The sequence below is a fragment of the Platalea leucorodia genome (genome assembly GCF_965183815.1).
Source record: "Platalea leucorodia genome assembly, chromosome: 2".
NCBI classification, from domain to species: domain Eukaryota; kingdom Metazoa; phylum Chordata; class Aves; order Pelecaniformes; family Threskiornithidae; genus Platalea; species Platalea leucorodia.
Window position 1 is genome coordinate 21,325,920 of NC_138824.1, and position 144,179 is coordinate 21,470,098.

The following is a 144,179-nucleotide window of genomic DNA, read 5'->3' on the forward strand; positions in this document are numbered from 1 at the left end:
CGACGTTGCACAGCCTGCGGGGCAAGTCTGGCTTGCAGCACGCCTTCGCCTGCTCCGTCCTGCCTGTCTGCTGGGACTTGGAAATGTCCGTGCATATAAACAGCCCGTCCGCAGGTGTAGCCTCTCGTCTCGCCCCGCACAGGTAGATAACGGCGTAGCTCAGTCACCAGAATGCTGCCAAGTTTCCCTTTCTGTAGCTTCGGGTGGGCTTTGGCTGCAGTAAGAAATGTGCAAAAAACATTAAGTGCCAACAAAGAGTTAGGATACATTTCAGGAATTAAAAAAAGGAAAAAAAAAAAGAGGGAAAAAAAAAAGGAAAAAAAGAATCAGCTGATCTATCATTTTTACAAAAATAGTTATTAAATTTTTTTAAGAAAACCTCATATTTTACAGAAGTACAAATACTGATATTACAGTACCTTTCGCATTACCCAGATGGAAATAATTCCCGTGAATTTCACCCATCCTCACAGTTTTTGACTGCAAATCTGCACACACACAAAGATAATGCAATCATACATCCACTGAAGTGAAATTTTAACGCATAGTCCCACATGCTTTCACAAAAATGGGACTGTATCTTGCTCCATCAAGCACTGACCTTAATACGCATCAAATAGTTGTCGTATAACAGCATCCACAGTATCCTCACAATCAAATGTCAGTACTAGATCCTCACTATTAAAATCCAAACATTTTCAAGTGCAAAGCTGGGGCTCCCTGAAGTCAGAACACCGGTTAAAATTTATTTGATATTCCGTGCATTGCTTGTTTAATTTTTTTAATAGCATTTACAGCATTAGGGCAGTACTAACGAAGAGAGAGATTACAGCTAGATGCACATCAGCCCTGCTGGACACTTGCCTACCTTTCTGTTAGTATTTGTACAAATAGCAATGCATAGGAGGGCGGAGGATTTATGGTGTAGGTAGAAAAAAGCAAATAAAAGGTGGGAGAATGAGTTGTCCGCAGACAGAATTTGTCTTTCACAGCGTTAGCCTTGCCAGTGGGGTGGTGGGGCTGGAGAGCAGCACCCTGAACCCCGATGGGATTAGGTAAGGGTAAAGGTAGGGTACGGGGTATAGGGTAAGTCAGCGTGAATGGGGTTAATTCATCTGGGGGGTTTCCTGCACTGGGGGTATTCCTGGGTGGAGAGAACTCAGATCCTCTGAATGGATTCTAAAAGAAAACAAAGGAAACATATTCAAATCTCACCTAAAAGATCCATAAAATACATGTTTCAGGTCAGTGGAGGGTGGTGAGAAGCAGCAGCAGTATAAAAGGGAGGGCCCAAAGCTGGCTCGGATGATTTGGCATGAGGACTTTTCTCCAAGATGCAGAAAACCAAAACTTCTCACGCACCCCATCATTTGCCCCAAAGTTTAGGGGGAGATAAAATAAAATTCTGGGGTGTCAGCCAAACCACCAGCTCCAACTTCATATGTCTCCCATTTCCACGTACATACTGCAACTGTTGTTTCGGGTCTTGATAAATAAATAAGCTATCCAGGCGGCTCTCACTTTTAACAAAGCTTGGCAAGAAATGACAGAAGCACCATGCTAACTTTGGCACTTAAAACACTTTTTCAGAGGACCAGAGATGATAAAACATACACACGTATGTCCCTTGGTTGACTGAGAGCACTGATGGATCTTCTACCCAGACCTGGAGCCCCAAAGGGGCTTCTGGCCGAGGATGACGTGAGCTCAGACTGTCACCTTCCCTGGTCCTGATGTCGGTACAAGGCACACAGCCTCACTTCTCCAGCCCAAAAAACGAGGTGAATAATGAAAAAGAGAAAAGCTCAAGGGTCCAGTTTATTTAAACAAGTCCTGCACTTCCAAACGGGTTACACCAAAGTGACCTGTTACGTAGGGTGGGGTGACTGGGATTTGAAGTGTTTTCAGTTGGCACAAAGGGTCCCAACACTCAGAGAACGAGTTATAAAGAGTGCTTAGCTTTTACTGACCATTTTAGTTTGTGAAATGTCTTTTTTGCCGAATGAAACAGATAGAGCTGGAGGTGCAAGATGGGATGAGAAACAAACATGAAGCGGGGAAGAACAAAAAAAATCAGAGTAAAGCCAGCGAGGCACAGGCTTCAGACCAGCTAAACAGATACTTCTGACAGACCAAGGGAAAGGCGTGGAAAACGAAATAGCTCACAAAGTAAGAAAAGGAATGTCAAATTAGCTATTTCACTGTACTCAGCCAGCCTACATCAGTATTTCACGCACATATGAGACAGTCAGAAGCCAAAAAAATAAAAGCAGATTTTCTTGGAAAACAGAGATTACAAACTGAACAAACTACTAAAACCAGCTTATCTTGGGAATTTGGCTTAAATACCAGATTGAATCAAAGATAACTAATTTGATTAAGTAGAACAAGTTATCTAAATCCCTATTTAGGAGAAACACCGCCAGCAATTTAGCACTGTTTTGCAAAAGGCCTTCAATGTTAAATAGTTTCAGCAAGACCAATACCTACAGACACTGGGCACTTCTCAATGCATGGACACGTTTGTTGGGCAGGCATCAGGGCAAGACAACAAATTCAACTTACAGGAAAATAAGAAGAAAATTTGCCAGGATGGTGAGGAATCAGATCTGATCAGAACTTACCTGGTCTCTGACAGCTGAGCTGGGTCACAGATCCTAATGGCACTGCCTCTTTCTTGCAGCTTGCGATTACATCTCCAGTTCTTAGGGAATTCCTTTTTCAACCCCATCACGACAGTGAGCGCGAACAGTGAACTGTAATTTCAACTCTCATTTGTAATGAATGGGACTTCCTATGGCTAGCATGAATCATTTTGATAACACATATAATTAGTTTTACAGAAGTTTTAGTATGTTATAAAAGTTGCTATATCACTTGTATTCCCCCAGGGCTTTCTTATAAAATGATTTTGTTACAACTGTATTCTTCTGGGAACTAAAGTGTAGACAACTGAACACAGCGGTACGTCAAGAGGAGCATTGCAAGCCAAGACATTCAAGGCAATTTTGCTGCCTTTTTCATTTCTAAAATCCATGTGAAGAAATGCGATTGCTTCTGGACTCCAGCATTATCAGCTGTTCAAAGCTGAAGATACTCGTTTCCTCCCAGCCCGTCAAGAAGCTGCCTCTGTGCAGCCCACGGCTGCCGAGAGCAGATGCTGCGGCTCAGCTGCCAGGAGCTGGGATGCCTGTCAAACGACCTTGGGGGAAAATGCTCAACAGGTATAAATAACGTAGGTCTTCAATAACTTCATCTGAGCTACGGAAATTTATCCTGGATGAGGATTTGGCTCCGTACAGAGGGCTGCAAAGTGAGTTAACTTGATTCCACCTTCATGAGGAAGAAAAGCGGGGTTGGTAGGAGTGTGCGCTACGTGACACCAGCAACCCCTTCTGACTTCATAAGCATTTTTTCTTTCATATGTATTTTGAACACTGAAAGCAGGCTATGATTGAGCCTTTGTGACTACTTCTGAAGGGTACTGTTAGTAAACAGACTTGGTTTTTAACAACTGCCCCGCTAACCTGTTGTGAGTATGCTAGAGGAGCTCAAGGAGCTGGCCCAACTCTTACATTCAGGGCTGCTGCAAACATCAGCCAAACACAGGGTTCTGACCATGCTTAAGGGACAAGCCAATATTCAAACACCTACTTCATAAATTACTATTATTCATGAGGTCCAGCTGCCTGCAGTGTATGGGGACCTGCTGTCCCGTGGCGTGCAAACTAAAGGGGCTCATCCATCCCGACTTGCTCCAGCTTGGCAATGCTTCGCCTTCTCAGCGGGTCATGTTTGGGGCATCTCCCCAAGGCCCAGCTCTCCCAACACTCATCTCCCACGGCACAGGGAGGGCGGGTGAGAAATGCTGTTCAAGCATGAGATGCACTTCGGGCTATATGGGCACGTGCCAGTAGCAGCGAGGGGCAGGGTGGGAAGAACCTACCGTGCTGCCATTTTGATTTTCCTCTGACATGATCACGACCACCAGGCCCGAGTCACGGTCCAAATCACCCCTTGCCTCCTCCCACCCCCCTGGGTCATGCCCCACCGCAGCTGTAAGAGCAGAGGGAGAAGGGAGCCGTTTGGAGGTGCCCAAGGAGTAAAGTGAGGGGGCTGTAAGGAGTTCGAGGGACAATTGCCAAAAGCTACTTCGTAAAACCCAAGATGTCCTGAAGATTAATTAAAAGCATCTTCTGCAACTATTTGAATATTGTGCTACATGATACCGTCATTAATGTATAAACTCAGTCATACATGATAGGCAGGAAAAGCAAATGCTGGTAGCATTTGACGACTGAAAAATGGTAACATTAAAAAAAAAAAAACGAGTAAGTTTGATGCTTTGAGGTGTTCTGAATTTAAAACAGGATTCCTGACACTTACATTCTAGCCATCTGCGCTCTCTCTCTAGTTAGTGGAGCAACAAAAAGGCATGTGCAAGAGCTGGTTCATCCCATCCTAAGACAGGTAGGATACGTCCCATTTTGAAGGTGCCTGTTTCTTTTAATCAAGCACGAAGGCAGCTGGAATGGCAAGCTTTAGCCATCTACAAGTTGCCTTAGAGGCTACAGGCTCATAGGAAACTGCTCGGCAAGAGGCATCCCGCTCCCTTTCCTCTGTGTTTTTAAATCTACACGCCAGCAGAGCACCGACGAGCCATCCTGTCAGATCTTTATCAGCACTTTGCTTCTGGTTTAAGTATTTTGTCTTTAACAGATTTTTTGGATACTTCCTCTGAACAACAAGCCGTAACGATTTCCTACAACTGCGCAGCTCCGGCGTGCCGCGGTGCTCCGCTTAAGGAGCCATCTATCCAAGAGCAGCTGCAGCGGACTTAAAAGGTAAACAAATCTCAGCCTGGGGAAGATCAGAAGAGCCGCCAGGCAGTCCTGCTGGTGCTGATTTATACTTGATTTATACTTCCTTATCTTTTATCTCCTCCCCTCTCCTCCCCGAGCACACTAGCTGTTCTCCCACGGTCCTTCTCCCAGGGAAATCCGTGTGCTTGCTTTCTGCCATCGTGCATTTTCAGTTCTCAAGTTCTTTAAGTCTTCTAATTTTAATATAATATTCCCCTTTTGGTATACTGCAAATCTGCCAGGGTAAAGCGCTCACTTGAACTCATTCCCAACACCATGTAAATAAACCCCTGGCTCTGGGAACAGAAAATCTCCAGTACTTTGCCCAGAAGCAATCTGAAATAGCAGGGCACAGTGCCTCTCACTTAACAGCAAGCAGAGGAGGTGCTCTGGCTCACACCGCTTTTCCAGCTCTCCACTCAGGAATTCCCCCTAGCCGTGAAGCCGCCCGCAGGACGGTTACCCAGCGAGCGTGGCCTCGCTACCCTCGCGGCAAAACCTCCTTCCACAGACACTTTCTTCATTCATAGCTCCTAAGACCAGAAAAGACGGCTATCCCCTAGTGTAACTAAGGCTATGGAACTTAATTAATTTATTAATCTGAATTAATCTGAAGTAGGGCATATTTTTGACAAAATAGTCCAGTTTTGATATACCTTTCTAGTGCTGATCAGTCAAGCCCGGCACATGTACCAGCGCTCAGTTGCCCCTGCTGTCAAAAAAATAAACTAAAAATTAGGGGCAAATTTGTCTACTTTCAACTTTCAGCTACTGGCTCTTGTTAAACATTTGTTTTCAGATCAGTGTTCAACCTTTCAAATTTCTGCTTCTGTACCACAATTAAGGTATTTTAATCTTCTGATAAACTGGAAAGCGCATTTTCTGAGCCATCAATATTGCTGTTACAATCATCTACTCTGTCCACTTCCATCTTAGTATCATCTATGATACTAAGCTCCATTACTTTGATATATATTAATTTTTAATTTTTGCGTACTGATTTAGGTCTGACCCACTGTACAAGCTGGTATTTAACATCTGTAAAAAGGAAAGTATTTTATCAACATATGATATGAATTCTTCCATCTGGCTTTCCACTGAAGACAAAGCAGAAATATTTTTCAACACTTCTGCCTTTTCTGTTACTGACAGTGCTGTAATTTCCATTTTAGACTTACTGCTTTGGAAAGAAAACCCTCTTTTACTCTCCCCAAGTTTTTAACTCAGAGGTAATTTTGCTTCTGTATCAACCCTTTTTCATGCCTGATTTCTAATCTATATTCAATTCTTCCTTGCCCTATTTCCCTCCCTCCTTCACTTAACTGCTGCCCTCTGCTCCTCTCACCTTTGTTGGTAAGGCGTTCAGAGAACGCCATGCAGCACCAGCTGCATTTATGTCACCAGAAAGCAATTATTAAGCAATATTTCAGTTTTCCTTAAGTCAATCAGAAAAATAATCACATCAAACATGAAAAAAAGCAGAGCTGACACCTCAGACTATCAAACGTAATCCGCATGTGTTTTTTCTGATATGTCTTAATCATGTGTTATTATTTCAGGATTGTGTAAGGGTGTAATTTCTTCTGAAGATGGTCACTACTTATTTTCTATAGCAGCTAAAATGGAAAACGTAGTACAATTTCAGATTAAAAGCATGACCCTGAGTTACAGTATTATAAAAGCAACTTTTGGATAACTGGTTCAGCAGCCCCAGTGGGAAAATATGGAATGCTGGAAAAGGATTACAGTGGTTTTTACATTTAAGAAGAGTAACACTGCTGGTCACAAGAGAGGTCTCACATTACTGAAAGTACACATATTTGCTGGAAAATAAAAGTCTCTCAAAGAGAAAAAAAGAAGGGAAAAAGCATCAGACATTTGAACAGCTGGAAGCATTTTTAGAAACTACCAAAAAAGAGAAAAAAATCATTTGGAATAATATTTCCCTTTCTGTAGTAAGCATCGTAGTGGTGATATAATGCATTCTCAAGAGGCTTAATAATGTCTACTGTTCAATCCTCAAAGGTTGTTTCATAAAACAAAAATTAGTGGAGTCAACCACAAAAAACCTGAAGCTGTCATTCTGAGTTAATTTATTTTTCTACCAGCTCCCATCTTTTTCAAATGCCCCAAGAGCTATGAATCTGTGACAATAAGCTAAAGTCTACTGTGCTCTGGCAAAATACAAGATTTTCTTCCTTTCTTTGTCTATAGCTGATTTTAGTATTAAGAAGATGTTATTTGATGCCACTCTGATAAAAACTGGAAAAAACCATCGCTTACAGAAGAATCAAATGAGACAGTGAATTAAGGAAGTAATAGCAGCCACGGGCATAAGCCAGTGACTACTACATATATTTTGATAAAGTATCTACGTTCTAGAACCAACATCACTTGAATTTCTTTCAAATTAAAGAGGCAATCTCTTAATTTTAAATGCTCTGCTTATTCCGCCAATTATGATGCTTTATTTTCTTTACCATAGCGCTTCCAGGGCAGTGTCAGCACTAGGATTTCCTTTTGCTAAGTTCTTTTTGTCACAATGAATCTTTCAACATGTGCCAACTCCAGATAAACGTAATTGGTAGGTTGCTCCAGTACAAAAACCAGGCAACAAACACAAGGCTCCCTTAGCAACACCCTTGAGTTCCCTTTAAAACATACTTCAATTAAACACTCTACGAGGGCTTGTTAAATTTATGCTCGTGAGCTATTGTATCCTTTCCAGAACTTCCCATCTTCACAATGTGTTTTTACTCACACCTAAATTTAAAATTGTTTCATTTTTGTGGTGCTTTTTTTTTAATCACTTAACTTAAAGCAAAATACTCACCTAGTTTGTTAAGCGAAACTGTTCATTCTTTCGTCGTAGGGACCAACTGCAGATACAGAATGTAGCCACTCAGACGTACAACACAGAAGCCTGGCTGTGGTACGTGTCTGAAAATATGCCTGCTATTGTTTAATCAAAACATTTTGTATCTAAAAATGTCTAAACCCAGTTCTAATAGCATGGTAGTGCCATTCATACAAGACAAATTCCCACCACGCAAAAACAAAGTGAAAAAATAGGGTAAAATATCAAACGATACCTGATAGCACAAATTCTGCTAAAAAAATGGGGCCCAATCATTCAATCAGCTCCTTACTCTTCTTTCTCCCTTCCCAAACATCCACTTTTTCAGGTTGAGTTTTTTAATCTTTATTCTTCACGTGCTTCTCTCCCAGCTATTTGTCCTCATCTCTCAGCCTTGGTTCTCTTCCTCTCTTGCTTCTTTCACTGCGCAGGACACTTATGATACCTTTTGCAACAACCTACAGAGGACCTCTAAAAGACAAAGCCATTACTCTAGAGAAAAATGAATCACTTTTTTTCTTTTTTAAATAGACACGCAAATACCATTTCATAATTTACTTCAAGAGAAAAATAAAACCCCACTGATAATGTTTCCTTTATTTATCACCCGCTATATAATATGCAACCTTAAACTGCTCCAGCCTATCCTGGAAAAACGTCTCTGTTTTGAATGATTTTTGCCCCCCCAAACCTGCCCTCCTGTACTTTCAACAGCTCCCCAACACTCGTCCACTCATCATTAAAAGGAAACTATGTGAACAAACATGCAGGGAACAGATTCAGGCTGTCCCTAAGCAGCAAAGTGTGTTCTCTGTGATGGAATCATCAAAATGCCTGCAAATCCATATTCACTGAAACACGCCATCCAGTAAAACCCTTAAAGTAAGTGGGCAAAACTAAACCACCACTACACAATAAACCAAACACACCCGGATAACAGATAGAAGGACAAAAGGGCCCAGTTAATGGGAGAATACTCCTCAGAAAACAACGGCTCTATTCCTGACCCGTGAGTACTGAAGCTCAGTGACAGACCTCCAAAATATCACAGAATCATAGAATTGCTTAGGTTGGAAAGACCTTTAAGATCATCAAGTCCAACTGTTAACCTCACGCTGCCAAGTCCACCACTAAACCATGTCCCTAAAGCACCACGTCCACACGTCTTTTAAATACCTCCAGGGATGGGGACTCAACCACTTCCCTGGGCAGCCTGGTCCAGTGCTCGACAACCCTTTCACTGAAGAATTTTCTTCCTAATTTCTTAGGCAATATAAGCCTAGGAACTAAAATTCTGACACTGTTGAATAAAAGCTATTAATTCAGCAGCAATACCAGTTTTATGGCACCTTGTAAGTTCCATTCCTCCTCCCAATCGTTTTACGCACCTGATACAATGAACAGTCCATCTTCTATATTTAGCTTTAAAGTTTGCTACTTTTGTTCCAAACCTGAAGAAGACCTGCTCAATGGCTTTGTATAACAAAAGATACTACTTTTACTTACAAACATGACCACACGTATACCCACTGGATCATCGCAGCTACAAGAGCATGACAACTTTCCATATTATCCTCTGCTAGGAAACATTTGTGGGGTAAGTATTTTAATCCTTTGCCTCTTTTTGTGTGAAAGATATCCCTTTCCTCCACACCTTAACATTTTCCATCACCTACTTTTATGACCACAGTTTTTCTTCTTCCATCTGTCTTTTTGTTCCCTATCTCAAATACAGTTCCCAGTTTTCCACTTCATCTTTCTTTCCAGTTTCCCCTCTCAGTTGCAAACACAATTTGCTTTTCACCAGTGCAGAACTCCTGCAAAGAACAGGGTTAAACAAGTTAAAAGAATATCCATGAGCATGTGAGAAGGACAGGTGCTAACAGTTCTGGGTCATGACACTTGACAGGTATGTCCTAATACTGAATCCAATGTGCATACCAAAAGACCATTCATACCACTCCACCCACCCTGAGGATGAGTTCAATTCCCATTTAACCAGCTGTTCCTGCAAGATCGAATTTTCTAACAGTACATGCTAGAGGATTTGTTCTCTCAAATTCCATGCTCCTATGCCACAGAAAGCCATCATCTTCATAAATGAAACCAGGTGATCCAATGAAATTATTTATTACTCTTCCACCAACATGAATATTCAAACTTTCAGAAGTGTTCACCAAGAAACAAAATGAGTCACGATATTTTATCCACAATTATTAAGATGCATTCAATCTTCCATAAAAGAATTCAGTTCTGTTGAACATTTTTATGAGTCCATGATAAACGTTTCGAAGTCCTGGTCCAAGTCTGAAACAAGGGCATCCACAAAGTCTTCAACTGAAGGGGATTTCTGAAGCATACCTATAAAACCAAGACAACAGACTCTTAGCTAGAATATTATGACCTAGAAAGCTTTGTGAATAATAATGCTTATTGCTAACTAACTTTTAATGTCACAATGTGACAGAAACAGCTATCGTCTTTCTTTGTCAAGAAATAAATGCAGTTATAGTGCATAGGGATTATTTAACTTCTTCAAGCTACCTGTTACACATTATCACAGAATTGACAAGTTTCAAGACTGTGAACTGATTTTTATCATTACTATCTTGCTTAAGCAGGGAAATATATTCATTTTAAAGCAATGTAACCACAAACTCAGTCATTTCCAAGTGACTGGAATAAATCAGCAATTGAGCGGGTATCTAAATCCTTACCTGCCAAGTCTCAGGCATAACAGAGCCAGAAAAAACAACATATTTTCTCAGTGTTACACACCTTAAAAGCATTTAATTTAGTAGTTAAAGTACAAATACCTCTAAAATGTATCACAAGGCATGAAACATACCCAAACAAATGCATTTTCAGTGCACTGCAGTTTTAGTTGTGCTGTTTTACAGTACCAGGACTTACCTTTTATTAAGAATCTTAATTAGTGCATATGTTAGCTGTAGCATATGGCTACAAAATAAGACAGGGAAATTAGCATAATGAAGAATCATGCTCAAGTACTTTGTCAGGTAAATTCTATAAGCAGACCAGCTAAAAATCTCACACCTTCCTCCCCAGGATCCCAGTTTTTAGAAAGCATGAGAATATATCCTGTAAATTATTTTCAGATGTTTCTTTGTACTAAACATTACATTAATGTTGGTCTTTTCACTGTTATTAACATTTTCAAGATTATATATGGAAATTTACTGCCTTACTTGTACCAGAAAAAAAAACAGTATAGCTGCCAAATAATGTAAAATTTAATCTTTGCACTTCTTTGAAGTGATCTGTTCTTTCTGACAACTGCCAATGTAAATATAACCTTGTTCTACCCTTTCTGATCAGCATACCTACTGAACATAACTTTATATTCTTTCACATCCTCAACAATATTTGCTTTCAGTGGAAATTATAATTGCATGCTGCTAAAAGACCGGAATCTTTTACTATAACACGATGATTCAAAACCCACCAGGAAACAGACCAGCTTGAGGTAATTTTGTGTGAGCAACCAAAAAGAATTTTCTTGCTAAGACTTCACAGAATCCCATTTCAATCTGATTTAAACACATTGCAAGTGTCAACACAAACCACCATGACCCAGTAGATTAATACTGAGCACTAAAAGGAAAACAAATCTCGTACTATATATAGGTTGACTGAAATGCTGTGAAATGAAGTTTGCATCAAGCTATTTTCGAAATGAAAGAGAACAGAATTAATATTTCCAAATATTTGGTAAACTTGTCATCTACTGTAATGTTAGTAAAATTGCTGTGGAATTACTTCTAGTTCACAATGAAAAATGGCTTGCTATATGCTGGGCTGAGAAACAGATGTGTCCAGATACCAGCTACTAATCTAAGCTCCCCAGAGAGCCATGGCCTCTTGAAGACTCCCTCTCTCAGGTTCCTGAGTGGGCTGGCTGGGGGGCATGTGTATTTGCTCCCTAACAACTGGAAAAATTCCAGTTTAAACTCATATTATTTTCCTGCAGTTTTCTCAGAAGCGGAGAGAATGCCTTAAGAAGGTGACATGGATGGCAGCCCACTGGAACACGTACTGTCATGCATGACTACATCTTAAACTCAGTTGAAGCAGTCCAGTCCCAATGGCGCAATTAATTTTGCCTTTTTTTGGCCTCATTTTGCCTCAGACCTTTACATCTGAACTAACTGGCTCTATTTCTAGAGACTGAACAGTAGGAAGACCTTCACGGGTGCCACTCATCTGACCTTTTTCAGAGGTCTGCTTTATGACAAGATGAGTTGTGCCTATGAAGAACTTACTTTCCCTGTGTCCCAGAAAGGAAACCTGGATGACTAGCTCAGGTACAAAAATCTCAAGTTGGTGAAATCATTCTTTCCTCCCAATTTTTAAGATGTAACTCTATAAAGGAACCATTTTTCTATAGCCAATATACCCTTTTCCATCAGATATCAATATGGAGGGATGGCTGTAATGCTGCATAGACAGTACAGAAAGATGGCCATAATAGACATAACCACCACTCCCCGAGCCCCAAAACACAAAAATCCCTTTCCAATACTGACTTTATAAAAAACAGCCAGGCCAGATGATGTTTAGCCAATTCTCAATCCAACCCTGGATATTACAAAATGAATAAAAGAAACATAATTAACTACAGTACACTTGGATGTATTTTAGTGCAGCTGAATGCAGTCTAACCAAATCTGACTCAAAACTTGTTACAAATTGCATTCATTTAGACTCCACATGGTTTGTTTTAAATATGTAGGAGAATTCAAAATCGTTCTGGCAGTAGTGATGTCAAATTACCTCCTACCCAGTAGTTCCAACTTTTGATAATACAAACAGATTTCAGATTTCTTGCATTAGTGGACTACTGCATTGCTATTTTCCCATCACTGACATCAAAAGCAGACACTAGCAGAATTCACTTTTGCAAGGAAAGGATAAAGAGTAACTGAGGTCATTGCTGAAGAACTCCTACTGTAGTAAAATGATCATGCCCTTATGAAATAAATAACTACAGATTTTAGTGTAGACAACTCCAAAAGAAACAGACACTGATGGTATTTCCGTGTTTTAACCTCTTGGTCTACACAGATGTGTTAAGAATGGTCATGTCTCCCTTTAAACTCCATTAAAATATATCAAAGCAAGATCAGCTTTGATATATTGTAAGTACTCAGCACTTCAGTCTAAATGATTCAGTAAGATGTCCACAAGGTCTGATAGTTGCAGTTTTAAAATCTAGGGGTGTATTTTATACGTTCAGCCCAACTCCTATTTCAGCTCAGTCTCTCCCAAGCCTAAGGCAACTGCATAGCTTATCTTCTCTGCTTTGAAGTTTTCTTTCACATTACAGCACTGTGGTTAACCACACCCTTTTGAGAGATGGCTAGCTATAACCTACAATCACTGAAAACTGGGAGAAGAATAAAGCCTGTGGCAAAATTTGGCCTCTGCCCCTTTGGAACACTAATTATTTTGGGTCCGTGTAGTTTGAGTTAACATATAGTTGCCATTCACATCACCTTTTAGGATTTATAAGTATTTCTTATACTTTCAAAGAGACAGACAATCATTATCTGAAGATTTTTACAGCCTCTTCAAATCTTATTCCACAAAGTACAATTTGAGGCACGGAAAAACAAATTTTCAAACCGTACTGGAGCAAATGCATGTTTATTTACAAATTCGGTTGGTTTGATTACCATGTATGCATACAGCTGAGTATGTCTGTCTGCAATATAATATCGCATTAACTTCTTCAGAGGACTTCTTCAGAGACCCAAAGGGCAACGTGACTGCATCAAAACTGCAGGAGAAGTGCACTCCAGGATATGTTCCATGCTCTCCGTTCCCAGATCATCCAACCCAGTACTTTTCACGCTGCAATTCACTTTCTGCCTATGCACCTGGGTTTCTTTCCAGTCAGGGAGTGCCAAGGGAGAGAGGGAGGGACGGTGCACACCTGAATCTTGTTCAGACCTGCAACCAGCACATAACTGGACCTGGAAGGGACACCTGGGTTGCATATCTTTAAAGGAATTTGGAATCCCAAACGCCATGTAGTCCTGGGAAGGAGAGGGTCTGAAAGAGCCATGTGGCCAACCCAAAATGACAGAGGAATCAAGGTCTCAAACTGGATTTCCTCTCTAGCGAAAAAAAACCAAACAAGCCTCTTGGACAAAGCATTGTTCACTCATTTTTTAATTGCTGTGACTATTTGTGACTATTTCTGTATTTTGGAGATTATCAAAGGGGTAAAAGAGGTCACTTCAGAAAATGTTAAAAAAGGTTTCATAAAGCCTTTGTGGTTTTGGTTTTTTTTTTTTTAAATGGAAACAAATGCCAAGAGAATAAAATCCAAACAACAACAAAAAAGTATATTGTGTTTTCTAATTAAAGACTAGTCCAAACAGGAATCTTGTCAGTAACTCCACTGGATGGCAGGTCAGATCCTTTATCTTCCCTAATCGGTACATCTATGGAATCATGTGGGAGAAAGATGAAAAGCTAGGGTCATATCCAAACACAAAAGAAAGACAATAGATAGCTTCTGAGAAGAAAATCGTAACAAAGAAACTGTATAAATTAAATGCACTTGTGAAGTTATCTGTTATCAAACAGTCAATGAATATGGCTAACTTCACAATGAGATACGGAAGCACTTCAAGGGTGAGGCTACATACATGCATCCAGAAGTCAGACTTGTACAAGCGCATTTCTTTATAGAAAAAAAAATGCCTAAAATAACAGCCTACGGAACTTAAGGTTTTTGAAATATGGCACTGGTGAGCACAGAATCTGGACTGTTTCCCTGAAGAAGAGTAAAATCAACAAGCTTTTAAGTTCGGTGGAATCTGTCTTTAATCAGGAATCTGTTTGGTCATCTGCTACGGGAGCACAGTTTTCCAACTGATGAAAACCAACAAAAGATGGAAATCAAGTATTCTGGAACATGCATAATGAAAAGGAAAAAATGCAGCAAAAGGAGTCAGAAGCTGATTGAATCTAAACAAATCAAAGAACAAGTAACTGTTCTTACTTTTCTCCTTGAATTCTCCATTAAGTATAAACATATAATAAGCTTTTCCATCATGTGTGTTCTATGATTTAACCTCAAATAATCCCAAACAAGCAATCAAATTATTAACTTGTCAAAAGACCTGAGTCACCTCAATTTCATTTTTCAGGGAGTCATTCAAGCATGGTTGTTTACATTTTGCACTGTCTACAGATGAACACAATACGCACAGGCAAGGAATCTGCTGATAAATTCTAGTTATTTTTATTATCTTGAATATCTTCTAAAATTTCTGTTTCAAGTAATATTAAAGAAATTCATGGTATAAAAGTGAAATTTAGAACAGAAAAGTGGCCAGTGCGATAATCTGAAGCAAGGAAGGTGTATCCTTGGTGAAAGAGGATCAGATCGGGGAATACTTAAGCAATCTGGACATACATAAGCCCACAGGCCCTGATGGGATGCTGAGTGCTGAGGTGGCTGGCAGCTGGCATTGCAAGGTGACTCTCAGTAATCTTTGATCAATCATGGCCACTGGGAGAAGTGCCAGAAGACTGGAGAAAAAGCAAATGTCACTCCTGTCTTCAAGAAGGGCAAGAAGGAGAACCCAGGGAACTACAGGCTGGTTAGTCTCTCCTCAATCCCCAGGGAAGTGGTGGAGCAGCTAATCCTGGAAACCATTTCCAGGTTCATGAACAACAAAAAAATCATCAGGAATAGTCCGCACGGATTCACCAAGGTCAAGTCATGCTTGACCAATTTGATAACCTTATATGATGAAACAACTGGCCTGACAGATGAGGGGAGAGCCGTGGATATTGTCTACCTGGACTTCAGCGAGGTTTTTGACACTGTCTCCCATTAAGATCCTCATAAAGAATCTGTTTGTGTACAGGCGAAGTGATGAGACAGTAAGGTGCATTAAAAACTGGCTGAATGGCCAGGCCCAGAAGGAGGTGATCAGTGCCACAAAGTCTAATTGGAGGCCAGTAACTAGCAGTGTACCTCAGGGGTCAGTACTGGGTCCAGTCCTGTTTATCATCTTTATTAATGACCTGGATGATGAGGCAGAGTTCAGCAAAGAGAAGTACAAAGTCCTGCACCTGGGGAGGAACAACCCCAGGCACCAGTATATGCTGGGGGCTACCCAGCAAGAAAGCAGCTTGGATGAAAAGGGCCTGGGGGTCCTGGTGGACACCAAGTTGAACATGAGCCAGCAGCAGGCCCTTGCCGCAAAGAAGGCGACCAGCATCCTGGGCTGCGTTAGGCAAAGTATTGTCAGCAAGCCGAGGGAGGTGATCCTTCCCCTCTACTCAGCACTGGCCGAGGCCACACCTGAAGTGCTGTGTCCAGTGCTGGGCTGCTCAGTACAAAGAGAGACATGGACATACTGGAGAAAATCCAACAAAGGCCCACTAAGATGACTGAGGGACTGGAGCATCACTCCTATGATGAAATGCTGAGAGAGCAGGGACTGTTCAGCCTAGAGGAGCGAAGGCTCAGGGAGATCTTATTAATGAGTATCAATACCTGAAGGGAAGGTGCAAACAAGATGGAGCCAGGCTCTTGTCAGTGGTGCCCACTGACAGGACCAGAGGCAATGGGCACAAACTGAAACACGGAAGGTTCTCTTCTGAGCATCAGGGAACACTTTTTCCCTGTGAGGGTGACCGAGCACTGGCACAGGTTGCCCAGAGAGGCTGTGGAGTCTCCAACCTTGGAGATACTCAAAAGCCACCTGGCCACAGTCCTGGGCAACTGGCTCTAGGTGGCCCTGCTTCAGCAGGCAGGTTGGACCAGATGACCTCCAGAGATCCCTTCCCACCTCCGCTATTCTGTGATTCTGTAATTCTGTGAAAACATCTTGAAAACTTCTGCCAGTTTTTGTAAATCATAGCCTGTGCCCTTATCAGCAGTATCACTCATGCTAATGCTGACACAGAGGACTTGCTGCTGTCTGGTGCTCATATTACACGTGAACAAACACACCAGTGGATGCACTACAGTTACTGACCTTAAGGTGACACACAGTTCTGTTTAGTGGTTTATGGATTTACTGATTCAAAGAAAAAAAATAAAAATCAAACTGCATTATCTTTTATACATAGATTTTTTGGTCACATCACAAAGGATCCCATTATTCTACCATTAACGTCAAGTTCACTGCCCTGCAGTATGCACAACTATTCCTTAAACATAGCTTGCTCTCTTCTTCAAACCCCAGGCTGCACAGCTATCGCCTCTTCATCATTCACCATTGGTCCTGACAACTTAACAACGAATTATCTGCATTGAGGACTACGAGCATGAGGACTATAAATATTGAAATGCCTAAAACATCTAATTACTGCATTACAAGAATTAAATTATTTTGTGTGCTTTCAATGTACCTTGCCAGACTTCATCGTATCTGGATTTCCTTTAAACTTAATTTTCAGTTTAAACTTAAAACTTGGAATTTCCTGGACTATGATGCTACTTTTTCAGATTAATTTCAGTAGCAAGTTTTGTCCAAAATAACTGATGCATACTCTCAACCCCAACCTGATTGTACCATGTTCCACTGTGTTCTCTCACATGCAAGGGGGAAAGCCCATTGTACTTCCATAGATTTTATGTAAGTCCATCCACAGAAGAATTTTGCAGACTTCATTCAAATAATATTTGATTGAAGGGAGCACACTGCCAGCAACTTCAACATAGCCTCTAGGACATTCCAGGAAGATTCCATGCTCAGTAAAATTAAAAATGCATCCCAGAAACAGAAGAGATGATAAGCATAACCAGTGTTTAAAAACATTCTTTCTTTCTCTACCTTATGACTTACAATATAATAATTGGATTTGCTTCTAAAGATGTACATCCCTGCCTCGCAACTACTTAATCCACAATTTTGGCTACAGTTTTTTGAGGTTACAAACACAGGCTCTTCACGAACAGTAAAGAAAGGCAAGTTTGCAAAGTCATGCTGAATGAAAAGTAACCCTGTAGATCAGAAATACACAATAGACTAATCTAGAGAATACATAGACTCATCATATATTAAGCAACTAAGGAGAGCAGAGGTTATGGCCTCAAATATAAACAGATGGGTCAAAGAACTGAAATGTTCTAGTTATGAAACTGTGCCAATCTCATGATGAAATACAGACACATTACCACTGTCTTCCTTATCTGTAGAAAAAAACTCCCACAACTTCCAGTCTACCAAACTGGAGTGAACAGAGGCCAATGAATTCATCCTTAATATGAAGAATTTCAGAACGAATTGAAAGATGCCCCATTAGATGAAGTACTTACCAAGTGCTCATATCAGGAACAGCGACACTAATGCAAAACTGTTTGGTTTGAATACTGCAACATTACAGAGGAAAGTCTTTATCCTGATCTCATTGACAGATTTGAGATAAACTCAGCAGTTTCTCAAACTTGTTTCATTCTCCTGACATTATTTTTTTTAATATATGAAGTACAGTATTTTTGCTATCGCTGTAAATGATTTTTAAAAGTTGTTTTCCAGATTCAAAAGGCAAATATGGTATTGAGAGGAATAATGAACAATGTTTCTTTATTGCAGTTTTCAGTCTTCCGTTTCATGAGAACATATGCTCAAAGTACTGATACAACCGAAGCTATTTTGATGATGCTAAAATGATGTGGCTAAAACAAGTTCAAATTCTTGTATACAAAATAACCAGATCTATTATGAGTTCCATGTATTTAAAAGTTACTCATTTTTTGTATCCAAAAATGGTGTCATCTATCTTCCTTCAAGTATGTGATACTCATATTCTGAATTCTTTAGACAGCCTTGTAATACAATCCCTTCCAACACTTCACCCCAACTATCTGTGTATTTCTTATTTTGTGTATCACAAGCAGTTCTACTGACCATGACACAAAGTTGACAACCAGTCTACTTAACTAAATAAATGAACAAGTTTTCTTTCATAAATCCAATGAAAATCACAATTAAACTAAAAGGACTAAACTGGAAAATGCAGTTAAATTATTTCTTCCTTGAGCAAGGGAATAAAACAGTTCTAATTTTTTTCTACCTTGAACCATAAGTATGGGCTCTTTTCCACCGCCGTGTGCCAGCATCTCTCTACGATAACGCTCACCCATTGCCCTGGAGAAACACAGATGTTAGAGCCATCTGCAAACACAACCTGTTGAGCTTTCAGTCAGATTTGCTTCTAGGATCTCTACAGAACTCTGAGACAGAGATCAAATGAAATCTTCCACCCTGAAACAATTACTGCCTGGATTCCGTATTGACTCCTCAAATTCAAATTACATTTAAAATTATACTACGAGTAACTGAACTAGACAAATTTTAAACATATGAATATGTGTTGGTGTTTATAGAAGCTAATTTGTGAACAACATTTCAGCCTTCATTGCTCCAAGGGGAAAAGTTGCTCTGTTACAATGCTCCGAACATTCACCTAAGGTGTAAGAACACTTACAATTTGTGACCTCACAATTTACTTTCTAATTTCACAAAGCAAAACGAGTAGCATAGTTATACTTAGCTTTGAAGTTGGTGACATGAAGCTTGTTTAATACCCGCAGTTTCTTTGATTTCAATAGAAAATTACAAGTAATTAGGCATCTATGAAAATCAAGCTCTCTAATTACATCTAAATATGGATTTCAGTGCCTCCCAACTGGCACACCTGTATTTTAAAACATCAACACGAATTTTTTTGCACCAATGAACACGTCCTAAAGTACACTTTATACCTGTGGTTATTTCCTGTTTTGTAATCCTCTTAAAATCAAGAAAAAGGCTAAACACTAATTGTCATTAAAAAAGCCCATCAATCTACGGGGCCCCACTTGTTTCATGTTTTCCAGAAGCAAGTAGCATGACACTTCATTCTACTGAATATTTTCTCTGTTTTTACCTATCAAATGGGTCCTGAGCAAAACACTGTTTCCACACCATGGAGGCAACAGCCCTAGACATGAGGTAGGAGTAATATTTGGCACCATAGCCCACAAGATGACTGAATCGCAGCTGCCAGGCCTGTAAGGAGAAAACAAACAAAAACCAGAACAGAAGTCATCTTTTAAATCCTTTAAATTGTTTGGCATTTTCTGAAGTATGATGGAAGAAATCTGATACTACTAATGACAAACAGTCAAAAAAAAAAAAGAAAAAAGAAAACAACCACCACCAGAAATCCCAGAATGAACATATCCTTTATTATAAGAAGCATTTTTCAACCTAAATACTACACTGATCATCACAACTGAAATTATACATAAATGGTCAGAAGGAGAGAAAACCAAGCAGTAAAAAAATGTATTCATATCTGGTAATAGCTGTGTTGTTCTACTGGCCTTGAAAGAAAACCACAATTACCTTATTACAAGTAACACCACATTTTATCATTTTCCATGTGGATAAGTGCAGTGTCACACTTGGAAAAGTTCAATCTGTAAACTTTTGACACAAACAAAATGATAATAGGGACTTGCATTTAATACCATAAAAAATACAGCTTCCTATACGCCAAAAACCTCAGAGGTAGACAAATTACATCCACATGCAATGTCATTGTTCACAGATTTGTTTGCACAATTTTAAATGCATATATATAGCAGATTATCATCCATAATTATACTGTTACTCATTTATGCATTGTTACTTGGCTTTATGACTCATTCCAGTGATGGTAAACTCCTTTTTTAATGCTGTTTTGTGTCGACTGTTTAATTCTGTTTTCTTAGCAGAGAAAATGAGAAGTATCAGCCTTACTTTCACAGAAATAAAAATACTATTTTTTTTTAATTTCCCTGACTGTAATAGAGTAATTCAAATTGGGAGAGACCTCCAAAGGTCATCTGGTCCAACCCTTGCTCAAAGCAGAGCGAATTTTGATGAGGTTTCTCAGGTCTCTGTCTAAAGTCTCAGTATCTCCAAGGACAAAGATTTCATCACCTCTCCGGTGCAATGTGGAAAGGCAAGCAGGTCCAAACTGAAAAGACATTGTTTCCCAACAGATTTGGGCATATTTTTTAAACTGAAGATGGATGAATGTATAGATGAAGAGTGAGAAACTTACTCTGCCCTTTCGGCTCTCTGAGGAAACCAAAGAGGAGACAAGTCCCATATCTTATTTGTCCTCTTATCCAAAGTTGAAGCTCTTAACATGCTTGTGATATGACTGTTGTCAAGATTTTTGTAGGTACTACAGAGAACAGGGTTTTAAAGGGGAACTAGGAGATAAACAATAAAGTAGCATAACAGATGTTTTAAATTTAAATCCATGAGCTGCCAGATGCTTGTTCTTATCCTAGAGTCAAGGGCTGAAATTCTGAGGCAGCCAAACAGAAAAGTGAAGGGGCATTAGCAATGTTCCAGAACCATTTATCTTTGACCGTGATTCTTTATCACATTGTACGTAACGATCTCCTGATTTTTGACAGCTGAAATAAACTATGTTTCTTTATTCAAGAAAGTGCTGATCATCGTCTTATTCTCCATTAGCATGTGTATGTTAAAAAAAATGACCAATGGAGAAGTGGAAAAAGAAAGTATTTGGCTTTTAATCAGTGTTTTTACCTTAAAAAAAGGTAGCAAACAGTGGCCTATAATCTAGATCACTGTGAACAGCTGATGAGAAACAAAGCTGTTAGCTCCCTTTTCTGAGCAACACCTACAAAAAAAGTTCTCCAAGTTAGTTGTAATTCGGCCACTCAAAAGCTACTTTTAACAAGATGGTTATCTCCACCCTCAGACAGGTGTCCAAAACAGATGGAATTTGCCATGGGTGAGCAATCTAGCCTCTACTGGTAGCCTACACAACTAGTTTAAAGTAGGAGCAGCAAATTTAGAAGAGATGAAAAAATGTCTCCAGTCTTCAATTTTCTTGTGGGTCTTGATGCATGATGAAAATTCTTAAGAATGATTACTTTTTTTTTTCTTTTCTTTAAAGTAAACACCAACTGTAGCATATCTCATTGTAATGGAAGTATGTAAAAACATTCAGCTTGGAAACAGATTCTCCAGTTTGCTCTGAAAAGTATTGCGGTTGCCATGTTTATACTTTATAGCTACAGTTTTTCTAACTAGTCCCTTAATTATAACCATAATCAATAAACTAAAAGCACATTTTGAAACAGATCAGAGAGCCTACATTTTTGGAAGACTGAGCAGGAAAACATGTCAGTTCATATTTTATTGTACAGTAAGTTTTCAAAGTTAGGATTAAAAGTTTCAACTTGAAAGTACAACTCCCTCAGGAACACGGAAAGCTTTATTGATGAATTGGTTTCACATACTCGGAAATTTAAATAATTACCAAATAGATCATTTAAGTGAAAAATCCAAGTTGCTTTTTCTGCTACAAACAAAAATAATTTCTATGAGCTTGACATAGGGAAGAATATTTCTACCTCAGAAAGGTATTATTTTAATGCATCATACAAGCTGTAACTAGGACAGTATGTCTTCCTCAACATCTCAGATTACATTGTTCACATCAAATGCTCTTGAATTTAATGGTCTGCACCTAAAACAGCTCGTCTGCACTTCCAGGATGATCAACTATTCCATTCATCAGGTTTGCTGAAACTTTCTATCACAAATAAGCAAACAGAAAAGAACATCTTCTCAGCAACCTGTCCAAGACTAAAAGCTTGTTTCAGAGTCTGCACCTAAAACAAGGCCTCAGTACCCTCTGTTCAAATATAAGACATTTTGTTTGACCTCGTCTTTGCTAATATACTTAAGTAAGAAACTTCACATTGCTTTCTTTCAAAAGAGAAAAGGAAAGGATATAGAAAGACCAAGGAAAGATACTGCTCGTCTCTCTCGCTGCATCTGGGGAGGCTTTCACATATGATGAAGTTGAGAATTCGAAAATTCACTGGCAACAGCACAGTCTCCAAAAAAGGAAACAAAAACAGGGGATGAGTCAATCCATCTTAAGATAGATGCCTAAGACAGATAAGGTATAGATGACTCTCTTTTCCTTCATTGGAATACATAAGGAACATACTTTTAGATAGTTCAAGTTATATAAGATGACTACCATCCTCAAAGGCATATTGCAACTAGGATGGTTTTCATATTGCAAACAGCAGTCAAGGAAATCTGATTATAAACACTGCTATTCCCTAGTGACGTTTGAAGCTTATATTCAATTTTAATTTTTTTTTTTAACCAGTACAGATTTTCCCCCCTCTGGAGTATGAATAAGTCTAGCATGTCACCATTCCCTGTCACTACTTTTCTCTCAGTCCTCATCCAAAGTTTCTGATCAGGAATTCCCAGTCTTCAATATTTCACCATTACCCAGTACTTATTACATTACTCAAGCACATTTTCTGATTCTATGCTGTTCTAGCAATTAACTTTCCAAAACTGGACTTTGCTACCTGTAAACAAATATTTAAACATTAAGACACATCCTCTACCCTAATTCACAAGGAGCTACCTGCCTGCATTAAAAAACTCTTCCTACTTTATACAGATGAGATTACGATCTAGGCAATAAAACGTTCAAAAAGCCCAAGAATATATAGGCTGATACTCCTTTAAAAAGTTCTGTGATCAATAAAAAATAAACACATCACTGTAAATGTATTTAAAATAAATGGTTCACCTTATAACATAAAATCCGTTCTAATAACATTAGCTATAGATGCAAAATGACTTGATTTCTTGTGTTATTTCCAATGCTGAATGATTTCTCCATATTAAAAAAAAAAACAAACACAAAACAAAACAAAAAAAACCAACAAAACCAAGACATATCAACATCCCTTTTTGGAAAGGTAAAGGCTAGACATGTAGAACTAGGGCACTCTCCTTATTAAATATTATATTTTTGGTAAGCAGCTAGAAAGTTAATGAAGAGTCTGAGTAATCACCTACTTCAAAAAGTTCCATGAACCCATTCCAGGAGTTTATAAAACAGTGCATTTTACAGCATAGCTCATGGGTTATGATAATATGCCATCCACAGGTCATGTTTATGCCTGCCTTTTATCCAGCACAACGGACTGAAATAAACGTGTGTGACTGATCCACTGCAGTTATTAAAGGGGCCTTTTTTCCACCATTATCCATCTCTCTTATAACTGTGTCTGAAATATTTCCAAAATCCCATGTGCAATGGCTTTCCATCCCGTCCTGTCTCAAACAAAAATACCTCACTGATACTTTTGTATTCTTATACCTTATCAGGATTTTTTTAAAAAGTCCTTGTAGGATACATTCTTACAGTACGATTCGGTTCATTTTACTTTAGCTATCTTAAACTAGGCATCTTGCCCAAACTAGTCACATAGGCTTCCTTTGTAGTCAGAGGACAGAAGTATTTATCCTGTTATCTTTGTAGAGGATAGGACTACTGCTCTAGGAGAAATTCGAATAATTCACTACAACTTCTATCTTCTATTCAAAAGTTAAGCCATTTCATTCATTTTAGCAATATGGTAGGATCAGTTAAACTAAACTGTTTTGAAGACTACATAAACTAATTTAGGATTCAATTATTTGAATTCTAAATTTAGAACTGTTAAGATTATCACAAAAATAATCTGATATAAAAATTTAAATGTGATTCTAAAAGGACAAAACCAAAAGAAAAAAACTACAGACAGCTTAATATATACTAACCTAGCTTTTGTCTGAGTGTGGGTAATCATTGTTCCATGGAGCTCCACTAATGACATGGAATCAGTGCTACAAAATCCTACTACGTCTTTTGGAAAGAAAAGAAAAAACCTACAGGAATTCTTGACTAGTGCTTGGACATCTCAAAATGCTCTTCCAACACTTTCTGCCATGACTTCAGTTACTTCAAAGTATATTTAAGTCGATTTTGCTTTGCATCTTAAGACAAAAAACACAAGTGAGAACCTGAAAAGACCCAGCACTAAATTAAGAGAAGTATTTTCGTCATTTAAGTCTTCTAATTACAAAATGTGTGCCTCAGTAATTACATCAATGAGCAAGTTGTTGAATAGTTTCCACAAGGAACAATATTTGATGGAGATGATATTTGGTGCCCTCCCCCTTCTTAATTAAATTCTTATTCTGGCAGGAAACCCAATAGAGGAGCCGCCAACTTATCTCCTTCAGGGGCTACTGGGTGGAGAACCCCTGGCTCTGGCACTAACTTCATATTATTGCTCCTAATGCCCTTGAATTTAGCTATCAGCACGGGTGGAAAACTCCTGAGAGTCAGGAAGAAGCTCCAGGCTCCGATAACTTGGAGGCAGAAGCAGAACAGCGATTAGCATAGAAATCAGTACAGGCTATTTCCCTCTGCTGAGACCAAGGTTTATCAGAGCTAGTGGAACTCCAGGACAACACCGCTCTGGCATGCAAACAAGCACCCTGAACATTAGCACAGGCAATGTTTTCCTGGCACTGCATCAGCCACTCCTACAGCAGGAGCTGGAGCTGGGATGTAAAGAGCTGCAAGTTACAAGTCAAGAACTATGAGGCCACTTTTCAGCAGAGAAAAATGGTAAATTTACTGTGGGGTCCAGATCGGAGGGACGTTCCACAGTTAGCTTAGCAAGCTTTCCTGTTCTGATGTACTAGCTGTGCAGCCATCATTTTAAAATATCAGAGAGTAAAAGTGCTTTTAGCAAAAGAAAAAACGGTATTATCTGATGGCCAGGAGATCTGGTCTCACTTTTTTCTTTGACTCCACTTCGCATTTTCATGTTCTTCACACCCATATTCTGTCCCAGATGGAAGTTCAGGATCACTTTTCTCAAAATTCAAGGAAGATCCTCAAGAGATTGCACAGCACAGAACTGCAACAACATCCAGTCATCACATACAGAAAATTTCAGTCTCATTCATTCATTGCAGTGACTCCCAGAATTAATGTGCTGATCTGCTTGAATTAAATGCCGTTCTCCGAATCTCTTCTATGCTCCCTTTCCCAAAACGACTGAACCTGCAGTCAGACCAGCTGAGAAGCTGCCTGGTAAGGCTCCTCTTTTTCCCTTGCCCCTGCACAGTCATGGGAGCGAGCAGCCCAGCACTGCTAGCAGAAGCCTGGGCTGTGGCTGCCAGGCTCCACCGCTCAGGCTCTGTCACTAGGTGCACTTATTGTAGGGAGGCCAAATTGTCACATAGCAGAATTTATTCTCCCACTTTTCTGTTTAAACTACTCATTTACTTCACGAAATCAGAAAAGGATTTTCACATATGCTTTGCAGCTTAAAGAACTCTTTTGTTCTGAAACAAATCACAGAATTTTTTTCCTTACTGTATTAGTTTGTTACATAAGTTTACAGTGTGCTTTGAAGGCGTCCTCAATTCATTCTCACTTGAAGAAACAGTTTAATGAGTTTTGGAGTGCAGAGTTTGCAAAGTGTTTGTGCCAGTAGCCACCTCTAGGGAAAAGCTAGAGCACTCACTGGCTGGCAGAAACAGCTCTCTCCATAGGTATGCAGCGGTTTGCTCGGTCAACTTACTTTCTGTATTTTTGGCCTGAGCCCCTCTAAGTTTTATAGAATTACATCATCATCATTCTGGAGTTTCACAATAATAGTAAAAAAATCCAATAAAGAGCTTTAAAGCCACTTCCTTTGCTACAGTTTCTAATCTTGTTTAGAATAATAGACAGCTAATTTCAAGAAACCACATCTTGTGCTGCGCCCCTAACTTGCTTAACATCAATACTCTTCAGTTTTTCAGTGTTGTGCATTGCTGTGTTAGGAGTGGGAGAGTACACTAAGTAAACCAACCCAGAGACATTGCTGACATTTTGGAAAGTGAGTCAAGCAAGAGATTAAGATTTCAATTTATAACACTTCTGTGTTTTTATTATAAAATTGATAAATAAATCTAGCAAGGCAGGGAATGTAAATATTTTTGCAGTTGTTTACACTAGGGAAGAGGAAAGGAATTTAACATGCAATTAACCACTTAGGTGATTCTAGATATGTACCATATGGTCTTTGCATTACCTAAATTAAAGAAAAAGATTTCATTTTTATTTATAAACTATTAATGCATTTGAGCTGCTTATAGCAAAATCATTTAAAACTATTTACTCTTCACCCTCTTCTCTCTTCCTCACAAAGGGAGTGGGAGAAGGGGGACATGGGAGATAACAAAGAATACCGACATCAAAAAGCTGTATGTATGAACTGCATTGCTCCACAATCCTTAAAACTTGGATTAAAAGACACAGTGATATGCAAATTGATTCTATATTGTGTCCTTTGACTGACCTTATTTGACAAGTTGAGAGAGAATGTTACTTGTAAACATTATAACTAGTCTTTAAAGTAAAATATAAGAAATATGCAGACAATTTCCAAACAAGTCCTTCATGTTGTCACATGCAACTCTACACAGATATACACATATGTGCAACACACACACCCCGTTCTATTACCAATTAATAATTTCTATTACTGTCTAATTTTAAAGATTCATAAGCCTGAGATAACTAGAATCAGATCATCATGGATTCCTTTGTGTACAGACTCATACTGAAGCCCAAGGTTTTTATTCTACTTTACCAGTTAAACCTAATTTTAAGTATCGACCTATTCTTTTAAAACAAACATAATGAATGCTGCTTAAGGTAAGCTCTTCCAAAAAACGAGAAATATCTTAAGCAATGTTGTAACTGCAAAATATATTTGCCAGTACAACTTAGTAATGTAAATTATCTGTACCTACACTGGAAGATGAAATAGCTATTATTTTACAGTAATCCTCATTTACTATCTTTTGCCAGAGCCATCCGGACAGGGATTTAGGGGATCAGGATTCTAATCCTGAATCTGTCACAAACTGCAGTATGAACTTGACGAAACTACTTTTTTTCCCCCTCAGTCTAACTGCCACCTCCTGTTAAGTGAGGGTGATAATAATTCTTCTCTCTTGTCCTTTTCTGTTTTGACTGCAAGCTTTTCATAGAAAGGACAATCTCCCACTACATTTGAAGAGCATTTCATTTCAGGCCCTCTAGCTTGGCAACAATATATTCAGTTATAGCTATCACTATCAAATATAACTCCAGTACTGCAGTCCTGGGGAAAAAAGGACACGTGAGCTGTGAGAACAGAATTATATAAAACTAAACAAAGCAATCTGTGTTTATATATATATATATATAAGATATATGTAAAGCACATATAGCTATTTCAAAATGTTACCAGGAGATGCATGCAACTACTTCCTGCACTGTTCCTTAAAACGCTCTACTACATGGTAAATACTATCACTAAAGTATGTTTGAGTTTCACGGGGCTAACATTTGCAAAAAGAATTTCCTTAAAAGTGCTTCATATCTTATGACATCTGTAAACACTCCGCTGCTGTAGATAGTTGCCCAGTGAATAGTGTCATATTACCACCGGAAAACAAATCTTCACAGTATTTGCTATCAGCATTTTCTTTATCATAAAATGAACTCAACTCCAGAAAGACAGAAACCTAAACAAACCTTGAAGGGTGACTTTAAGAGCTTTTGAAAGTCCCAGCATCTACTTTAATACTGACCTCAGCAGGGCACCAATCTTTTTGAAATGGCTTTTAGCTATTAATTATTTATAGAACTATCACTTCCCCAGAGTTCACTGTGCACTCCTTTATTAATCTTTTCCTGAGACCCAGACTCTTCAACTTGATTTTATAGTATACTTTTAAGAAGGCTCATATGAAAACTAATCCAGGGATTTGCTCTTTGTGTAAACAACTTTGGTTTCCAGCATGGCAAGGTAAAAAATTACTTTGAAGGGGTTATGCAAACTTCAAGAGGTTGAATAATGACATATGACTTCATCTCTCTTCAAAACACTCCAAAAAGTGGAATATGAGCAACATCAGTGCCTCTTCAAGTAACTGAAGAGAGAGAAAAAGTGGAAAAGCAATCCTCTATGAAGGCTCTCTGCCTTTACTATGAAATTTATGTCTCTGTGATCTTCAACAGTGGTTTCTTTAAAACTCCATTTAAGGGAGATCCTAGACCTACTGGGTGTCTGCTTCCCTCTTCAACAAGATTAGGTACTAACCATGATCACATTTGCTGTAAATTAAACCATTTTTTTCCTCCTACTATCTGCTCACTCTTAAGAAACAAATGATCAGAGTCTCAATTCCAATTATATTTATTTTCATAAAGGTTCTCAATACCAGAACATACTATGTGCCCATATAATTTTCTCCTTGCTAGACAAATAAACTCCATTTCCGCAACCATCCTCATAGGTCACGTTTCCAAACCTAGTAACTTTCCAAAACCACTTCTCTGTACTTCTTCCAGTTTTTCTACATATTTTTAAGAGGTAGACACCTACTACAGGACACAACACTACCCCCCAGACTCCCAAGACCTTTGGGAGGTGACAGAGAGGGGTCCTGCCATAACATCTGCTAGCTCCTTCAGACCTCTGGGATGAATCCCATCAGCTGGTCCCTTACAATTTCAGTGTCCCCAAATGGAAAGTTGCTGTTCTCATACTTGTGGTCCTCTGACTCAGGTGACCAGACAGCCCAAGATCTATCAGTATTATTAAAGACTGAGGCAAAAAACAGATTGAATGCCTCCGCTTTTTCTTCATCCCTATTAGTCAGATGACTATCTTCAACAAGTATCTGTCCAATGCTTTCTTTAGACATCCCCTTGCTAATAACATACTTCAAAAAGTCCTTCTTGTTACCTGAAACAACACTGAACAGTTTCAACTCTAACTGAGCTTTGGCTTTTAGTGTCTTCTCCCTGCGTAAATGAACCACAGCTCTGTACTCTTCCTGCGAAGCCTGACCTTGCTTCCAGAGATCATACAGTGTCTTCTTCCTCCTGAGCTCCACAAGCAGTTCCCTGTTCAGGCAAGCTGGTCTTCTGCCCCGCTTGTTTGACTTACGACACTGATCCAACTATGGATCCAAATTGTCTGGATCATTTAAATTCTACTTTTCATGATTTCTGTCAACTGAAGGAGCTTCTACAAATATTGTAAATAAATTCTCATCCAAATCATTAACAAAAACACTGAACTACAGTAATTCCTGGACAGACCCCTGGTGACTTCCACTTATAATGTCCCAGTCTGAAGCTAAGCTTTCACCTGCTCTGTCAGCGTGTTTTCCACCTGTTGCCTCAGCCATAACTCCACAGTTTGCTTGTAGAATTACAATCTACAAGTCTCAGAAAGCTTGCTAAGTCTAGAGTTATGCTATCAACCACTTCCTTCCTATTCCCAAGGTCAATCGATTTCTTAAGAAAAAAAGTGGATTTTTCCATCTCAGATGGTTCTTAACAAAACCGTGGTTATTTTGCTCACTTGATTGTTCTCAAGGTACTTAGGAGCTGCTTAATAATTGGTTCTACTACTTCTTGAGTGACAAAGTCTGAACAATTAGTCTACAGTTCCCAAGTTCTCCTCCTTTCTTAAGAGTAGTTATCATAGTAGCACTACCACTTTTTCATGAGTTTGTGAGCAATAATTCCTGCAGGTCAGTAACTACTTTGACAAACTTCAATATTCTGACAACCTGACTACATCTAATCTAATTATTGTCTCTCTCTCATTCCTTAATCTCCGTTGTGTTTCTATCCGTCTCAAAAATCACATGCATTACTTACCTAATCAAAATTCACTTATTTTTTAAAAAACACTGAGGCAGAGGCATGGAATATTTCTGCTTTCTCTAACATTTGTTGTTGTTCTCTTCCCCCACTCTCCTCTTATTTCTTCAGTAGTTATGGAACTTTATTACCTTCGCTACTTGCATTTTGCAACTCAGCACTTCTAGCCTTTTTTGTTCTGAATTCTTGTATTCTTTTACTAATTATCTCTAGTTATATCATGATTTCTATTTTTTATTATCTTAATAAGGTCTTTAAAGGGCTTGGTCCCTTATTGCCAAATCTTTTTTTGCATCAGGATAGTTTGTGTCTTTGGTTCAGTGTCTTTGGTTCAGTCTCTCTGGTAACTACGTAATGTCTTTTGAATCATCATACTTAGCTATTTTCCAGTTCCAGCAAATATGTGGCAGACTTCCTCTTTCTGAGGCATTGTTTTTAACCATTATTAACATTTTTGGTTTTCAAGCTGCTCGCAACTTCCACAATTTTACTTTTGGCTCACTAGCGCTTATCCCGTCTTCTGTTTTTCACACTTTTATGCGGCTTCTACTTTTCTAATAACTTCCTTTTCTCAGATATTCAAATGTACAGGCTTTTTCTCCCACTCAGTTCTTTTCAGCATCTTATTGATTAGCACTGTAAATTTTATTCCCTCATCGTCAACCCAGTATTGGTCATTTAAAAGATCTTTGCCAACAGCACCAATTTTACCTTTAGCTGGTCTTTTTCATTTCCTTTAACCTAGCTTTCAGTTTTGCTTAGGTTCTAAGGTTACATTAGTTTAACTTAAGAAATATACAAATTTGGGAAGATTTCTGAGAAAATAAATATGAAATGAAATCACAGTTTGAAATTTAATAGGCAGCCACTACTTAGCCTTCCTTACCAATAATTTCAAGATTTATGTTCACCACTTGAGTAAAGTTTTCAGAATTCAAAACCACTTTTACCTTCAGAGGTTAAGGGTTATCGCTTATTTATTTTAAGACAGCTGCCTCATTGCTTGCCCAGTCTGACTATTTATTCTTTTTATATGGTGTTACTGATCTTCACATAAAATGTTATACAGGACCGGAGTTACAACTACACATTAGTAGTCACTCCAGAGACCTAACAAGAAATCCTAAGACAACAGATGCCACAACGACACAGATAGCAGATTCAATAACAAGATACTTCACTCAAACTGCCAGCCAGCCCTCAGCAGGCTGAGGCATAGGCCTGTTAAAAACGATACTCTCCTCTTCACTGCAGTGCCAATACTGACAGAGATCATCCTCAGTACAACACTGTGATATGGAACTTCAGAAACCACACTGTCTCAGTGTTTTGCCTCTGGCTACCTAACATAACTAAGCATGAGGTCAGGTGACCTTCAAACTCTTAAGAAAAGGCTCCTAAGAAGGAAAAAGAGGCATAGAGCTGCTCTTTTGCTCTCAGGTGTTCTTCAACAAAATAAAAAGGGAGCTTGGGCACACGGTGATAATGGGTGATGCAGAAATTATTTTCTCTCTGCAGAGAAGCTAGTCCTCTCTGTCTAGTGACATCAACTCCTCTTCAGCTGACCAACCTCCCAGATGCCTTTATATGTGCCCTGTTCATGAAATCCTTGTGTTCTCAGCACCCATGGTAAGCCACGTCTTCCCGTAGTGCCTGACAGCCTCCCTGAGCAAGCACTCCAAATGTTCGGTTGCATCTCATCCATTGATATCCTTTGTCAGGAACATGAGACGTAATCCCAGCAAGTTAAGACAAGGACCTAGGTGGAGCCTTCCAAGGTCAGGATCCCTGTCTGGGCAGAGTCCTCCCAGCTGCAGGAAGAAGAGACTAACAACCACACTGGTGATACACCATTTTTCAAACACTTCTTCCCTCTAGGGTATCTATAACAATACCTGCCTTGTTTTCTGTTGGCAAACTTGGCTGACTAACATATTTGGTCTCACAGGTGTTTTGGTCTCTCCAATCGCTAGCAACCATAGGCCATTACAAAGTTCTCACACTGCCAAAGAAACCTGCACTCTGGACAAAAGTATATAAGCATAATTAAACCTGGAACCTGATGTAAATTTTAGGCCACCAGTAGAGGTGGTCCTTCTGAACTAATATGTACGTAACATGCTAGAACAACAAGGTATATAGCAAACCATTTAGTGTTCCAAAAAATATCAAAAGGCTCCCTACATACCGACATGTTCCCTCCTATCAAATGTAATTATAATGATGTGTGTGGGTTAATTCTAACATTGCACTTTGTATTCAGGTACCACAGAAGAAATCCTTCTGTTTCTGGAAGAAAAGCTTACCGGAAGGCCATGTAATTTTAAAAAATGCAAAGGGACTGTTTGGCAGCGATCTAAAAAAAGAACCCAGATTCATTGTGCCTCAGTCTTCAAAACCATTTTTCCCTCACAGTCACAAGTCAAACCAGCATCTCCCACCAAATTTCCAGATTAGAATGAAGAAAGGTTACTATGATGGACAAATAATTAATATGTAAGTCCACAATAATTTTTTGAAAATAAGAATCAATAATTCAAACTAACTCAATATTTCACGAAGAAAATTCAGGTATGATGATTTGGGCAGCTGGTGTTTACTGTAAAAGCACTTCATTATTGGGAGCTCTTTCCTGTAACTGCAGGAGGCTGCAATCTCCACTATCACTGCAGAGCCTGTTTACCCTGTGTCTCATTTTTTGTTACAATATTGAACCGAAACCCATAGCAGGAGATAGGAATTATTATGCTTGGCGCAGGACTAACAATGGCATATCATTACGTTTTAATGACTGTTTCAAAGGAAAGTAGTTTTCAAGTCTGAACTTGGGGGACAGGCAGGGGACTAAGCGACTGATTATGGGGAGAAACTTTGATCATGTCTCAGGTTGATCAAAGGGTCACCCGATACTTTTTTGAAAGTCTCTCTGGGCATCCTGGAGACAAAGGTAGAAGAGACCAGGGGAGATACTCTAAAAGCAGACAGTGTTATCAATTGCAAGGCAGGCCGTAGTAAATGGAAACTCGCTTCACAAGAGATGAGAAATAAGCTATAATTTGAAGAAAAGTTTGGCGCAAAAGTAGAATACTGACCTCCCCATAGTACACAGATTTTGACACCAAGTACATTCAGGAAGAAATGGCAGGAAAATGTGTGCTCACTATTATTTGCTTTATCTTGCTTTCTTAGAAGAGTCAAAAGGAAGACTGATTGCTTTTTAAAGGCATCACAAGGACTCGGGAATCCAGCCTGTGCAAGATTTCTATTCATTTTCCAAACTCAGAAACACAAATCTCCTCTGGCAACAAAACTGCCAGACACTACAAAAACAGGCAGATACATTTCCTTGCCCCCTGCCTGGCAGTCATTAGCTTCTGGATTCAGTAATAGAGCAAAGAAATCCCAGTGGAATTTCATCTTCCAGGAGGCAGCAGCAAACCCTGCGTACTTTTGAACAGATAAGCAATGGCTAGCCAGAAATCAAGATTTGCATTCTTCAGGAAAAGAAAGTCTCGTGGAGTGCTGTTTCTCTGTGCTTCCATCTGTCTACAGGCTGCTCCATTCTTCCTTTCTGCCTTGCACGTGGCGCTAGCTTCTGCGATCGTCTGCGTCAACGCAGCCAATGGAAATACTACTGCATGCAGTGCCAACTGCCCCAATGCCTGTAAAACCTATCCGAATGGCAAATACAGACTTCAACAGGATTTTCTTCCCACTATCCCTTCTACTGTTGGCACATAAGACACAATATTTGCTGAGGATGATGCTTTGGTTTACCTTAAAATAGGTATCACCACATAGGTACAGCAGCATTTACTCATTAGGTGTAGTTTATGTGCCTCATTTTGAAAGTACTATAATAAAAAGATGAATACAAATTGTCCTATTATCTGAGCTGTGCCTCAGAAAGACAGAAATTCATCTGCTGAAGATATATGCTGTGGCTCTACTTTAGAAAATGTGTCTGCACAATGAGACTGAAGCACAAGTACATTCAGAGGATATCTACTAAGTTCACTTGCCTGTCAAGAGCAGTAAGAGGGAATTAAGGTTTATCAGGAGGAGATAATAATGGATGCTTGTGCAGCCCTGACAGACAATGCTACTACAGAAAATCACATTAATGCAGTTAAGATCTTCACTAAGGAAGAATTACTTTTACCCAACACCACCAACTTAAGATATACAAGCCTGACTTAGCAATTCATAATTGAATCTAAACCTATAGAGAGCAGATAAAATTCAAATAATCAAAATACTTTGTTTTCTCTGCCAGCCATATATGTACCTAGCCAAATGACAGATGAAAATAAAAGCTGGTCTCTCTTACTATATTTTGATATCTAGCTCTGAAATTAAATGAAAGGAAGGAATATACTCTCTTCATTTAAAAAAAAAATAAACTTTTGCTTTCAAGACATTTGCTTGTTTTATCTGGACTACTAACTAAACTGAAAACGTATCTTAAGTTCAGAAGAGTGAGCAGCAAAGGACAGCAAGCCAAATTACAGACATTAATTACTCTACAGAGCGCTAATGTTCTTCTAATGTAATTTTTCACTAAGTTTTACTGAAATTTAAATTCTATTACAGTTCTTGACTAGACACATTAATTCTACATTCAATAAATGTAAAGAACATAGACTTTCTGACAATTCAAAAGTTCACAGTACATTTTGCTGGCATAAAGTTCCAGACCAAAACTTGCTCTCCCTCTTCGTATTGAGGCTATGCTCATTACAAGATGTTACACTCTTTTGAAGGTAACAGCTAAGTAAAAAATATTTTAAATGGAACAAAAAACACAGGCTAACTTTCAAAGCAGGGAACTGTTCCCTTCACTGGATCACTAACACCTGTGGAGGAACAGTGTAAAACAACACTTATAAAAATGCTAAGAAGTCAGACATCATACTCTGAAGACATCTTGCTTCTACTTCTCTGGCTTTGCCAGGCCAGCAGAGGCAGTACAGTTTCAATGAGGAAAGGGCTGAAGCATGGATCTGCTAATACCCTTCTCAGAGAACGAAAGTCACATTTTTGCTAAGGAGAAAAGTACATTTCCTGAGAAGCAGAAAGCAGAGAAGGGATCTGGGTATTCTGACCAAAGTGTCAAACAGTGATATGGGCCATGCTCTGGCTGGGAATTCAGCTCCAGACAGCCCAGGAAATCCCACGACTATCATCTATGCAAACTGCACTTTTGGATGTCACATGAAGTACAGAACAAATGCATGATTAGTCATGATGAAGATCAAAATTACGTAGCTCACTAGAACTCAAGTCTTTAACACTTTCAGACACCATATGAAAAGATAAATAAGCAATGTGCCAAAGGTCACAGCAGTACAGTGAGAAAAACTCACTTCCAAGTCCTACTTCACACTGACTTGCTCTCACATGCTGACACTGACTATACAAACACCAACATGCAGCACAGTGTTTTGTTGCCTTTTACAAACAGTCCTGTGCAAAGCTGGAATAAACCCTCTTTCCAATGCATTGTTTCCAGTGCCTTCCTTAATAAGAAAATAAAAGAAAAAGTAATCAAGTTCAGCATGACAAGACTACACCTGTACAAAAACGGGTACATTAAATAAATTTTGATTTTTAACTGAAAATTTCAAACACCCTACTCTCTGGATACAGTGGCTGAAAGAAAGCTCTTGCAACATAACAATACAATAAGCACGTGAGTGTGCGGGGCAAGGGGCAGGGAGAGGTAGGGGTATTAATATGCTATAAAGAAAAGGTATAGCTTATACAGTCATTATGTTTCTACTCACTGTATTAGGTACATATGGCAATCCATAAAATTTCTCCTGTGTTTCCTTTAAGATTTCTGTAGTTGACTTTTTTAGAGGATGTTTCCCGTGGTAGATTTGGTCCAAGGCAGCATAAAATACCTGAAAAGATAAAATACATGTTTGTCATTGGCATCTGACAACCAAAAAAGACAAATAGAAAAGAACGGGAGAGAGAAAATAGGGAGAGGGAAGAGTTTAAATATATATGGTTTTGTAAATCTTCTATTTTTAGTATAACATGCAAGGAAAGAAACGGGTTTTTAGAGTACACCAGCCACCACTGTCATGACCTATCATAAATCCGTGTTTAGGTCACTGAGAACTCGGGCAGTACTAAATCGCCTGCATTTTTAAATAAAATTAAGACCTGTCCCTAAAGCCCTCCAGCAATTCCCCTTTTCAAAAAGAATATTTTTAAATAGATTTAATAAAAAGACTTAAAGTTATTTGAGTGGACACAGCAAAATAAGCTATTCCAAGACGTGTGCATGCAGGTGTGAGAACACATCACACCTGCAGGGGCAAGTTACGCCCAGGCAGCGAACATAAGCAGCTGCACACGGAGCTGCTGGTGCCCCCAAGTTTCTGCCAAAGCTCTCCAACAGTGTAGTACTAAGGCAGATGCTTCCTTTATTTTAGGCCTCACAATCAGAGCAATAAGTTGCTACAGTGTAAGCTTAGACTGAGATCACACTGCACCAGGAGGGTACTTTGCCAGAGGTAAGAGCTGGTTCACAGGCAATTTTTGTGCAGAAGCATGTGAACTATGGCAGAACACCGGTGCATGACTAAATTACTGAGGTATTTGGAGATCAGGAAAGCAGCACAAATAAAAAGGCTTTTCAAGCAAAGATAGCAAAGCAAAGTATCTGGCACTTTAACAGCAAACATGAAATAGGCATGGATAGAAGACAGTGCCAAGGCTCAGTGTGTGCCATCACTCGAAGAAAACTGCAGCTTAATATGAAGATTTCCTATTCTGTGGAAGTGCAGGAAAGAAAGAAGAAGAGCACACCCACTGCAGTGCAACACAACTTTTTTGAGAACAACAAGAACTTTTTGAGAAGTTTGGTGGATCCAAATATTTAAGCCAAAGAGTTCAGGTCAGGCCATCCTGTGGTAAGCACATTTCATAGGAAAATTGATGGTAGGGAGCCTCAAAAAGCTTTTGTGCAAGGGATGAAGCAAATAATTTGGCTACAGATTCAGGCCCAGGGACACTGCAATACCATTCCCAAAGAGATAAACACACTGTTTTAGGACTTATAACCACAAAATGCAGAAATTTTATGGAGAAAAGGCTGTTCGGAGGCATTCTCCATCTATGGAGAATGGATGTTTTATGCGATCTGAGTAACACAGCCCCTGCAACCTGTGAAAAGATTCTTTATTACAAAATTTGGGTACAAAACCATTCTGAACTCTTTAATAATTTATCAGAATTCAGCATTTATTTTATTTGGGCTGGATACAACACATACTTTCATCAAAATTGTGACTGTTTCTAAAGGACCATATTCATTCTGTTTGAATAAGCTATCTTCTAACATACAGAATCTTGCCAAATCCTTTGACAGTGTTTGTTGACAAATGCTAAATGTGAAAATTGATTTTTTTCAAGAAAAACTGAGGGTTATAAGGAGAGGGGTGAAGAAGCCATGACTTGCAGGAGCTACTCCTGAATTTCCTGCTTGCTCCCTACATGGCTATTGAGGAGAAAAGAGGTCAAGTAAGACCTAAACTTGCACAATCAGCCATTAATGACACCGCAAGTTTTGTGTCCCAGATAGCAACACTGAACAAGAGATGCAAGCACTTAACATCGCCCATCTACAAACCCAGAGCAGGCAGCAAATATCTGTTCAGAGGATAACTCCATGAAAACGCTGCACCAAATGGCAAACAATAATGAGTATTTTTTTTTTAAACCTAACTTTGCAGGGCATTTTAAATTTTCCATCATTATACTGGTAACATGAAAAACTAAAAATCTAAAGAGAAACCTATGCTAGATTGTAAAAACTACAATATTTTTCCTCTTATCTTAGAAGAGAAAGAAGCTTTGCAATGCCTTTGCTTGTACTTTTCATCCTCAGAGCTGGTCTCTAGAAGCCCGCTACATTTTTTAACAAAGTTTAACAAAAGCTACAGCATTTAGGGTAACAAGGGTGCCTGAGAATATGACCAACAGTAAGAACCATGAATAGATCTGAAAATTACCTGATGTAACAGTCCTAGAAAACACTTCTAGGCCTCTGTGACTCTGCAGGAGTCATTTCACACAGACTTCCCCCTCCTCTCCATAAAACCCAGACCAAACATGAGGAACTTCAGCATCTGACAACAGACTTTAGCATCCTGCTTCGGCCCAGCCTTGATTCTCTTTTTTTCTATCTCCCAGCTTTGTTAGGACCTGTTTGCAGTTGCTCTTCAGTGTTCCTCACAAGATGGAGTGGACTGTGCTGCAGTGGACCTCCTCTAAAGTGAAATTTGGAGTCAAGTAGTTTGTGGTCAGGGAGCTGGAGCACAAGCTCAACTCCCAGCTAGGCAGTGAGGAAATGTCAGCTGAAGGCCAGTGAAATGGACTGCCTAAAGAACAACGTAGTGATAGGGAAATGAGTCACTGAAGCCAGCTATAAGCTTTCCCCCAATCCTGGCACATGTAAAGTGTGGGAAGAAAGCTATGAGCCAGGCCACCTGGACAGCATAGTCAGAAAAAAATCCATCCCTGAAAATAAACTTGGATGAACTTTATAGCCATAAACATTCCCATCTACAAACCACAGTTCTGTGTGTTTACACAGGCCTTTGAAATGGGAAAGGTAGACATATCCCAGGACCACAGGATTTTAGGTGATACTGCTGAGGAGCATGCTAACACTTAATATTAAGCAGTAGCTAGAAGATGATTTCTAATTTCAGTAGAACACATTTCCCAAAAGACCTAAAAATATAAAAAGGTCATCAAATAGGTATCTTATCTTGATACGGGCTCTCTGTTCTGCACTGACATTGGTATTTATTAGCTTCACTTGATTCCAGTTCTTTCTAGCTCCTTGTCTGCTTAATAGCATTAATATGTAAACGGTTACACATTTTCCAGTGAAGTTACTACTGACTGAAACACTCTGGGACTCAATCTGCATGGCAAAAGCCTTATGAGAAGATGCATGGATTCTCCTATCTTTCGTCTTGAGTAAGCGATTACGTGAGCTGGAAGAAAATGCAGAGGTATTATAGTTATGATGAAAAACCAGCATAATGTCTTATTTTCATATGCCAATAGACTTATTTTCTGAGCAGACCGCGAAAGAACCTTTAGGCATTTTCCCCACCGCTCGAAAATTTATAAGCATTTTTCTTTCTTTTAAAGGTCAAATATGGCTTATGTAGCATCTAGTCGTCAATCTAGAATATACTCTTTGCAAAGTTTGAAGGAAAGGTATTAGAGTCATCATTCACAGTTTTTTCAGGTATATACATTAGTAGTACATATATACTTTGGCATCTGCAGATTGAAATAGATGTTTTTCTTCAATGAATTATTATACTTTTAAATCTGCGTGAGTTACAAGACACACTTCTACAAAGGAATGTATGAACTTTATATTTGCCATGCAGTCAACTTCTCTGGGACATTTTTTCTGAATTAATAAACAGAATGGCTCTGCCAGCCTGCCACTTTGAAATGAGTGCATGCTTCTGTGGGTATTACATTTCGAATCTCTGAAAACATGGTGCTGAAGGTAGGAAATTAATAATATTATTCACTGTGGCATTGTGGTCATTTGGCACGGGTTGAGACTGGTTGAACACACAAGAGTAATTTGAGGGCAAGCAGTCTGCTTCATCGCTGCATCACTGCCAGCACCAGTCAATCGTGAGGCACCCACAGGAATCTGAGCCCACCAGAAGTGGGTGTTCTCTCCCCAGTTCTAAAGCTATGGGGTCCGGAGTCACTCCGGGACAGACGCTACAGAGACCACAGGAGCAGCTGAGGGCCAACAGTGGCAGGGGGATTGCACAGCCCACCCCATGGGACTGATGCAATGACCCCCTCCTTGACTTACTTCTGGAAGATGCCATCTCCCCCACCACAGGACAGGGAGGCCATGTCACTTGTTAATGTATCTGTGACTTAAAGTGTTCTTGGCATCCAAGCCCATTTAGCCTCCACGCTGTCAATTTGATCTCAAACCTTGGCAAGATTATAGCAAATACATATTAAAAGTAGAAAGAAAATCTGTCACATCTATATATAGCTGTTATAGACACGCTAGAAAAGAATGGGTGCATGTGAAAGCACTTGATCATCACTTTGGTGGTTACTAGTCTGTACATTGGCAAATTATTCTGGAGGACTTCATGAATAGAGGTCCACCACTAAGCATTCTCAGTATAAATTTTATTTCTATCCAAATTGTTTTTATCCCCAAAAAACTCCTATATGAATTAACTATATTCTTGCCCACATTCTTTCTGGGTTCCCAGCTATCTCTATATGAGAACCTTTCAGAGCCGGAGTGTTCATTTCAAAATCAGACCGGCAGAGAGGGTGCCGTTATTTTCATGTCACAGAGGTATAGCCACAGGTAGCACCCTCCTTGTTCACATCTGCACAGCCCACACTGGCCGCTGACAGCCAGCACTGCACTGAAAGCATAATTCAAAAATCCGTTAAGTTTAACTGATGAAAAATATATGTATACACTGAAAACAGTGTTAAGTCTGGGTTTGATTAGTGTAACTGACACATATACATTTACAGGTCCAGACGCCAGTATTCTGATTAGTTTTAAATCACTATAAATAACTGCACAGAGCAAACTGCAAATATTTAGCTAAGTTTTTCTTTTAAATCAACTTCAGTCAACCAGCGCAACTCATGTTTGTAGACAGGGTTCCAATCATTTGGGCACTTTTCAAAGTGAAGAATTACAAAGATCCGATCATTAAATTTGTTTCTTTCCACATCTCAAAAATAATGACTACCCTTTATTAAGGTACTAGCAGAGTTATCTCACCTATACACTAGATTGACTGTAAAAATAAAAATTATGTGGTTCTGGCTTAAGGCAAAACAGAGAAGAAAACAAAATCACAAAAATCACTCAGCAGAAGCTTGTAGCACACTAAATGCAGCCAAACTCTCACTGTAAAAAAACCTAGCTGGATGCTAATGCTACTGTTCGCATGTGAGAACTGCTGTTGCAAGACAGAAAAAATCTAAATGCCCTTTTTAGATAGAACCCTAATTTCCTTTACTTCCTTTGAGGAAAAGCAACACTGATAGTTTGTTAATGGGAATGACTGATCAACCACATCTATCCATGGAAAATAAAGGTTTATGAATTTACTTACTGCTCCTAACACTGTGAGAGAGAAGTCTTACAGCCTTATAGCTCAGCCACCAATTTTGATGACAGTAACAAGCTGCCACTTTCATACTGGAGCTGCAGAAGACAAGGAGCTCAAATCACATTCTAGTAAATAAACGAGCTGGTTTGCTTTTACTAAGGTGGCCTGTATCTCTCAGTCCTGCTACACTTTAATGATCAAAAGGTACACAATACTTCCTCTACTGCAAGTTCTCCTTAAATGATTCCGTTCAATCTTAAACCACATTTGGGAATCCTGATAATCCAACCATTTTCAAAAGCTGTGATTTTCACGATATTTTCCTATAGATTTAGACATTTATCTCTAAGCAGACAGCACAGAATACGTTCACAAAACCAAACATGAATATTAATATAAAAATGAATTAATTTTCACTAATTTGCATACAGTTAGATAATGTGTCTACATTAAAATAGAAATTTGGTAAAATTATAAGAATTAAAACGTGTTCTGTAATGTCTGGATAGAGAGAAGAGACTAGAATGCAAAGAACATACCTGGAGTTGCATATCAGCTGCAGCACACAGCTTTTTGGACTCACACAGTCTTGACACCATGTTTTTTGGTAGTGGCTTGAATAAAAAAAAAAAAAAAAGTCAGAACATATTTAGAATTGTTGTGTATTTGTAAATAGTATGCTTACTACTAGAAAAGGCTAGAGACGCAAAAAAAAAAAGACTCTTGGTGGTAATAAAAACATATTTGAAGTGCTTTGCATTGAGGAAGGAAATCTCATTTGCTAAACAACACATTAAAAGGCAATTAAGATATCGGCAGTAATTTACATAGCGATCAAGAAATCACTGTGCGTCAGTGTTTGTTTTTCTATAAATTGATCCTATGTTCTCTTACATGCCTGTTAAAAATATTATGACTATCTTTAGAGATAAAGAACAGATGGGGCAGTTAAAGTCCTCCCAGGTCATCCTGACTAACCTTCAAAAGCAGATATTATAATAGATTCTCCTGTTGGTCTTTGAGCATAGTTCACTTAGATTTACACAAAGGCCCACATAACTCCCATTGAGCTGGAGGGATTTTTGTACGTTCACCTGGATAGCATCAGGTCTTCTACCCTAACCCATATAAAAATGTTTGGTCATACTGAACAGTAAGTATCTACCCTTTGAAATTTTTAACAAAGTTGAATTTCTTCCACGTCTATGGCAATAAAATTATCTATGCCACCACAGGCTGAAAGTCAGAGACATTTTTCAAGTCATTAAGCAAACTCTTTTTGACTTTCTATCCAGACGTCTACAAGTACACTCAAAGACTTTTTAATGCCAGATTTTTAAGAAAATCTGTATACGAATGCTTGACCTTACACTTCTTCCACTGCTTCCTGAAGCTTTTCAATACAGGTTTTTCCTAGTAAGCATATTCTTGGTTTTGCTAGCAGTTTTATTAACCGAACATATTAAATATGGTTAAAATAACTGTGTTCTTGCGAAAATATTAGGAAAGTTACTACAAGTTGTACAATGTAATACAGATGTTTGGTATTACACTGAACTCTAAAAGCATACCTACACTTTTACAGTGTGTTGAAGTGTTTAAGAAATAATACATGAAAGTCTACAGATCCTGATGGCAGAGCCATATGTTTAGATTCTGTGCAAATTATATGACTTCAAGACAAACAATGTTCATGTCCACAGAACAAAAACCCAACTCCAGAGAAGTTACACATAAGTGAGGAAAATGTTATCAATTAACTCTGTGGAATCTGGAAGTTAAAGTAGATAAGAAAAACTCTCAAGTTGCACAGTGGTTTTATGCAGAAGCTTGCCAAGGCTTGTAACCTTTTCTCCCAGACAAACGTAGGCTGGGTCAAGAATGGGATAGAACAACACCCACTATTTTGCCTGTCATAAATGTGCACAGCTGTTAAATTTCAACAGAGAAAAATGAACCAATGAACATGAAGTCTGTCTTACAGTATATCGGTGTTAGGCCAGTATGTACCCTTCCCAAATACAAAAACTCTGTTTCAAATTACATGATGATTTTGGACTACTAGAGTAAGAGTAAATGGGCAGTTATCCATTGTAATAAAGGCGTTAGCAGCTGCCTACTTTGACGTTCCATACTGGATTTAGTATTGTTCAAAATACTAGTTAATTATGTAGAAAAGTTATTAAGGCAAGAAGCAAAGTAGAAAAAAATTACAAATGGTAAAAACTATTTTGGTTGGACAAGTTTTCTCCTGGCTCTATGACCATCTGTTGTCTCATCCTCTTACACAGAGTGAGGCATGCACTTCAATGACTTTTCATCCTGGAACTAAAGCACATGTGGGTTTGCAATAACACAGTTTCAGTTGTCATTCAAGAAACCCTTGTGTAAGGAAACCTACAGAATTTTGAACAGATATTGTTATTAAGCACCAAACCTATCAGCAAGTTTTGGCAGCTTTTCGGAGGCTTTCATTTCCTAGTGAAGAAGTGCAGTATGGACTTAAACAGAACTGATTTCTTCTATGGTCACCTGTATTTTGGATACAGTAAAGTATGAGAAAACTGGATGGGAATTCTTAAATTCATAGAATCATAGAATGCTTTGGGATGGAAGAGACCTTTAAAGGTCTTCTAGTCCTGACACTGTAATTTGTAAATTAAATTGACAAATTGTAATTTGTAATTGTAAATTAAATTGACAAATTGTAATTTGTCAGTGTTAAAAAAGCTGAACATCCAAAAGCTTGGCAACAGCAAATATGTATATTTCACACAGTTATAATTTAAGCGTGTTAAAGCCAAGAGCACTCCTACCAGTAAGGTCAAACCAGCTCTTTCAACATAATGGATTTTCAATTTTATATTTCAGCTATATTAAATGATGGTAAGAGGAATTTAAGTGCACAGGCTTTCAACGGGTACACAAAATAAATAGAACAAAAGACTTTTCTAATTGGCATTTTGGTAAACCACAGTCCCACAGATCCTCAACAGAATTGGGAAATGCAAGTTTGCAGTTCACTGGGGCACAGAGCAGCAAGGTTTGGCGATGCGGACAGACTCTGTACGCTCCCTGGGAGAGCTGGTCACATCCAGCCCTGCTCAAGAAACAACTGAAGCAGGTCTAATCCTCAGTTCAGAGCTAAGCATTTCTTACAGACTTTCCACCCAAGAGAGTCTTGCGTTCTTTTGACTGAAATAGCTGACCTCAAGCCAGAGGACTGCTAAAAAGGCAGCCTCTGCATTCACCTGTTTCTTCCTTAATTCTGCTATAAGCATCTATCTTATTCCAAATTGAACTCCTGAGGGGGGACATAGAATGATCATTAATAACATATTAAAATCTCTTTGCAGAGGAGATGGCTTAGCACCACCTTCTAGAGACCAAGTAAAATGTGGGTAATACCAACAGCCTCCAAGAAAATCTTTTTATCTTTTTTGTAGCCATATGAATATCAAACAATGTAGATCTACTCTGCTCTAAAGATCAAACTCTCATGTTTGAGCAGATTAAAATCAATAGGAAATTACAAATCACTCTTATGACAATACCTATTGACAAAAAGGCACAGGAGAAAGACATAAATGTTCTTTTGTTTAAATCTATCAGTGCTACTGATCCACCTCAAAGATTGTGTTGTGATCATAATTCACAAGCCAAGCGAATTTGGCACCAAAAAACATTGCCAAAATTCGATTAAATAGAAAGAATGATAAAAAGGAGATCCCTTATTTTTCCCAAAGCACCTTTGGGATTTTAAAATTTAAGATTTCAGGGAACTAAAATCAGACTCCAGAGGGTTTTTCAAAGACCACCACTCCTCTCCAAAGTTTGTTTCTGTGAATGACAGACATACAGATATGCTGAGGTCTTGAATGTACTGATGAAGATGTACTGTTTCAGGCAATAGAAATTATTTCTCCTTGCTCCATTACGATCTCGCACCGCCCCTTAATAAGCAGCTGAGTGAAGAAAAAAAATGCATCAGCAGGATTATTTTACTTATCCCAAAAGATGAGCTCCCTGATAAAACCAGAATCAAACTGTCATCCTCATTCTAAAAGAAAGACTTCACAGAGCTTTGGCTAAAACTATTTTAATTGAATAACCATTCAGTTTTTTAAATTTAAACACTACATGCTTTACTTCGGGTTCCACTTTTCCATCCTTCTATATTAAGTAACTTTAGGATCTTGGCATGAATTTTCCAGCATGTTTGCCATGGTGGCTAAAGAACAGAATTCCCTATGTCTCAAAGCATGCTTAACTCCTTACTGCTGTGTAGTAACCGTGACACATTATGACTGTTTACTGTCTGTGGGCTTATTCTTGTAATCATGCTAATACAATACTGCCTTTGTAATTCCATCTCTGTGAAAAATGAAGTCAGTTAAATCTGAACAGCTGAAATACTGGCCTTTGTTCAAGAGAGCCTCCAAAGACATGCAAGGTTAAAATTATTTAGCTCGACAGACCTACCACATATCTGTGCACTTAACAAACAAACACAGTGATACCGAATGGTACACGCACCATAAGATTGTCTGCTTAACCATTGTTATGACCTCATTTTGGTACAGCTTGAATTCATGAGCTTACCTGAGAAATTCAAACTGAGTGACTAATTAACACAGTCCTCTCCATTCCTTTATTTTTCCTCAAGGATTTTCTGTTTTGAGTTATCTTTAAGATGAAAGGAAAACTAGGCTTGCTACTTTCTTGGAACAAATATTTTTGTGCTGGCCAGCTTTTTGAACTGAATTCACAAGACTTGCTCCTTTTGCCAGAAGAGCTTGCAAGCTTTTTCACTCCTCAGTACTCAACAGCAGAACCATCCAAAATGCACAGAGACAGGCTTTCTATAAACTTCCAAGATATTTTGGACCAGATCCTCATGATCCACATCTATATGCATAATGCATTCTCATCTTTGAAAGCCTGCCCACCAAATCTTTTTTCTGCAATGCTACTAAAAAGCAGTTTTCAACAGTTCATATGTTTTAATAATCAAAACAACACCTCTTTCCCCTCCTCTTCCCATAAGCATAAGCACTGATCCTCAGCGAGGACTGCAGCTCAGGACCAATCCTTCTACAATTGGCTTTTATGGCAAAGGCAATCAGAAGCTGAGACTACGCTACCAAATTTTTCTGACGTAATTATGTTCAGGAGGAATGTTTAAAAATGACACCACCTAATACTTACATGCAAAAACTATAGCACAGATGCAGCAATGCAAAAATGCTTTTTCAAATTATCTGCACTGCATCCTCAACAAGCTAGGTCAGTAAAAAACTCTCCTTCGGTCAACATCTAGCAGAGCTATGTTGGTGTAGTTGTTGCAGGAAAGATCCTTCTTGCAGAGAAAAGCTCAGTCTCTCTATTCATAAAAGGAAACTTAAGAGAAGTTCTCATATGGAACAACATTTGGATGAAATGGTTTAACAACTTTCACATTTAACTGTTTCATCTACCTTCCTAACTTCCCTTTGAAAGGGCATAAAGTGAACTCATTTTTCTTTCAAATAAGTAAAAAAATGGAGAAGAAAACGTTGATTCAAATTTCCATTTGCACACCAAAAAATTAGTCAGGGAACAAAGACAGAAAATGTAAGCCCCAAAAGGCTTTTTGTGAAGTTGTAAACATAAGAGAGCTGGGATTGTCTATTCGAAGTACTTTGAAACATATACACAACAGATAAAAGTAATTCCTGCAACAGTCACTGAATTTCAAGAACAGAAAAGATTACTTCAATCTCTTTGTATTTAAATGACAGATGCAGAAATCTGATATCAGATTCTTAAAACTAGCTTAGACGAACCGACATAAGGAAAAGCAGATTTATATATGTTGGAGAATGGCTTAAAAATACATTCTAAGTTTTCAAAAAAGCAGTTAAAAGGAAGCAGTCTAAAACCCTCAAGAGCCACACCGCAGCTTCAGGCTCTTTTTCTCATCTTCCAGCATAATCCATTCTTGCCCCCTTCAAGACTGAATTTCTACATTAAACCTCTCTCAGTTGCTCTCTGAAAGGGCAAGATTTCACCACCAATAAACAGAAGTAGTTTTTGGAAATGCCAAATGGGACACAGCGCCTGGTTCTTAGGTTTTGCACTGCAACTAAACATGGTTTAGATTTGTTAAGCCATTTTGAAAATACAAAGCCATAAATATTGTTCCACAGATCTCTTTCAGATGTTTTAGTCAAGCTCGTTCTCTGAATTCATAGGCAAACAGATTAACTCCACAATGTTTAAACACTACGTGAACTTTATAGAGAACTCTAGAAAGTAGTGTTTCTAGTATGTGGATTCAAACATACAAATGATGAACACTTGTGAACTAAGTACTTTTAACTCCCAGATTTCAAGGAGACTTTATCACCTCTGGGGAAAAAAAAAAAAAGAAAAACAGATTTACCAAGCGAATTTCTCAGACAGTATCTATTAAAACAGAAGTTATGCAACCTAATTTTCTAACTGTTACAGTGGAGGCAAACATAATTCCACTTTCACAATACTGAAATATACTGAATGCTTAGTATTGGCTAAAGAGCTTCAATAAAGTGTAACACTACACAATTTAAGAGGCTTTCTTGTTTTTGCATTGATGTGTAGTCTATTATTAACCATGACATTTGAGTACACTGAAACTTGCCTCAATCAAAAGCACTGGAAAAAGATCTTTGGTAATTGCTTACTGGTTTGTATTTTTGAAATGGCTGTACAAATGCTAACCATGTTATGCTGCCATGCATTAAAGCAACCACTGAAAGTCACCTTGTTCCAAAGAGTGCTGTTTTCTAAATTCCCCATAGAAAGTAGATCCTTGCATTAGACTGCCATAGAATAGCTTTATGTAAAAAAGGATCAGAGTTTTAACGCAGAGACTCACAACTGCCAGAATCTAACTAATCTTAATCTAACTGTAAATAAAGCACTATACTTTTCATCACAAAATATTTCAATCACTACCCTATACTGTGCTAAAAGTGGGAGTTTTTAAACACTGCAGATCATTTTCATTTATTTCCATGATTAGGTACTTTATTGTAAGACAGACTCTAGACAGTTCAATGATGAATAACTATTTTTGTCAAAAGTTATCTGTAGTTAAATTAAAACATTCCATATAACTTGATTCACACAGAAGCTGTTCACCTATTACACTAAGTTTGTGTAGTGTAGAAACTACACAATCTTTCTTGGGAAAAAAAGGTTGAAAGTTTTAAATATGTAATTGGATCCTTGAATATAAGGATCTGGCATTCTTTTACAGATTACATTTATCTTTTCTGCAATGAGAATATTAATATTTTTTCTGAATAATTAAAATTATAATATTAAAATAATTTCTATCCATTGTTTATTTCTACTTTAAACATTAATAACAAATAACACATGAAATTCTTTTCCTGAATACATTTATTCCTATTTTCAATATTTTACATACTAATTTTCCCTACCTGTCCCGTTTTATAATGCCTTGCAAACTGGTTAACCACTCGATAGTCATTTGCAAAGTACTCCATCAGAATTGAGGGAACTTCAGCAAAATCAGTAGGACATCTGGTTCCTAGAGGTAGAATAATTGTACACATTAGCATTTGCTATTTTCATCAAGACAAATAGTTAACTCTTCCCAAAAGGTTTTGCAACTTTCAGTCTGGACTTTTGGTGAACTTTAATGTTCTTTCATTTATTAAGTCAATATTTTATTTCCATAGCATTATTGTACATATTGCCAGAAAAGCTTCATTATAATCCTACACATTTTACTATAAATCACAAAGTAAAACAAAATATTTGAACAGCTGGGTGAGGCACCTTATAAAGCTCTGGATCACACCCTTTTTAAACTAAAGCAGACTGCAGCCAAACTGGCCCTACATGAAACACCAAATCTATTTAAGTGTCCTAAACCTAAATAAAACTACAATGTAAATAAAACTCTGCCTTAATCCCATTCACAGTTACAATTTTTAGCTTCCATCTGTTTGCTGAGCTTCCTTATGCTTTATGTTAACCTCGCTTTATAATACCAAGTCATTCACCCAAGGAACACTCTTGCAGATTGAAAACATGTTCTAAGGAAGTGCAATGAGATAATATCTTAGCAGTTAGTATTTTCAAAAAGCATTTTCCCAAAAACCTTATTGACTCTAATCTTTATCAGCACCTTACACAATGGAAGTTATTAGGAAGTATAACACATCACCAAATCAAAGCTGCATTTCTAATTTCTATAGTAAAGTTAGAGATGTAAAAAGATGTTGCTTTAATAATGGACCCACTGGGTCATAACCTCTATCCCTGTCTGCTAGAAACAGTGTCAACACTCAAAACTAGTCTTAAATGTAAGTATGGTTTTTGCTTCTACTATTCTTTCTTGAAGACTATTTTTTTAAAACCACTCCTTTGATCTTTACAAATCTTTCTCTACTTTTTAATCTGAATTCATAATCTGTTTATACGCAATGTTTTCAGACCAATACTTCTCTTTAGTATAAACAGCATTTCCCACACTGTTTTTTACCTCCTAAATTGAGAGAAACTATATTCTCTCTCAGCCATCATTATCTGAAGGCAAGATAAAGTCTAAAAGACTATCCATTTTAGGTCTTCTCTGCACCTGTTTCAGTTTGAATTCACCTTCAGACCAGAGACACAAAACCATGCCCAAGCATTGCATGAGGTTTCACCAGTATCTTTCTTAATCACTCTAATACTTATTGCCTGTTAGATACACCTCTCATGTAATTTCAAATCACATTCGCTTCTTTCACAGACACATTAGCTATTTGTAGTTCTGCATTAACACATAAAACTGTTCTTCTGTTCCTCTACCACTGTTGAAATATCCATTTGATAGCATAAATTCCTGTATTCTTTAAATGCATGATCTGCACTGTGTAGTTCTGAATTGGATTTTACTTCTAACACTGCAGTATCCAGTCATTCAGTTCTTATACAATACCCCAAATCCTTCTTTTGTGCCATCACATTTCATCAGTAGACTCTTTTTTGTTGTTGTTGTTTTAAAATCATTTTTAAAAAGCCTGAAACAAGGCAGGTCCAAAGACATATGCCTGCAGAACTATACTCATGTTCCCCTAGCTATTCATGCTTTCTCAGTGCTCCTTAATAAAGTGACAGAATTCTTTTAATAACCATTAAAGAGACTCCCGAAAAATTACATTATCTGAAAGTCAGAAAGGTAAAAGGTTGGGCAGTTATCTGGGATAAGTTAGTCCTCCTGTAAAATAAATGTAGGTATTCTCTATGCATGATAACTAAAATGGAATACAAGCTAGGTTTTAAAAAATGTTATACACATATGCATTAAACAATCAATAAATGCATATAGTAAAATGACAGATTAACTTAAAAAGAAGCACATCTTAAGTCAAAAATATACAGTATCATCCAAGTTTAGGGCCCATTAGCAGCAGAATGGATTCCTGAATATTTGGGAATGTTAATCAGAAAAGGGGGGCAGGGGAGAGTAGGAAAGATGTCAAATACTCAGTGCATCTCAACTAGAATGTCAAATTTTTTGTTCTCACAATAGTCTGTAGTCATTCTGTTTCCGCACTTTGCCACCCTGGTGTCTCGTAAGAGCAGATGGCATGGCCCCTAACAGAGATCCCTGGGACAAGCCATTTAATTGTCACACATTCCAAACCTTAAAAAAAAGGTTCTCTGCAGAAACAACATGACTGACCTCCAACGCTGCTTTTACAATGCTAGATCTGGGGTGAAATCCCCTGGGACACAGGACTGCCGGGAGCTAAGAGAACACTGAAACCATACAAAGGGGCTCATGGAAAGTTTGAGCCTCAAAATTAGCTATTTCCTGCCCCTTCAAGACTTTCCAACATGCAGATGAATATGGTTCACCACTACAACAGAACCCCACCAAAGCAGCTACTTTGGGCATATAAGTACCTGGAGGTCAAGAAGAGCAACACCACATGAGTGGAAGGGATGGGGGAGAGCAGTCAACCATCCCAAGGAGCATACAGAGCTTATACTGAAAGAGCATATACAGTGTTCATTTGTTTTAACAATGTCCAGTAGTGACACACTTACCAACAGCTCAGTCTATTCTAATTTTAAGTGGAAGACTTAAGAAAGAATATTTTGTCACTGGGTGCAAAGTATCTGTTGATAACACATAACTCTACCACGGACTCCCCTTTGTATCATTAGCATAATACAAAAATGATAAAACATTAAAAAAATCCTTCAGACAAGGGAGCTACAATTTCATCTGTTTGGTTGTGGGTTTGTTTTTTTTTTTTAATAAGTGAACATCTACTGCAAATGGGATTTTGAGCACACTATTTATAGAAGAGGATATACCAAGCTGTCTGCAGATAAGAAAAGTAGCAAGCCAGAACAGCAACTTTAGCCAGAACATGTCTTTGACCCATCTGCCACAACTGCAGAAGGCCACAGCAGCCTGCGAGCTGTAAGCCAATACACTCATTGCCACTGCTTGAGAAGAGGGACTAAATGACAAAAGGCAATATTCCTTTTCTGTGCATCCATTAAGCTGTGATTGCATATTCATCCATGTTCGTTCACATATGATAAAAGGGCCTACCAGTTAGCCATCCTTGCAAATACAATATATTTTTAATTTATCAACTTTGCTTTGATCAGAATCAACTAGAAAAGGCCTGGCTTTACAGATTTTCCCTATTGCCAGTGTATGCTCGGTTCAAGAACTAATTTACTAATTTTCCTTAATTCAATTTCCTAAATCATTTCCAACCCAGGATTCATTGTGCTTTTACACTAGGTAAAAGTTTAGCTCAATTTATTTTCAATCCTGCAACTATTCCATAATTATAAACTCCACATAGGGCAAACTCACAAGAGTGGATACCACCACTAGAACAAAGATTAGCAGTACAGAAAGAAGAGATACAAATGCCTAATTCTTCTTAGGAGAAGAAGAATATTCAAGGGTTGTTTGACTGGGTTTTAGATAATATCTGGGGATCTGATATTGTATTTTCAACTCATCGAAGATGTAGAAGTATCAACATGACTCAACCATTTCTGGTTCATTTTTTTTTTTCTTGTGTTTTTTTTTTTTTCTTTTTTTTTTTAATCTACTCCCGTCTTCTAGAAATGAAACATTTAACTAAAATAAAAAAACCCACTATTCTAACTTTCTTACCAGTGACATGTTGGTACCGAGTTCTTCCCAGCATAGAATGCATAGCATGTCCCATTTCATGGAAGAGATTCTCCATCATGCCAGGGCTTAGTAGCGTTGGTGCACCCCTTGTTGAATGTGGCAGGCTAAGCATAAGAACAACTACAGGCAGCTGGTACTCTCCATTTTCCCTTAGCCTGCCTCCACGAACTGTAAAGTGGCAATCCTTTTCAAGATTAAGGCAAACATATGGACAGCCAATGTCATTATATTAATGATATTAAAACAATGATGAAATTATTAAGTTAAACTTAAACTATTAAATCAAAACTAAACATATACTCAGTTACACAAGTTGAATTCAATGATCATCAACAGTGTTGCTCAATAGCAGCACACTGTTTCTCCCTGTTTATTATTTGCTTCATATTCATAAGGAAACCACCTTATTCCATAAAGAAAAGACTGTGTTCCTTTTAGAAAATAAAATTTAATTGTTTTTGGTTTAGAATTATCAAAACCTCTCAATTTTTCTAAAAAATATCACTAGCTCAAAGAAATTTACTGATGTGCCAAATCCATAATTTATAGATTAAGTTCTCTCCTCATTCTTCAGCAGTAACTTCTTTATGAAATATACTGCACAGCACTCCTAGTATATTGTGAAATATGAGCAAAACAGAGTCATATATTAAACTAATGTAGATTTAAAGATTGTCCACTTACCACCTCACTAAAGGTGGTAATTTGCAGATGCTTCTACAGAGTGAAGCGTCTACTGTATTGCATCGTATAGTTAATATACTGGCACTAGGCAGCATGAGTGAGTCAGTCACAACAGCTGGAACCATCTACAGTTTTAAGTAGAATTTTGTATAAAAATTAGTTGTGATTATAAGCTTTCACCTTTAGAGAGCATTAAAATTTCAGATTGTTTTTACTTGTAAATAGCAGGCCAGAAAATAGGTGTTTAAAAAAATCTACCATTTCTCTAAACAGACTTCTACGACGTTTCATAGTGCCTGTCGTTCTGTAGAACAAAGAGTCTGAGTTCAGCCTATCAGGTGATGTTTTTTAAACAAAAGGTTACTCACAAAATTATTTCACCTAAAACCACATTTGAAGTTACAGACTTTCCCTGTTTAAATTTAATTTATTTTAAATCAAGGTAACTTTTACTAAACTTACATTGAATGCAAATGGCCCCAACGCTACAGTTGTTACTCAAATAAAACCCATGCTGGAATCAGATCATAAATGTTACCTGATGTGGTTTATCAGGTCGCTGAAAGAAGTCACAATAGATGTATCCTAGCAAACCTTCAGTTTCATGAACAACAGCCTGAAGAAAAAAAAGTATCATTTCCACAGTGAAAGCACTGATAAGATGTATAAATTGAAGACATAGTATTCTAATCCAAAGATTTATAATGAATAAATGACAAATAAACTGAGAGCAATTAATGTAAAATCTGTTGGTAATTTTAGTTGGAAAAAAACATATACAAGATTCACAACTTGCCCCTCGAACTTCAGCCATTTCTGCATCTCACTCAAAACTAATTAGTCCCAGAGTAGTATTAAAAGTAACACTGTCTGTAGCCCCTAAATGACTTTTGAGAAGTCAACAATAACAGGAGCTGATTTACCATGGAAATAAAAATAGAAAGAGTAAGGAGTAATTATAAATTGACCCACAGGATATAAAGAACAGCAGCTCTTGCTGGAGGCTGGAGGTGGAAGAGGAGTGAGGAAGATCTGGCAGTGAATACATGGAGGGAAGACAACAGAGGAACCCGGGAATCTGATGAGTGAATTATTGCCCAAGTTTTTATTTCCACCCTCCCCTAAAAAGAGGGCAGAAAAATAAAGACACAAAACCCAATCTCAAAGTAAAGATGACATACAGGATAAAAAAATGAGGCAAAGACATATGACTCCTAGAATATGCACCCACAGCATTCTAGTCGTCTACAGTCACCTACAAATTGAAACTAAAAAACACTAGGAGGGCTCATTCAGAAGGACGGCTTAAAAGGTACAACAATAATCTCTGAACAGAGAAACTGCTTCTGATTCAGGCACCCTTCACACACAGATATTATAAAGGCCATAAAATCCCAAGCATATAAAGGCACTTAGAGAGAGTACAAAGCCCTTGAGGTCTAACTTCAACTAAAATTAGCCAACTAGTGTATGCTTTTGATAGGTACCCAAGTAATATAAAAACAAAATCTGATTCATGGCTCAGAGGTGCACACCCTCTTGTCTAACTTCCCTTTGTCGTTTCAGGTGCTGGGAACAAGAATACTTACCAACTTTCGAACATCTTCAGACCAAACCTCTCCTCTCTGTGTCTGTTCAGCATAAAGGGAGATTCCTAGGAGCTGACTGAACAAAGAGTTCAAACCTTCCATGCATGCCCCAAGAGAGAAAAATGGACAGTACAAGCCAGGATCAATGTTATACCTAAGGAAATACAAGAATCCCATACCAGTCAGTCAGTTGAGCCACATAAACTACAGTCTTCACCACCAAGTCATAGGATGTGACAAAATACACCAGGTAAGCCTCAAGAGCCTTATTGAGCATGTTTGACTTTATTTTTCAAATAGTAAAACTAAGTCACAGAGTAGTTATGGCACAGTGCTTCACAGTAACTCAATTTTTCTTGTATTCAGATCTGGATACCAAATTCAGCAGATGTTGACTATGATTTCAAGAGATGTGGCAAACACGTAGCTCAAACAGACCATGGCAACGCCATGGGTGGCCAGGCTGTGGCTTTTGATCCACAAGAGGCCACTGGCACTCAAGTGCCATTCCCATGCGAAGGCTGCACCATGTGACTGATGAGAAAATGGAGCTGGCTTTGGCTGTGGTGTAAGCCAAATCCTCAGCTAGGGCAGGAAACCAACCAGTAAGCACTGCTGACTTTGCAGGCTTGTCTTTTGCTGGAGCAATAGAAACACCAAGGAGACACAACCACCTCCCATGCGTGAATCACACCTCAAGCTATGGGGACTCCCCGAACCATGTAGAAAGTATCTTACAGCTTTAAGCCATGTGACTATTTTAGTATGTGACGTGGAGTTCAAACATGGCCAAGCTTCCTGAGCCTAACATCAAACAACTATGTTCAAGACACTGTAGCACAGAACACACACCTGGGGAGGAAGACACCATGCATCTGCATGCACACACATAAACTCAGAATGAACAAAAAGCAATTATAAAAGTAGTTCAGAGATGTATGCAGCCTATACGTGGGCTCAAACTTCCTGAGACTCTGACCCTAAAAAGTAAACCAACTACAAGTGTATCAAGCAAACAAAGGCTTTGCAAACTTACACCTTCCACAAGCTGCTCAGGGCCACACAACTCTTTGGAGACAACAACAAAATCAGAACTGGAATCTGCTTGTAGTTGTGTGTGCACCCCAAATGGCAAAAATGTTCTTGCTCTCTCATTTCACATACAAAGTCCAAGTGTTAAGTTATTTATACCATTTTCTGGGGTCTCAGAGTAAAGACTGTTTGTCTCTAGAAAATCACAGTCCCTGCCTTCTTTCTTCTTTCATGCTCTTGTACTTTTGGTTCTTAATGAAATGGTAACTAGTCACTGAAATTTAAACACACATCAGCTAGACTACAATAGCTGAACACCAAAGATGAGAACCATGTTATTTTAAGGCCTCTGATCAAAGGCTTAGTTCTAGACCAGCTACGAAAGAGTCAGCTGGTCCCTATCCACTTACCTGCCCCTTCTTCCTTCCCACTCCCACACACAAAAGAAAAGACCTAAAACCGAAGTCCACTGGGGATACTGCATTTGCCAAGGTGCTGCTTACAACTGCAGCTACAATTCCCTACCCAGCCTCACTGCACTGTGAATGCAGAGCAGGGGTGGGTTACTTCTCTAAGCCACAGTACTCCTTCTGGAATATGTCACTGTATTTTATTTTTCTAGTAACCTTTATATTACCTGGATAGCATACTCTAGCAGTATTTTGCAACTACCATAGCAACATCTGTCAAAAATACAGGTATGCTCAGGGGGATCTTATTAATGAGTATCAATACCTGAAGGGAAGGTGCAAACAAGATGGAGCCAGGCTCGTGTCAGTGGTGCCCGCTGACAGGACCAGAGGCAATGGGCACAAACTGAAACACAAGAGGTTCCCTCTGAACATCAAGAAACACTTTTTCCCTGTGAGGGTGGCTGAGCACTGGCACAGGTTGCCCAGAGAGGTTGTGGAGTCTCCAACCTTGGAGATACTCAAAAGCCGCCTGGCCACGGTCCTGGCCAACTGGCTCTAGGTGGCCCTGCTTGAGCATGGGGGTTGGACCAGATGACCTCCAGAGGTCCCTTCCCACCTCCACTATTCTGTGATTCTGTGAAGACATCACATGGAGCCTAGCACTAAGACCACACAGCTGCAGTATGAGATAGATTCCAGCTTTATCAGAGGAGGACAATGTTTCATACTACCTGCAAGGGATTACCACACTCAGTTGAAATACTGGATTAATGTGTTTGCTGGGGGGCTGAAGGGAAGGACTCTGAAACTACTTCATGTTTCATTTAATTTCTGTCAAAAACGCAGATACATATTAGCAAGAGAAAGCAGTGATATTTCTTCATGGATAGAAGAGCTGACATTAATATATTACAGGGAGAAGGCAAGTACTTATTTCATCTTCATTCTCAGCACTCCTTGAACACGTGCATTGTCCCCAGGAACTTACCCAATGATGAAGAGGATGTGGAGAAGGCTTTCTGATAGGTATTTTGTAATACACTGTCACTATCCAAAGTGGAGGTAAAAAATAAGTCTGTAATAGTTTTGTCTTTTGGAAAAGCGCTATACTCATCCACCCACGCAGGAAAATAGCAGTAACAGACTATACTGGCTTAAGGCAGACTCCCCAGGGGAACTAGTCCCCTACCCTGGCTAATGTTTGAAGATGTGACAATCTTGACATTTTGAGTACAATTAGGTCCTGATTAAACAACCATTTTAACAATAACTAAACAAAGTTAATGTCAGTCACTTCTGGTAGAACACTGTCAGGATCAAACCTTTCCCACATTTAATGAAAGATGTGTGTTAATATTCCTCTTGCCTACAGAAAATTGAAAAAAAGTTTTGAAAAACAACATTTTTTTTATACAGAACACCAAAAAAAAAAAAAAATGTTTCTAGTTCTGATCTCACTTATTTCTCCACTTCTGCCTTGCCTACTACACCAGTGTACAAACAAAGACCAAAGATGCTGAAAGATCCTCAAACAGCACTAGTGTCTTAGGACACAAGAGTGGTATTTAAATTACTTTTGGTCAATCCTGACAGCAGTCAGTGGTGATTATTATACCTTAAATTATCTGGCATCCGTTGTTTGTTTGTTTGTTTGCTAGCCACTGAAATGTCATAGGAGTTACAAAGAAAGTGGTTAAAATATGATAATATAAAGTAATTTTCACAATCAGATGATAATAATCAATAACACACTTCAAAATGAGTATCAGGTACTGAAAAAAAGCTACTGCTCCAGGAAGTGGATAGTGCATCTTCAAAAAAATCTTTCTCTATACCAGTCTATACTCACTAAGCAGTAATCATTCGCGACACCAAAACACTGATTTAATTCACAACTTTCGAATTTGGTCCTACCTCATACATGAACTTTCTTTTCACAAATCAAGAAAGATGAACTATCATTGAAGAAAACCTAACCCCTGATTCCAGGAAAACTTTCTCTTTGGGCTTAGTTAGGAATAGAAATTAGCCAAAACCTCAGCGATCTGAAGCTGATGTCCTATAACCAAAAACTCAGTTCCTGGAACTATTATTAATAGATGATCTTACCTTTCAGTGGCAAGAGCAAGCATATGACTGATTCTTTTCTGAGCCCCCACCTTCAAGATTTAATGCTACTCACTGCAGAATGAAAGGTGTAACACTAGATAAGATTAGAGGACAATGGGGAAAAGGGAAGAAATTAATTTAAAAGACTTGAATCTTTCCCAAAAAAAGGAATACTCATTGAGCAGAACAGGAAATCCTACAGTCTCTACTAGATCTGTAAAACTGAAGTCTGGCTGGAGGATGTGGGTGGAAAAGTATTTGGAAGAGTTTACAGACAAACTACATGCTCCCTTATTGAAGAGTCTTGCTTGATTCCAGGCATTCAAATGGTAGCAGCCATTAGCAACTTCACTGTTTCCAGATGACAGGAAAAAAAGCATCTGCTTGCTAGCAAATTATTACCCAACCTCAGTTATTCACAGCTTCATCACCTTAGTGAAACTGCAAGAACACAACATTTCCCAGGCACAGTATTTCAGTGTTCAAATTCATGCTAATCTAAACCACCATAGCACAACTTCTTGGCAGCAATGGGGACTGCAATTGTGACAGCAAGCCACACTTCTTTTCCCTCAGCCCTTTGAATGAAATTTTTAATGCTGTTCAAGGGTCTCGGCTTGTACCTTCAAAACACTCTCTGACCCAGGCCAGATTATCTAAAAGACCACATAAAACTCCAAGATGAAGACTTCTATCAATACACTCCTTTAGCACTTTAAACTGCCCTGTAACAAAGATAGAGCTTTTCTGTGTAGGATGCAGAGCCTTTTTGAGGGCTGATCCAAGACTGTAAAGTTAATTTCTCCTGAAGCTAAAGGGGAAACTCAAAGTTCACCATCTTCTATCCCAGGTGTATGGTGTTTCTTTGATCATTTTTTTCAAATGTGAAACCAAGTGTATTTGAAAATGCACACAAAAACCTCCCAACAAAACCCTACCAAAAGAAGGCATTCCACTGCACATTACTTCTCTATTGACAGAATGAAAGGACAAAGACTTTAGTTAATGAATTAACTGATAGTGACTGACTCTATATAAAAAGGAGCAGAGTTTCCAAAGCACTACAGCTTAGCCTGCCCCTGAACTGCTCACTGGTCAGAGCAAAGCAAGCTTCATAATATACATGCTAATAACTTTTGATGACTCTACTGCGCATATAATTATTTTTATTATATTACATGTTAAAGTAGCAGCCATTCTAAGAATCACTTTATGCATGATTTTCAAGCTGTTATCAACTGTGGGCTTGGATAGTTGTCTAGCTTTGCTTCTTCTATTTAAAACAACTAGTAAAAAATTCAAATAAAACTGCAAGAAGCAGCTGCTTTAATATGAGCACACTCTTTCTGGTCACTCTTTGGCAAGCTGCCTCTACATTTATTAGCCAAGTTACAATTTTTATCTCCAACAGGAAATGCATTCAAGTATTTTTGGGAAAAGAAATCAAAAAGGAAGTTATTACGACCCATACTGAACTACGCTAACAGGCATTCTGCTACCGGTAAAATTTCTGCTAAGGGTTACTGCTACTGGCCAGAAAGGTTAATGTTCTGGAAACAGACAGCTAAAATCTGCCTTGGAAACCAACTGGAGCTCCATTTGGCGACAACTGCAGAGAAGTGCCCAAAGACAGGTTTTCTTGTATGCTGTAATTTGCAGCCTGCGTGCTGCACCAGCTGAGCAGACAGGCAGAACACAATGGGGAGGATGATGCACATGGCATACTAACGCCACTAGCAGAACATTGTACTGCTGTCTCCAAAGCTGGCAAATACATGGGAACATGGTTACAGCACTTCCTAAGGAAGAAAAAGGATTCATGTCAGCTAAGCAAGCCAGGGCAAGAATCAAGCATCCTGTCTGGATACCCTTTCACTTAAAATATGAGTTCTGGGCCCCAGCAAGGTGATTCAGAGTGCTTTAAATAGGTACCTAGGATGCCTATGTCACCCTCAGGCTTAGCAAGGTACCAACTAGAGCTAACGAACAGAAGTCTTGAGCTCAGCTATGAGCTCTTGCTCTTCTCTGGAACTTAGGCTTCCCTGACCTGACTGCATGTTGTATACCTGAATCCCAAGAGGATGAACAGCACAGCCTTTTCCATGGGAAGATGCCTTTGAAAATGCCCGCAAAGAAGATGGAAGAATGGTCGTCTGATGAATCACAACAGAGCTTTGCAGAGAACTACATGCTCTAGTCAAAAAGATTTCTTACCACAGAACCTTTCTTCTAAGGTATCTGAGGTCAAAAAAACAGGTATGGATTGATTTTTGATACTTGCAGTGCTACAAAAAGTTTTCCCAACTACCCTTGAACTTGAGCACATAAATTTTTTTAAGCCCTTATGTGAAACTTAAAGCATCTGAATGCACTTCTGGAAGAGCAGGAAAAGGAAATACCAAAATTTCTATCCATTACAGACATACACACCAGAAAATACAATTATTAATCTAAAAGATGACTTCCTGAAATCAAGAAGGCATTTTTACATTACTAGACACTAAAAAAAAATTGCTTTTAGTTTAGATGTAGGAAAAATCCTATTACATGTATGCAAAAAAAAAAAAAAAAAAAAAAAGGACACTGGTATATAAATCTCACTCTGAACAAATCAGAAACAGCATCAATAAATATATACATGAACTCATCTACAGTGGAAAAGAATATTTTTCTCTATGCCAAACTTTCAGTTAGCTACTTTGACTTAAAAAAAAAAAAAAAACAAAACCAAGAATTAAAAGCAGTCCCTTTTACTGTAATAACGAACCTTATTTCGTTGTTCCTGTAGAAGTGCATAACTCATATGCTTAAATGTCCAAAACTGTGAAAGACTGAGAAGCACAAAAATGAACAAAAGAAGTGTGCTCTGCTTTCATTTTGTCTTAAAATGTATTCCAATAACTTAATTCGCTCTGAAAACCTGATTTCAAATGCCAAAGCAGTTGTATTTATAACAAAGCCCAGGAAAGAATGAAAATTTTCTTATGTACTTTATGTCAGAATGTGAGCTCAGAAACTTTACAAAAAGAAATCTCAGTACCCTCCTAAAGAAAGTCAAAATATCAAAGAAAACAGTAATTTCTTTGATGTCAATTCCGGCTTTATATTAAAGGATAAACTATGTTAAAAAATCCAGACACCTTACTTTTACAGTATGCAGCCCAGCACTATTTTTAAAAGAAGTAATGTAGCCAAACCAATTTAAAAACCAATTTTAAAAAGAAGTTAACTGACACAATGAGGTTTGGTTATTCTTCAAGAACAGCAGGCTTCAAACAAAAAGGCTGTGTCCCTGTGAAGAACAAAGATGTAGTATGTGATTATAAATAATTATTTCTAAGCTTGTATGACTTCACTGAGTCTAAATAAAATGCAGACTTCTAAAATCACTTTCATTTAAGCTGTACATTTGGAAGGAAACTAAGACTGTTTTGTATAGCATGACTGTCATCTGTTCTATTAATGCTTTTTATAAACTTGGACATTAGCGATATTTGAGTAAGGATCATTGTTCTTCAGAACATGAGCATTCAGACTCTTAACAATTGCAAATTAGCTGCTTGGCAAGAATTCTTATCGGTGGCTATTAAATGTAGTCCCTGATATATCATGACTTTTTTTTTGTTGTTGTTTTTGAGAAAAACTATTATCCTGTTGACGTCCACAAAAATACAGAACACTAAGTTAACTATCTCTAATAAAACAGATTCTGTCAAAACTTTCAAAGAGACTTGAAAAAATCTTGTTAGTGGAAGATAAAAGTGAGATGAACCCCTCAGGTTAACTTAAAGAGATCAAGACAAGGAAAACCCCTTCCAATTTTCATTACATGCCAGACTATGAAATTTAATTCTTTACCTGAAGGGAGACTCTTAACCATGATTTATAGAAGACTCTGGATTTCTTAAAAATAATAATAATAATAATAGAAAGCGTTTGTACTCTCATCAACCATAAACTAGCACCTATATCTCACATTCCTTTTTTCTTTCTGTTAATAGTACTTCACAGAATATTTTGGACGAGGTTAGGGGGTAATTTGGGATATTGGTTTGGTATCAACACTGTATGCAACTGTATGCACTGTATGCAACTTTTAGATTTGACTTTGTTTTCAAATCAACAACAATTTCTTTGTCCTTCCACAATGTTTTGAATAAAGAAATAATTCCTGAAACTTGAATTCTGCTTCACAGCAAGCCTTTTCAATAACTTTCAGGTTTTCCTCCAAAAAGCTTAGTGACTGGTAAGTTAAATGGACTTTTTGCACCTACACTAGTTGGTTTAATAGAAGGCATGCCTTCCCTTGCTTATAAATAGATAGCTATAGAAAGTTTTCCTTCTCTATGAGCACTTTGCTTGAAAGATTTCCTGGTTCTTTTTAAATTTTGCATTCTTTTCCACTTCAGCTTTCAATTTGAACAGAGTGACAGTTTTCTCACATATTCCACAAAGGGTCTGGGCTATTTTCCATATGTTCCCAACAGAGAACACTTTTTCATAAAACTAAAAATAATTTAACAAAAAGTAGCAATAAACAAGGTTGTTTACAAGTAACTTGCAAACCTCAACATTAGTTGCAGCTTTTAGCAACTTGAGAAACATCCAGTCATGTTTAGGCACCTTGGTATTGAATCTACCCCTCTGAAAAAAAGAAAAGTGCTGTCCACTCTCCCCTGAAGCCGGCAGCCTATGTACAGTCCCAACAAGAAAGAAGATGAGTTATTCCTCTTTTCTGCTCAACTGGTCACCCCAAGATCCAAAACGCTTGCAGTTGCTGTGGTGCCTTCTCTTTCCTACACAGCAGGAAACTGTGTAGGAAATTCGTTCATCTCCAAGGCCAGTCTTATTTATTCCTGCAGTCCCAAAGAGATGGACCAGCACAGAGTGGAATACCCTGCAAGCACATCCCAGTTGCAAGTTGAATAAAATCTATAACATTCTGGCAAAAATCCCAACAGTGAATTACAGCCAGCAAAGTCAGCCCAGCCTGGTAAGCACCAAAGGTCAGGGAAACAGGAGCCCACACCAAATACACTAAGCTCACCACTGGCGGTTCTCGTGAACAGTTCTGTGCCTCCATCAGAAGTGGCTTAAGCACAATCAATCCCACCTCCAAGGCAAATAGTTGACCTCAAAAGGTCTCTTCCAGTGCTTTTTTTCTTTTTTTATGACCCAGAAGAAGTCAGCAAGGCTACTGCATCTTTGCAAGATCAGGGCCTTGAGAATTATTTATAACTGCATCTGCACTTACTGAGAAGTAATAGGATTTAATTAATACTGTGGTACTTGCCGGCACTAAAACTCAACAGTATTATTTTTATAATATACATATTAGACATCTTCTTACTTGTTAGAGACTGAAGCATGTTCTAGCATTCACTGTTCTATTACCCTTAGCCTGCCAAAATTCTTGAGGTTCTCCTAATTACTCTATCTTCTTTTAAGATACTACTACCATGAATTTCAGACTTTTGTCTCCATTTTCTCTTAAATGTACATTTATACTGACATCTATTTTCTCTGCCACTTAAACCACAGCTACAAAAACATTATACTCTCCTAAGTGTGGGTTTAAAGCCAGAGAGGCTACTTACCATAACTTAAAAAAAAAAAAAAAAAAAAAAAAAAAAGTAGTAAACTATCCTGTTACCAACAATGGGAGACTTACACTTTTGAAGTAGGATCAAGTTTCCAGGGAAAAGACTTGCTGAAAGCTGACAGAAACAAAATTATTGTGGCTGAGTTTACAGAAAGAAAACCATAGTCTGTGAATTAAGTCTGGAGCTCCTCCTGCTGTTCAACTTACAAAACAGCAGAAATGGTCAGTAACTACTGTAGAAGCCGAGTGAAAATAAAGCGACCCTGTATGACAGCAAATGTCATTAAAATTCAATAGTCAAAATGCATGTGAATATCTTACATTCTTCAGAAGTAAATATCCAGCTCTTAAAACTAATTATGAGGAATCTAATGAAGGATTTGTTTCCTTAATCCTGTTCTAATATAGAATAAACATATATTTAGAACATAAAATATATAAATACATTTAAAATATACAGCCTACAGATATAAACCACACATATTAAAAATATGTCATGAGTTTCAGTGTCATTTGAGACAAATTGATGTAGCTGGTCAAAATCTGGAGAACTAAAGAGGAAGTAAAAGATCACATCAGGATCACATCGCCTGATGTTTGCTCACAGCATTGCTGTTTGAGAATATGATTGTACAGACCAAAACAGGAAACAGTAAACCTTTTTCAACATACACAGACACTGTCCCATCTAATATTTCTTGCACCCCTTCGTGCTGCATGTGAGACATAATAGAACGTTGCTACGTTACTTAATCAAGAACTAAACCCCCATAGTCTCTTTCTTTATACCTAGGTTTGTAAAGATAATCTGCATCTTACGTACCTGACAGTATCTAGAAACTATGGTTCTGTACATCAGCTGGAGCCACAGTGACAATAGAAGTCTAAAAGAAATACTCAAAAAGCATACATTTGCTTCCCTTTAAAAAAAAAAAAATTACTAAGCAGAAAGAAAAAGAAATTCCTAACAATACAGAAATCCACCACACAAACTACTACTGAATCCCAAAACACGACAGACAAAAATGTAAGCCATGCTCTGCACACAGCACTATTACAAATACGACCACGGCATTTCTGTAAAAGACATAAAGCTAAAAGTAAATTTCTTCCAGAAAAGAGAAACCCTTGAAGAACAAAATAATTCATCTATTAAACAAAGAATACTAAGAATGGGAGAAATGCATGACAGGTAAATATATCTTGTTTGAAAACATATTTTGTCATTCCATGATGCAATAACACAAAATAAAATAGGATACAATAAGTAAAAATTAAATCAAATAATTTATTTCTCTTATAAATAAATGAAACATGATACAATAAAAAAAAAAAGTATAAATTATTTTCCCGGGGGGGGAGGGGGGGGAACAAACAACAAACAAAGGAAAACAACATCACTTTTCCTTAGAGACATAATTTAATATTAATACTACAAGAAAATTGGCTCAGTTAGAAAGAGAGTAGCAATAGCCAAAAGTCAAACTCCTGCCAGTATGAAGCTTTGTGACAGATACGGTTCTCATCTTCCAGTTACTAAAGTGTTGAACTGAACATATCATAGCATCCAAGGGGCATTCAAGAAAGGATGTGGTCAAACAGAGGTAAGTACAAAGAAAAGATAAAGGATAGTGGACTCACATTTACATAGATAGTAAGTAGCAAACAGAACATCGTTTAGGGCACAGACATGACAAGGTATATTCCTGTCCTCTGGTTGTTGTAGGAATACTCTCTGACTCCTGCCTAGTTTCGGTCATAAAGTACAGTCACTGATACTATGCAGCGGAGAAGTGAGTTTTATTCAGGGCTGACTACCCAGTAACCAGTACCTTGTTAAACACCTACAATATGGGCAGAACAAATGTAAAGCATTAAGTCACCGCCAGATCAAAAACTTTTCCCAGAGACAGACCACTATACAGAAAACAGGACAGTGAAAGACCTAAGCCCTTGGTTTTAAGCAAAACACTGCTGCACACAACGGAGAGGAAAACTACTTTTCCTTTTCTGTCTTGTAGATGCTTGTATACCTGCCAGAAAAAAGTACTCCTGCTCAACCTGGAGGGAGAAAAAGGCTGGGCCCCAACCCTGCATTGTAATCAGGGAGGCCCTACACAGGTTCAGGAGATTCTTCACACTGATCCAGCTGCCAGACTTGGTGCCTGAATAAATAAAAAATAGCAAAGATACAGTGCCAACGTTTCGGTCTGTTTTACCTGGAGCTCTCCCTTCATAAAGCTACCATGCAATTCTTAAAGTAAAGTAACTTTATTGTATCTTTTACAAACCCTGACAAGGAAAGGAAATATTTTTCCTTCTAATGCCAAAATGAGCAAAATAATATATTTGTGATCATCAAAAACTCAATTACAATATGGTTAACTTCATAAGATGATCTAAGAAGGACAACAAGACAGTATCAGCAGACACTCCTCCAGGAGGAGAAAGAAACAAACACAGAGCCTTCTACACCTAACGCTCTAACCCTTATGGGACACACTAATTCTGCAAACAGGGAAAGCAGAAACTATAGGAAATGTAGAAAATAAATAGGATACATAGACAATAAATTTCATCAACATTTGACAGCAATGTTAAGCACTATGTAATTCTTGCGGGTTTGAAGACACTGTACAGGCAAGTTAAAGGAGATCTGTAAGCTACAAGATAGTATCTTGAACGAGCGTGACAGTGCTCTTCCACAGACTGCTATTGACTACTGCTAAGATGGGATCTGGAGCTAGATGGACCTTGACTCTCCTCCAATATAACCACTACTTCGTTACCGCTTTCACAGAAGCGTGTCTGCTACCTGTCCAGTTTAAAACAAAAGCAGCCACTCCCAGGCCGTGCCACTAAGGAGCAATCCATGCATACACGCTGTGGAGTGCCGCGTGCTCCGGCAACGGCTACCGGGAGCAGATCCAGCAGCTGGACATCCCTCTCCCTCCCCTGCACAGCAAGTTCTGCGCACCCAGGACACGAACGTTGCTGCACAGAGAGCTCAGTTTCCATCTGAGCATGCAGTAGCTTAAGAGAAGGCCAATATTAGAGCTGCTGCTCATAGAACTACTGCCTCAGTGACAAAGTACAAGAAAGCAGCAGAACAGCCAGGCCAACTGCTGGAATCCTTCCATGCCATGTCTATACTACCATAGCTTTTTGATGCAGAGTAAACCACTATTTTAATCAGATACATCCAGTCTAAGTTTGTTTAAAAAACAAAAACCTACAAATCTGCAGTGAAGGAAGATTTTTTCCCTCCCTCTCTTGTGAGAAAAGAGCAACTTCAAATTATCTTTTCCAACACAAACCTAAAAGGTCACTGCTGCTGATCTAATAAAGGCAACATGCAGGGCTCACGTCTTTCAGAGTTGGCATCTCATTATCTGCAAAGGTCTTGTGCACTATTTAAGTCTGTGTAAAGGATTTATTTCCCAGCCTTTGCAGGAGAGATGAGAATGAGTTCTGTTCATAAACAGTGAAGATCTAATCAAGAAGTTGCTGTTTCAAGTCTGCAGAAGGGGATGATAGGTGCATGTTCAGTAAGAAGTACACTACAGTTAAAATATGAAGAGGAGTTGGATTGTATTCAGTCATCAAAATTTAATTTTTAAACATTACTGCAGCTCACCTAAGAGCTAAAAGCAAAATGAGAATAAGGATTTTCTAGCTGTTCTGAAACCATTTCATCCTCTTATATCTTCAAAGAGAGCCAATACTTCCCTGTAAAACAACAGAGCCAAAAAATTCTACAGGCATTCCAGCAGTAACTAAGAAATGTCACAAACAACTGCCCCACCAGATACTCTTTATTTTTTCATATTGAAGTACATCTTGAAAGAAGGAAATCCTGTTTACATTGAGGACTTTCTTTATCCTTATTGCAAGGAATGAAATAAAGACACTCATTTACATTACAATCATGAACATAAGGAGCTTACCTCTCAGCACGAAGGACGCCACTATAGTAAGGGTGATCCCACGGCATCAGCTTCTGAAACAGAATTCCAGCTTATAATTACAATAATGGACAACAAGTGAACCCAAAGTAAAAGTTTTGTTTCCTTTGAATATTTTTGCTGTTTCGACAAGTTACAGAACTTTAAAATATAATGGGAAACATTCAGTGCTAACATCATCATCAGAAATAGCATCATATATCCTAACTTGAAACCTTTTTTTTAACATTTGCTTGAAGATGGTACTTCTTATTCAAATATATAATGGGACTTCATACCAGATTTCAAGAAATACACTCTATTCAAGTAAAAAGATAAACCTAGTTATGTACAGAATTAGGATACATACAATACAGTATGCAAACTGGACATGCATCTAACAAAGTACAGCCTTTAGTTTCCAAATGAGTCTATTAATCAATTCAAAACAAAGTAATATTAACTTTCACTACTTTATGCTTTGGTAATCTCTGTAGCATTTTGTATAAACCAATAGCTATCTTGCACACAATGCTTGGTTTTAATACAAACAGCAGCTAAGTAGTCAAAAAGCATTTGAAGCCAGAAGACAAAGTTTCTCTTTCTAATTATACTACATGTTGTTCATGTAATAAAATAGAGTTCATTTTTCTTGTAGAACAAGGTTAACTTATACTGTATTTTTAAAAAGAACCAAAACAGACAACAACACGTAAAAATCTCACTTACTGAATTCTGGGGGTTAAGCTTCATTTTCATCTTCGTCATCATTTCAAAATCTTTCTGAGTTCTGAAAAATATTTTTATGATGAAGGTGTCAATGAAAGATTTTTGAGCAATGGAATACATTACACAATAATACTCGATCCTAAGAAAATGCCCTTCATCAGAGATTGATAGTACTCTATAAAATGGCAGGCCCATATACTACAGTAAAAGAACTTTTCCATTCTGCTCCTGTCATTCAGGTACCTTTAAATCAAGTCCCTCATACTCTGGTTGTACACCTCCAAAGCATTTTCTTACAATACACCCCATTTATACACAGTGATGAAACTGTTATGTGCTGTGTGGAACTAAGGGAGGCAGGAAGGACAAACAGGGAAATTTGCTTAGAGATGTAAAATGCATGGAGAGAAGACCAGGAGAGGTGTTCTTCAACACTTAAACTTGGTCTTCTTGTTTGCTGTTGCCTGCGTTTCTTGGCACATCACTTGTTGCATTCAGTTCTGGGTGCTCTCTGATCGTAGGCAAAGGATTTATTCTAAGCCAATAGCTCCCCTCAAAACTCTCAGAAAGTCTTGCTTTTTGTTTCATCAGAGCATATAACCAGCAGCACTGACTGACTTATTAGTGCACAAGTCCCTCTATTATTGAAATGAAGAGTATGGTTAGAAAAATAACTTAGTGAAAAAGACATACCTTTTAGACAACTGGTCAGAAAGCTTCTCCAGAAACTGTCTTACCGTTTCTAGAAGTTAAAGAGGGGGAAAAAATTAAGAAAGTTATTTCTTCCCTTAAAAGATGTTAAGTTTACATCAAAACATTCCAAACAAAACGAGCTCCCTTAGAACAACAAAGTTCTTTTTAGAACAACAAACCATTCTGGTGACCACTGTGCCATCATTTTAAGAGAATTTGGTACCACTTTTACTTTGTTACATGCTGGGATAATGGCAACTTCATAATCTAAGGAGGGGCATTGATTCTGAACAAAAAAACCTGGTTCCTATTCAGTGAGTATTGCCATTGATAGAAAGCATGAGTATTGTATACAGCAAAATGTAACTGCAATAAGATTCTTCACTGGAAGAAGTATGTGTAAACTTCGCAAAAGAAACTAACAGCTTTTGACCTCGCACCTAACACAGTGCATTTGATTTCTCAGCGTGTCCTTCCACACATGCCTTATACCTGGATTTCTGGCCATTGTTCCCTGAAGAGCCCTGTGGGCAAAGGTGTCGTACCCAACCAACTGCGCCAGACTGTTTCGGCTAGCAAGCAGTTCTTCTAAACGGCTCAACTGCTCAGCATTTGGGTAAAGAAAAATCTTGTAAGCAGCTTCTCGCACCTAATACAAAAAAAATAAAAACATCGCATTACTACAGTGCAATTTTTAAAGGAAACAAGCGATGCAATTGAAGATCTGGCATTACAGCTGTATTTCACTGATATTGTTGGGAAAAGGCCTGAAGCCTTTTAGCAATAGTAATTACGACCGCCTGACAATTAGGGCTCTCTTATCCATTAAAGATGGAATGAGGAAATGCAATGAGACAACCTAACAGATCAAGACTGCCAAAAAGGGTCCTGTTCTCTGCTCCTGTCAACAGTCCCCTCTCTGCTCATTGCCCCCCTCCTTCTGCCAACATCTGTGCTTCTCAGACCACTCTGTGGGCTGTCTTAACTCACTAAAACTTCTGAAAATAAACCCAAATGAAAGCCAAATTGTTCTCTGCATGTCAGTTAAGCTGGCTTATGGAAGGATCTGATAAGAACCAGAGACAGGGTCAGAGGAGAGAAAAAAAGAGCAAGAGAAAAGCCTTATTTCTTTTGAAGCAGCAAGCTATTAGTCCGCCCATCTGCCCACGGACAATCAGTCTCTCTCCTATTTCTGGTTTGTTTGGGTTTTTTCATAACTCTCAAAAGAAAAAAATCATCTCAAGCCTCATAAAATTTGGTAAACCACTTTTTATGTTTCACAAACCAACTGAAGATAATCTTTACTTTGTACATACGGAATAGGCTTAAGAAATCCAGCAACAACTTATGCTTGTCTTCATTTGAAATTAGCTTCTCTGTTGGATAATATATTCAACAAGAATGCAGGTCCTGGGTTTATAAAAAATATGACTACAATAATTCACGAGTCATTCTGTACCTGTTCTAAAAAAGGCAAATAAAGTGAGATGAGTCCCCTTCCTTGAACATGGTTCAGCAGTGTGTCTCTGCAGCGAAGGCCAACAGCATACTGAGCTCTATTAGAAAGAGTACAGCCATCTGGTCCACAGACATGATTGCTTCCCTCTATTTGGTACTGTCCAGACTACATTTAGAGTACAATGTCCAAATTTGGGTTCCACAGGACAAAAAAGACACTGACATACTGGCGTGGGTCCAGTGTAGGGCCACCAAGATGTTTGGGGGCTGGAGCACAGGACACAGAATGGAGTCTGAGAGAGCTGGGTTTGTCCAGCCTAAAGAAGAAAAAGCTCAAAGGAGATCTTAATCTTTATCTACTTAGCAGTGGGGTGTAGAGAACATGCAGCCAAACTGTTCTTGGAGGTGCAGAGCAAGAGAAGATGTAATGGACACAAGCTGGAAGATGAAAAATTCCAATTTGATATCAGGGAAAAAAAAAAAATAATAGTGAGGATGGTCAAACAGGCTGCCCAGAGAAGTAATGGAATCTCCATCCTTGGAAAGTGTTCAAAACTCTACTGGACATGTCACTGAGAAACCTGATCTACTTGATCCTGCTCTGAACAGGATCAGACTCAAACTGACAAACTCCAGAGGTCCCTTCCAACCTAAAATACATGGTTTCCAAAGAGCCTCTCCAAAGATCTGACTCAGAGAACTGCATTCTTTAATTGATATATTACTCACAGCTTCAGTAGCAATTCCACAGATAACACTATCTTCAGGACAAGAGTTTATAGATGATATGCAATGAGTGTTATTCCTTTATTTACATCCTATCAGTGCCATGATTTAATTAACTTTTAATTTCTTACAGAAAATAAACATTACAGCTTGGGTTCCACCACTGTAAGCTTTTCTCTTTTTCATGGCAAACGATTTCAAAGTCACCTCGATTATTTAACTATATAGTAAGTGAAAACAGAATGCTTGAGTGTTGTAATACACTCTTGATCCTAGAGTCATATCTAAAAGACTAAGGAACCACTGTCACATTTCAAAGAGTCTAAATTAATTTTCAATTTATAAACAAACTCTAAATGAATTCTTTTCAGAAAAGTATCATTAGCAATAACTAAAATAAGATTATTCAGGATAATTCAGGTTGGATGGGACCTCAGGTGGTCTCTAATCCAACCTCCTGCAGAAAGCAGGGTCACCTATGAGGTAAGACCAAGTTGTACAAAGCTTTTTCCAGTCAGGTCCTGAAACCCTGCACAGATGGGAGAGACAGTATGACCTCTGTTTCACTGCTTGGATATCATCATCAGGAAAAACTTCTCCAACTGGCATTTCTCACTTCAACTTGTGCCTGTTGCCACTTGTTCTCCTATCATGCACCACTCTGAAGAGCCTGGCTCTATCTTCTCCATGATATCCTCGTAGGTACTGGCAGGCTACTGTCAGGGTCCTCCCAAAGCCACCTCTGCTACAGGGTGAACAAGCCCAGATCCCTCAGGCTCTCCTCACAGTGCCAGCACTCCAGCTGCTGGCCATCTTGGTGGCCTCCATGGAAGTCACTCCTAAAAAGCGATGAGTAAAGGGCTATAATCTCTTCCCTCAGTCTCTGGCTCTGCCCCTGTTCATGCAGTCCAGGATGCTGCTGGCCTTCTTTGCTGCCAGGGTCACTGCTGGCTCATGCTCAGCTTGCTGCTCAACAACCCTTTGGGCCTCTTCCACAGACCAGACCCGCCAGGCACTCCCAGCCTGTACTATTGCCAGGAATTCTCCCTTTCCAGGTGCAGGACTTCGCATTTGTCCTTCTTGAATTACATAAGGTTCCCACTGGATCATTCCCTCAGCTTCCAGGCCACTCTGCCCTGCCCTTCAGTGTATCGACTGTCCCTCCCAATTTACTATCTCCTGCAAATCTGGCAGGCAAGCACTCCGTCACTTCCTCTAGGTCATTGCTAAAGATGTTAAACAGGAGAGGTCCCAGGACAGACACCTGCAACACTTCTTTCATTACCAGCCTTCCAGTAGAGTACAACACTTCAACCACTACTCTCCGAGTCTGATCATGAAATGGGTTTTTTACCCATCTGGTTGTCCACCAATCCAGACTGTAATCTCCTAACTTGGATTGTTCCATAACCTTCCTAGGGATCAAAGTGAAGCTAAGTTGCCTGTAGACCCCCAATTTGGGGTTTTTTGGCCTTTCTGAAGGTGGATGGTACATATTATTTCCACCTGTCATTGGAGTTCTTCCCTGATCTTCACAGCCTACCAAAGACAGCAAGGCTTTCAAGGACAACAACCAGTTCTCTCTGGACCCTTGGATGCAGCTCGTTTGGTCCCAAGGACTTGTACAGGTTGAGTTTTCTCAAGCAATCCCAAACTGGATCCTCATCTACTGCTGGTTGTTCTTCTCTTTGAACCCTTTCACTAAGCACAGTGGTCTGGGAGAACTCATTGGTGAACACTGAGGCAAAGAAAGTGATCAGCATCTCAGCCTTACCTGTGTCTGCTGCCACTAAGTCACCCATCTTACTCAGCACTGAGCCCACATTTTCCTTGTCCAGCCTTTCAGTACTAATGCAGCAGTAGCTGCTCTTCTTGTTGCCTTTGATGTCCCTTGCAAGTCTCAACTGCAGTTGAGCTTTGGCCTTCCTGACATCATCCCTACATGTACAGGCAATATTTCTAAATCCTCCCTGTTCTGATTTCAGCTGGGATAAAGTTAATTTTTTTTTTCTAGCAGCTGGTATAGTGCTGTGTTTTGGATTTAGTATGAGAACAACTCTGATAACACACTGACGTTTTAGGTGTTGCTAAGCAGTGCTTACACTAGCCAAGGACTTTTCAGCTTCTCATAACCTGCCAGCGAGAGGCTGGGAGGGGGCACAGCCAGGACAGCTGATCCAAACTGGCCAAAGGGCTATTCCATACCATATGATGTCATGCTCAGTATCTAAACTAGGGGGAGTTGGCCGAAGGTGAACCACTGCTCGGGAACTGGCTGGGCATTGGTCGGTGGGTAGTGAGCAATTGCATTGTGCATTACTTTGTTTATTTTTTTATCATTCTTATTCTTTTCCCTCCTTTTTCTGTCCTATTAAACTGTCTTTATCTCAACCCACGAATTTTACTTTTTTTTTTTTTCTCCCCTCCTTTTTTTTCTGATTCTCTCCCCCATCCCACTGCAGGGCGGGGTGGGGGGAGCAAACAGTTATGTGGTGTTCAGCTGTCTGCTGGGCTAAACCACAGCACTCCCTTGTATCTTGTATCTGCTTCCACCTCATGTCTGCTGCTTTCTGGAGAGGAAGCTTTGTCATGAGTTCCTTGCTTGCCAAGCCTGGTTCCTGATATATCTGCTTGGCTTTTTAAGGATCAGGATGCGCTGACACTGAGTAGCTTAGTATCCTTGTGTGCTTGGAGGATGCTACCTTTAAAGAACTGCCAGCTTTCTTGAGCTCCTTTACCCTTCAGAGCTGCATCCCATGGGATCTCACCTCCCAGTTTACTGAATAAGCTGAAGTCTGCTTGCCTGAAATCCAGGGTCTGTATTCTGCCCCTCTTCTTCCTCAATCCATTCAGGATCTTCACCTCCATTATTTCATAGCTGCTACAGCCAAGGCTGCCATTGATTATTATGTTCTAAAACAGTTCTTCCTTAACCACATGCATTTGCCTCAATGACAAGTAAAATAACTGATAATGCACTTTTGTTACAGAGTATGCCAAAGCAAACTTGGGGAATACACACCAGATCGTCGGGACAATCAGCATGCAGACCAGCAACTTGTAGGTAATTGCCTTCAGCTGTAAAATTATACCGAATATGCTCTGGCAAAACATGTTTGTCAATCTTGTTGGGAACGTGAGTTCCTGTCAGAAATTCATTACATAAATCCAATATTCTGACGTTGAGGTTGACTGCCTTTTTACGCTGTAAGAAAAATAAAGTACAAAACACATAATATCTTCAGACATAGTACAAGCAGAACTCAAAAGTTTCTAAAATTTTAAAAGACTTTTCCAGAAATGAAGCAGAAAATACAACATTTAAGATGAGACCTACAGCATCAACAAAATCCTAATATAGGGCTGAAGTCAACAAGATCAGATGTTCATAAAGATCTAGAATTTCACACAGGATTGAAATTTGAAAGAAAATGCCTATGTTTCTACAGTAAGAAAATGTACAGTGGAGTCTAAGTAGAATTTACATAAGCTTTGCTAGCTGCTTGGAAAGCATTTATAAAACTATGCCTAATATGATTGCTATGTAAAACATAGAGGAGAAAAAAAGAAGCATCACTGAGACGGATAAATCCTACTAGCATCCTGAAAGAGACACAGAATTACAGTTCTCGTGTTACTGTTTGTATTGCACTATTTTCTGGAGACCGTAAAGCATTTATGGTATTTCAACCTTTTCCTGAGGAGTTTGTGATTTAGGGTTTTATCACCATCATTACAGTTTTTTCACACATTTAACTTTACTGTAAGATTTGCTTCAGTGAACTTGTTCATGTTAGTAGAGTATGCTCTCTATTGCCTGTGGGTCCATAGCTCAAAAGCAAAGGCTGAGGGTACAGGTACAACATACTTGTAAAGTCCAAAGAATGACAAAACCTGCAGATCTCTGTCCTCCCATTCCACCCTTACTCTTTAAAACACATCTTTTGAGTTTTATTTTAAAAAGCAGAAATTCTTTGTAGCAGAAGTAAATTTCAACTTATGACAGTGAAGGACTTATAAAGCCTGAAATGAGAATTGAAAAGAAACACTGAGCAGTGAGCAATAGAAGAAAAGTAGAATAGGCAGGGAAGGAAGAGGAAAACATGCAAAAATAAGGGGCAAGTGAAATTGTAACTGAAAGGGGATGAAGCACTGTAGAACCAATAGTTAAATCGGAAATAAAACCCAGAGGCCAAGTTTCAGAGTTGTTCTTTGTACAAAGTAATTGTAAAAATATTTTCTAGAAGCATTTTCCAGGTCACAAAACACCATCACAACCATGATCTTCAGAGTAACTTTACCACATGAATCGGGTAAAAGAGCCTTTGTACAGATCTTTTTGGAGGGGATGACTCAAATAAACAAGGTATTAACTTTATACAGGGACATGAGCTATGAACAGACATTCAACAGAGCATCCATACCACAAAGCATGGTGAAAGCTGATGGTTTTGGCGAATCCATCACTAATTACTGCAAAAGGATGTAAAAGCTCCAAGAGGGGTAATCAGACCATGCCCAGACATCCAATTTTGAACAAGACTTACAACTTCTGGTTATGTGAGCACCAAAGGAGAGCCTGGATACACACCTGATCCCTTCTAAAACACTCGATTAACCTGTCATCACAGTGCATGGGGTGCTGCTTTTTCCCCCTCTGTAAACAGGTTGTTCAGACAGCTAAGCAGCTATTTCAAATATTTGATGCAGACATCAATCAAAGAAAGCAGGATCCAAGGTCTTGCTTATAACTCTACAGAACAGACAAAGGAATGATGAGGGCCAAACTGGGAAGAACAGCCAACTAATATCTAAAACAACATTAAAAAAAACACACTTCGGAAGTGATTTAACATAGACAAAATTAATCACTTCTGAGAAGACAAAATTCCACAGAGGAAAATGGGAATCTTGGAGGACAAACTGGCCCAGAATCATGTGATTCACCTCCCACGTTTCGTTATCTGGTCTTTGGTAGTCAGGCAAATTTCTGTTCATATATTGTAGCCAAAAATTACCTTTTCTTCATCCAAGTGAATGCCACTGATCTCAAAATCAAACATAAAAAGTTCTGCCACTCGCCTAAAAATACAGTAAATCCCCGTTAAAACAGCCTCATTTGACAGCAAGCATAATTTCTTAACAGATTTTGCCCTTAGTAGTTATTTAGGTTTCATGTCTTTTACAGAGAATAACAGCACAGTTATATGAGTATTGTTATTATGGACACAGACTTCCTACATTTTAGGTCCTTAACAGTTTACTCAGTGAAACCGGATTTTTCCTTTGTAGTTATTTTAGTCGTCTGCATTGAAAATATCCTTCAAAATAATTCCACTACATTAATCTAAATGTTTAACCAATTTGTGCAAATTACCATTTTAATTTGACACTTCATTTATTCTAGCAGAACACAAAAAGACCTCTTCAAATCTAACATCCTTGATTATGGGGAAAGAAGGAAGAAGGAAGTAACTTACTCAAACATTAAGCTTGTCTAACCACGGCAGTGAAAAAAGAATTCAAAACTATAACTGAATAAGCAGCTAATAAAACATTTTACAGCAATCATAAAGTAAGATTTAAATAAATATACTGATAATCTGATTTTGAAAGATATAAATAAGTTTCTATAAACTGAAATCAAGTTAGTCTGTTCTCTACTTTTATTGCTAAAACCACTGATAAATACACCACAGTACAGCACCTCATTTTAATCAAAATGGTGTTATTGAAGAAAATCTTAAGTTCTCTTTTTTTTGTTTTTGCAGATTTCAGTTATACATCTTAAATATATCTTGCCTTTGCTCTACAGTCACAGAGACATCATCTAAGACTACACAACTACAAACTTCCTAACTCCTGTGCAGGAAATTTAGTAGTGACTAATAAATTAGTAACAGAGATGTGGTATGTTTTCCAGTTGTATTAATTAATTTAACAAAACACAAAATATAAGCACAATAAGGAATGATATATACTATCTAAAAATCTAAATCTATAAGCATTAATAAGTACCTGGTTTCTGGATCTAGGGAACTCATAACAGTTTCATCAGCTAGCAGACGTCTCAAACTCTGACACAGTTCAACATCTGTATTTAATCTGGGAAGATACAGAGTCAAAGAATCACGATTAGCAACAAACACTAGTATCTCAGTCTCTTCATATTACTCATTCAGAGGCAGAGCTTAATATTTATTAAAACAACATTAAAAACCAAGGACTGTATTTTCAAAATGCTTTCTGGTTCACAAGCACCCTTAAAAACTACAAAACTTGTATACAAAGGATGCGTGGACAAATTGGCATAGAAACCGGTCTCGTGCATCCAATGGGAAAATATGTCTGGATGGCATTTTGCGGCAAATACAAGTACAACTAAGACTGACAGCTTATTTTTTTATGCACAAAGATAATCATGGCAAAAGCATAAAGGTGGGAGAACTGTTTTCTAATCCTTATTTTGAAAGGACTCCATTAAAGGAAAATCTGTGCTCAAGTTTGCCATCAGATAAATGTGCTGCTGGCTGCCACTGAAGTAGACTAAGAGCTTACTATCCCCAGAACATTTCCAGATGCTCATCACTGTCCCTGTGCCAGACAATACTATGTCCATCAGCTTTGCTGGCGTGTTAACTACAAGCATGTATGTCAACCTGGATTATTGGGTGGGAATCACAGTGGGGAAATGAAACACACGCATAAACATCAGCATAGCTGCGGTGGGCAGCAGTCCCCAGTCTGACAGTCTGGAGCACTCACTTCTTAAATCAGCTGAGGTGCAGGAAGCCTCTGCAGCCTCATTTGTAAAATGAACTTAATAGTTACCAATACCCAATTCGGAGACAGAAGACATTGCATCATGCCTGTACTTCAGAAAAGGCTCTGTACAGAAGGTGCTAAACAAGAAGCCCAGCACTTTGTCAAAAAGTGGCTAAAAGCAGATATGTATTGTTAGTAGATCCTGAGGGATACCATTTGCCCATGAAAATGAACATTCCACAATAGCTAGTTTTGAACATTTACAATACTTTATGAACCTCTCAGGTTAATTTGTGAATACTTTCTTCTTTCTACAAATTTTAAATCTGCCATTGTATTCAGATATTAAAGTCATATTGTTATAGATGGTGTGCTCAGTTCAAGTCTTGAAAAATCCAGTTTCAAATGACACATTTCCCAAATACACTGGCAAGACCAAAGCAACAGTTTTTGCTGAATTTAATCTTAGAATTCTCTTTTTTGCCAGCCATGTTAGTCACAAGGCTTACTAAACAAACTGATGCACTGCTGTCCTCTTCAGAGTACAAAAGGCTTCACTGCCTCTGCAACTTACTGTGGGACATCAGGTCAACCAGTCACTGCCTCCACTGCTGTTAGGAATCCTGAAGGAAGCAGCAGACTCTGGGTCACCTTCACAGTACTGCTTGGTAAAACTTTCACTTAAGGCTACTCCTGAATGCCACAGGAAGGGAAGATGCTGAAAGGACAGTCTATTTGGAGATCAAAGATCACCCCTCTCAGCAGCAAGAGCAGAGAAGAAGCAAATCAGTTCACTGTAGTCAAGGACCACAGAGGTAACTTTCAGGACCCAAAGAAGAGCCAAACTTCAGAAACAGAAGTCTTTAAGAACATGTTCTATGAAATGGGGTTTTAAAGAAAGCACAAGCATGCCAGAGTAGACCAGGTGTATATCACAGCCCTAGACAAACATATCCTCAAACACTCATTTTAACAGGAGACTGTCCTTTCCTCTTTCACATATCCCACTCACTGGCTGGAATTCAAGGGGTCAGCAAACCAGAAGAAAAAGTGTTGTGAAATATAACAGCTTAAATCTTAAAAACAAATTAGCATTTTGTACATATGCTTTACAACAGCTAGTTAACTGTCAGAAATCCTAGAAAAATGTAGCTTTGAGTCTTTGATGGGTTTGAGTGACATGGAGTCAGTTGATAACTTAAAAACTGTTCAGAACATAAATTGAAACTAAAATAGAATAATCATTCATGAGATACTGTAATGAAGCTAAATCCTTAAATATCTGTAACTGCAAGACTGACACTTTGTTCTCATGTGCAAATCCTTCCTACATATTTTTTTGTTGATTGCTGTTTTCATAGATGGTCATACAGTAATTTTTAAAGATGCATACAGAAACAGAAAAAAACAAACAAACAAACAAAAAAACAAAAAACAAAACAAAACAAAACAAAAAACCCCAAAAAACCAAACATACTTCTCTACCACGGTACCAATGTTCCTGCAAGCATCTTCAGCGGCCTCTCTGAATGCAAAGTCAGGATGGGCAATTTTCACAAAATCAGCCTGAAATAGTACACGAAGAGAACAGTGAGGCAAAAAGACAAATAAAAAAAATCTTGAATTATAAACAAAGTTGCACTCAAGTAGTTCCATTTACATTAACATTTATTTCTACAGTTCTGTGCAATCTCTTTGCAGAATTTGCTTTTTTTTTCTAAAAAATAAAGCTTATTGGAAAACTGTGCTGACAACTATTAAACCAGACAGCGAATGTGTCTTTCCAAAAAATATCTTCAATCCATACTCTTCTTAAAAACATTTTTAGTATGGTGTGTATCTTAGAGTCCTTACAACACAGAGATACTCTAACGTATTTACATGTTATTACAAAAGATTTTTAAAACTAAAATCCACAGTTAAGAAAGCAGCACACCACCAAATGTGCACAGAGGGTTTGTTTTCAAATCCTTTTTACTCCTGTGTATAGACCATCAAGTTATGCTTTGCCATCATTCCTTAGTAGGAAGAAATATGTTTAAAGGGAAAACTCAGAAGCTCTTTCGGATTTAGAACAGGGTTTTTATCTGACTTACTGATTTTTAGTAAGTCTCCAAATACTTAAAGGAGTTCAGAAGGCTAGAAGGATGCTAAAAGGGGGCTGGGGAGCTAGGTGCTTCCATGACTGCCGACATGAATTCAGCGAGGTTCTGGCATTGAAATTATAAAGAATTAAAGATTAGGAACATATTTAATTAGAGATTAGGAATACATTGAAGACATTCAGCATGATCTTACAGAAAGTACATGAAACAAGCCTGACTTTGTTTAACAATATGATTGCAGTTTGATTGAAAAGGCAACCTTACAAACGTTATACACTTAAGCTTTTTACTTCTTAGAATCCCTGTTTAAAATCTTGTATAATATTGGCAGAAGAGGTGCTGAGTGGCAGATCTCAAAATTCCTGCCAAGAGATAGCAATCACCAAATTGCTTCTAGACAGAGCTCTGCAAGCTCTGCATCTTTGAACATATAAACCTGAAAGTAGTACATAGGAGGTAATTTTAACTCAGCAAACTGATACTAAATTATGACCTTTGAATTCTGACATTAGTGTTTTAACTTTGAGAGCAATCCCCTGTTTTCCATAATGTAAGTGATGCTGGAAAGCTTATGTATTCATATTACAGCTGAAATACAATTCTGGTTTCACTGTTATTTTTCTTGTTATGGTCTTTATACTATTTTTACATCTCTCTTAAAATTAACTGGACAGTTTGACAGGATTTGTAGTTACCTATCATTTGGTAAAAGCCTATGTAATTAACTTTCAATCAATTTAGTTTTCTGTCTTAACATAAAATTTCACAGAGCTGATCTGCTATTTACTGCAGTGCAGAAGATCATAAAATGGAACAACATGGTATAAGCTTATTAAGTCAGTCAGTTCAAAAGAAATTGCTTCAAGTAATAATTTAAAAAAGCAACTTACCAAGTCTGCTACTCTGCACAAGCCATCTGAAAGCTGATCAAAGATCATTACAGTCTCTGGCCCAGGTGGTGTTGAACATGCCTTCTGGACTAGCTGTTCCGATTCTTGCAATGCTTTGTCCTGTGCTTCTTGAAATCCTTCTGGACAGCTCAGTTCTGGAACACCAAACAGACCCTGCAGTGCAGAACAATGAAAACACATCACTACTGCCCTCCTCGATTTCTGCCCCTTTATTTCAGGTTGGAATTATCACCATGAAATTTTACCAAAATGACCCTAACTAGCATACTGTGACCCTTTACTAAAACATTCCCACGAGTGTCTTTCTAGAGAGAATAGTCACAAAATCAGTCAAAGACACCGGTATCACATGAAAACATCTTCATTTCCCAGAGCAAAACCTCACTGAGGTTCTTTTAGCCACGACTGTTCTCAGCAAACCCTCACAAACTCTCATCTTCCACACCAGGAGGTTACTCCTATACCTTCCTTTTCTCAAAGCATTTTTTACCTCACTTCCAAAGCACGGGCACCAGGCAAATCATAGGAAGTCCATATACATTCTGAAATGAGGGAAAATCAACCCCCTGAAGCAAAAGAGACTTATCAAGGAATGTGAGGACTAAGCCCGAGTGTCAAAACAGTGAATGAGTTGGCCAGCAACCCTAGATATCAATGGACTGCAGGCAATAGGACAGTTGTCTTAGGATCTCAAAGGAATGACCAGCAACAACTCAAAAATTTTATGGTATGAACAGTTTTATTCCTTAAGTTCTTATCGAGCCTGGCCCTGTCCAACAGGGCAAGGTAAACACACTGACTTGGGCAGGACAGACACAGACAGCAGTTATGTTCTGCATTTGTGGAAGAGTTAAAGAGGTCCTACTGCAGGTCAAACAGAATTGCTAACACTACTCGCTAGACAAGTTCCACAATACAGACCTACAACAGTAAAAAAAAATTAAGATAAAAGAGCATCTCTGCAAGCAATACACTCCCTTTGCAATTGTCCAACTGCAACATGAGCACCTCCTTACATCCTAACTACAGCATGTAACCGTACAAGGTACATGATTTCACACAACATCCATCCCTTCCCAAAGTTAACCTCAGCATCTAAAAATCACAATCTGGATGTGAAAATCTGCAGGCCAGTCACTTTACAAGGCACCTTCTGCAAACTCTTTGTTTAATAACAGTCAGTTGCAGGTTTGCATGTAGCTTAGAAGTATTTATCCAAGTACAATGAAAAGCTGCAAATTGACAGCTTGTCTGTAGAAGTATACCTTCTGAAGCAAAAGCATCCCCTACAGTAAGTATTTAGGACATTCTGAGTTGCTTTTTCCTATTTTCTTTCTGTTGCTACTGCTAAACTGCCTTTTTTTTTCCCCTAATGCTCTTACTATATGCTAGCCACCCCAAGACAGAAACCCTTTCCTCACACTTCCCATGTTTTAATTTATTATTTGGGAACAGGAACTGGACTGAAATGAACACTGAAAAAGATATTTTTATATATATACACGTGTATATAAATATGTGCACACAATATACATGTACCATACTTCACTAATGCTTGCTGTGTAAAAGACTCAAGACTGCCCCTCCACTCAGATCCTCAGCAGCCGATGCAGCGTCCTGCAATGTCCCAGAGAGCTCCCGGCCTTACCGCTGCCCTACATCACCGTTCACCCTCCCAAGTGAGCTCCTCCTGCGCATGTAGTTCTCTGTGAACAGGGACTGTCTTCTCTTAGAGATAAATTAGCCACGGAGCTCCTCTTCCATATGACACCAAGTTTGACATAAAAATTAAAAAATTACAAAAAAGCAAAGCCTCGTGCAGGTCTCTGTTCTTTAATGGTGTGGCTGCACGGCTACAGCATTATTCTCTTTCCTTGGCCTCAGCATTTACACCCTACCTGTCACAGCCGCTTTGCAAACCTGAAATACGCATCTCTATTCCCAAAGAACTCTACATCCTCTCCGTGGGCCACGCGAATCCATAATTCATTCCCTAGACCAGGCAAAGGCACAATATTTGACTGGATTATTTCCTGGAGCAAGACTTACACCAGCGTGCTTGCAGAGGCAGGAGACCCAGAAGGAAAGTTTCCCAAACAAGTGCTGGATCATAAACAGAGGTCAGATTTGTCCTCACTGAATCCCTTAGTCCCACAGTTCAACAGCTCCACCAGCCTGGGCACCATGGCAGGAATAGCTGAGTCTGCAGACTAACACCTGGATTTTACAGGTGTAAGTATTCTGTATGCACTGTGCCACTGGAAGTACACATCTTACGCTGTCCAGGAACGTGTTTAGATTCCCAGGACTCCCATTAACAAACGTCCCCATCTCACCCTAAAAAGAAATAAATCAAAAAGCCCAAGTGTCACCAGCCCAGCAAACAAATGCTTTTTTGCCACAAGTAACTGAATGTCAGGAATGACACCCAGGCAACAGGATGCCAGCAGCCCAACTGATTTTGAAGCACTGCCAAAGCGTGTTGGCATGACGCTGACAGATTAAAAAAAGACACAGACAGGTAAGAGCTGGGAGTGGAAGAGGTAATGCATATATTTATACCTATGGTCTCTACTGAGGCGCTAAGAAAATGTTTCAATAAACAAGGCCGTGATTTGCAAACTCCTGCGTGTCCAGCAGACAGAATGTTTTGTTTCATTAGAACTAAAGGGTTTCCTACAAAGATGTAACGCCTGACCCTCTGGTAACAGCCCGGCTGGCCCCGCCACCGCCATTCCGAAGTTTTGAAATAAAAAACCACACAGAAGCAAGGCAAAGCGCGAGGCCGCCGGCAGCCAGGGCCGCCTCCTGCCCGCCGCAGGCCCTTCCCCGCCCGCCGCTCACCGTCTCCCTGCCCGCCGCGCTGCCGCGCAGCTGCTGCTGCTTCGCATCGAAGGCGGCGCCCACCGGGCACCAGCTGGTGCTGACGGCCCGGCGGCCCGGCCCCGCCGCCCGGCCCCGCAGCGCCCGGCCCAGCGCCGCCGGCAGCGCCCGCCGGCAGCCGGCCAGCATGGCGGAGCGGGCCCCGGCCACAGGCCCAAGCGCTCCCAGCTCGGCCGCGACCTCGCCGCGTCTGGGCCGAGGCGAGGAGGAGGAGGCGGGCCGGCGGGCCCAGCGCGGAGGGAGGCGGAGCTCCCTGCCCCCGCCTCCCCTCAGCCCGCCCGCCCGGCTCCCTCGCTCCCTCCCCGGCCGCTCCGGGGCGGCTGCGGCCCGGCCTGGCCTGGGGCGGCGCTGCGGGAAGGGAAGGGGGCCTGCGGGGGCCGGGGGGGCCTGCGGGGGCCTGGCGGGCGCCGGCGCCGCGGTGGCGGTGAGAGGAGCGGCCTCTGCTGACGGGATTTTCTCCTACATGTTTTCCAGTTAAACCTATGTCCATTTTAAAGCGTTTTTTCGTCTAGATGCTACTGTGGCACAAACTTGTGGTCTGTGGCTTACGCGAAAAAATCTTGCTGAAAAATTCACATAACCCTTTCCTCTGTCTTAGTGTCCTAGGATCTCCCTCGCTGTAATTGAGCTGACGTGAGAAGTGCGGCTATTTTTCCTCAAGAAACCGACCCCGCGTTTCCTTGCCTCCCCGGCAGCGTCAGGGGTGATGGGAAGCCAGGCCTCACGCTCCTACTTTGCATTTGCACCGAGTTGCATGATGCTGACCCGGGTCAATTGGCATCTCTGCTTTATTCTCTTTTAAGGGGAGGCAGTGGGACTTACCAGCATCTTTTGTTGTATTTTTGAGTTTTAGGGAAAAAAAGAAACAAAAATTCTGAGAAAATTCACAGATACTAAACTTTTATGGCACAGGAAATACCGCTCAATCAGTTCTCCAGTATGTCTGCTTCAGTGTTGATTAAAGATTATCTTTCATTTGGGAGAATTTGTTTTGTACCGGCTCATTCTGAAGTGCAGCAGCATTATGCTGTATTTTTGCACCGGTATCACATCCGCCCACATCAGAGAATCCGCACGGCACTTGCTCCTGTCACTCCATTTCGCTCCATTTCAGACCTTCAGCTACACAGAGAGCAAAGAACCATATTTAAAAGCTGTAAAATCTGCCTGGCTGCAGCGAAACTCACTTGTGCCCCAGAGGAAGCAGCCCTTGTGGAGGTATCAAACTACACTAATTCCAAGTTTAAAAATTATTTTGAAATGGTTGGATGCAAACTAACCAAGTTTCAAGTCCATCTACGCATGCCACCTAGAAAGAGATAAACTGGCTTGGAAGTAACTGCTGCTTAATGTTTATACAAGATGGCAGGGACCCACATGTCATAATTCCAGAACCTGAAATTTTAGCTTTTATTTCATCCCACTTTCTTCTAAAACATTTGTCCTTCAGAACTGGTGTACACACCCCCTGTATAACTACAGTAAGTCACCAAACCAGTAACGTGTCAAGCCCCACACTGTAGGTTCTTAAGAATTGTCCTCTCTTGTGCAGAAGCTGTTCCTGAAACCAGCTGGCAACTGCAGCCGTAGAAACGGTTTATGCACATTAGAAATTTTTTTATTTTGAGTTTTAAAAAAAGAAGCAGTAGATTAGGACAGTTTAATAAATAAACACCTGGTACCTTCTGACTGGAACAAGGCGGCGTTCAATTCAAACTCTCCTGAGTATGGCTGTGAAGCCTTGAGCTCTGTTTTAGCAGCTGGTCATGAAAACTTCAGCACAATAAGCTGTGCGATGAGCAGTTGTGTGCCTGGTTTCCTACAGCTACAAGTAGTGTGATCCTACACCTTCCCACTGTGATGACTTCAGTAAAAAACCAAAATATTTACTCAACTTTTAGGGAGATGCCTAGCTGGTCCCAACCTGCCCTGCAGTCCTACGTCTCCCTCTCAGCCCTCGGCGTACCTCCCTGAATGATTTCTGTTTTCTGTTGAATCCAGTAGAAATTGGCCAGCAGAAAACAACTTTATTAGGGAGGGCTGAAGGACACAGACATACAGCATTCACAGATAACGTGGAATTACATGGCGGGCGACAGCAGCGGCTCCAGCGGGTCAGAGGTGCTGAACAGGAGGAACCCAGAGAAGGTGGTATCATCATCAGCGTCTGCAAACAGCCCGTTGAAAGTCTCTCCTTGGTGAGCCTGCAGCCACACCTCATCTCCTCCCTGTAGCTCGAGGATGGCAGCTCCCGAGGCCTGGTCCTCTCCACTCTGGTACCTGTCCACTGTGTGCAGCATCTTGATGCCGTTTTTAACTAGAGCTACTCGGACGTTCCTTGAGTAGACAGTGATGTGGTAGGTGAAATAGTAAACACCGGGGTATTTGCAGGTGAATTTGCCGGTAACTGAGTTGTAGTCATTTAGACTATTATACAGCACCTTGTCAAACTTGATCGGGCGATTCGGGGGGGGAAATTTGGTGGCAATTGTAAGGCCAACACTGAAAGCACTCCTTGGCAGGACTGCTGGGGCACCTACGTTCCCCTTATCTCCTCTGTCTCCTTTCAAGCCTCTTTCCCCCTGAACTCCTGGATTACCCTGTGGCCCCAGATCTCCAGTATTACCTTTAGGACCTGGATTACCAGTCGGGCCAATTGGCCCTGGGAAACCAACTCTTCCAGGATGGCCAATTTCACCCTTTGTCCCTTTTGGACCTATGGGCCCAATGTCTCCTTTTAGCCCCTTTTGTCCTTGCAGTCCCAGCTCTCCCTTCTGACCTTTGTAACCCACTGACCCTATAATTCCTTTTGGTCCCAGTTTCCCAGGTCGTCCTCTTTCTCCTTTATCTCCTTTGTTCCCCTTCTCTTCAACAGTCCCATTGGCTCCTAAATGAAAAAAAAAAAGACACTTTCTTGTGATCTTCCACTAGATTAGTGGGGCACAACATGAGTTTCAACATGAAGACACGTATGTGTAGGTGTGTGTCACCACTGTACATACTGTGCTCACTGTACATACAATTTCTCATACATTTAAGTGCAGGACAAGCATAACATCTGAAGAACCTACTGTTGTGTTAGAAAACAGGTGCCCTGGCTGAGAGCGGCAAGAATAAGCTCAAAGAAAGGAAGGAGTGATTTGTCTGCAGGCTGATGGTAGCACTGGCAGCTCACATCATCTCAGGCAGAAGCAGCATCTGTCCAGACACTTGTTTTCAGTCTTTGGTATACAAAATGGGGGAGATGGTTCGCAATTTAATCAGAGGAAGGTTCTATTTGCACAACACTCAGAACTTGCTTGCCATGTGTTTCTGTAATTTCTACGTGATGGAACTTTGCTTGGGTTACCTAGTTTGCTACTGCAGTGCAACCAAAGGCTTTTTGTCCTTGTTATTTGCTACCACATGCTCCATTTATCCTTTGTCCACTCTTGGACTGAAGCTCAAAGCCTTTGAAAATGCCCTGCTTGCTGCACAAGGGTTTGAAGGTGAGGGTCTCATGATGTGAAGGGCATGGCAGCAGTTTTTAGACAAAAGATACCATAATGATCATATACTCTATCAATCAGGAGAAGAATCTGATAACTTCTGCATAAGAGCCCCTGGCTTCTGATGTTAGGAATAATGCTGTATTTACAGTTTGCCGTTCTCAAGTTACAACTGAGAGTATTTAACAGCAGCAATGAATTGAAAACAGGTGAGATGATTGCGTGGTGAACCTCTGGGAAAAGCAGCGTGGGTCCATGAGGACAAGGACACAGGAAAAGAAGGTAGCTTTGGTAATTTTAAACAACTTTTGTGGCCTCATGTCTCACGCTACTTCCAGGACAGGGGTCGTTTCTAATAGACTGGAGAAAAGTCTGAGGGGTGTAGAGCAGCTTGTAATTACTCCCACGCAATGCATATACCATATGTTATTTCTCAGGGTCAGCTTCAGGATTTTGGAGAACCTGGACACTGTCTTTGGCAGGCTTCCATGCTTCTGGATATAAACATTGTCTGTGTACAGTTACTCTAAGGATGCACAAGTCCAGCACATCAGTTATTGAATGTGTGCAGAATGACGTGATGCCACTTGCACGATGGCTGACTCGCTGCTTTTATGCACAAGTCACTCTGCACATGTACATCCATCTGACACAGGAGACATGCTGCATGTGCATAGGTTGGCTAAAGAGGTGAAGTATACAGGATCTACTGTATTTTTAGGTGTATAACTTGTGTCTTCTACAATTTCTTTTAAAAGTCCCTTTCCCTGAAGTTGCATACATAGCGACAGGAGCCTCACTTTCCTGAGGTAGCTGCGGATGCGGTGTTTTCCTCAGCAGCTGACGAAAGGATCAGAGATGGGAAAGGTAGGATAACAGGCTTAGTGAACAAGTCGTAGGGCGTGAGAGGCAGTGGAATAATTGGAGACGGTGGCAAATTCCTCTTGTATTGTCAGCATATGTGTGCAGCCTTTACTACCTTTGGAAAAAGGCTTTTTAACCTTTAAGGTACTTTCGCTACAGCTAGAAAGTATAGCACATCCAGTGCTCACAAACACAAGGGCAGCAGTTGATATAGACAAATAATAAATTGAAACACTTCTTTTCTGACCTCGTTCACCTTTCTCTCCATTTGCACCATCTTTTCCTGGACTGCCAGGAAGTCCTGCTTCGCCTAGTACAGAAAAGAAAAACAGATTTTCATTGAACAATTAAATTACCAGAAAACTTGAGATGAATCCTTCTCTAATCCTTCCTCTTCAAGCCTGGCTAAACAGTAATGTAAAGAGTAGTCTTATTCCTCACTTTTAGTGGGTGTCCCTGCTGTTACTTTTATCTTATGGAGAGATTGACAGAGAGCACAGAAACCCTACTTGAGGACGGTGCTTTTCTAAGAGAGAGGGAATCCTTAGCATATGAAGGTGGGTTATTGAGATATGTAGAGGAGCTATACCCTGGTCAGGACCACCAACGTGTAAAGCTCTTGTCCTGTTGTTGCCTCCATCCATGGAAGATACCAGCAGGAAAAGGAGTGAGGAAGTCACATTCAGCAAGAAGCTTTGCGGGGACAGGAAGCCTAGTAATGAAACAATGGTAAACTCCCCTCTCAAGAAGAGACATCTGCAGGGGTTTGGCCAATGGTAATGAAACATTACAGTGGAATAATATTGCCTGTAGATCTGAGGAAGGCATTCACACTCTTGATCCCTGTATCTAGCATGACACAGACTTTCCACTCCTCTAAAGAGAGCAATTACAGAAATCATTTTTGTAGTAACATCACGGGTGACCAGGAGGTGTGTGATCAAACACCTGGATTTGCAGAATGCAACAGAAGAAAAAAGAGTTGGCAGTTTGGACGTAACCATATTCCAAGAGTAGCTCTCCAGCCATACGGACTGGAGAACAGTTCTTTAGCAGTTTTCGGCACAATGGACACAGTCCAGCATCTGCTGAAATTTCATTGACTTGATAGGGAACAAAACTAAGTCTCATGTATTTAACTGCAAAGGTGTATGTACATACAATACAAAGAATGGTACAGTCACCCCAATTTGTTCAAACAAAGAATAGTCAGTACAGTCATCATAATAGCTTAATTTAGGAAAAAAAGTTAGGGACTTTATCAGAAACCAGTGATACCGTATGATAACTCACTGGAGTAAAGTGAAGACCTTTATAAGATAAATGAAAATAAGTAAGCTCTAGATTTCCCATTTTTCAGATTTTTCTGGACCCCTGCATATAGAAAAAGAAGGCAGTTAATGTTATGTGCCTATGAAGAAGATAATGGAATTTTTTTTGTTTGTTTCTAAATTTTAAAAGGTTTTGGTTTTAGCCAGGCTAGGGCACTGAAAGCAGGAGGAGCACGTAAGTGATTGCTTGACAGAGAACTCTAAATCATTTTATAAACAAGAGAGTTCAAAATAACTCTTTAGCAATCACTGAGGTAAACACATAAGTGGGTAGACTTGTCTTTCAGTGGTCCAGGGCAGGCCATAAGTAGTGAATAACTTCATTGCCCAAATTATAAGCGCTGGTTATTTTTCAGCTGATCTAGTTTACTCTATAGCCCCACAAACAGTTGTGGTGTATAAGAGAGACGAGTCAAGTGGTAGAAAAAGGATCTGGTAGAGGATCCTGCCTATGCCAGCATAACCATCAAAGAACCGCACATCAAACTGCACCTTCAACACTGATTCTGCAGCACACGCTGTCTGTGAAAGCGTATGTACTTTTCTGGTGGAGCAGGTGATTCATTAGCTTAGCAACCCGGTCTGTTAAAGGCAGACATTTCCACTAGCTTGAAAGACAGTAAAACACTTCAGCACATTTTAAGTCAATGTCTTTTAGCCAGTTGACCTCAGTTTGGTTTATGTGCTAGATTATATACCCCACTGAAAAGAGCTGTGATTCATAATCCTTAAAACCAGCACTCAGTAGAAGGGTTTATATGTAAGTACAAGTTTGATCTGGATTGATTTGTGCAGCTGAGTTAGCCAGGCCCACAATAAGTGTTTGTGACAGGTTTATGCATTAAGCCCTAATGCCACTGCATGATGCCACACAATAACTGACCTAATATAAAGCCTGTTGGGGAAAAGTTCCGCCCTAGAATTTTGCAAATAAATTTGAAGCAGCAGATTTGCATTTGTCCTGTGCTTTGCATTCTTGGGTTGTGACACTTCAGATGAAGTGGTGTATGTCCACATGCCCACAGATTTATCGCCTTGTGCAACCCAGGCCTTGATATTCCAGTATGGATGCAAAGGCCATCATTATCCTAAGGCTTAAAGTACTATGGGAATTATTAGCTGTAGGATGCTGAGAAGATTAACTCTGTCTTCAGTGTCAGACACAAATCTCTGTTATAGCCTGTTAGAGCAGACATGAATGCTACACTATTTTTCAATAGTCTCCATTCCTGAACTTCCCTCTAGTAGCTCTTGAGTTACAGCAAGTAGGCACACTCAGAAGCAAGTCATACAAATGTAAAATTTAGATAAGAAAGGGAAATCTTCTTACCACTGCACACGTCTTATTACACCGAACAAGGTATCAGTTGTTGGGGTCTTTTTTTACTGGGCTTGAAGCTCTTTACAGAAATATAGTTGCTGTCTTAGAGATGTAGGAGTAGGTTTACAGGCTTTAAAATTTTCGAATAGACATAAAGATATTCCCAAAATAAAAGGTGAAGTCTTATTCTTTTGTTTTTATCCCATGGACCTGAACTCTCCATAGTATTAGCTATCTTGCTTTCATTATTAGGTCTTTCTTTGTATTTCCTTCTTCAAACAGTAAATGACAAATGTCCAAAATGTTTCCTGAAGGCTAGGCAGAGTAATCCCGTTAATGCAGAGTGACTACAGACAACTTTGAGAACTAATGGCATTGCATTCAATACATGAAATGATTTATTCTGAACATAGTACCTGTATCTCCCTTGTCGCCTTTTGAACCGTCACGTCCATCACGACCAGGTATGCCGTTGTGCCCAGGATTGCCGGGGATGCCAGGATACCCTTGGGTACAGACGTCCTGGTTTTGTGTTTCTGCTGTGCTGACTACAATAGCCAGCAGTATAATCCAGGTTTTCATTCTTTAGATAGGTTATACAATTTTGGCTGAAAGATTTAAGAAAGCAAAAGTACATCTGCCTAAGTCTACTTTAGAAGGAGATGCAGGGTGAGGGAGGGAGGGAAAAAAGGAAATGGGTTTCACCATGTCTATTGTTTTGTTTTGTTTTGCTTTATTTATATGTCTCTATAGTCCTGGAGACTACTGAGTGCTATTTCAAATAATAGTTTAATGGAAATATCAGCCATAGCATCATTATACATTTGAAACATTAACTCAGCTTTGCACAATTTAAAATATTGCTTAATTGCCTGTGATTTGGAGCATCAGGTTCTGTTTCATATTTTCTTATGCAGTATGATTTGTGGAAATAAGTGACTCTGCAAAGGGAAATTTTGATGCAGGTAGATGGTGAGCAGCTGAAAGTCACAAAAGCTCTGGGGAGGTTTAGAGCTACCCTTTATGTTCTCAGGATCTAGCCAGCAAACAAGAAAACAACAGCTCAGTGCATCCCATAGAGTTTCACACTGTTCTATTTAAACCATGACTGCATTGACAAAGCCCAGATTTCATGGATTTGGCTGAACTTCACCCAAATTTCAAGATCATAATAAAAAGGCAACTCGGGTAAAAGTAATTTCCCATCCATCCCCGCCCCCAGCAATTACAGCGAGGAATACACAGTTGCAGCAGCTATATGCTGAAGAACATCTAGTGACCTGTCTTACTGCAACCAAAACTGTGAAATCCCCATGTCTGGCATGTCTACAAGGGAGTGTGCTAATAACAATGTTGTTGCTGTCCTAAGCCCAAATTGACAGTCAGAATTTCAGGTCTTGGGGGGTGACTCAGGTAGGAACAGTCATCCCACGTTCATACACGAGGATTCATACAATGTCCTGTTTCTCTGAGCTGTAGTTTTGCTTACATAACATAGAGACATTCTCCCTCTTCAGAAATCTCTTTGTAAACTCCTCTAGCCAGAACAGTGCCCAAAGAGGAGCTATTTCATGGCCATTGCTGCCTTTCAGAACCATGCAGAAGCCTGTCTACATCTTCCAGCTTCCTCTTTCCTATTTCAAAGACTTCCTACCGAATGGCACCTTATGCATTTGGAGCCTGTAAAGAAACCCTTCTTCTCTCCAACCTTTTATCAGTGTTGGCCATTAATAACCCATTATCTATCTATGTAACAGCTTCTTAGGGGGAAAATAATATAATTGAGCCAGTCAAACAGCTCATAACGAAGAAGAAGCAGAGGTCTTAATGCCCACTTGCCCATCCGCATTTCTCCCTGCACCTACTCGTGACTGCACAGTTGTACCTCTCATCTCCCAGGAGCTGGCTCTGGTGCCACAGGAGGTGAGCTAGGGCAATTCAACCCCCTAATGCAGCACAAAGTAATCATCTTTTTCTCTTTTTTTTTTTCATTGCGGTTAGTCATCTACTGGGTTAATAAGTTGAATGACCTCAGAGGGGGTCAGAGCTGGAGCAGAGTCAGGGCAAAAATGTGAAGGATGAAGTAAGAGAGTTTTTTTGGCAAAAACAAGTCTTTAGTCTGGTTCTCCCCCTTCATGTAACCGTGCTACTTAAAGTCCAGCTTATATTCATCCTTTCATTAGAGTGTGCCTCCTATATAATGTCCTTTAATATAGGCCCACCAAAATACATTTAATGCTTAATTCTGGACACAGATGGTTTAATTGAGTGTAAGAGCAATTACTGGGAAGAGATTAGACTGAGGAACAAAAATCAAATAGCAACAAAATTCATGCCCATTTTATTTGGAATAAATATTCATAAATGTCTAATGCACAGAAGCTTGGGCTATATAGGTTAAGTACTTGTACAGGTAAAAGTGATAGTCAGAATGAGTAAATTTTACATAATTGGCTTTTGAATTGGGTCTGAGAACTTAATAGTAAGATCAGTATTCCTTTTGAAATATTAACTAGCATTGACTAAAAAATGATGTCTTCTGTTTAATCTCTTCACCACCATTTCTCAGTCTTATGAAACAATGCACACAAATATCATGTAGAGAGACTGGTATGTTCTCAATAAGAATAATTACACCCTGTTAGTAATAATTGATTTAAATATTCTTTTAACTTAATTTATAGAGGAAGACCTTAATTTTGGGACATGTTCCTCAATCTTTTTATTCTGTCTTCAGAAAAGTTCCCCATTTCCCAACAATTATTGGAAATGTGATTTATGATTCCTTTGCCAATGGTCTACAGAGAAATGTTTGATTACCCACCAGCAAAATCCCACGTTCTCTGCTATTGCTGGTTGGCAATAAAGAAAGTTGAAAATAGATTAAACATTTGCTACTTCTGAGCTCTATAAACATTTGCTGCCTTAGTCAAAGGACTCCAGAGGAGTGCAAGAGGAAGAAGTGCTCTGTATGATGCTGTTAGGATATCATGCACCCCACAGGGAAGTCTGACTGTCCTTGTCCACTGACAGAAAACCCCATTCCCAGTTTTCTAATGGAGTGTTTCTTGCCTAAGGCATAGACAGTTTGGTCCCCATACATGCATTCCTCTTCACAAGCTGCCAACATCAGTATCATCATCATCATCACTACCATCATCGCATATATAGGCTCTTTGGTCTTACCTCATTCACTTTGTACTTGCAGTGTTCTTGGGCATCTTTAACCAGAGTATAAAAGCTTCATGTAAAGGAATGCACGCTTCAAATATGTGCCTTGAGGACAAGCACTTGTTTGGTCACTAAATTCTCAAAGGTCAGCGATTTAATTTTGAGAGCTGTTCAATAATTAAAACAGAGGTTTAAACTGGAATCTTCCTATTTATTCCAATATTAAGCTAAAGTGCTCTGTACTTTGGCTTTTACCACTGTTACGTGAAAGAAAATTGTTAAAATGGATTAATAAGGCTTTGATTTGCCTGTTCCGTTATACAAATGCATTATACAAAAGTTAGCCTTTGACAGCTTGGATGGAAGGCATGTCTCATACCATTATTGTGCTGCAAAAAAATGTAATAAAGTTAGTTTCTGTATCAAGCAATTTACAATGGAATTAGGGACAAAAAGACTATAGAAATTAAAAATAACAATGATGCTGTGAACGTGACATTACAAATATTAGGTGATTATGGAAAAGAAACGACAAGGTTGAATTAAAGTAAATACACTGAATGAGAAAGAGAGCTCTTCATGTGTAATTAGATGACTCCCCATCTAGCCATTCAAGCATCAATCAAAGCTATTGTGCTACTAAATTATATATTATTGGTAACTAAATCTGGAGGAGCCATAACTTGATACTTAACTGTGTCTTCTTGAGATTACTGAAGCTGCTGCTGTCTAAGGACTAGTGGAAGTAAAGCAGCTGAGCGTATCGTCAAATCCTTAAATGCTTATCGTGGACAGTGAAGGATAAAACCAATAGTAACAGGAGTTAATGTGTTATAGGAAGCGGCCTTAATTCACCCCTGTTGGTCTGAGTGACTGAAAACACTGTGTCTGAGGGGGTTCCCACACTGCAAGGTATGATATGTGTGGTCTGCCTATCGAATAAGGTATCCTCAGCACAGCTAAGCAATGGATAGTTTTCACTAAGGTCTTCACCACCACCCTGTGGCAATGAGAAAATATTGCAAGCGTTCTGGTGCCCTGGTTTGTATCTGGGCCATTGTATCTACCCGCTCTGAGGAAAAGGAAGGACAATGTGCAGCCATTAGCTGCTCCACTTGAATGAACTTCTGGAGCCAAATTAGCCTCGCTGCTGTGCTAATTGAGAAGAAGAAATGAGAGCCACGACAAACAATCCTTTTCTTTTTACCCATTAGGCACCATCTGAAATTTTCTAAGGTTGCTTAGCCTCAGCCTCCTCTCACACTTTAAAAGTTTGAGACATTAAAAAGTAGCCCACCCTGCCAGCTTAGTGCTGTGCCCTCAGTGATCTGTCCTGCCATGCAGAAAACCTGGATTTACTGACAAGCCTTCCCGGCTGCAGGGTGCTGGGAGAGCCGGGGGCTCTGGGGGGACAGCGGGGGCTCTGCGGGGACAGCAGCGGGGGCAGCAGGGGCTCCTGGGGCATGGCAGCGGCAGGGCCTCCCGGGCGGCAGGGTCCTTACGCTGACCCAAAAGAGGCTGTGAATTTTACAGTGACAACAGTCACAGGCTGTCTGTCCCAATCCTGAAGTGAGAATGACATAATTCATTAGTTACATCTACCTTGATGGACTCTGCAGTTAGTCCGGTTTGATGCTTTTTTAGCAGAGAACCAAGAAAACTGCTGTAGGAATGGCTGTAAAGGCAAACATTGCATCAGCTTCTCTCTCGTGTGCCTTGTCTCGTCACAGAATAACGCCTTGGCAGTAATTACACAGTAGCAAAAGTTCATCATTTGTTCTTAAAAAACGTTGCATCTGAATGGCAGGAGATGCAGAGGTTTTTTAGATTGATTGCTGTGCTAATTACCTTTGTTAGGAGCTGAATATGGCAGTAATGACCATGAGATGGGTAGTTAATAAAGGAAGATAGATATACGCAACCTTATTAGCGGAGCACCTTCCAGACACTTTTTCGGTCCTTCCTGAGTCGGTATCTCCAAAGTCTGGGGTATGCTTATGGGTAGAGGCCAAGGTTAACTGTGCCTAGCGAATCTGTCTACTGACAGTTCACTTCAGTGTATATATGGGGCCTTCTGCCTTCCTATGTGCCAGAAACACGGAGGAATTTGGCATGTGCCTGGTTCTGCCAGCAAAGTCCCTCAGGAGCACCTGGAGCTCCTCCTTCCCCCTGAAGAAGTTTCAGCTTTCCAAACAATCACTAGGAGAAAGAGTTGATAAATCCTACATCATCTTGTGTTTCTCTTCTCAGCGAAACTCAGCCCTCGGAGGGCTCTGCTAACCTCTGCCCTCTCAGATTTGCACTTCTGAACTTTGCTGACACCAGACTCCAGTGATGTGGACACCTTCCAACCTTCATTCGTCTGCAGAGTGGTTTGTCCGTCATTGCTGGTGGCCCACTCTGAATGCTAAAAACATTAAAATGACTCAGGTAAAACCTTGCCCAGGTGTTGTTGTCATGCCCCTTAAGATTTAAAAAAAAAAACAAACATGTTGTGCTGACAGTTTATACAGTTTTGGCATATACTTAAAATTGCATGTTCTCTAGCTAGTTAGAATAACTGAATTTTGAAAAATATTTAGAAACACACTAAATATTTGTGTGCTTTCCTTACAGGCTAGATGATGTGCAGTTTTCCATTGCTGACTTTATAATTTCTCCTTTGGTACTGTAACATAAAAAGGCCCAAATCTTTGTCTCTGTTACCAAGCACAGACCATCGTGTAGCCTCTAAAAAAAAAAAAACAAAAACAAAAACAAAAAAAGCAAGACAAGCAATGCCATTTCTGCACGAACTAAAAGCTCCACCTGATAGATAGCTCTCGAAGAACTTAAAAGCTGACGGTATGGAACGATCTACAGGATTTAGCCTGACTGCCAAAGCATGAAATAAAATGCACAAATGAGCTCACCGTGGCCAGATGAATGGCAGGCTCCCTAGAAAGCCTATTGATCACAACGTGCTACTCCAGTGTTTGCTGAAGGTATGTTTTTCGGTCATCCGATCTACCTCACTAAGTGCTCAGACTGTGCCTTCCACTTTGATATCGGAGCACTCAGCGCACCTCCCGCTGCAGCAGCGGCACTTGGGAGGCCTGGGAAACTCTCAGCTTTGAGGTGAACCAAGAAACAGAGATAAGAGCTTGACATTGGAAAGAGGAGGAAAGAATCGGCAAACCCAACTATTCTGCCAGTGTTTGAACTTGCCAAAGCATTTTTGATGAAAAGATTTCGGTAAGGTATGTTATTTTGTTAAAGCTAATGTGTCTCGGCAAAACCTAATTTTTGACGCAGCCTTGAGCAGGAAGGACGCACGCACGCCTTTCAGATGTGGTCCCCTGCTCTCTCAGAATAACGAGAAATTAAAAACTTCCCTGAAGCAGAGCAGTAAGTTGACTCTCCAGCAGCATTGCCCATTGCTCTAACAAGCAAGCAGGTAACCCACACACACTTACAGAACACACCTTTTGGGTGAACCCTTTCAAAAGGTTTTGCTTTTGTTCCAAAGAAAACAAAATTTAATTTTCCTTACCTGAACGACAGTACTTAAGTCACCATCCTCTGTTAGCAGGAACTTTATTAACACAGAAGCTGCATTTGCATTTACTTCCAAGGGGTTCTGTGGGAGCTGTCTGCCAGGACAAGGTAAAGCACGGAGACCGCAGATGCATATGGCTGAGACAGTAACAAGGATGGGTTTTGCCTGAGCGATGAAGACTTCAATCCCAGAATCTGGTTTAGTAGTTGTTAAAATGAACTTGTGCTGCTAAGTACTATAGCTGTTACTGGAAAACCAAGAGAGGAGGGTGTGACATTTTTTGCTTTAAAATAATAAAATGGCAGTTGATACATTTTTGCATCACAGAGGATATTTTGTAGACAATAAAAAAAACCACAACAATTTTAAAACTGCACAATAAAGTTTTATAAGACACAGCTGAGGAACTTCAGCTTTGTACATTATTTAATTCAAACACGTACAGTAAGAGAAAAATAATGGGAATGTAAGTTCGTACTTATTTCCAGAAAATAGATTCATTTGACAAACAACGTTCCAAGAGTAAATAAACCTTGTAATGCAATTACTTCAGAACAAATGCACATCAAGCTACTGCAGTCCTATACATTGTACTTCAGCCGTCAACAGCCAATTCATCTGCTCTGTAGCCAAGACACTTCATTTACAACATGTGTAACAGCACACAGATGGTAAGATGCACAAAGCAATGTACGTAAGATAACATGTTACAAAACACTTGTCAAAATAAAATATATACGCAAGTCATCCCTAGTATTTACAACAAATAGTTTTAAATTAGAGATCGTTCAGAAGGCATCTCCTACATACAAATGCCACACATATAGAAAAAAAGCAGAAAGGCAGTCAAAGAAAGGTACTGTGTTAGTTATGGCTAAAGACCTTTGGCTCCAAAACTCTGTTATAATTATTTTCAAAAGACAACGAAAATGTGGAACATTTGAGTAGTCTGTCTTTGAACGCCGTTATTACACTGACCACTAAAACTCAATGTGAAATTTAGCATGGCAAGAGCCACTTGTAAAACAATCTTAGTATTTTATACATCAAATGCTCAGAGTCAGATGCAATTATGGTTTGGCATTTTCCTAACTCAGTGGGAACACATTTGAGGACAATTACATTTTACTGCATCTCATGCATAAAGTCTGAGGTTATTGGGAAGGCTCTGGGCTGTGCTTTACCTAAATGAGGCACAAATGTGCTTAGTAGTTGCCCTAGAACTTTCTATAGTAACTTAAAGCATGCAAAAGCAAGAGGAAAAAATCAGATGTTGCCATCACACCTTTCTGATGGTATGTAAGTTTTGTCATCAGAAGGAGGATCAGGGCAAGAGTTGCTAGAATACAAACTTTTACATTTTAGCTGCAACTCTTTTTCCCACAGACTCTAAAGTCAGGCTGAACCCCAAGTAAATATTTGTCTTAATTGTTGGATAATGTAATTGTGTGTTTTCGTTTAACTATAATTTGTTTAAGATTATGGTGTGGTCTAAATTTGGCCTGTCTTGTTATATTTTATCTTAAATCTATTGCAAAGTCAGATTGCAACGAAAGACACAGAGAATATTATTAAACGACCATGTCTATATGTAGGGTACTATGTGTAAAACTGTCCTGAGTAATCTGCACCATGAAACATTTGCTTTTTATCTCTCTGAAATTCACTTCTTGAGAAAAAAACTGCTGCATCCAAAACCATATGCAAACATTTCTGTTCACTTTTAGGGCTAAGGCACCAGCACTACTATGTGGGAAGAGCCTTCATGGGCACTGACACATCAGAAGATACATCCCAAAACCTCCTTTTTTTTCCAGCCCTCCACAGAACCAAGCCCTGGAAGGAAACAGGTTTTAGCAAAGACACATACGTAAGTAAATGTGGCTCTCATAATGTCTTCAGATTCAGCTGGGAAAGTTTCTGGGCGAGCACTGCAATCCAACTTCAGACTTTTTTTTTGCATCTAGAACAAGTCTTTCAAAATGTGATTATGAAAAACATCATCTCCATTTCCACAGTATGTGCATCACTTTGGTTTGCAGGCCTGAACGTGGCAAGTACCCACAAAAATGGGTATGTAAGAAACACAAAAGGGTTACTCATTTAAGGGGAAGGGCATCCATCCATGCCTCCACTTGGAAGTCTGCTCCTTGTGTTTAAATTGAGCATTTAGAATTATCTTTTAAAAGAATCTGAACAGAAATGGCTTGTTTTAAACATCAAAAGAAAAATACAACCCAGGCAGCTTTTTTCACTAACTTTCCCGTGCATTTTCTTTAAGCTGGATCATTGAAAATGTCAGCGCATATTTCCAGTTCTTAACTGTTTCAGGTCACCTTCCAGCGCTATGGGAAAGCACAAGCAATGAAGTTCACTATGCAGTGAACAATTCGGCTGAGCATCACCAGACTTTGCATTATTGCTGAGCTATATACACAAGGCATTTGAAATGTACAGTTGTCAAAAGATGTTACTTAAAATCAAAACCACAAACCTGGGCTTTGCAGAAGTTGCCACAAAGTTATCAAATCACAAAATCTAGCGACTAGTGGGCTTCACAACACTGATGATAAATAAAAATATAGAGGTAACAATAGTAGTAGGAACAAATACATGTTTAAAATAAGGCTTTTTTACATCGTTGTTAAGATGCCTGGCCTGTAGCTCCTTGTTCTTCATATATTACAGACTCATGACAAAGCTGATTGTGTCCATTGTCAAAGAATACCCTTGGATCTATCCGTATCAGCAGATAATGCCCCTAATCAGCAGCATAGGATAAAGTATTGTAAAGACATTCATAGCAAATCAGTTCTGAAACATACGGAGTCTTTCTTTCCTTCCATATTACCAGCAGTCTTGTCATCCTTAATGAGAGCTATCAAGCAGAAATGATCAGTGCTGCAAATACCAAGATCCTGTTTCTTCCTGGTGCCTTTTTAAAAGTCAGTCTCCCAAATCAACTTCCTGTCATAGGCAAATCGTAGCGATGCAAATCATGTATTGCATACACTGGCCAGAGCTGACCTTAATCGAGTCAGGTTCCTCCCCTTCCAATACAGACTGACGGCTCTGAGACAAAAATCCATCTCCTGTCCACACAATTTGTCTGTCCCTTCCAGTAAGGATTTCTTTCTTTGTGAAGAAATAGTTGGTCAAAACCCATTGTCAATTTACTGTGTATAAGAAGCATGGATCCAGACTTCTTCAATATATTTACATTACCATTCATCCATTTTCTAAGTCAAGCTATATGAATACAAAGTGTGAGAACTATGTAACATAGCCAGCAGTCAGCACGTACTGTCTCAACTCTGACTTTGTACATTCACATTATCTCCATTAGAAAATAGAAAAATACTTTTTACACAGAGAAATAAGCATACTGGAAATATAAAGAAGCGCCTTTCAGGCGAAGAAGTGCGCAAAAAGCGATATAAACGCTCTATACTGAAGAGCGTATGTGCATGCAGTATATTGCCATGCCTGAAAGTAATCCATCTGAGATGCCCTGGGCTCCTCTTGTTTCCACTTGTGTGCAATAAATGCACATATTGTTATAGTCCATTTCACACTCTGTTCATGTTTCTATATGACAGAATAAAATTTCCCTGTTCCAATCTGGAATATGGTAAGGCCTTGCGGGATGTCTCCTGCCATTTGGCAACTGAATATAAAAAGACAGGAAGGATTAGGGTCCACTAAATTCTGCAACAGCTGGTTAATCACATGGGATGTCTCCACCTGATTTTAATGGGTGGTCTCTGCTCAGTGCTCCAAAAGGAAGGAGAAAACTCTCCTAAGATTCCTTGATGATATACCCCTAAGGAAAAATTCCTCCCTATCCTAAATATGGCCATCAATATAAGGTTAAGAAAAATGAAATGTTACAATGACCTGCATGATTCCATCACTACTTCAACATAACTAAGAAACAGAGATCAAATACTGCTGCTTCAGAGTAACAGCAAGTTGTCTTTGTCAGAAGGGAGACTGCTCTTCATCAGCAATGCTGACACTTGGCAACATTGACTTCAGAGCAGTCTTGAGGAACTTCATTCTTCTTCTAGACAAAGGTTGTATTTCTGGCTCAAGGGAGCCCAAGGTTTCCCCTCCAAAACTGGAGATTCACTGAGCTCAAATAAGCTTAACCGTCTCTCAAAGGTCCTTCTCTGGAGTAAGTCTCCCTCCATGCCAGTGTCCTTCCCAGGTCCTTGGCCTCTCACTTTTTAAAGGGGGTGAGTTTGTTGAAGGTATGCCAGAAGAGGGATGGCTTCCGCTTGGGTTCTGCCAGGGCAAAAACCTGCTGCTGCGGGATGCTGGTAGGCACAGTGATGTGGCGCTGATGAATAGGATGCAGGCTTTGGTGTGGAGGAGGCACAGGACACCCGTTATAGCTTACACCTGCAAAAGGAACAGTTTAAGAAAGTGTATGAGTCAGCTAGCAGAGCAACCAATACTGGGAAAATCTAAGCACAGGACCATGGGACAAATTCAATGGTCAATAAAGCCAGATGAATTTTGCCATGATCTTGAATGGAAGCACTACTAAAGGTTACCTTTTCTGACGTTTGACTTTTTAATTGCTGCATTGACTTGGCTTAAGAAGAGAATACCAGTAAAAATAACATTACAGAATTACCAAAAATAAGCAGCAGTTTCACATAGCCTGGCTATATTGTTTGCACAAGTAAATTCTGGTATTTCAAAGGAATGACTTAACACAGTAGATACTCGTATTTTAGTCTACTCTTAGAATAAGGCTAGGTAAAATATTGCTACCAACAAAAATGTTATTTCTTCAATTTGGAAAATACTTTTCCAGGCTAATGTTCTCAGACCTTTCTGCACTCTGAACAGAATCTCCTGATCGCTATTTTCAGCCACTCCCCTGAAAATCTGGACAGGTTTTATAGGTAACTAGTGACTGATAAAGAGAAAATGCTTTAATAATATTAATTCCAGGGAGCAGAGAACTACCTAATATCAACTCCTTCACTCCTAAATTCAGACTTAATCTGGTCGCGCTTGCTCAATTTATTCTCTCAACACACTAGAGACTTACGCAAATTTGACTTTAAGACGGAAAAGGACAAAATCACAACATGTTTTCTCAGAGAGAAGAGGAATAAAAAAGCTGTTTCTGGAGAAATAAGTTTCCAGTCCATCCTTCCGTCTGGTCTAGGACAGGAGGAAGCCATTTTGAGTGTGTTATCATAAATACAGCAACACATGGTGTGGAGAAAGAACTTTAGGATATTTTAAACACAGCACAGAATTGCTAAAGAACAACAAGCTGTTTGAGGAAAAGCAAAGGAAGTAATCAGTAACCCTCATTTCTAATTCAGTCTCTGCATGCATTTTCTTACATCCTTAAATAAACCACTTGCCCTACCTCTTGAGTTTCTTCTCTAATACAAAGAATACTGACTTGCCTGTCTGAAGGAGACTGGGGAGCTGATTTAGTACGCAGTTTACAAAGGCATTGGAATTTGATATTGAAATACAGGTTAATGGAAATTATTTGAACTCCATGAAATTTTTTTAAAAGAAAGAACTCAACCATAGCCAGACTGTGCTACTTCCTAACATAAAGAACACTGGAACACAGTAAGAACGTAAAGCAATTCTGAACACCTACCTTTAATTTTTCCATGCCTTGACTTACGGGCATTCTGCATGGCTTGTTTCTTCTGGTTTTCTGAGATTTCCATTCCTATGTCAAAGTGTAAATTAGGGCACTGGTATAAAAATACTGTATCTAATACTTGATTACATTAAATTAAAACAAATAAGTAAACTATATTTTAAACAATTTTAGTAAATCTTGATATTAATATACCTGAAGTTTTTAGAAGTATGTTTTACTTTGTCATATAAATTTAAAGATAGTTTTTCACTGGGATAACAATAGGAGCATTAATTTGCCTGTAGATTACTGGGAAAAGCTGCTTTCCAGTTCCTGCAAATGGCAATCACTGGGGAACTAACCACACAAAAAGTTCTTTTTATAGATAAATCCAGATAACGAGATTAAAAAAAACCTGTAAATTAACACTTCTGAAAGCTACAAGCCACCAAGTAATAGATCACAAATGCAGAATCTGTTTCTTTTTTCACTCACTCTGAGCTAACTTGGGGGTAACAAATTGAAGTCACTGGTATTGCAGGAGTACAAATTTGGGTATCTTTCCCTCCACTCAGAGGAGACAGTATCACATAATCTGCCAGACCCCGAAGCAGGCTGTGACGCAGTTGTGGCTGCATCAGACTGGGGCTGGAGCCCTCACTCCGGTTTCTCATGTACTTGTTTGCATCCTTGTATGACTTACATGATGCTATAGTATGTGGTCAACCCTATACTATTTGCTATCATGTGATAGGTGTATGACTGATCTGTGCTGAGTACAGAGATGACAGACATCTGCTATGAAAGGTGACTGGTATCATCTGGAGCCCATGCACAGGCACTCCAGTTTCCTCTCCCTGTGTAGAAGACAGTTGAGATACACGGGTATGTTATGTTTGCACAAGGAGACAACAGGGTGCACATGCTGTCACTCATTTCACTCATATGCACGTAAAGAAGACAGAAATTGCGACTCAAAGTCAGAATGAAGCATCTGGTTTAGTTCCATTTTGCATCTTCCTGTACTTCTCTATACTTTTAAAATTCCCTTTACTTTTTTAGCCTGAACTTATGAAGAAGTTATTACAAATCAGCCTATCAACTTACAATACAACAGCAGTTAGCCATAGTTTTGGGGTAGCAGAAGTTCATTTTACTCTGCAGGTTTTTTTTCCTTTATAGAAACAAGGAAACAGATAAAAAAATCAAAGCAATTTCATCAACAGAGATCAGACCACTTTCTTAGGGTTACTATTAGTGGTTTGGAGAAGGATTTTCTGGCTGTAGCCTTTTCTTCCCATATATTCATAAAAGCTAAGAAAAGCTAGATATGGTTTGGGAGACAGTGACTCACACTAAAGTGTCTTTGAAAATAGAAGTAAAATGCCATTTGCAGTTCTGAATTGGAAGAGTATGTATTTGTTCTCTGAGTGGTTAGATTAGAGGCTTTGTGTGAAGTCCAGCAAGATAGCTTACAAAATCAACAAGATAAATTTAAACCTGAGGTTGAGAATACTGGCACCTTTCCACTGGTTTTGGCTAAAGGAAATGTTCAATTATGCCAAAAAAAAAGAAATTTTAGAAAAGAAGCAGTCTTCTGGGCAATAAAGAAAACATCCAAGCCACTGTGACTCGCAAGACCAGATGGACATTAGCTATTACAACTCAACTAAACTATCTTTCCTCTGGTTCATGATGCCTGTGCCAAAACAGGTACATCGCAATAATGAGTTGCAACATTTGAAAAGCAAGTTTCTAGAAGGCTGGATGTTACATGGGCAGAAAAGACTGCATGTGCCTATGTGCCATTATCAAAAATACAGTTTCTCATTATACTGAATTTTCTTCACTATATTGCACAGTGCACGAGCAGCAAGCACGGTGGACCCTCCCTTGCAATCCTTGCGCTCAGCACCGTGGGAATTTGTCCTAAATAAGGGTTAGTGCTAGTATGACAGATGTCATCATTATCACTGCCACTACTGTTGAATATCCTATGTTGATTTTCATGAGGTCCCAGTAGAATAAATAATGACATTCAAGGCTGCAGCGGCTACACCTTTGCCGTTTCCTCATGCTTGGGGATTTCTGCAGCAGTGTCACTTAGAAGGAATGGTAACACCCCACTGCCTGCACAAGACAGACCTGCTGCTGCCCAGGGCAAGCACTAGTGTCAGCCTCAGAAGCATCCTGACATACAGCATTTAGCCCATTCAACATACTCTCCCGGTGCTCCATAAAGCAACCACTGCAGGAGGAAGTGTACATACAGACTTGAAGAGCTCAAGAATGCTCCTCAGAAAGGATAGGAATGGAAAGTGTTCACATTTTATCTTCTTTTGCTCAGTCCTGCTCACAAAAGTGCACGAGCTGTGATTTATTCCATCTTGTCTTTCCATATGACTGTACTACTGTTCTCATATGCTGGAGCGGAGGCTTTCTGTAACTTTAAGAGGGATTGTTTGGACACTCATCAGCAGATCCTCTGCACTGCTTTATTACCTTTATTACCTTCTGATCACCGGAGCAGGCCTTATTTTTGTCATATTTACAACAGCATCAAACAAGAGAAAGCCACTAAGATCAAAAGGTTTACATTTGTAATCTAAGGGTTATTCCTGTCTTCGTATTCTTCTGAACAGGTGTTTTAAGTGAACATGGAATATGAGATTTGGCATCTTGTTTAAATTTTAATAATTTCTGAATTATATCATCCACTTCACTGCACTTCCAATTTTAACCTGCTGTCATCTAATGCCTAAGCTTGAAGAGTGTTATAAAAAAGAGAAGTTCTCATGAAGTCAACACACACAGATGCACTAATATTTTCATTACTTCTTCAGGAATATTAAAGAGAGTTTTATTTTCCATATTAGTGTTGCTGCTTTCTTTGTGTATGTTTTGCCAATGAAATTTTGCTGGAGCTTTTGTCACTGATCTTAAAGGAAGCATGAGACTATGCAAAAAAAAAAACGTAAACAACAATCCTAAATGTACATTCACACAGAAGACACTGTCCTTAGAGTGCCCCACGGGCTGTGGGTCTAAAGCTGATCCTAGGATTTGCTACGTTTTTCCCTGCTCACTCAAGGTTAGGCTTCATTTCTCTGTAAACGGTGCAGTGGTGCTATTGTTGGGTCTGTAACTAGTGATACCATGCAACTGCACAGGTCTCCTGGACACGGGAGGTACCATTATATGATATGGACAGTATAAATCTACAATTATTGCTGCTTGGCTTTATGAACAGATGTTTTGGGCCAATGATACATACGAAAGTTCTAGGATTTTGGATGGATTTTTATTATTGATTGGTCTTTGAGAATTGCATCTTGTCATATCTCGTACCTCATTCTGCTCCGTAATGCACCAGAATCACATGGGTTATGCTATGACACTGATGTCCTAGCTAACTGCCCTGGACCTTTGGCCCACAATGACAGGGCAAACACACCTGAATAGGCTTCACTTACACAGCTAAAGGTCGTGTCAGGTAAGAAAGAGACACCAGTCCCAGAAGGCAGAGTGCACATCTGCACAAAGCATAAACAAGTGTAAAAGCAAGAAATTCCCCTTTGTTTTTTCCACCTTTTAGAGAGGAAATCCTTCCACTCACCCATTTCCTTGTCTTCCCGAACTCTTCTCCTTTCACTTTCACAAGCCTCCATCCATCTCTTTTTATCCCCCTGTTTTTTTGCACAGAACAAATGAATCTCTTCTGTTGCTCTGTTTATTATCTTAAAAGCATTCTTGACATTAATGTTAAAGTCTTTGTCTCTGCCATCTTCAGTGTCCACAATTTCCATCTCATCCATGTCAATACGATCCTTATAATACAAGATGTCCCTTCTCAGTAAGTCCTTCTTACAGAACACAAGCTGATGGTCAAAAAGGAAGAAAGTCCTCTGCTGGCTTTTGCCTTGCTTTGATATTTTGGTCAGTTCTCCTGAGTGGATCAGTTCTGAGCTTCTGGCCAAAACATCTGGTCCCTAAGAAGACATATATATGCAGTAAGTAAATAATATTTTAAGGTCTTACTGTGTGCCCAGCCAGTCTCATTTTATAAGCAAGTCTTCAGTTCATTGTTTTTTCTTGTATTTTTATTATTAGATTTGAAAATGTCATAGAATGTAGGTAATTTCATACAGGCAAACTCAATGAATGTGGTTCTGCTCTACTTTATTTCTGCATAAATCAGGAGGAATCTCATTAAAGTCAGTGAAGCAGGTTCAAGTTCTGAAAGAACTACCAAAAATCCAAAGGAGATTCTATAGGTCTAGCATTGAAAAAAAAATCCATTTTGTCATCTCAACCCAGTATCATCTCAAAGACAAGCGTCCATGTTAATACACTCTGCTCCTCCTGATTTATAAACAAGGTAATTAGTAACAGAACCACTGCAAATGAAGCAACTGGACTTTTAACTAACTGAGCAATGACCAGTTGAAAAGTAGACACTATAAACTACCTACTACGCAGAAGAAATATCCTGTAGAGGACATGAAGTGCTGTACACAGTACCTTTGCTCAGGAAGGGGACAGGCTGACACTCACCTCCCAGTCTACAATAGAGACTTGCCAACGTGCAATCTTGTCTATGCTTTCTAGTCTTCGTTTTCGCTCATTGATCAGGCATGCTACATTCTTCATAGCCTCATATGCAGCTTTTATGTTGTTATAATCACTGTGAAATGTAGGCACGTTTCAAAGATCACTTATGCAATGAGTATGATGCAATCACAAACTGTGACACAGTGCTTGAATACGTCCACATTACCCATTTATCCCTCTACTCGGGGTACTTAAATAAGAGAAACCTGATTCTCAGATATCCTGAATGTGACATAGTAGTCTGTACAATTCAGTGCTACTGCATGGCTAGGCTTTGTCCAGGAGCAAATTATTAAACTGGTGGAAGGCGGCAGAGGAGGTAAATTAATGAATTGAAATACTGTCTCTACTGAAAACAATGGTAGAACTCCCATTGACCTCAGTGATAGCTACATTTCACTGAAGGAATTTGTTTTTAAACAAGATTTTAGTGGGATTTTATTGGGAAGGGCATTCCTTTAATTGTGTTTAACAACTGTATTTTCTCCTTCTTGTTCCCAATGGCTGGGTCAATGAACACAAACGGAGAATGCTATGTGGGCAGAAAAAAATACCAAAAGCAACCTCAAACAGGGTGAGTGAGGAACCCAAGAACATGGGCACCAAAGAGAGGAATTAAAAGAGACAATGCTGACAAAGTGGCCTGTTTTCATGGAACAAGTGTGTGAGAGCCAAGATGGTCACCTTCCCCTGCCTGCTCCAGGTCAAATGCAACCCTCCTGTCCTTCTTCCATTGCTCTGCTCCCCTCCTTCTTTCCCTGAGCTCCCCACATGCTTATGAATCTCCCCAACCTGTAGGCAGGCTTTCCTTCCTCTTTGAATACCATCCATCACTCCTTCACCTTCCTCAAATCCAGTTGGTGGCCGGTCACAAGTGGTGTTCCCCAGGGCGCAGTATTGGGGCCAGTCCTGTTTAATATCTTTATCAATATGATCTGGACAAGGGGATCAAGTGCACCCTCAGTAAGTTTGCAGACGACACCAAGTTGGGCGGGAGTGTTGATCTGCTGGAGGGTAGGAAGGCCCTACAGAGGGATCTGGACAGGCTGGATCGATGCGCGAAGGCCAACTGTATGAGGTTCAACAAGGCCAAGTGCCAGGTCCTGCACTTGGGTCACAACAACCCCATGCAACGCTACAGGCTTGGGGAGGAGTGGCTGGAGAGCTGCCCGGTGGAAAAGGACCTGGGGGTGCTGGTCGACAGCTGGCCGAATACGAGCCAGCAGTGTGCTCAGGTGGCCAAGAAGGCCAACAGCATCCTGGCTTGTATGAGAAACAGGGTGGCCAGCAGGACCAGGGAGGTGATCATCTCCCCGTACTTGGCACTGGTGGGGCCACACCTCGAGTACTGTGTTCAGTTTTGGGCCCCTCACTACAAGAGGGACATTGAGGTGCTGGAGCGTGTCCAGAGGAGGGCAATGAAGCTGGTGAAGGGTCTAGAGCACAAGTCTTATGAGGAGTGGCTGAGGGAACTGGGGTTGTTTAGCCTGGAGAAAAGGAGGCTGAGGGGAGACCATATCACACTCTACAACTACCTGAAAGACAGCTGTAGCAAGGTGGGGGTCAGTCTCTTCTCCCAAGTAACAAGCGGTAGGACAAGAAGAAATGGCCTCAAGTTGTGCCAGGGGAGGTTTAGACTGGATATTAGGAAAAATTTCTTCACCAAAAGGGCAGTCAGGCACTGGACCAGGCTGCCCAGGGAAGTGGTTGAGTCTCCATCCCTGGAGGTATTTAAAAGACAAGTAGATGTGGTGCTTAAGGACATGGTTTAGTGGTGGACTTGGCAGTGATAGGTTAATGGTTGGACTTAATGATCTTAAAGGTCTTTTCCAACCTAAATGATTCTATGATTCCAAGTGGAGTCTCTGAGAAGAGAGAAGGAAAGAGACAAATTTCTTGCCTTAGAGTCCCAGCAGAGCAGCTGCCTTCCCTCCTTTATCAGAACACCTCTTGCAGAAAAGGGAGCCAGAGGTAGAAAACAGCATAAGCCAGAAATAAATCCTGCAAAGGGGTCAGCCTCACTGTCCTTTTTATCTGCTTCTGTCTCAGTTCCTATTTTCATCGGCTGCCGCTGATGGATGCGCTTCCCTTCTAAATCTGCGTGTTACTCTCCTCTCTCTATTTATATCTATGGAAACTCTTTTCTGCCACACTGTATACAAAAAGTGAGATTAACAGTAACAGGATCCTACTAATGTCAGGGAGATGGCCCACAGGGTGACCGCATGATATCCACGCTGCTACTCTTGCCCTTCCTTATCTCAGTTCCTTCTTTCTCTGTTGGTGTATACGTTATTCCACACTTGCTGCATAACCTGTGGCCTTCACAGCAGGCTGTGCACATTGGATCTTCAAACTTTTTATGAAAACAAAACAAAAAACTACAAAAAAACCCCAGTTGGCTGGAGCTTTACCAAAGCTCCGTGTGGGTGTAAGCTTGCCTGTTTGTGAGCATCTCTGTGCACTGGGCGCCTGTCTGTGCTTGTGGGCATCTCTGGGTGCTGTGCCACAGAAGAGGAAAACGGGTACTATGGGTGGAAGGTGGCAAGACCTTGCTGTCACTTCATCTGCAGGGTTAATAGCTCACAGAATAATCTTTCTAAAATTAGTAGCAGTGAAAGAGATACCCATGCTAGTAATTGTTATTGCAGGACTTCCCAGGTAGCCACAGAACTGAATGGAGGCATTTCACACCCGAATGTCAGTACTTCACATCCTCTATACTTTGCTCCTGGCAAAAATCCCACGGGGATTTTTTGGTGCTCTCCAAGGGGAGTTTTCTCAAGGTTAAAGAAGTGCAGAGTTTGGCCAAGGAAGCACTGCCTCAGGCTGCATTTGGACTTTGAGCACAGGGATCACAATGGAACATTTTTCTTGCAGTTGTACAATGTAAAAAGGCAGACATTTAAAGATAAAATCTTAATTTAGTCAAAGATTTAATCAGCTCAGGGCATACTAGAAAGGTTAATAACTTGCAACTTCAATTCTTATTTATCCCAGCTGAAAATATAATATCTGGACTTTATTGCAAATAAAGGCAATGTTTATTACTGATAAGTTTCTAAAAAACATTACTTCCAAACTTGCTCAGATTGTGTTTTTTCCTAAGGCCCTCTTTAACTTTTCTTGTGTCCACAACATTTATGCAGCTTCCCCCTTTCTTCTGTGAATTTCCTTCTCCTTCCTTTCTTTGACACATTGGCTTTTTTTCACTCGGATTTACACCTCCCTTCCTGCATCCTATTTCAGCACCTTCTTCCTTTCCTTCTCCCTCTTTCAATTATCCTCATTCTGTCTTGCATCCTGTCAGCCCCCTGTGCTGCATTTTCAGGTAGATACTGGTTTTGTTAATACTTGTGACAGTTCCAAGATGCCCATCTAGTACGGAGCTCCTGTCTATAGTGGTCAATGGGAGTTTTGTTCCTGATCTCAAAAGCCTCAGTGTTGTGTCACCCACAAAGCTTGAGTAATTAGGTGTTATTACTATTATAAGATTTGGTTTTTTCATTCTCTCACCTGTGCTCCTGAGTGGTGTATTTGAGCAATTCTGCAAGCTGCAGAGGGTATTTGCAGATTTTCTGAACGGGCGTGAGAAGAAAACCATCAATGGCAATGTCAATCATCTGCTGAAGCAAGCGACAGGCCTCAAAGAAGTGACGGTATTTGCCCTGTTTCATTAGTTTGGAAAGTTCAATGCAGGCACTGGGATGATTGTTACAATACTCTGAATAAATAGCAAAGCCTTCTTGCTATAAAAAAAAAAAAAGTCAAAGCTTTAACTAAAGTATTTGTCTATAAAGGAGGAAAGATAGTTTTGTAAGATCTATTATATCTAATTAGATTAATTAATCCATTTCCTATATCGTTTCCAGGCTGATCAGACCTTGAAACTATGCAGAAATCTACTTTGTAACTGTCAAAACTATGTTCCTTCTTTGTAAGAACACAGAAATAGAGACCTCCATTGAGTCAGGATAATCAAACCCCCGTGAAGAAGTACTTTTCTTTGGGGAAGACAGCTATAGGCTTAGCAAGTGTCTATCATGAACTCACAGCCTCTTTCCCCATCACCTTCTTTCCTTATTTTCTTTAGGAAGTTTTTGCATGCCCAATATGAGATCACTGCAAATAGTTCAGCTCACCAGTGATCATTACAGTTTTGAAAAGGAAACTTAAAATTGTGTATGAAGTTACATGCTTGCTAAAGATGAGGAGAAGTATAAAACATTTAAATCTTTAACTGTAAATTATTTTACATTCTAAAATGCTATCTATACATAGTTTAGTATTTGGTAAGCACTCATTACTAAAATCCCCTCCTAACATGGTAACTTAGCATTTTCTTATCATATTTTGTTGATATCATAAATAAAATGGACTTTTGCAACGTACATGTTGAAGAAAACATGACCCTATTTCACTTAGATGAGGTTCTTCTTTGTTGTACTGTTTCTCAAGATCCTTCAGAAACTTCCTTTGGAACTTGTAAATATCTTCAATATTTCCAAAAATGGTGCTTAACTGAGCTGTGGTGAACATTCCTGTATGTTTGCGACACTGCCGAATATAACCCTGGAAATTAAATAAAAAAAACTCTTTAGTTTGAAGATGTGAAAACAGGTTCTACCCTGAACAAGCCCATTTGAGCTCGCAAAACCCCTGTGATCTACGGGCAGGTGAGTGGTTTCCCAGCCATACATACACACATGGACACACAATTTCAGATTCGCATCTGAAATGTTTACACATTGATTCTTGCAGTCCAACTTCTCTCTCCCAGCACCGTAAATGAATCAGGGAACCAGAAACCTGCAGAGTGTGTAAAGCCCATTCACACCTCCTTGTTACAACTACCCACCAAGCTGGAGGCGAGCCCGGTGGAAGGCCCCATGCATGCTACTACTTTAGCTGCCGCGCTTTTTCATAGCAATTTCTCTGTGCCGTAACAGTTCTTCTCTCTGCAGGTAAGAACAAACCCTAAAACAAGATACTTTCTACTAGGGCTAAAGTACTGGTTCCTTAACAAGCAGGTAAGTAGGGCACAGTCTAAGCCAGAGAAGCAAAATGAAGAACATATTGTAATGCATTCAGAATGCCGCTGTTTGGTAAAATCCATACAGTATTGGCAAGAGGTAATAGTATTGACAAGACTGCACATAAAAATACAATGACTTTTCCGTTTTTTTTTCTCTTTACTTGTAAGAATATCACAGGCGCCCAGTTCACTTTATTCGTATCCAGTGTTAAGTAGATACACAACTGCGTCCTCCAGTTTTAAAACATCAAATTCTGCTCTGCCATCAGTAAGCGACATTGGATCACATCAGCATTCGCATAGCTAAGAAGCAAAGGTACAATCGGGCACCTCTTAGGGCTGAAACACGCAGCAGCAGCTGCCACGCACAGCCAGCACATCCTCAGGTACCTGTTCCACAAAGCTGAGCGTGGCGAGGAGGATGCAGTGCAGGGGCTGAATATCCAGGAATAGCTGCTGTGCTCATACTCTCGTATCAGTTGTGGCGCCAGGGTACAGATGAGTGCGAAGGTTAACCGGTATGATAGGGGTTATCTGCCAGGCTCCTCCGTTTGGCTGCTTTCAGGCAGGTCTCCCCCAAATCGCTTTGGGAGCAGACAGCTGTAAAAAGCCTTGCAATTGCTCCGGTGACGTTTACCAGGAAGCAACCCTGACTATTGCTGGCACTGTTATGAATATTCCTGTCTCCTCCACAGCCATCTGCTCCGAGAGCTGTGCAGTGGCTACACTGCAAGCCAGCTACCACATTTACTACTGTTAGGGGGATAACTCCAACAAGGAAAACTAATTCCTGTGCAGCTCCTATAATGTGCACTGAAGACACTTCTTGAATGTAAAATGCTTTTCTGGGTATACGCCAGCTTCATGATCCTGACTGCACCAGCCCTAGTGATTCATTCTAGTGCAGAGCTTGCAAATTTGGATTACTATCTGCAGTAGCTTTTCTGGCTTAGTCTTACTTGAGTATATTTTCAGCCTTATGCCCTGCTTGCACCACCCTACAGATTCACTCAGAGGAAAGCAGACCATCTCTACCCGACATGTTGAACCTGGAGCACCACCTCTCTATTTGGAAAATGTGTGTTTGCTCTCTTGTACTAAACCCAGAGGCATGTCAGATTTAAAAAAAAGAGGTACAGAATATATGTATTAGAGAAAATTAATTGTTAATATCGGTCTAAGAATTAATAGGTCAGTAAAATATGAAAGTCATGTCCTAGAATTCAGCTAACCATGGCAGCAACACAGCTGCCTGTACAAATTCCTCCCTGATCTTTTAAGCACGCAGTCAAGCTTACTAGCTTAAGCAAATAGTGAATCTAAATGACAAAACTTACATTTAATGCTTTAAAATTAGCCAATTAGCAACCAATTTTTGTCTTTTTGTTTTCCCTTTTTTCTTTCTTCAAAATGCATAAAAAAGGCCTGATCTAAAAAAAAAAAATCAGAAAACACTGCTGTCTTGTCTACTTTGTTGTCCATGAAAGAATCTAATGATGAATGGTGGACTAAAGGATGACAACATGACAAATACAGAGAGAGACCTAGCAAACTAAGGGTACAAAGAATATTTTGGTAGGTTGCTTAGCACCCTTCCAGATGCTAACCACAAATACAAGTCAAATACAGGTCAAATGCGTCACAGTCCACGTCAGAAGAGGGAAACTTAGTGAAAAGTATTAAGAAGCTTCTTGTCCAAGGGTGGGCCTCCAACAAAATCTGAACAAAAAGCAGAATCCCCCCCACATTTTATGGTTCAAACAAGCAAGGTAGTTCTAAAACACCTTTAAAGACTTCTTCATAGCTTCTAAGCATCCAGCAAAAATCTCTTTGTCGGAGAAAACGAAAAAAAATCGCACCCAGAAAACATTCTCTTTGCAAGTTACTTTCAAAAAGTTTTGTCCCTGAACTGTAATTGATTTTCTTAAAGTTACTGAAAGTTTTCTATCTAAACCAAGTGGTAAAAAGTTCTAAACCACACTTCCTTCTCTCATTATTCTGGAAATAGCGGTCAGATAAGCAAAGCACTTTTTCCATGTCAAAAGTGGAATGTTTTTTTTTAAAAAAAGGAAGCAGTGCCTTGTGGCAGTCGGCAGAGAGGAAAGCCATAAGAGGACACAAGAAGGGTCTGACTGACAACCCCAGAAGTGCAATTGGGAATATTTTGATAGGAGAAATCACTCCGGTTCGCAACTTATATGGGATGTTTTGTTCACATTAGGTCAGCAGAATGCCCTCAGGTTAAAGCATGTACCTCACAGATGTCCTTGAGATGCTTGATATAGACTCGTTCTGTGTTCATAATTTCCTGTATAACGTTGGTTCTCATCTGATCCTTGTTTTCAGCTATTTTCTGACGATGTTTGCTAATATCTGCATCTTGTTCTTCATCCTGGTTACTACTACAATTTTCTGGCACTTCTTCCTGATTAACTCGCAGCTGCAGCCAGAACAAACAAAGCAAACTAGAGTAAAGCAGCAAACTTTCACAAAATGTGATAAAACTGTTACAAACTTCTTACAATTAAGAGAGGACTTGCTACAGAAATGTTCCCATTCTTACCTTATAGAGAGGATTCCACAACAGGATTTCTCTCATTGTACCCACTGCTTATTCAAATAAAGTGTTGAGACTTCTGTCTGGTTAAATACATGGCTTTCCACTCAGTATCGGAGAGATACCATGTTGTGTTGCCTGTGTATTTTTCAGACTTAAGCTTATTTCTGACCCTTACTAATAGTTTATGTGTTATTTTGGCCAAGCCAGCATATGGGTAAAAATTACAAAAGCAGACAACTCAAACATTTCTAAATAGTTTCCACCTCCCCAGTTCACCATCTGTACAATGTGGATAACAGCACCTCCTTTTTCGACTTCTGTCTCATTGCCCGTGTTGGCTAGAGATCTAGGAAGGGCAAAGGCAGGCACCATCTCTTGCACTTTGTGTAGTATTTCATACAGTGTGGCCCAAGCTTCATTACACGCTCTCAAAAAGTACTTTAAATTAATTTCTAAAACATAGTTCAATTTTATACGATTCGAGAGTTATACTGTCATTAATCTGGCTGAGTTCTGACTGGGGAGTTCAGACTGTGAACCAGATTCTTACACAATGTTGTGATAATAAATTAAGCCCTATTTTACCAAGAAATCCCGGCAGCATAGCTTTCCCTGCTCCCTCATGAAATTTGCTGTGTCCTCTCCATATACGTGGATTGCTCCTGGTTGAGCTTTCTGCTGCCCTCATTTCTGCTTGAGAAATCCCTTTGGTTACAAAAAGACCACACAAAGGAAGAAGCCAGAGTAAAAGGTGTCAGAGGAGCTAAGTGATTTTGGGGTGTGATTCTCTATTGCTTTTTTCTTTGTGAAGTCATTAGGAGTTACACCACCGATGTTCAGATACAAAGATGCTGAGGATCAGGTCCTTCACTTAAATGTAATGCCATGACCATTGCTGTTGCACTCAGCTAGGAATCTCTTGTGACGATGGTGCAAAAGCAAGAGAGTTACTTACCCTGACAAAGCTAGCTGGAAACCAGGCTTCCTTGTCCTCGTTTCTTCCCCACCACCAGTCTTTGTTGGAAGCTTCTAGAACTCTAATGACATCTCCAGCTTTGAAGCCCAGCTCTTGATCATCCATAGTCACATGGTCCCAGAGAGCTTCCGCGTAGACAATGCTGCCATCGCTTATCAGCTGAGATGGGAAGAAAATGAGGTTGTGAAGGACAAAAGATAAACAAGAACTGTTGATAAATTACTAAAAGATCAAAATACCTCACTAGAGTGCCCATGATTAATCCTATTACAGGATAAAACTAAAATTCTGGATTTTCACAAATCTATGCATATATTTATTAGTGAGAACAATTAAAGCCCTACTCCAAAGCAGTTACATAGGCTAATGAGTTACACTCCCAGTGAAGTACTAGTCACTGTGCTCTTCCCTTGGCATCTGCTGATGGGCCCTGCTAGAGATAGGACACCATGCTGCTGGATTCTTCGCTACACTGGCTACTGCCATAGCACTTTTTATTAATATGAAACCTCAGACCTGTGGACCCCCCCCCCCCCCATCGTTACAGCAATGAAAAGCCCAGGACATTACCTCATTAATTGCTAGCTGTTCCCCTCCGGGCTGCAGGTACCTGGGAGTGGCTTGGCAGAGCTCCTCGTAACTGTAATCTTCCTCACTGCCATTGTCATCCACTAAGGCCGAAGATTCAGTCCCACCATCTGCAGCAACTAAAACAAAGGTGCAACAGCTGTTTGCTTCATCATTTTTATGATTCCCCCAAAAAAACAATGCAAGAGGAATCGCCGAGAAGTTGCCTTTATTGTCACGAATATAACAATAACAGCAGAAGTGGAGGGCAGCAGAGCTCTCAGGAAAAGCACTTTTCCGCCATTAAATACTTTTTTTATTCTTCTTCGGAATTTTCTCTTAGCAGCTGATGAAACTGAGAAATTTTCCTTTCTGTGTGTGAAAAATAGAACTACAGCCATTATTGTTTCTTTTTTTTTTTTTACCCAGAGGAAATCTCAAATGACCTGAATCAGAAGGGAGGTCTCAATGCCATTTCCCACATGGCAGATGAGAAAGCTCCAATGGGCCCCCGGCAGTCAGTGGGGGCTGCTGTCAGTCCCAGGCTGGCTGCCGTCACATCGTCACATCTCCTGCAGGGACGTAAGGACCCAACACCTCCGTGCCCACCCACCCGTGAGAGGGGTGGGCAGCCCACGCCGCAGCCCCTGCCCTGAGCCGGCTGCCGCCACCTCTCCCGTGTGCCTCTCCCACTGAGACACCTATGGGGAGGCCCAAGGGGACAGGGAGTCTGGACTGAGCACGGTGTAACTGCCTGAGAAAAAACTTGTTCTAATTGCCCCAAATCACAAAATATTCTTGGCTTGACAATTGTACATTTTCTGAGCAAAGAGGCAGCTTTGTGAAGAAATAGAGGCCAGAAGTAAGATGGGCTTCATCTTATTATGCAGCCACATAAACCAAGAGAAACATCATGTCAGTGACTGTCACTATGCACATGTAAATCTGCAGTTACTGTATAAAACTGTACAGCCCATTTGGGGTACATCACTGGGTGGCAGATCCTTTTGGCGATCATCTCCGTACTGGCAGATGAAGAGGACTGGGGACTGATCTCAGGATCAAGTAATCCTGACTGACTCAGGCCCACGCTGCTCAGTGCTAGACCCTTTCAGAGTAGGTTTGCCTTTGAAAGCCAGCTGTAATGCTCAAACTGATCAGGGGATGAGCTAGTAATCAAGAAGCATTCATGACCCGTGGCCCAGTGCTTGAGGGCACTCTCTGGTCCTTGTTAATTCATCCCTAAAGATTTATTCCTGTGGCAGGTCCAAGCTGTGAATAACTACAGAGTCTGAAGATCATAAAGTGCTCAAAAATCCAATTTAAAAAAAAAAAAAAAAATTCAGAATGGGCTGCTAGCACTGAACTCCTTTTCTAATGGTTACTGTGTCCCAGATAAGCTGCCACGCAGCCTGCAGAGCATCTCTCTCACTCCTGAGTGCCTGGCAACAGACCTTTAAGCAGAGTTATGGAACCTGCCACTTCCACCCAGCAGCAAGGCCAAGCAGCAGGGCCATGACCCTGCTGCTTCTCCGCCCTGCTTCAAGCCTGGGTACTGCCAGCCTGCCAAGCTCTGGGCTCCGGATGGGTGAGAGTCGCAAAGAGCTGACTCCTGGCTTCACTCCACACACCTACACAACTAACAGGCACGCCGTTGCCTATCCGTTATTTACCTTACAGGGAGAAACACTTCAACCCCCTCCTTATGAGCACTCAATAGCATCAACAGCATCTTTCGTCATTTGGATATTAAATTGCAAAAGAGATCAAAGCTGATTACTGCACACAATCACTAAAAAACCTGAAAGATTTTTCTTTCCTTTAAAAGTTGCAAAATATGGCATAGTCTTGATGTAACAGAACGTGGCTATTCAACCGTTCTCTTCTACTCCCCAGCATTTTAAATATACAGTCACATTAATGGTATAATCTGCCTAACCAGGAAGGATGCAAAAATCCCTATTTAAAAAACCAAGATTTTTTTTTCCCTATAGATTCATAAATCTGAGCACTGATAAACTTTTAAAATACATCTTGTGAAACTTACTGAAACTGCTTTATTAAAAAAATCTGCAAACAAATAATTCATTAAATCAATTTTTAGCTTTTAAAGCAACACCAAAACAAATTAATCCCAGTGATCCTTTAAACATCTCCACTGTGCTATCAGTACTGACTCTTGGTTTGTTCCAGTAACAACAGCACATCAAAATAACCTAATTCATTTGGCTCCAGATGAAAAATTACTGCAATTTTGGGACCGATAACTGTTCATTATTCTGTACCAAATCAACAAGCTTACATTGTCTTCCTAGTTAGACTCAAGAGAAAATCAGTCGCTTGCATTCTGCATCTATTCCTCTATTGTTTACAGACAGAAAAATCAGAGGTAGGGGTGGGCTTTCCTGATCGCACCAACGGGATGCAAAAACTTAAAAGACAGCCTGGGACTGATTCTGATCTCCTAGCAGCTTTGTCAGCAGCGTAAGGCTGCAGGCTCCCGTGGATGACACGGTATAAGCCTGATCAGAATCAGGCCCCCTGACTGCCACAGTTTATCAGTTCAATCTAAAAACACTGCAAAAAATAGCGAGCGCGCGAGAGAGAGAGCATGTTCTACTCACACGTACCCATCTGAAGGCTCTCCAGACTCCAAAATCGTGCCATTCCCCCCCTGGCTACCATGCTGCCGTCAGACGCGACGCCAGGGAAAAGGTTTGACCTCTAACAGGTGATGCTCAGTCCTAAAGGGCTGGCAGAGGACCACAAAAGGCTCTGAGCTACCAACAGCACAGAGAATCGGCCTGTTCGCTGCCTTCAGCTCCCAGCTGTGCCTCCGAGGCTGAGCCCGGCTGGCAACTGCCAGCGGCGCGCGCTCAGCCTGGCCGCCGCGAGCTCACGGCTCGCTGACATCATGGGGTGCCCTTAGGGAGGAAGTTCCAGAAAAGAAACAAGAACCTGGCTGCCTGGCCCCGGCCGCGCTGTGCCTGCCGCCGCCTGCGCTGCCCAGACCGCTCCCAAAGTGCCTGAACATCTCAAACGCAGCAAGCCAAGGAGTACATTTGTTTTTCATTAAAGCAGCTTAATGCGATTTCAATCTATATTCAAATGACTGCAAAGGAAAAGACTATTTGGACGGGAGCTGGAAGTTCCTTGCATTACAACGCTGTTCGGAGTATCGGTCTTTGTTATATTATACCGGTTAAAATTCTAGTAGAAGTAAACAATGAAGGTATTTTTTGCATTGCTGTTAAAACTTTTCTTGCTTTGCAAGCAAATGCCATATCATTATTTAGGGCAGAAGCAGCCAAAGTGTTAAGGCTGCAGCAGACTGCTCCCAGGAAAACAGAGGCGGACAGAGACATTTTCTCACTCAAACTCCAAACTTAATTCAGCTGCTCCAGAAAATAGGGAATGAAGCTGGAAAGTACCCAAACAGTCCAACTTTCACTGGGACTGACCCAGCCAGAGCACAACCTCATTCATTCACCATGGGCCAGCATTTACCACCCTTACATCTGCGCTGTTCTGCAGTGAAGCTGGATCAGCCCATGCACTGGAAGCAAAGGCAGGAGCTGCTCCCATCAGCAGAGTGCAAAGCCTGCCGCAACCTGCGCTTGTACACAGCACTACATTTATGGTTTGGAAAGCTCCGTAATCTTCACGGCTCATTCTTTACCTGCAAACTGAGCTGCTCAGCTGAGCCTGTCCTTTAACTGGCGACTGCCTGCACCAGGGACGTGTTCACAGAACCCTGGCGGCATTTCTGCACACAGCGACCTCTCAACACCCACTGAAATCACATGGCTCCCCCCAGCGCTGCCTCAGACGGAGAAAGAAAGGCCAAACATCGCCCTGCAATATTAATGCCATCTTCCTACAAAAATCCAGGCTGTGCTGCACTGCACAGGAGACTGATAGGAATTCTCTTCTGAATCCCCAAACTTCCCTATTATTTCTGGCTGCAAGGACACTTGTTGGATAGCACAGTAAAAACAAGCTACTGCATAAGATGTTTATACACAGGCCCACACATTTTTCTCGGCACAATTCATTAAAAAAAAAACAACCCAGCAAACAGAAGTGACACCGAAGTGCTGATAAACCTGGGACCTGCAAGTGACGGCTTCACACTTTTAATCAGCCAGAGCGCAAGCTCTCTGCCATGTCAAACCCCTACCTGCAGGGGAAAAACAGCTGAACTGCCAAAGGAAAATGAGATCAAACCCCATGCAGCTCTTCTAGAAGATACATTAGAAACAAACTCTGAAAAACAGTCATTTGATTTCATTTTTGCAGAACGGAACAGACTCAGTGCTTTTGCCCGATGACTAACCCAGTGCCACCGTGGGATGCTGCCGGAGGGGGGGATCTGTTCTCCCTCCTCTGCAGGGGCACATCTAGCAACTGGGCAGCCACAAAGGGAACCACCACAGAAGTACTCGTTTGGGGTGAGCTGATGGCGGGCTCGTTTCCTCGCGGGATCGGCCAGGGACAGGAGGAGGCGCAGGCTGTCCTTTGTAGTGGCAGTCCGCAGTGACCCTGACCAAACGCAAGCCGAGCTGGCTCACCCACCGGGCAGGGCACTGTGAAAAGCCTGTGGGTAGCACATACTAAAATACTACAACTAAAAGCTAGTTTACCCGCCTCAAGAAAATCCATTTCTAGATACCCCTGTGTATCACAGGACCCTCCACCCTGGGGCAGACCAAAAGTCTGTCCCCCCCACGCTGCTCTGACAGCAGTCAGTAGCAGATGCCCAGGGAAGAACATAAAAATAGATGAGGCATGTAATGGCATTTTTCTGATGTACTTTCCTAAATTCCAGCTATCTGCAGATCAGAGTCAGATCCCTCCTGGGGCAGAAGTGGTATCTTTGTGTTTAATGAACTGAATTTTTCAAACCACTTTCTGAATTTCTGAAAACTTTTGGAATGTAAAATACCATGTGTAGCAATTAGTTTCATAGTTTAATTTTATAGAGTGTGAAAACTATCTTTTATTTTGAACTTGCTATCTGATGATTTCATTTGGTGCCCTTTAGTTCTTATATTATTGAAAACAATAACTATTATCTGTTCATTTTTCCTATGCCAATCAGACTTTTATTTCCCTCTTGTCCTTTTTTCCAAGTTGCAGAGCCCTAGCCACGTTAATCATTCCTCACACAGAGACACTGAGTAGGTTTTCTTGTCCTTTTGCCTTTCTCTGTATCGTCCCCTGTAAAAAATGCCTTTTGAGGTAGAAAGGAATGGGGAGATGGCCCCCACATGCTACACCAGTGGCACAATTGGGCTTTCTCTTTTGTTCTCTATTGCCTTCCTACAAATTCCTGCCCTTTTATTTACTGTTTTGACTGTTACTATGCACTGAACTGACACTTTAATTATCTGTTAGGATTGCAAGATCTCTTTGTGAATGGCAATAGCCAGCTCAAAGTCCATTCTTCTGCAAGCATACCAGCTTGTGTTCCTCCATGTGCACTACCTTGCCTTTATCAACACCGAATTCACCTGCCACCGCTGCAGTGCGTCGTGTCTCGGTATTGTGAAATCCTTCTGCAACTCTGTTCAAACAGCTTGTGCTTTTACTACCATAAATAATTTAGCACACAAGCAAGAATTATAATTTCATTCTATACCTCCCTTCCCACATTAACATCTGACTCCACTCGTGAACTCTCTCCTTTAGAATACCAACCACTTTCCTCCTCTCCGTTACTTAGTGCTTACTCACTTGTTAAAGCATGGGAGGATCTTCCCTCTTATCCCAGGTCTCTATTAAGACACATTTGTAAGAGATCTTGCCAGAGGCTTTTGGAGATCCAAGTAGCCTATACCTACTGAATCCCCTTGGTCACATCCTCGGTGGTTTTTCTCAGAAAACCTAATCCATTGGTGGGGCACAGCTTTCCACTACATTGGGTACATGGATTCTTCTTCACCATAAAGGTCCACCAGTCTGTTGATGCTACTCTGTTATAGATTCTAAGTCCTAAATACATTCTTTATATATTCTACGTACTATTACGTCAGACTCACTGGTCTACTGCTCACTGGATCCCTCCTGATACTTCTTTACAAATCGTTATCCCATTGCTGCCTTCTTCCTTGTACTGAGGCAATTTTTTGAGAAACGAATTCCACGCTGAGGCAGTAGCTCAGCAATTTCATTCTTAAATCCCTTTAGAAGTCTTGGTTCTGGCAATTTGCTACTATTCATTTAGCTACTCTAAAACGTCTACTGACATTTTGAGACAGACATTTACCTAATTTCAACTCAGGTTTTATTTCTCAGTCACTTACAAGGCCTACAAACTGTCTGGTAGTCTACTGGGTTCTCATATTTTTTAAAAAGGACATAGTTTTTATATCTCTAGCAAATTGCTTCTACATTCCTGTAGCTTTACGTCAAAATTGCTAGAGGTTTTTTTTTTTTTCCATTTGGATACAATTCAACAATCTGAAGGATGCCTTTTTTTTTTCTTCCCCTTCTGATAGATTCTTTTCACCTGTTTTTAATGACAAAACCCTTTTCTGGTGTTTCCAGATTCTGTTTTGACAGGTGACATGAATTTGCTCTAAGCATCTAATATGCTGCCCTTGAACACTCTCTGTGCTGCCTGCAAGAATTCAACACCTTTTTCTGCTCCCTTAAATTCCTTTGTTACATCAATAACTCATCACTTTTATTTACTTGCCCTCTTTTAATTAAAATACAACTGTATTGGGTTTTTTTACTCTTCTCACCCCTGCAAGGATATTGGCTCAGAGTGCATTATGGACAAAGAGGGCAAGATTCATTATCTGTCTGTATTTGGTCAATGAACAGCACCCTAAATTATCTGCTTCTTCCAGTCAAGGTCAGCTAGCTTAGCTTAGAAGTCTATGGAGTCAGATGAGACACATCCCACCCTTACAGAGCAGCTCTTACGTGTGATCCGGCACACACCTCATGAACAGTTCAAGAATTGTCTCCCTTACTGTAGGTCTCCTGATTAGCTGCACCAAGGAGTTATTTATGGTAAACCTAAAAATGTAGCACCGTGCCCCATTACAATGCTTAACCCACACGACAGCAATTTACATCTCCTTTTATGACCGTGCTTGCTGCCCTTGAAACTTCTCTGGTTTCCTTCGTTTGTCACATTTACTATCACCACCCTGGTCATCTCAGGTGGTTCCTAATTAAATCCTGTCACTATACTTTTTTCCATTTAGGCATGGCATTCCAGTCCATGGATCCTGTGACACTTGATGATACAGTCAACTTGTTTATCTGATTTGGCTCTTAGTTTTTCTTTAATACATTAGAGACCCTCTTTCACTGGTACAATCTTTTCTGTTATTCCTATACAGCTTGCACAATGGTGATATACTGCTTCTGCTTCACTGGTTATCTTCCTTTGACCAAGTTTCTGACATATGCCATCTAGCTTCTTTAAAAATATGTTTATTTCTCCATCTTACTTTTTAAACTTCCACTATTACTGGCAGGGTTGCCTGTTTTTCTAAATCCTCTTTAAACAACATTTGTCCAACTGTTCCTGAATATTCCTTGCTTGAGTTTTGTCAGCTTCTGCCCCATCCTTCCTTTGAGGATGCAGTGATCGTTGACATCTCCTGTAAAGGATGTGCTGTCCTATACTGTGCATTATTTCACCTTGCCAGTTTTCCCCTAATTCTTTGTTTAGAAACTACTCCATAATCTCTGGATTTGCATGTCAGCAGCCTGCTTTTGTTTTGGTTTAGAAAACAAAGGATCTTTTTATTTCAAATGTTCCTTGGTTCATAAATAATCTAAATGTCCCTCTAATGAATTTTCTGCATGAAGGTGCCTGGAGGTAAGAAGGCCTCTCTGTCTTGACACTGAGTGTGGTACTGGCAGCACTTTGGACAATTTTACCATTGGGCTCCTGGTCTTTTAGCTTCTACCTGACAGCTTCAATTTTGCCTCCTGTCCATCGCACTCTCCTTGGCACCCACCTGCCCCACAGCTAACACCTGCCCTCCGGAGTCCCTAGGACTGCCTAGGTGCTTCACCTGATGCACCAGCTGCTCCCAACACACTGCTAGGTCCTGTTTGCATCACCAAGCCCAGTATCTATGTGACTAACAATCCCATTACCCACCAGCATAGCTTTTATCTTTTCCCATCAGTTAAGAGTCCCATCCTTCTAAGTATCACATAGCCATCATCCTCCGGTTCAGAGGCTTTTTTGTTCCCAGCAACACTGGGACTGCTTAGCCTGCGGCAGTGGATTTCATGATGCCCCTTCAGGTCCTGTCCATGAGTCTTTCTGCCTCCCTGAGGTTTTCAGGCACTTTGGCCACAGAATACAGCAATCGCCATGGAGCTGCTTGCAGCATCGGAGGTATTCCACCCACCTCCTGGCAATCACAAATACGGTGCTCAGTGTAGTAACCCAGGAATTTGTGTTTCCTGCATATTGTCAGTACTACTGACATCCTCACGCTTTTGGGGTGGGGGAGCGAGGACAGGGTAGCAAGGAGATGGTAGCAAGTAGGGAACTGTATTCTCTCGAGGAGTGATAAATAATTTCTGTTTGTTCACTTCCACAGCCAATAGCCTGTTTGGGGTGGGGTTTGTTTATTTGATGAGGGATAGGGATGAAGAACCTGAAAATCTCCACTCCCCAATAGCCAGTTTGTTTGCACCTCAGCTCCTGAGCTGCACTCCACACAGGCTGAAACCTACTCAGTTACCCAACCTTGATGAACTGGGAAAAGCTTGACAGTAGTTCAACACTGTGGGCAAACATCCAGGACAGGATACTACTTGAATTAAAGACATTTAAATGTATTCATCTAAATGCCAGAATCCACATTTGAATGAACCATCTAAATCAGCAGGTATTGGTCACAATTAAAACAGCTGAGAGAGCAATCCACCTCATCCAAAGGCAGTTCCTATCCTAACCTTTATTGACTGCAATGGCTAGGGCCTCAGATCAGTTGTTTAAAGGTAGATACTTAGCGCCATTTTAAGTATTTTGGATATCCTGCTGGCCTCCAGCTGCCACTGAAGAAAGGAACAGGTCTCCCATAGGTCCTCTGTCATATCTGCCAGCTGCAGGCAGGTACTCGGGTGTCCCGCACATATCTGGACCCTGGAGTGGGTAACTGAATCAAGCCCTAGACCTCCACTGCCTGTAACTGGTATTCAAATGTTTAACTCTTATGTAGGTACCTACATTTAGACTAAATTTAGGTGACTTAAACCCCACCTACTCAGAGCCTATCTAAAGGAGTTCACCAATTAATTTAGCCAAATTCAAGTCCACGGTATGCAAAAAAGATGGGTTAGTTTTTAAGGGACTTATAAAAATTGCTCTACTGTGATAAATAGGTAACCTCTTTAATATAATTTAAAACTTGTAACCCTTTAAGCACAAGAGTAGCAATGTAAGTCTCAAGGGAAGTTTCCCCTATGTGTTGGCTGGTTGTTATTCTGTCTCTACGGTATGATGATTTACTGTCTGGTAACAGCTGCTTTTCTAAAAATTTACATCTCCAATTCTATCTCCCATTGTTATAAAAAGTAGACATGCAATGTGTTAGGCTTTAGCCAGTAACTAAAATAAGATACCACTGGTTTTCAGTGCTTGGGTTTAGAATTTCTTTCTATAATAAAGGGCTTTTGTGCTATCGAATTTCACTGTACATGAGCAAACAAAAAACTCTCACATGTTCAAAGACAAGGAAATGCCTTGTGAATTTAAGAGAAAAAGGAAAGAGATCAGAATGTGTGACACTAGTCACTTTATTATTTTCTGCTGGAGCTACTTGACAGATCTTTGCAACTGCTCTGAAACTGCGAAGCCCATGATATGCCCCAGTTGCTTTCAGGGCTTTGATTCCAGAACCTTTTCCTGCTCAACTGCTATGTTTATTGTAATGAGTCATAAAAGTCACATCTAGCATAATCAATATTGCTTTGGCTTCATTGTCTCGAAAAGTGGCAGAAACCTTGCTTTGTGTATTTGTCATCCTGTTCCTTATGTTTAGGAGACCAGTTATTCGAAAGCTAAATACCTGGAAAGATACTACTCTCAGGCAGTTGTCTAGGTAACTAATATTATTTCATGTGGTTTCCAAACATGAAATGGAAAGGATAACTAAAAATAAAAAAGGAATCCCTACTCTGTGATGTGTAAAGAGTCTCTTTTCGAAACGAGCTCATGGCAAACCTGTTATTCTGTGAGTGGCCCTTCTCGAATCAGGGACTGAGAACCACGTAATCTCAGCAAGGGTTGCAGCATTAGATGTCGAATTTACCTTGATGTCTGATCCGGATCACTAAGTATACTGAGATACATACAGCAAGGACACACTCCAGATATGGGTTTTAAAGTAGTTCCCAATATTTTACTACAATATAAATTAAATATAGTATATATAGTGTATCTCATTGCTATAGTTAGAAATTCTCACCTTCTGAAGAAAACTGTCATGCTCTATGGAAGACTGGAAAATGCAGTTTTTAAATGCTCTTATATAAATTAATTCGTAGTTGAGTGATATTTTTAGCAGAATTTGGATATCATTGCAGCTAAAACTTACCTTAGAACCATAAAAGCCAAGTACTGACTAGTAAATACATGTACAATTTTAATAAAGAAACATTGAAAACGGTATTTGTTAACTTTCCTACTTCAGTCATAGCAAGCCCTGATCCAGATACCTTTACTTATTCTCTCCACAGAGAGGCAGAGTGAAGGCTCCCAGTAGTGTTTTGTTCACTATTAACAGTGAAGAATATAAAGTGAAAATTTTGCTTTTGTGTCCGACTGTTGCCAGTGAAACATGAATAACTGTTTAGATTATGCTCACGGTGGTCTGAAAGAACACAAATGGTACAAACCCAGGTTCTTCTGGTCCCACCTGCCAAGAAATGTTCCACTAATACTAGATAAGACTTTCTATTAACTCAAGATAGCATTGCATGCTCATAGTAAACAATTACAGAAAAAATACACAGGGCACATCAGAGTCTGATAAAGGGTACTGCTTCTGAAAAGGCAATCTTTTCCAAGAATCTGTCCATCATGCCCCAGAACCCTGGCTGGGCTACACTCACCACTGAGTCTGCAACTGCAACTGCACACAGTTCTCTGAAACAAGCTGCTTAATAATTTAAGTCTTGCCTATCTAGGTAGTTAAGGTGAATGCATGGCAAACAGCAAATTAAAAATATATGTGTGGTGTAGCTATGGTTCGGGTATGAACTCAAGCATATTAGGCCTTACTTTATTCGTATTCTATTATTATCTTCAGGCAAGTATGTGAATAGAGAGTGGAAAATACAGGAGTGTAACTGGTACAAAAGAATAAACCATAGCAATGTCAAACAGTAGATGTGAAAAACAAGTTTTACACATACACAGCAGGAAAAACTACTCATGAGAAAGTCATAAAACAAAGCGGCTTCGCGGGGTACTACTTTGTCACCGAGTTTGCACCCTTTTGCATTTCACACTATAACCTACTTCCTGACCAAGCTGGGGTATGAAGCTGAGATCTAGAAAGTTAAAAAGACTTGCTCGTCTTACCGTTAGATGTTCTCATCTGCCGCCTTCGTCCAACCCGGTCCAGGCCGATGGGGGTACTTTGTGAAAAGGTGAGGGGCCGGAACCTGGCTGAAACAGCTTTGTAAGGGGGTACCTGGTGCGCTGGAACAGGTGGCCGTGTTACAGGCTACAGAGAAAACAGGAAAATCCCGGATTAGTAAAGCTACCAGCAAGTTCAAGTGAGCAAAACTCAGGTATGAAGTAAGGTTTCTTCAGATAGTCCAGCTAATTACAGGGGCAGTAAAATTGCCTACTTTGAAGTGACGTTGCTTAAACACCGCATACCATATCCACCAGCACTGCAGAAAATATTTTATTACATTACAGTTCTGTTACATTAAAAACTCCTTAGCCTTCTGTTATGATCAGACATGCTCTATAATTTTCATCTTGTAACACTCTGTGCCCGAACACTCTGGGATCTCACTGCTTTGAGAACAGCCTGCGCAATGCCGGCTGGCGTTGTAAGCACACGTCTGAAGGGAAACCCAAAGCGAAAGAATGACCAGAAATGCTACGGTTGAAAGTTGTGTTCATTTCCTGGGACACTTGCTTTCTTCAAATAAATGTATTGCTTATAAGCAAAATAAACATAGTTTACAAGACAAAAACAATTGTCTAAATGATCCTCTGCTTTGAAGATCCCAGGAGTCTCATTAAAAAGAGGTAATATTAAGTTTACTCGTAACTTTATCTGGAAGCCATTTTCTTTAGTTAAATCTTTCATTTGCTTAATTATGATTAGAGAACCAACCCCTGTTTTATTTCCAAATTGAGTCTAATTTTATGTCATCCCTGAACAACTCCACATTAGCCAGGCTGAATGACCTTGCATAAACATTCAACATTAAACAGCCAGACCTCAGCATATGAACTCCAGAGAAACTCCTCCTTACATCTTCTCTTATCTTTCAGTTGTTAGTCATCATAGGCCCTTCTGTCAAGTAATCTGAAAGATCAGGGTTGGTTTTTTATGATCTCTTGACACTCTATTATGAAACCAACAATTTAGTATTGTTTGAAAACGTTTTCTCACACCTAAGCTGTCAGACCAAAACAAAACACAACAAAGAAGGAATTAGCATTACACTTTTCAAATATTCCCGTGGGTTTTCAAAGCTTTTAAGAAAAAAATCAGCAAGGTGAAGATCAGTCTTTGAAAGCCCCACATAAAATACTTCTAGCACATGTATTCCTGCTTCATTAGTCCTTTTTTACATTCCAGCTACAAATTTACTTTCTAATATGACTGCCAAAAACCGCTGTGTATTGAATACGATTTAAGTACAACCTCATCTTTAAACCTCATTTCTTCAGTGCTTTGCAATATACCAGGATCCTGTCACTGAGTAACACCACCAAGAGTAAGTCCAATATATTGCATCAAATAGCTAATAGAAGTGATGGCAATTACTATATGCAAATAATTGGCTGATTAAGCAACAAAGCTATTTATTTCTGGGCAACTAAAATTTTCTTGTAAAGCTTCGGTCCAGATCCCTTCCCTGGACAGACAAAGACGTGCTGTTACTCAGTGGCAGGCCTGGGAAGGCCATCATTTGGGTTAAAAATGTGTCCCCGTTGGGAATGCCTCATAGTTTTGGTCTTGACCACAGTGATCCAGCAATGTGCTCGTTTAACCCCAGCCAGCCCTCACAGCAGCATCGGAGCACGGAAAGAGTCAGCTCAAATAGCTGCCTTGATGCATGCTCCTTCATTAATAAACTGATGCAAGCAAGGTTTGAAGAGAGATCAATTTGTTTTCAACAGTAAATGAAGGGCTTGGAGAGTGCTAAATCACTTCCATGGTACAGCAAGGATTATTTGGGTTGCCAATACCTACTATCCATTGAAATCCATCTATTATTCTTGACTAAGATGGCCTAGAATTTATAACAATAATTTTCCCGTTTTTTTTTTTTCCTCCAAGCTAAGTAGTGATATAATTTATTTTAAGATATCCCACTTATGTAGGGTTTGAAACTACAGCCTTTGCCTGGGTAAAAGGTTCATGGGCTTCAGTTGGAGTTTTGCTTCAAGATGCGTTTTTTTCCATGGGAATTATAAAGTAAAAATGTGCAATATACAATAACAATCCTCATGTTACAAATTGCTTTTCACAGGAGACTTAAAATCCTGCCATTGTTTCAGCATTTGATTTCAGTCGGGAGAGTACCCATGAATGATACTGTATTGAACTTCCCAGCAGGAGATGAAGTAGCATGAGAAAGATTAAGAAGATTCAGATTCCATTAATAACCACTAGAATCACATTTTTTGAGGATGTAAATACCATTCCTTTTTTTCTGTTGCTTTATCAGCTTGACAATTGCTTTAGGTAGGAGTTCTCCAGCTTCTCCGCAAAGTGGAAAACACCTGACCACTGCAGTATTACAAAAGCCTGTGAGCCTGAAGCTTTGTAACCAACTACAAGATGGGGCCACCACTACATCAGAACAGTAAGTTCCTCTACACATCATACCCGCTCAGAACTACCTCCAGGAAAAAAGGAGCTATTTTTATCTTTCAGAAGTTTTTATCAATCTCTTACCTAAGCCAACAGAGATGGCAAATAAGTATATAGGTACTGCTCAAGTACTAACTCATCCACTCGCTATTTTCTTACAGGCTTCCTACGTTCCATCAGATCAATTTAGTAGTATATAAACAAGTACATATTGTTTTTTCTTTTTTTTCATATTCACGGTTTTCTTAGATTAATGCCACAGGTTTTGAACAGGCCTGCTTTTGGAGAATTTCAAATGATCAATAAATTACGCGTTACTATCATATTGTTTGTATTCCTCTGTTCCTCAGGACCTACACCCTGTAAGGGGAGTAAACACACAGCTGTATTACACACAAATCAGCTCTTATACACCAATATGAGACTTAATAACCATTCCAAGAAAGAAATAAGGTTAATTTACAATACAAAAAATATTATGCTAAAGTCAGTATCAGTTTTATTCCATGCTGGTTTGTTTTTTAACAACAAGACAAAGTAATTAGTGACCAGGAAAGCAGAATTGTAAGTACATGATGTCAGCTTGACAAAAAGGAAGGAAGAGAAGGAAGCATCCATTCTATTTTCTAGGCTGAAGACAGAGACAAGGAAGTGAAAGGGTCTTTTGCAGTTTGCAGAGAGCACATCTCTTATCTTACTTGTGTCAGCAGACCTTCTATCTCTTCTGCCGGACCGCTTCCATAGAAATTGACCCCACCTATTACGGAGATGGGTCTTCTTTTTCGCCCTCTGTGGTAGCCTACTGTATTGCTTTGGATCACAGACCCGACAGAAGCCAGTCCTGGCTGATTTTCTCCATCCGTGCAGTCTGTCTTCTGAGACTCCACCGCAACTGCATCTTCTGGTATAGAGAAGCTTCTGATCGATATTTGGCCATAGTCTGAGAGAGGTCTGGGATGAGATCTTTTTCCAGAGCCCCATCTCCTGGGTGTGACCTTTTGTGTGTCTGTCTTTTCTTCATCGTGGGATGGGGACCTCTTCCAGTGGTCATCAGAAACAACCTTTTTAAATGTGAACAAGTCAAATAAGCCACAGCATTTTCTGACACTTAATCATTTTTGAGTTTTTCATATGGCAGATCAACTTAACATTGCTAAAAAGAAAGCATTACCATAATAAATACAATAAATGCAACTGACAATTCAAGAAGAGAATAACTTTGCAAAGGAAAGACATCATGATGCTTGTGTTGAGTAAGGTTAACACCCAACCATCAGCACCTCTTAGGCAAACATGACTAATAACACCAAAAACTCACCTATTACCTCAGCAGTACAGACAGGCCCCATCATAAACACTGAATTCACTGAATGATGTCTTGGAAAGACAGCTCTGGCACTCACAGGACTTGTTCCTGTGCACAAGTAGGATGTTACATGTAACACCAGTAAAAATAATTCAGCCAGCACACTGTGTTTCTGGACTTTCTACCAAGGCCTGTAGTGACAGGATAAGGGGCAGTGGTTTCAGACTGTAAGAGGGTAGATTTATATCAGATATAAGGAAGAAATTCTTTACAATGAAGGTGGTGAGACACTATAACAGGCTGCCCAGAGAAGTTGTGGATGCCCCATCATTGGAAGCGTTTGAGGTCAGGTTGGATGGGGCCTTGAGAGACCTGATGTAGTGAAACATGTCCCTGCCCATGGCAGGGGGGTTGGACTAGATGATCTTCAATGGTCCCTTCCAACCCAAACCATTCTATGATTCTATGATACTCCTCTGCTTTACCTCTATTCAGTGATGAAAACAAACAGTAAGGTTGCAGTTTGACTGCTTGCCAATCCCACGTAACTGTAAACTGATACCAAGACGGGCAGTCACACCCCGTCCTACCACTCACTCCCACGCTCTCGCTTGGGTCACATCTAGAGATTGTGCAGCCATGTGCGAATTGGGTGAGTGAGCTCATCCAGTTTGAAAGAGAAAAGCTAATTTTCTATATGCTCAGGGAGGTTACAGTCATACAGAGTAGGATCAGAGATACATTATAACACAAATACAGGAAAAACTGATGTTTTCAGAGAGGACGCTTGGAAAAGGAGCACGTTGTTCCTATTTAACAGCACATCTGGCTCACGGAGGTTCATGCCTACAGGTATCATAATTGCACTGGTACTGCAAGTTTTGAAATAAAATAACCTCAACTGAAATGCTTGTTAGAGGGAACATTTTTAAGGATTTCAATGCATTTGGAGTAATACTGCCATAAACTTTTCTAGCAAAATCCCTGCAGTTTTTATTTTGAGAAAAAATACTGCACATAAAAATTTATATCCACTTTTCCCTCAAATTTCCAAATTCTCAGCTTTTCCTTGGCTTTTCCTGGCTTCTCTATAAAGAACAGAAAAGAAACAGAGAGAGAAAGGTGGGTGTTTCTGGGCTGGGTGGCAGTTTGCATGAACACCTGATGAAATGAATGGCAAACTCCAAAGCTGTGAGCAAGTGAATGCTGCCCCAAGTTCTCATACAAATTATGAACTAATTCTGACTTTTTCTTTTTTTTTTAAATCAGCCTACTTCTTTATTAGGATATCTTTAGACTACCAAAGTGCATTTCTGATGATGTTCAAAGCTAATAAGCATTCCAAAAAAGAGAGGCATCATTTTGTCTGTCTCTGGCTACATTTTCTTCATCTGTTTCAGACCAGATGAAGGCATTTCAGGTATTGCATATTCAAAGCAAACATGCAGCCTAGAATCAGCCTTTTACAATGATGCCTGTGAAAGAGGACTTATCTTCTGTCACCTTCTTCTCCAGCTACCGCCTTCAACCAGGCCAGTACAACTCTGATGAGTCTTTTTTAGAAGGCCACCTGATACAGTGGGCAGATTTCACTTTTTATTTGAAGGACAGCTTAAGACAAATTTCACTGTATGAAACCACTTCAACTAGTAGGCAGAGTTATTAAGCAGTCAGCATTTTAACATGATTACTGCAATTAAGGTATGAAAAATGATCAATGTCATACAGTGCTCTACATTCAATTATTTAACTTACAGCATGAAATTTATTCTAAATAGAGCACTTGCATAAATTCTGATTTCTATGGCGTCACACCTGTCATTCAGGCATGCTTCAGCTTCTCTGTTGGTTTTAGCTTAGAAGCAGTTTTAATAGTATAAGCAATTCAATAGGGAGCACCTCCCTGGTGGGAGCACTGACACAGCTTCAGCAAAGCTGTCCCTTAAACCAGCCCCTCCGAGGTCAGAGCAGAAAAAATGCAGGTTAAATAAGGTTCTTACCTCAGAATCAGACACAGGTAAAGGCTCTCCACATATGCAGTGACTGAGAAGGGAGCTCATGAGAGTCATTTTATGTTTTTGTTTTGCAGTCTGTCTTGTCCGTAAGAGCTACAAATGTGAGCACGCTCTGCATAACCAGTCAGGCAAAGTTCATCCCATGATCCTGTACTTTTAGACTGAGGAAAGGGCACGTCATATGTCATCTCCTAATCTGCTTTTTACACCCTTATCTTGAGCAATAACATTTGCAAAGAGAGGACTGCTCTCCTTCTGCAGCACTCCACCTACAGTAGTGATCTAAATGACAGCAAGATTAATCTCTGCTGTGCAATGAACAATACTGAAGGACATGTATTTTTAAACTTAGATCTGTAAACTGCATTGAAGAATACTAATAAAACAGAAAACATAATCCTCTCATAGCAAAAATCAGAGGAAACCAGACTGATAACCTCACATTCCTCTAAGTGACCTACTCAAGCAGGACCTGATCAAGTGACCACTTACTAGTAGGAATAAAACATCCAGCACACAACTCATAGGCTCCAGTATTGCAGTCACTTAAGCATAAATGTGATTCTTGACATCAATGAAAAATTCTGAGGAAACAATTTTGTTCCACTTGTCATTGGCTTTATACTGGTGCAGCACCACTGACCTCAAATGACCTCTTGATTAATCCCTTATAAGTGAAATCAGGTTTATGTTCTGCAATTATTATCAGTAACGTCTACACACATGAGTAGAGATATACACAGCACTTCATATAAAATGAAAATCAAAAAAAATGTCATGCACTGACTCATGCATTATAAGTGTTGGTCAAAAACATTCAAGGAGTTTCAAGATTTCTGAGAATTAAAGGTCTAAGCTGAATCCACACTGGGTTTTCTGAAATTCCCACCTGCTAGTCTAGCAACAGCACAGCATCACCAATGCTAGCAGCTAGCAATCAAGATTATTCATCTTGTCTTTTAGGCCACATCCTAGGTTAGGTTTCTTCTGAGACTGCAAACACAAACAGCTCTACTTATTTATACTGAGGCAAATTCATTAATTTTACCTGAGCAGCTAAACTCCTACAACAGCATATTAGTTAAATTGTTGTATTTCAATCATTTTCCTTTTTCCTGACAGCAGTATATGTACAAATGCAACCATTTAAAATAAACATTTACTTTGATCCAGGCTACGCTTTTATTTGCTATTGTTCCCATGTAGTATGTCACTCCTAGGATGGGATTCAGCTCCAGATTCACACATCTAAATTTTGACGTCTGCAATGGAGGTGTCTGTATGTTAGCTAGATGTTAAAGCTGTCATCATAGCCTGTAGAAATCTGGGTGAGCTTTTGTTGCCTAAACATAGGCACCTGGGGCCATTTCAAATGTCCTAAGGCATCTAAAATATCTCCACAGAGCATGCATCATGCAGGTATGACACAGGACCTACGGGAGGCATGGGCCATCCAGAAGCAGCCCCTGGAGATGAGCAGGAACCAGTCAGGGCACCTCCAGCAACGCTGCGTGCTTATGTTCAGGCAATCGAGTGGAGTCCCCAAACAAGAGTGTCAGCCAAGCCTACAGAGCACTACAGGCAGGAATCAGGTCCCAAACCTGATTGCAGGTAGATGTAGATGGCACAGCCAACACTGTGGGGAACCCTACTTGGTCCTCATCTCCTGCCCCAGCAAGGTGCAGCTTCCCCACAAGGTGCCTTCCAGCTGTGTGCAGCTGTCTTGGACACCTGCCCCTCATTGCACTTGACAGTTATTTTTAGGTAACTTGGCTCAGCTCTAGGTGCCACTTTCAGGTGTGCTCTTTAGGGTGTGCTCCCCAGGGCCCCCTGACCGCACCAACCAGGCTACAGCGGGAGCTTTCCCAGGCTGCTCCCAGGTAGAAAACTACACCGTGGAGTCTGAGCCCAGCCAGACCAAATCTCTCCTTTGCCAGGGCCCAGACTGATTTCCCAATCCAGGTACAGCAGCTTCAAGGACTCGATCATGATCTCACTCAACTCGACCTGGCACTGATACAACCCTGTTGCATCTACTGGCACATGACTGCTGTTGGCATTCCCTGTTACTCATTAATACCAAAGTAAGCAACATCAGCATCACCAATGAAATCTTAGCATAGCCTTTATAGCCAGATCAGAGCCAGGTTCTACAACTACTACTCAGACTACAGTGTATATTTGATAAATTCAGCACCCAAAATTGTCTTCAGAGGGAGCACTGCCCAAGGAGCATGAGATCTGATCTGTACAGTACTGATAAAGTGTTACATGGATGCAACTTTTATCAGTGAAATGGCAAAAAATTGCCAGTACCTGAAATTGCATGGCAGGACTTTTGCTGGCACAGTTCTAACAACCATGAATAACCCTTCATCCTATACCTGACCACACTCTCCACTGCAGAAAAAGCCCAAACTGTAAGTCTGACCCAACACAGCCCACTGCTCACCAGCTTGCTGCTGTTGGTATGCTTGTGACTGCTGACATACAGCTGCCATCATGATGGCAAAGGAAAAACAATACCTGGGTGATTTTTTGTTAATGTTTATGCCAATAAACTCCCTACTGAAAATAAAATCACCACTCTATAAACGTGTTGATGCCTGTGTACATTCCTGAGGCTCCCTGCCTACTAATCTGCATTTCTACCCCTACCATTACCTATGTGGATTTTTTAAATCTTATTTTTATGTTCTAAATGTACCGATACAATTAATGCTTCATAATGCATACATATAGACAAGCATGGCAGTATAAGGGGACACTTAAATCTTCCGAAAGTTTTTTCTCTACCTGCCAATCTGCTGGGAAGTCAGAGGTAGGTGCCTCCTGGACAAGGACCTCCAGCCTTGCTGGTCTCGAGGGGAAAGCGCATCCCCCTCCCTTCCCTCTGCCAAAGCCGCAGCTGTGCCACAGGGCCACACAGACAGGCTGCTGCTGCTGCCCATGAAGCCCCAGGGGAGCGGATGCTCCAGGGTATTTCATAGCTGTTTTTCACTAAGCAACTGACCCCCTTCTGCCTTTTTTTTTTCTATTTAGCTCCACAATAAGTTGCATAGTGGCTGAGGGAGCTGAGGTTGTTTAGTTTGGAGAAGAGGAGGCTGAGGGGAGACCTTATTGCTCTCTACAACTGCCTGAAAGGAGGTTGTAGCCAGGTGGGGGTTGGTCTCTTCTCCCAAGTAAAAAGTGATAGGACGAGAGGAAACGGCCTCAAGCTGCACCAGGGGAGGTTTAGGTTGGATATTAGAAAAAACTTCTTCACCGAAAGGGCAGTCAGGCACTGGATCAGGCTGCCCAGGGAAGTGGTTGAGTCTCCATCCCTGGAGGTATTTAAAAGCCGGGTAGACGTGGTGCTTGAGGACATGGTTTAGTGGTGGACTTGGCAGTGATAGGTTAAAGATGGGACTCGATGATCTTGAAGGTCTTTTCCAACCTTACCAATTCTATGATTCTATGATTCTTTTGGTATCTCTCTATTTTTGAGCTGCCTGGCTGAAATGCAACCTTGCTAACTACAGCTGCCTTTTTCTAATCCAGAGAAAGGAGATAATCAAAATCTAATCATGTCTTTGCAAGAAGTGCATATTCATTTCCAAATGAAATTTATAAAAAGGTGAGATAAATGAAACAGAATAATTCTGGCTGAGAATAAATTACAGAGAAAACCTGAGCAGGCTGAGAAGTATCGGAACACGATTACTACATATTTTCAGTGAAAACTGATAATGGACAATCAATCAGTCATGTTCTTTGTAAATCACAAGGCTTAAAGGCAGAAAATGGAATATTTATAGGGAAAAATCGCAGCATTTGTGCTATTTCATGTAGATATCTCTGTGTTTTGATCACATGAGTACACATTTCTGTGTGCATTTAGGAGTCTATATAAAAATGTACAAACTTCTTATGCTAGCAATGACAGCTATATGCCAGTATTATAATTGGTTATTATTAATTAGCTGATATTTCTGTATAACACATTAACTGTCAAATGCTAGGAACCCAGTGGTAATATTAGAATTGATCTGTCAATTCATATAAGCTAGCAAAACTATGAAGGACCAAGCGATCATGACCTAGTGATCACAAATTATTTTATCAATCACCTTCACTTAACAGAGTAAAAGTCCGGACAACGTGCCTCCACCCTGGTACATGATAAAAGGCAACCTTTGCACTTCTTGTTGCTAAATAGCAGTGGGGGAACATTAGTTGAAGCTCGTTTATCATCACTACTAACTGAGGTCAAAAGCTTGGTTTATGTTTGATGGACATGATCAATATTTTTATTTGCAAACTGTTGTGACAGACACAGAGATTATGAGATTCCAGATACCTTACAGCCTCCCAGAGAAAATGTATTTATTGCTTTCTTTCCAGGTTTTATAAAAAGATCCTGAAGAGTTATGAGAGCCCAGTGATTCCCCGTTGATCCAACGGGCTGACAATTTCCAACAGTAATACCATCACAGCAATAGTTACCATGGAAATGATTGCTTTTACTGTAGAAGGAAGCGCCCATTCAGTCCATGTCTGCATCTTCTATCACAAAAATCTTCTATTATTAAACCAGTCCAATTCACTTACAGGAAGAAAATTTTCATCTATTCCTTTCTAATTAAATGCAAATTGCGCTATATCCTTTTTCTTTACATGCCTATGCCTCCTCTGCCACTAGCATCTTTTCTTTGTGATTAGCCTTTGAGAAGACCCCAAATAAATGCATTGATTATCTATCCCTAGGATACACGGTGCTATTCGACCTGTGATCTGCAAGACAGAATACAATCTGTGAAACAACTGCAGAAAAATTGTTTAAGAACATATGCATTTACACCTATACAAACAAGCAAAGCAGAAGAAATCAAAGTAATACAACCATATTAAAAATTCAAAGTAAGCTTTAGCTGCTTGGAAGTTATAAATACTATAGCAAGATAATCTGCCTTTTCTTCCCTTCCCCCCAAAAATTCAGTGGACCCACAGATTAAAAATTTGAAGAACACTGCTTCAAAGGGGGACCCCCTAAATTAATACCACTGCACTAAACTAGTATGAGGTCCTAGAACAGATGCAAGAAAAACTACGTCAGACAGTAAAATTACATTACTGTGCCTTGTAATACGGTAAAATCAATCCCTATTAGCAACACAAACTATTGTGGTAAAACATTCATTTTGGAAGTTTTAGAAATTGGGAAAAAATTACATAATACTGTTCTTGAGATTTGTTCACTCCAAAGCAATTGTCGTACTTTAACTAATAAATACACCTATAAAACCACATTAAATCATAGAATCATTAAGATTGGAAAAGACCTTTAACACCATCAAGTCCAACTGTTAACCTAGCACTGCCAAGTCCACCACTAAACCATGTCCTCAAGCACCACATCTACTCATCTTTTAAATACCTCCAGGGATGGAGACTCAACCACTTCCCTGGGCAGCCTCGTCCAGTGCCTGACTGCCCTTTCGGTGAATAAATTTTTCCTAATATCCAGTCTAAACCTCCCCTGGTGCAGCTTGAGGCTGTTTCCTCTCGTCCTATCACTTTTTACTTGGGAGAAGAGACCGACCCCCACCTGGCTACAACCTCCTTTCAGGCAGTTGCAGAGAGCAATAAGGTCTCCCCTCAGCCTCCTCTTCTCCACACTAAACAACCCCAGCTCCCTCAGCCGCTCCTCATAAGACTTGTGCTCCAGACCCTTCACCAGCTTCATTGCCCTCCTCTGGACACGCTCCAGCACCTCGATGTCCTTCTTGTACTGAGGGGCCCAAAACTGAACACAGTACTCGAGGTGTGGCCTCACCAGTGCCAAGTACGGGGAGATGATCACCTCCCTGGTCCTGCTGGCCACACTGTTTCTCATACAAGCCAGGATGCCATTGGCCTTCTTGGCCACCTGAGCACACTGCTGGTTCATGTTCAGTCAGCTGTCGACCAACACCCCCAGGTCCTTTTCCACCAGGCAGCTCTCCAGCCACTCCTCCCCAAGCCTGTAGCGTTGCATGGGGTTGTTGTGACCCAAGTGCAGGACCCAGCACTGAGCCTTGTTGAACCTCATACAGTTGGCCTTCGCGCATCGATCCAGCCTGTCCAGATCCCTCTGCAGGGCCTTCCTACCCTCCAGCAGATCAACACTCCCGCCCAACCTGGTGTCATCTGCAAACTTCCTGAGGGGGCACTCGATCCCCTCATTCAGATCATTGGTAAAGATATTAAACAGGACTGACCCCAATACTGCGCCCTGGGGAACACCACTTGTGACCGGTTGCCAACTGCATTTAACTCCATTCACCACAACTCTTTGGGCCTGGCCATCCAGCCAGTTTTTTACCCAGCTAAGAGTATGCCCATCTAAGCCATGAGCAACCAGTTTCTCCAGGAGAATGCTGTGGGAAATGGTGTCAAAGGCCTTACTAAAGTCCAGGTAGACAACATCCACAGCCTTTCCCTCATCCACTAAGCGGGTCACCTTGTCATAGAAGGAGATCAGGTTGGTCAGGCAGCACCTGCCTTTCATAAACCCATGCTGACTGGGCCTGATCCCATGGTTGTCCCGTATGTGCCATGTGATGGCACTCAGGATGATCTGCTCCATAACTTTCCCCAGCACCGAGGTCAGGCTGACAGGCCTGTAGTTCCCCAGATCCTCCTTCTGCCCCTTCTTGTAGATGGGTGTCACATTTGCTAACCTCCAGTCTACTTTGACCTCCCTGGTTGGCCAGGACTGCTGATAGATGATGGAAAGTGGCTTGGTGAACACCTCTACCAGCTCCCTCAGTACCCTTGGGTGGATCCCATCCAGCCCATAGACTTGTGTGTGTCTAAGTGGTGTAGCAGGTCGTTAACCATTTCCCCTTGGTTTATGGGGGCTTCATTCTGCTCCCCGTCCCTGTCTTCTAGCTCAGGGGGCTATATAGATACAACAACAAACAAAATTTGGCCATGTATTTCTAAGGTGTTTTTCATGCAGGTTTGCTTCATTTAACCTGATCCTTGAAAGCCTGCTTATCGTAACCAACAAGCATAATGCTCTTCCTCTTAGCAACGTGACGTACCAGGATTAGCGAGTTCACCTTCGTAACATCCACAATTCACAGACAGGAGCAGACACAAAGCAGTTAAGTCATGTAAGTCACAGAGGAAGCATAGGGCTGAACTGGAAATGACAAACGGATCTCATGACTCTCAAATCTGTTCTTCAGCCTCAAGGATTTCCTTCGTCCTCTCCTCTAACTCATTTCCAAAAACCAAATCAGCTAACATTTCCGACTGGCATAGGGGAGTTTGCAGGGAAATGTATTTGTTTTGCAGAAATAATCTCATCAGTCATGTAAAAATGCAAGCATGCTAAAACCAGAAAACTGTTTCCGCTAGTTTTCTGGTGACTGATACTAGGGGATGGCTGGGTGATGCTCTAACGCTGTCCCTTCTTTACTTCAGTATCTGAACTGGAACAGCAAGCATGTAGTGTATAGTAAAGGAGTATTCACATCCTCTGCCTCTTTTTAGAGGATGTATAGGCATTAATAATGCCTAAATAGATCTGTAAGTAATTTCTAAATCGACTCAGAACACCCCAGATCAAGTAACATGACTAAAAAAATCCATTTTCCTTTTATTTGGCAAAACAAGCAACTTTTTCCAGGCTTTCTTTGTAGCATCTGCTGGCAAACCTCAAAAGCCAGATGGTAACTACAGGTTGAAAGTGGAACTTTATGCTAACAAAGCAAAACATAAAAAGCCGCAGGCCTTCAAGTCTCTTAAGTGTCTCTCCAGGCAAGATCCTCTGGTTCCCTCCCCTCTCCACCCTTCCAGAGCAAAGCCTCATCGTCCACACCCAAGCCCAAGCCCAGCCACTGGCAGGTCCCAGCAGCAGTCACAAACTCCAGCTAGCATGGGGTAGAGCTGCCCCGGACAACTCTGTGTCTGCAAACTATTACTTCCTAGAGCATGGTGTAAGGGTGAGGCTGCTGTGGTTGAGCTTGGAGTAGGAAGAGTCGAGGCTGCTGTGCTCGGTCTCCTCAGCGCTCAGCTGGTCTCCGACCCTGCCACAGCATCGCGCTCAGCATCCCAGTACTACGAGCAGCACAGAAGCCTCCGGATGCCAGAAAGGGGAAATGCAGGTGGCTCAGAGGAAACTCTGCAGCTGCCTGAGCTCAATTTGAACATAGCAACCTCCTAGCGTCAAGATGGATTTTCAACGCTGACAACTCAACACCATGCTCTATGTAAAAAAAAAATTACATGGCCAGAAGTGCTGCTCCACTCTCTGGGGTACTGTTACTCCTGATCCCAGGGTGAGCAGTGCCTGGGTATTACTGAGGTGTCAGAGGAGAGCAGACTCAATTATCCGACACTTTGGAAAGGCAGACAAGCATATACAGAAAGAGAGCAGCTTGCCCCAGCCTAACTGCAGTGGAGTTCGTTTGAATTCCCCCTTTCAGCATCCACAGACCCTTTCGCAGGCATGAAAATAACCCCTGGATTACTCTACCATTTTTCAGGAATGGCCAATTTTATTCAGCACTGCAGTTACTCAGTCTAAAATTTAACCTGATCCAGAATTCAGATTACTGTCACCACTGCCTTGTTTTTCTTCTTCCTAGCAGAGGATACAGCAACAAATGATTACAGGCTGTACTGAATGGCAGACAGCTCTGCTGCAGTGAGTTGGAAGAGTTTTTGCTGCGACAGGAAGACACACGTATCCTTTGAGGGCTCCCCTCTGCATCATTTGAGTGATCGGTTCTGCAGTTTGGGTTTGTAGCAATGCACAGTGGTTTCTGGTTTAGCTCTGGGCAAGCGCTCTCGGAAGTCACTTTTTGAGCAGCTGTGAAGGGTGGAGACATTGCGTGAACATATCCTGGCTTGTGCAGAGCAGCTCAGAGAGTTTAGCGTAAATCCAATGTCACTCAGTCTAACTGAAACCTCAGTTTGCCATCAGAGATGCTGCCGAGAGCGTGTTACAGTGCTCTGCTGCTCTGTCCCTAGGCCCTGTGGCCAGCAAGACCAGAGTGCCACTGGAGCCTGGGTCCTCACTCCAAATTATGCCCCATAGGAGTAAACCTTAAGTTTAAAAAGTTCCCACCTTTATTTACTTTATGTAATCACCCTTCACAAGTTAGCACATTTTCAGTTATATAGATTAAGCCACACTCCAAATTGCATGTGGATGAACCAGAGGTGAATAAATCCAAAAAGAAGAGTTCAGACAGCTGAAACCAGCTAACTCCCAGCAGGTGCGCTCATGCCCAGTCCCACAGCGCTCAGGAGGTTGCAGTAGGTACCAAGGATGCCCATCCTCAGCTCCTGGCTGCCGCATGGTCCTTGTGGGTATTGAAGATGACCATA

At 40.2% G+C, this 144,179-nt stretch overlaps 3 protein-coding genes across 4 annotated transcripts; all 3 read right to left on the reverse strand.

The window, feature by feature from the left end:
* Nucleotides 1-9,833: 9,833 nt before the first annotated feature.
* Nucleotides 9,834-84,476, reverse strand: MIPEP (mitochondrial intermediate peptidase; the record flags this gene model as incomplete). The annotated part of the gene is made up of 19 exons (XM_082337949.1): nucleotides 9,834-10,080; nucleotides 18,790-18,863; nucleotides 19,645-19,766; nucleotides 36,111-36,230; nucleotides 42,029-42,103; nucleotides 48,959-49,068; nucleotides 52,684-52,888; nucleotides 53,927-54,004; nucleotides 54,978-55,131; nucleotides 68,081-68,133; nucleotides 68,807-68,867; nucleotides 69,500-69,548; nucleotides 69,992-70,148; nucleotides 74,706-74,888; nucleotides 76,702-76,765; nucleotides 77,702-77,788; nucleotides 79,926-80,014; nucleotides 81,444-81,617; nucleotides 84,309-84,476. The coding sequence occupies 19 exons, from the start codon at nucleotides 84,474-84,476 to the stop codon at nucleotides 9,986-9,988; spliced, it is 2,118 nt and encodes a 705-aa protein (XP_082194075.1). The 3' UTR covers nucleotides 9,834-9,985.
* Nucleotides 84,477-86,428: 1,952 nt separating this feature from the next.
* LOC309603768 (uncharacterized protein) lies at nucleotides 86,429-91,933 on the reverse strand (the record flags this gene model as incomplete). The annotated part of the gene is made up of 3 exons (XM_082337682.1): nucleotides 86,429-87,234; nucleotides 88,947-89,009; nucleotides 91,768-91,933. 3 exons carry the CDS (start codon nucleotides 91,931-91,933, stop codon nucleotides 86,429-86,431), a joined length of 1,035 nt encoding a protein of 344 aa, XP_082193808.1.
* A 10,349-nt stretch (nucleotides 91,934-102,282) lies between these two features.
* SPATA13 (spermatogenesis associated 13) lies at nucleotides 102,283-120,123 on the reverse strand (the record flags this gene model as incomplete). Of its 2 annotated transcripts, XM_082337558.1 has the most annotated exons (10): nucleotides 102,283-102,464; nucleotides 103,702-103,776; nucleotides 107,306-107,678; nucleotides 108,244-108,373; nucleotides 111,817-112,049; nucleotides 112,693-112,872; nucleotides 115,590-115,775; nucleotides 116,851-117,030; nucleotides 117,442-117,578; nucleotides 120,069-120,123. In XM_082337558.1, 10 exons carry the CDS (start codon nucleotides 120,121-120,123, stop codon nucleotides 102,283-102,285), a joined length of 1,731 nt encoding a protein of 576 aa, XP_082193684.1. The 2 variants fall into 2 exon arrangements, with proteins under 2 accessions (XP_082193684.1, XP_082193685.1); XM_082337559.1 differs by lacking the exon at nucleotides 115,590-115,775.
* Nucleotides 120,124-144,179: the final 24,056 nt, after the last annotated feature.